The sequence below is a fragment of the Equus quagga genome, chromosome 1 (genome assembly GCF_021613505.1).
Source record: "Equus quagga isolate Etosha38 chromosome 1, UCLA_HA_Equagga_1.0, whole genome shotgun sequence".
Taxonomy (NCBI): Eukaryota; Metazoa; Chordata; class Mammalia; order Perissodactyla; family Equidae; genus Equus; species Equus quagga.
In genome coordinates, this window is record NC_060267.1 from 62,150,282 (window position 1) to 62,262,006 (window position 111,725).

A 111,725-nucleotide genomic window follows, 5' to 3' on the forward strand; every position below is an offset into this window, starting at 1 on the left:
AGGTCCTTCCCATGGTCCCTCACAGGCTCCTACCTGCCCCAGCAGATTTCTATCAAGGAAATTTCAGGCAACTGACCATCGCGAGTGTTTGACTTTTTGCACCTGCTCACTCCACCTTAGCAGGGAGGTCATAGAATATGCTGGGCACAGGAATCAAATGTGTGAGACTTCATCTTGCTCTTGCTCAATCCTGTCATGCCAGCCTCTTCCAGCGAGGGACCGGGACTCCTTGAGCATGAGCCGTAACTCCCTGCCCTGTTGAATTTCCCAGCCTGTTGGAGATGCTCAACCTCAAGGGCTCAGTTATCTCTGCTTGTCCACTCCAACTCTAGTCCCTCTCCTCTGTGGGTCTTTGGTAAGACATCCCCTGCCCCTAAATTCCTGCATCCTCTAAATCTCATCCTCCTTCCACAGCCTCATCTCTATTTCGGCTAACCTTCCCATCACCACCCTGTGCTTGCCCCTGCCTGTCCAGGCTGAATCCTTGGAAAGATGTCAATAATGTATGAGCATAGTGAAAAAACCAAGTTACAAAAATATTCATATTTTAGTCTTATTTTTTAATATTAATAGACTTTATTTTTAGGGAAGTTTTAGGTTTGCAGAAATATTGAGCAGCAAGTACATAGAGCTCCCATATACCCCCTTCCTGCCCTTGGCCACATGCACAATTTCCCCTATAATTAACATCTTGGCATTTAGTGTGGTATATTTGTTACAACTGATGAGCCAATACTGATACATTATTATTAACTAAAGTTGATAGTTACATTAGGGTTCAGTCTGTGTTATACATGCTGTGGGTTTTGACCAGTATACTATTTCCAAAACTTTTTCATCCACCCAAACAGAAACTGTGCCCGTTAAACAATAACTTCCCATTTCCCCCATCTTACTCTAACACCTTGTAAGTTCTATTCTACTTTCTGTCTCTATCAATTTCCCTATTTTAAGTACTTCATATAAGTGGAATCATACAGTATTTGTCCTTTGTGTCTGGCTTATTTTGCTTAGCATAATGTGCTCAAGTTTCATCCATGTGGTAGCATGTATCAGAATTTAGCTTCTTTTCATGGCTGAGTAATACTCCCTTGTATGTATATATCACATTTTGTTTATCCATTCATTTGTTGATGGACACTTGGGTTGTTTCCACCTTTTGGCTATGGTGAAAAATGCTGCTATGAACGTTGGTATGCAAGTATCTGTTTGAGTCCCCGCTTTCAGTTCTTTTGGGGTATATACCTAGGAGTGGAATTCCTGGATGATATGGTGATTCTATGTCTAACTTTTACAGGAACTGCTGCCAGATTGTTTTCCACAGCAGTTGCACCATTTTACATTCCCACCAGCAAAGCGCAAGGATTCCAATTTTTCCACATTCTTGCCAACATGTTTTTTTCTTTTCTTTTAATAATAGCCATCCTGATGGCTACCATGTGAAATGACATCTCATTGTTGTTTTGATTTGCATTTCTCTAATGGCTAATGATATTGAGCATCTTTTCATGTGCTTATTGGCCATTTGTATATCTTCTTTGGAGAAATGTCTATTCAAGTCTGTTGCCCATTTTTGAATGGGGTTTTTTGTCTTCTGGTGGTTGACAACTGATTTTTTTTAAGACACACTTCCTTTGGCTTATAAAAATCAATTTTCACCTTATTATCCTATCATTTTCCACAGAAAACCACTGCCAAGAGTTTGCCGTATATTCTTTTGGTGTGTATATGCAAATGCAAACATGCATATATACACACAAGCATAAATATGAGAACATACCATAGTACTCTTTTGTCATGTGTTTGCTGCTTTTTTCTAAACTCTTTGTGTTTAGGATTTATCTCCCCTGTAATGCAGATATATCCGCTTCGTCCCTTTAAATGCATTCTGTGTTTACCCAGATATTATCTCCCCCTAATTTCTCCTTTCAGAGGACAGGGTTCTTTGACCCACCGCAGTAACCAGAGGGTTTGATTTTCCTTGAGGGTCTTGGCCCATTTCTCCTAGCTCTGTGATGGGCCTCCTTTTCTTATTAGCTGTTGCTTCCTATAAATTTTCCTCTAAATACAGCAAGTAGACGGACAGTCCTCTTTTCTTCTCACAATTCCACAATTCATTCTCCCCCTTGTGTCACAGAGTCATTCCACAGTATGACATACAGTACCTACTATATTTCAAGCATTGCATAGACATGAGTCAGCAACATAGACATAAGCCCTGCCTTCCTGAAGCTTATAATGATGTATATATTTCCTTTTTCTTTAGTTTTTGCTATATTTATTGTTTAATTTTAAATTTCCATCGTGTCCTTAGGACAAATAAATGATTTCTGTCTTAGGGAAATCATAACCCTATTGGTGTGAAAATTTTTAAAATTTGTTTATTTTTTATTGAGGTAACAGTGGTTATATACATATCAGCTGTACAACATTATATTTCAACTTCTGTATAGACTACATCGTATTCACCACCAAAAGTCTAGTTGCCATTCATCACCATTCCCATGTGCCCCTTTATCGCTTTCACCCACCCCCCACCCCCTTTCCCCTCTGGTAAGCACCAATCTGCTCTCCGAATCTATGTGTTTTTTATAGTCCACATGAGTGAAATCACAGTGTTTGGCTTTCTCCATCTGACTTATTTCACTTAGCGTAATACTTACAAGATCTATCAATGTTGTCACAAATGGTAATATTTCATATTTATTATGGCTGAGTAGTATTCCATTTTATATATAGACCACATCTTTATCCATTCATCCATCGATAGGCACTTAGGTTGTTTCCAATTCTGGGCTATTGTGAATAATGCTACAATGAACATAGGAGTGCATCTATCTTTTTGAATTAGTGTTCTTGTGTCCTTTGAGAAAATACTCAGAAGTGGGATAGCTGGATTATATGGTAGTTCTATTTTTAATTTTTTGAGGAATTTTAACACAGTTTTCCATATGGCTGCATCAGTTTACATTCCCACCAGCATTGTATGTGGGTTCCCTTTTCTCCACATGCTCTCTAACACTTGTTATTTCTTGTCTTTTTAATGATAGTCATTCCAACAGGCATGAGGTGATATCTCATTGTGGTGTTAATTTTGATTTCTCTAATACTTACTAATGTTGAACATCTTTTCACGTGCCTGTTTGCCATCTGTATATCTTCTTTGGAAAAGTGTCTTTTCAGATCCTCTGCACATGTTTTAATCAGGTCGTTGGTTGTTTTGTCATTGAGTTGTATGAATTTTTAATGTATTTTGGATATTAACCCCGTATCAGATATATGGTTTGCTAATATCTTCTCCCAATTGGTAGATTGTCTTTTCATTTTGTTGATGGTTTCCTTTGCCATGCAGCAGATTTTTTAGTTTGGTATAGTCCCATTTATTTACTTTTTCTTTTGCTTCCCTTGCCTGAGGAGACGTATGCAAAAAGATACTGCTAAGACTGATGTCAAAGAGCATACTGTGTATGTTTTCTTCTAGGAGTTTTATGGTTTCAGATCTTATATTCAAGTCTTCAATCCATTTTGAGTCAATTTTTGTGCATGGTGTAAGATAATGGTCTACTTTCATTCTTTTGCATGTGACTGTCCAGTTTTCCCAAAACCATTTATTAAAGAGACTTTCCATTCTCCATTGTATGTTTTTGGCTCCTTTGTCAAAACTTGCTGTCCATAAATATATGGTTTTATTTTGGGGCTTATGATTCTGTTCCATTGATCTGTGTCTCTGTTTTTGTGCCAGTACCATGTGTGTTTTGATTACCTAGCGTTGTAGTGTATATTGAAATCAGGGAGTGTGGTACCTCCAACTTTGTTTTTTTCCCCAGGATTGCTTTCACTATTTGAGTAATTCTGTTTTTCCATATAAATTTTACGATTCCTCATTCTATTTCCATGAAAAATATCACTGGAACTTTGATAGAGATTGCATTGAATCTGTAGATCGCTTTAGGAAGTATGGGCATTTTAACTATGTTAATTCTTCCAATCCAGGAGCACAGAATATCTTTCTATTTCTTTGTGTCTTTGATTTCTCTCAATAATGTTTTTTAGTTTTCAGTGTATGGGTCTTTCACCTCTTTGGTTAAATTTATTTTATTCCTAGATATCTTATTCTTTGTGCTGTGATTGTAAATGGAATTGCATTCTTAATTTTTCTTTCTGCTATTTTGTTCTTACTGTATAAAAATGCAACTTATTTTTGTATGTTTATTTTGTACCCTGCAACTTCACTGTGTTTGTTTATTATTTCTAATAGTTTTGTGTGGATTCTTTAGGGTTTTCTATATATAAAATCATGCTACCTGCAAATAGTGAATTTTACTTCTTTCTCTCTAATTTGAACACATTTTATTCTTTTTGTTGCCTAATTGCTCTGGCTTAGACTTCCAATACTATGTTGATTGAGAGTGTGAGAGAGACTCCCCTTGTCTTGTTGTTCTCAGAAGAGGAGTGGCTTTCGGTTTTTCAACAATGGGCACGGTGTTATCTGTGGTTTTGCTGTGTAAGGCCTTTATAATGTTGACGTACTTTCCTTCTGTACCCATTTTATTGACAGTTTTTATCATAAAAGGATGCTGTATCTAGTCCAATGCTTTCACTGCATCTATTGAGATGATCATGTAATTTTTATCCTTCATTTTATTAATGTGGAGTATCGTGTTGATTTATTTGAGGATGTTGAACCATGCCTGCATCCCTGGAAGAAATCCTACTTGATCATAGTGTATGATCCTTTAATGTATTGTTGTATTTGATTTGCTAATATTTTTTTGAGGATTTTTGTATCCATGTTCATCAGTGATATTGGCCTGTAATTTTCTGTTTTTGTGTTGACCTTGTCTGGTTTTGGTATGAAGGTAACATCAGCCTTGTAGAATGAGTTAAGAAGTATTCCCTCCTCTTTAATTTTTTGGAAGAGTTTAAGAAGTTTAGGTATTAAACCTTTTTTGAATGTTTGGTAGAATTCACTGGGGAAGCTATCTGGTCTTGGACTTTTGTTTTTGGGAGGTTTTTGATTACTCTTTCAATCTCCTTACTACTGATCAGTCTATACAGATTCTCTATTTCTTCTTGATTCAGTTTTGGGAGGTTGTATAATTCTAAGAATTTACCCATTTCTTCTAGATTATGCAATTTGTTGGTGAATAGTTTTATGTAATATTCTCTTATAATCCTTTGCATTTCTGTCATGTCCATTATACTTTCTCCTCTTTTGTTTCTGATTTTATTTATTTGAGCAATGTCTCCTTTTTTCTTGGTGAATCTAGCTAAAGATTCATTAATTTGTTGTGTTTTCAAAGAACCAGCTCTTAGTTTCATTGATCCTTTCTATTTTAGTCTCTATTTCATTTCTGCTCTGATTGTTATTATTCCCTTCATTCTACTGATTTGGGGCTTTGTTCGTTCTTCTTTTCTAGTTTCTTTTCGTGCATTGTTAGGTTGTTTGAGATTTCTCTTGTTTCTTGAGGAGGGCTTTATGGCTACGAACTTCTCTCTTAGCACTCCTTTTGCTCTATCCCATAGATTTTGGTGGGTCATATTTTCATTTTCATTTGTCTCCAGGTACTTTTTTATTTCTACTTTTATTTCTCCATTGATCCAATAGTTCTTCAGTAGTATTTTTGTTTAATCTCTACGTATTGTGACTTTTCCACCTTCTCCATCTCGCTCTCCTTCTCCTTCTCCGCTGGGGAAGCTTTGCCCTGAGCTAACATCTGTTGCCAATCTCCCTCTTTTTTTTTTCCATCCCCCGAGCCTGAGTGCATAGCTGCATATTCTAGCTGTAAGTTCTTCTGGTTCTTCTATGTGAGCCACTGCCACAACATGGCCACTGACAGATGAGTGGTGTGGTTCTGCAGCTGGGAACTGAACCCAGGCCGCTGAAACTGTTAGAACACCAAACTTTAACCACTAGGTCATAAGGGCTGGCTCTGAGTTTTCTTCTTGTAGTTGACGTCTAGGTTCATATCAATCTGATCAGAAATGATGCTTGATATTATTTCAATCTTCTTAAATTTATTGAGACTTGTTTTTTGGCCTAATATATGATCTATCCTGGAGAAAATTCCACATGCAGTTGAAAAGAATGTGTATTCTGCAGTTTGGAGATGGAATGTTCTGTATCTATCTGTTAAGTCCATATGGTCTAATGCATCACTTAAGGCCAATGTTTCCTGATTGATCTCCTGTCTGAATGGTCTCTCTCTTGATGTAAGTGGAGTGTTACAGTTCCCTGCTACTATTGTGTAACTGTCAATTTCTCCTTTTATGTCTGTTAATATTTGCTTTATATATTTAGGTGCTCCTATGTTGGGTGCATAGATAATTCCAAGTATCATATCATCTTGTTGGATTGTTCCCTTTATCATTATGTAGTGCCCTTCTTTGTCTCTTGTTACAGTTTATGTTTTAAAGTCTGTTTTGTCTGAAGGAAGTATTGCTTCCTCAATTTTCTTTTCACTTCTATTTGCATAGAATATGTTTTCCATCCCTTCATTTTCAGTTTGTGAGTGTCTTTAGGTCAGAAATGTGTGTCTTGTACCCAACATATATATAGGTCTTGTTTGTCTAATCCATTCAACTACCTTATGTCTTTTGATTGGAGCATTTAATCTCTTTGCAGCTAAAGTAAATATTGATAAGTATGTACATATTGCCATTTTGTTACTTTTTGGGGGATGTTTTAGTAATTCTTTTCTATTCCTTTCTCCTTCTCTTGCTTTTTTCACATGTGACTTGATGGCTTTCTTTAGTTTTATGTTTGGGTTGCCTTCTCATTATTTTTGTGTATTTATTATAGGTTTTTGATTTGTGGTTACCACAAAGTTCACATATAATAACCTATGTAAATATCAATCTATATTAAGTTTATGGTCTCTTAAATTTGGCCTCTTACTAAAAGCCTTACATTTTTACTCCCCCCCACACATTTGATGTTTTTATATCATATTTTATCTCTTTTATTTTTGTGTATCCCTTAACCTCTTATCATAGGTATAGATGATTTTAGTACTTTTACCTTTTGACTTTCATACTAGCTTATAGGTTGTTGATCCACTACCTTTCCTGTATATTTGCCTTTATCGGTATTAATTTTTCTTTGATAATTTTCTTTTAGTGGTCTTTTCTTTTCCACTTAAATAATTCCCTTTAATATTTCTTGTAAGGCCAGTTTAGTGGTGATGAACTCCTCTAGTTTTTGCTTGTTTGGAAAGCTCTTATCTGTCCTTCCATTCTGAATGATAACCTTGCTTGGTAGGGTAGTCTTGGCTATAGATTTTTCCTTTCAGGACTTTGAGTATATCATGCTACTCCCTTCTAACCTGTAAGGTTTCAGCTGAAAAGTCAACTAGTGGCCTTATGGGTTTTCCTTGTATGTAACTTGCTGCCTTTCTCTTGAGCTTCTAGGATTCTCTCTTTATCTTTAATTCTTGACATTTTAATTATACTGTGTTTTGGTGTGGGGATCTTTGGGTTCATCTTGTTTGATACTCTCTGTGTTTCCTGAACCTGGATGTCTGTTTTCTTCACCAGGTTAGGGAAGTTTCAGCTATTACTTCTTCGAGAAAGTTCTCTGTCTTTTTGTCTCTCTCTTCTCCTTCTAGAGTACCTATAATGCGGATGTTCGTATGCTTGATGTTGTCCCAGAGGCTCCTTATATTATCCTTGTTCTTTTTAATTTTTTCTTTTTTCTGTTCTGCTTGATTTCCTCTATTCTTTTGCCCCACTTGCTGATCTGTTCTTCTATATCATCTACTCTGCTGTTAATTCCCTCTAGAGAATTCTTCATTTCCATTATTGTACTCTTCAGCTCTGATTGGTTCTTTTTTGTATTTTCTAATTCTTTGTTGAAGTTCTCACTGTGATTTTCTATTCTTCTCCCAAGATCGGTGAGCATCCTTATGACTAGTTTGTACTCTTTATCAGGTAGGTTGTTTGCCTCTGTTTCATTTGGTCCTTTTATGAGGATTTGTCCTGTTCCCTTATTAGGAATATATTCTTTTGTGTCCTAATTTTGCCTACTTCTCTGTGTTTATTTCTATGTGTTAGGTATATCAGCTATGTCTCCTAATCTTGGAAATGTGGTCTTATGTAAGAGAGGCCTTATGGCACTCAGCAGCATGCTCCCCTCTCATCACCCCCATCATATGCACTAGGGCTGTCCCCTATGTGGGCTGCATGAGTGCTTCTGCAGCTGTAGGGTTGCTATTGCTGCGGGCACAGAGGTAGGCTACATTAGCCCCTGGGCCAGCTGGTGGTGAGCCTCAGCTGAATGTGGCTGCTATGGGTACTTTATTGAGGGGGTAAACTCCCATGATGGCTGCAAGATATGGTAGCACACAACTACTGCAGTTTTGCTAGTGAGTCGGGCCCCCTGTGTGATTGGCTGGTAGGTCTAGGGCACACAATTGCTGCAGGCCCCTGGTGTGGCTCCCTGGGGTACATGGTGCCTCTGCATTGGTGGGTGGGGTGGGCTTCAAGTGAGGCTAGCTGTGTGGTGCTCAACTGTTGTCAGCTCCCTTTGGGGCAGGGCAGACTTCTGGTAAGAACTGGCTAGGCTGCCCACTGGTGCACAGCTGCCTCAGGAGTGATAATGTATGGGATAGGCCCCAGGAGTGTTACCATACAACCATTTCGAGCATTGGTAGGTGAAGAAGATCCCCCGTGTGGCTGTTTGCAATGTCCAGCAGCACAAGTCAGCTGTGGGCTCACAAGTTTGCTGTTGGCTCATTGGTGGGTGAAACCACTCCCTGGGGTGGGCTGCCTGCTGCCTAGCTACACTCAATTGCCTTGGGTGATCTAGTGGGCAATGCAGGCCCCTGGGCTAACAGGCCAGAGGAAGGATTCCAATGGCATCTGCCAGCATCTATGTCAGCATGACTGAACTAGGTCAAAAAATGACTGCTACCAGTTTCTCAGTCCCTAGGGGGTGGGCCCAGCCACTTCATGCCTCTCTGGGAGGCACTCTGAGCTTAGTAAGTGAGTCTCTTTTACCAAGGGACTGTGCTGGTTTCCAAGTTGAGAGTCTGTGTCCTGGCCCTTTAAGAGCAGGTTTTTCTTTCCTGGAAGTTCTGTAGTTTTCCTGAGCATACTCCCAGTTGGTTTTCAAAGCCAGAAAGAGTATATTTAGCCTTGTAAGAATCCACCAAAGTGTCTTCCAAAGAGGCTGTACCATCTTTTATTCCCACCAGCAATGAATGAGGGTGGTTGTTGCTCCACATCCTCACCTACATTGGATGTTGTCAGTGTTTTAGATTTTTGCCATTCTAATAGGTGTGTAGTGATATCTCATTGTTGTTTTCATTTCCATATCCCTGATGACATATGATGTGGAGTAATTTTTCATATGCTTATTTTCCATCTCCATATCTTCTTTGATGAAATGTCTGTTAAAGTCTTGGAATATTTTTAAATAGGGTTTTTTGTTTTCTCATCATTGAGTTTCAAGTATTCTTTGTATATTTTGGATAAAAGTCCATTTTTGTATGTGTCCTTTGCAAATATTTTCTCCAAGTCTATGACTTGTCCTCTCATTCTCTTGCCATTGTTTTCCCAAGAGCAGAAGTTTATCATTTTTATGAAGTCCAGTTTATCAATAATTTCTTTTTTGAACATTAATTTCCTTATTTAGCCTTCTTTCATAAAATTTTTATTCTTTCTTTATTGCAGTAACAGTGGTTTATAATATTATATAAATTTTAGTGTACATCATTATATATATCAATTTCTGTGTAGATTACAATATGTTCACCACCCATAGACTAATTACCATCCATCACCACATACATGAGCCTAATCACCCTTTTTCCCTCCTCCTCCCTCTCCCCTTCCTCTCTGGTAACCACCCATCCAATGTCCATTGCTATGTGTTTATTTGTCATCATTTTTATCTTCCACTTATGAGTGAGATCATACGGTATTTGACTTTCTCCCTCTGACTTATTTCACTTGGGATAATACCCTCAAGGTCCATCCATGTTGTCACAAATGGCCGGATTTCATTGCTCCTTATGGCTGAGTAGTATTGCATTGTGTGTATATACCACATCTTCTTTACCCAATCATCCCTTGATGGACAGCTAGTTTGCTTCCAAGTCTTGGCTGTTGTGACAAATACTGTGATGAGCATAGGAGTGCATATATCTTTATGCATTCATGTTTTCATGTTCTTTGGGTAAATAACCAACACTGGAATAACTGGATCATATGATTGATCTATTCTTAATTTTTTGAGGAATCTCCATACTGTTTTCCATAGTGACTGCACCAGTTTGCACTCCCACCAGCAGTGTATGAGTGTTCCCTTATCTCCACTTCCTCTCCAACCCATATTGTTTCCTGACTTGTTAATTATAGCCATTCTGATGGGAGTGAGGTGATAATCTCATTGTAGTTTTGATCTGCATTTCCCTGATAGTTGACGATGTTGAAAATATTTTCATATGCCTGTTGGCCATCTGCATATCTCCTTTGGAGAAATGTCTGTTCAGATCTTTTGCCCATTTTTTAATTGGGTTGTTAGTTCTTTTGTTGTTGAAATGTATGACTTATTTATATATTTTGGATATTAACTCCTTATCAGATATATGGTTGGCAAATAAATATCTTCTCCCAGTTGTTAGGTTGTCTTTTCATTTTGTTGATGATTTCCTTTGCTGTGCAGAAGACTTTTAGTTTGATGAAGTCCCATTTGTTTATTTTTTCTATTGTTTCCCTTGCCCTGTCAGACATGGTACTTGAAAACGTGCTGCTAAGACAGATGTCGAAGACCATACTGCCTATGTTTTCTTCTAGAAGTTTAATGGGTTGTTCCTTAGGTGTTTTATCTAAAAGGTATCACCACACCCAAAGTCATCTCGGTTTTCTCCAATGTTATCTTCCAGAGTTACATTGCTTTGCATTTTGCATTTTGATCTGTGAAACAGTTTGGGTTAATTTATGTGAAAGGTGTAAAGTCTGTGCCGAGGTTCATTTGTTTTGCATATAGTTGTCCAGTTGTTCTAGCACCATTTGATGGAAGAGTATCTTTGCTCCATTGCATTGCCTTTTCTCAAGTCAAAGATCAGTTGACTGTGTTTACGTGGTTCTTCTTCCTCATCTCTCTTTTCCTCTCTTCTTGTCTTCTTTTGTGCTTTTTGATTTTTGTCAGGACATGCTTTGATTCTATTCTCATTTTCTTTTGTGTACCTTCTATGAGTATTTTCTTTGTGATTATTTGGGGCTTACATACAACATCAAATAGTTATAGCAATCTATTTTAAGCTGATAACAAATAAGATCAATCGCATACAAAAACTCTAAAATTTGACTTTCCTTCCATTCTCTGTTACTAATGGCACAAAGTACATCTTTTTATATTGTGTATCTAGTAACATATTTTTATAATTAAAGTTATTTTTTACTTTTGTACTTTAACTTTTATGCCAGAATCAAATGTGGTTTACAAACTACCATTGCAGAATTATACTATTCTGCATTTGTCTATATGTTCGATTATACCAGTGAAATTTGTACTTTTATTTGGGTTCCTGTTCAGCAACCTTTAATTTGAACTTGAAGGATACCCTTTAGGATTTTATGTAAGGCAAGTCTAGTGGTGGTTAATTCCCTCAGCTTTTGTTTCTCTGGGAAAGTCTGTATTTCTCATTCATTTTTGTTTTTTGCATTTTTTAAAATTTATTTTTATTGAGGTTATGATAGTTTACAACACTGTGAAATTTCAGTTGTACATTACTATTTGTCAGTCACCACATAGGTGTGCCCCTTCACCCTTTGTGCCCACCTCCCACCCACCTTCCTCCTGGTACACTAAATAGTTTTCTTTGTCCATGTGTTTGTTAATCTTCCACATATGAGTGAAATCATACAGTGTTTATTTTCCCTGTCTGACTCACTTCGCTTGACATAATATCCTCCAGATCCATCGATGTTGTTGCAAATGGGACAATTTTGTCTTTTTTTATGGCTGAGTAGTATTCCATTGTATATATATACCACATCTTCTTTATACAATCATCAATGAATGGGCACTTGGGTTGCTTTCACGTGTTGTCTATTGTGAATAATGCTGCAATCAACATAGGGGTGCATAAGTCTCTTCGAATTGTTGATTTCAAGTTCTTTGGATAGATACCCAGTAGTCAGACAGACAGGTCATATGGTATTTAAACTTTTAGTTTTTTGAGGCATCTTCATACTGTTTTCCATAGTGGCTGAAGCAGTTTGCATTCCCACCAGCAGTTTATGAGGGTTCGCTCTTCTCTACAACCTCTCAAACATTTCTTACTTTTTGTTTTGGTTATTATACCCATTTTAATGGGTGTAAGGTCTTATCTTAGTGTAGTTTTGATTTGCATTTCCCTGATGATTAGTGATGTTGAGCATGTTTTCATGTGCCTATTGACCATCTGTATATCTTCTTTGAAGAAATGTCTGTTCATATCCTCTGTCCATTTTTTGATCTGGTTGTTTGTTTTTTTGTTGTTCAGTTGTGTGAGTTCATTGTATATTATGGAGATTAACCCCTTGAGGATATATGATATGTAATTGTTTCATCCTACTTGGTGGGTTACCTTTTTGTTTTGATCCTGGTTTCCTTTGCCTTGCAGAAGCTCCCTGGTATGATGAAGTCCCACTTGTTTATTTTTTATTTCCCTTGTCTGAGAAGACATGGTATTCAATAAGATCCTTTAAGATTGATCTCAAAGAGTCTACTACCTATATTTTCTTCCAGAAGTTTTATGGTTTCAGGCATTACCTTCAAGGTTTTGATCCATTTTGAGTTTATTTTTGTTTATTGTGTAAGATAGTGGTCTACTTTCATTCTTTTGCATGTGACTGCCCAGTTTTCCCAACACCATTTATTGAAGAGATTACCTTTTCTCCATGGTATGTTCTTAGCCCCTTTGTTGAAGATTGGCTGTCCATAGATGTGTGGTTTTATTTCTGGGCTTTCAATTCTGTTCCATTGATCTGTGTCTGTTTTTGTGCCAGTACCATGCTGTTTTGATTACTATAGCTTTGTAGTACATGTTGAAGTCAGGGATTGTGATGCTTCCAGCTTTGTTCTTTTTTCTTAGGGTTGCTTTAGCTATTCGGGGTCTTTTGTTGCCCCATATGAATTTTAGGATTCTTTGTTCTATTTCCATGTAGAAAGTCATTGGGATTCTGATTGACATTTCATTGAATTTGTAGATTGCTTTGTGTTGTATGGACATTGAACTATGTTTATTCTCCCAATCCATGTGTGTGGAATATCTTTCCATTTCTTTATGCCATCATCAATTTCTTTTGATAACTTCTTATAGTTTTCATTGTATACGTCTTTCATCTCCTTGGTTGTATCTATTCCTAGATATCTTATTCTTTTTGTTGGAATTGTAAATGGGATTGTATTCTTGAGTTATCTTTCTGTTAATTCATTATTAGAGTGTAAAAATGCAACTGATTTTTTAAATTTGATTTTGTACTCTGCAAATTTACTGCAGTTGTTAATCATTTCTAATAAGTTTGCAATGGATTCTTTATGTTTCTCTCTATATAAGACCACGTCATCTGCAAACAGTGACAGTTTCACTTCTTTGTTTCCTATTTGGATTCCTTTTATTGCTTTTTCTTGCCTAATTGCTCTGGCCAAAACCTCCAATACAATGTTGAATAAGAGTGGTGATGGTGGGCACACTTGTCTTGCTCCTGTTCGCAGAGGGATTGCTTTCAACTTTTCCTTGTTGAGTATGATGTTGGCTGTGGGTTTGTCATATATGGCCTTTATTATCTTGAGGTACTTTCCCTTCTATACCAATTTTATTGAGAGTTTATATCATAAATGTATGTTGGATCTTGTCAAATGCTTTCTCTGCATCTATTGAGATGATCATGTGGTTTTTATTCTTCATTTTGTTAATGTGGTGTATCACATTGATTGGTTTGCAGATGTTGACTCATCTCTGTGGCCCTGGCATAAATCCCACTTGATCATGGTGTATGATCTTTCTAATGTATTGCTGTATTCAGTTTGCCAATATTTCATTGAGAATTTTGCCGCTATGTTCATCAGTGATATTGGCCTGTACTTTTCCTTTTTGGTGTTTCCTTGTCAGGCTTTGCTATCAAGGTGATGTTGGCCTCATAGAATGTGTTAGGAAGTGTTTTGTCTTCCTTGATGTTTTGGAATAGTTTGAGAATGATAGGTATTAAGTCTTCTTTGAGTGTTTGGTAGAATTCACCAGGGAAGCTGTCTTGTCCTGTATTTTGTTTTGAGGGAGGTTTTTGATTACTGTTTCAATCTCTTTACTTTTAGTTGGTCTACTCAGGTTATCTATTTATTCTTGATTCAACTTTGGGAGGTTGTAGGAGTCTGTGAATTTATCCATTTCTTCTAGGTTGTCCAATTTGTTGGCATATAGCTTTTCATAGTCTTCTCTTATAATCATTTGTATTTCTGAGGTATCCATTGTAATTTCCCCTTTCATTTCTAATTTTATTTAACCTTTCTCTCTCTTTTTCTTTGTAAGTCTGGCTAGGGGTTTGTCAATTTTGTTTATCTTCTCAAAGAACCAGCTCTTTGTCTCATTGATCCTTTCTACTGCTTTTTTTGTTTCAATTGCATTTATTTCTGCTCTGATTTTTATTATTTCCATCCTTCTGCTGACTTTGGGCTTTGCTTGTTCCTCTTTTTCTAATTCACTCAGGTGTACTTTGAGACTGCTTATGTAGGATTTTTCCTGTTTGTTAAGGTGAGCTTGTATTGTGATGAATTTCCCTCTTAGGACCCCTTTTCCTGTCCCATATGAGTTGGTATTGGATGTTTGCATTTTCATTTGTCTCCAGATATTTTTTGGTTTCTCTTTTAATTTCTTAAAAGATTTCAATGATTCAGTGGTTGTTAAGTAGCATGTTGTTTAGTCACCACAGCTTTGTCCCTTTCTCAGCTTGTTTCCTGTAGTTAATTTCTAGTTTCATAGCATTTGGTCAGAAAAGATGTTTGTTATTATTTTAATCTTCTTAAATTTATTGAGGCTTGCTTTGTTTCCCAACATACGGTTTATCCTTGAGAATGTTCCGTGCGCACTTGAGAAGAATGTGTATTCTGCTGTTTTTGGATGTAGTGTTCTATATATATTTCTATTAAGTCCAACTGTTCTGTTTTTTCATTTAATTCCACTGTTTCCTTTTTGATTTTCTGTCTGGATGATCTATCCATTGATGTGAGTGGAGTGCTGAGGTCCCCTACTATTATTGTGTTATTATTAATATCCTATTTTAGGTTTCTTAATAGTTGCTTTATGTACTTTGGTGCTCCTATGTTAGGTGCATATATATTTAGAAGTGTTATTTCTTCTTGAGAGAACGTTCCTTTGATCATTATATATTGCCCTTCTTTTTTTTAATTTTTTTTTAATTTTTTCCTTTTTCTCCCCAAAGCCCCCCCGGCACATAGCTGTACATTCTCCACTGTGGGTCCCTCCAGTCGTGGCATGTGGGACGCCTCCCCAGCGCGGTCTGATGTGCAGTGCCATGTCCGCGCCCAGGACCCGAACCAACAAAACACTGGGCCGCCTGCAGCGGAGCGCGTGAACCCAACCACTCGGCCATGGGGCCAGCCCCTATATATTGCCCCTCTTTGTCTCTCTTTACTTGTCTTACCCTGAAGTCTACTTTGTCTGATATAAGTATTGCGACATGTGCTTTCTTTTGTTTGCCATTAGCTTGGAGTATCATCTTCCATCCCTTCACTTTGAGCCTGTGTTTGTCATTGGAGCTGAGATGTATTTCCTGGAGGCAGCATATTGTTTGGTCTTGTTCTTTACTCTATCTCACCACTGTCTGTCTTCTTATTGAAGAATTCAATCCATTTATGTTTAGGATTATTGTCAATATGTGAGGGCTTAATGCTGCTATTTTATCACTCATTTTCCAGTTCTCCTACATTGCCTTTGTTTCTTGTTCTCTGTATTTTGATCTACCAGTCGAGTTAAGTAGTCTTTTATGTTGTGTTTCTTTGTTTTCTCCTTATTATTTGTGCTTCTGTTCTGCTTTTCTGGTTAGGTTTGTATTAAAAATCTCATGGATAAGATAGTCCATTTTCTGATGGCCTCTTATTTCCTTAGACCAGACCAATTCAGTTCCTTTCCTCTTCCCCTCCTAAGTTGTTTTTCTCACAACTTATTCCATCTTGTGTTATAAGTTTGTGGTTAAAATGACGAGATTATCTTTGTTTTTGGTGTTTTGCTTCCCTTTGTCTTTAATGCTATACTTGAGTATTTGCTAACCTGTTCTGATTCTGTCTACCTATTTATCTCCTTACTCTGTGCTTTGTAACCCCTTTCTCCCTTTTTTTTTCAGGTGTGAGAGCCTTCTTGAGGATTTCTTGGGAGGGAGGTCTCATGGCTATGAACTCCCTTAGCTTATGTTTGTCTGAGAGAGTTTTTATTTCTCCATCATATCTGAAGGATAATTTTTATGTATAGAGTATTCTTGGATGAAAGTTTTTGCACTTCAAAGATTTGAATATGTCATTCCAGTCTCTCCTAGACTGTAAGGCTACTGCAGAGAAATCTGCTGAAAGCCTGATAGGGATTCCTTTGTAGGTTATTTTCTTCTGTCTTGCTGCCCTTTATACTCTTTGTCATTCACTTTTGCCAGTTTAACTACTATATGCCATGTCACAGGTCTTTTTACATTGACATATTTAGAAGATCTGATATCCTCTTCCACATGGGTTTCCATATTCTTCCCTAGTTTGAATAGTTCTCTGCTATTATTTCTTTGAACAAGCTTTCTGCTCCATTCTCCTTCTCTTCTCCTTCTTGAATACCTATAATTCTTATGTTGCATTTCCTAATTGAGTCAGATATTTCTCAGAGACTTTCTTCATTTCTTTTTAGTCTTAGTTCTCTCTCCTTCTCTATCTGAAGGATTCCAACATGTCTATCTTTGATTATGTTGATACATTCCTCTATGATGTCAGCTCCACTGTTCAGGGAAGGCATATTTTGTTTTATTTCTTTCATTGTGTCTTTCATCCCTAATATTTCTGATTGATTCTTCTTTATAGTTTCAATCTCTTTGGTGAAGTAGCTCCTGAACTCATTTAATTGTTTCTCTACATTCTCTTTTAACTCATTGAGTCTTTTTACGATAGCTATTTTGAATTCGTTGTCATTTAGATTACATATTTCTGTGTCCCCCAGACTAATTGCTGGGTACTTGTCATTTTGTCTCTGTTCTGGAGATCTAATATAATGTTGGATATTGCTAGAGGGAGTGACTCTGTGTTTTTAGCATCCTGGTGTTATTTGGTCGCAGTTACCACCTATCACCACTGGGTGGGGGTCAAGAGCTGCATATTCTGAGCCCTCTACCTTCAACTGAGATCTCAGGCAGTGGAGCCTGGCTGGGTGGGTGGAAGGAGGTGTGCTTTCTCCTGCCTGCTCTTGGGGTTTTATCACTCCACTCTCACTATCTGCTCTCCTGGGCTGTTGGCTTGGTGAGGTCACCCCCTGTGAAAATTTTGCCCTCATAGAGGGCTTCCTTCTAGGCTGCAAGGGCCCACCAGGGATCCTTGGTGATCCCACAAATGAACGCCCCCTCTCCATTCCTTCCTTCATGGATCCTCCTGTGGTCCCAATTGCAGTCTTTAGGGGAGGAAGTGAAGTTTTCTCTTACCCCATTCCACTTTCTCCAAAGGGGCTCCAGCCTCTCCACCCTCTGTCATATGGCTGCATGGGTCTCTCCAACATTTCTCCAGTTGTGTTTGGATGTCTTCTGTTTTCATATGAATGTCCTTTTCATTGTAGGTTGGTGGGGAGAGATTACTGGAGCAGCTCACTCTGCCATGATGCTGATGTCATTCCACAAATTTTTTTCTGATGAGTGGAGCAAAAATATTCTTATAGAATTTCTCATTTTCTTGGCAACAGCGGTATGTATCATATTTGAGTTGGGTGGTGCCTCTGGATTGGGGAAGCCCTGGGGGATGGAGAGGAAGGGCAGGCTAAGCAGGTGGAGCCCTCCTCCCTCCACTCTCTCCCACCTCCATTCTACCCTGACTCCTGCCCCGCTTCCACCGAAGCAGACCCACTTTACATTTGGAGTTTCAGCTTACAGATTTCATTGGGAATTTGCTCACTAGAATAAAAGCCTGAAAATCACTGACCCAGAATTGTGAAGTTGAAATAATATATTTGTTTGAATACGTACAATAACATGAGAGTATGCCTGGCCCCCAAAGGAGTTTATCCATTCTGATCATTTTCATTTGGGGGACTTTAGGAATGGGTTCCTATATGGTATAGCGCCATAGCAATAATTGTTCAGAAAGACTGATGACCTAGGCGATGAAAAATTTCCCATCCTGTCTCTTCTTGCTGTTAATGCACCTTTGTTCTTTTTTTAACTTTTTATTAAGATTATGATAGTTTACAACCTTGTGAAATTTCAGTTGTACATTATTGTTAATCATGTTGTAGGTGCACCACTTCACTCTTTGTGCCCTCTCCCCACCCCCCCTTCCCCTGCTAACCATCAATCAATTCTCTTTGTCTCTATGTTTAACTTCCACCTATGAGTGGAGTCATACAGAGTTTGTCTTTCTCTGTCTGGCTTATTTCACTTAACATAATACCTTCAAGGTCCATCCATGTTGTTGTGAATGGGATGATTTTGTCTTGTTTTATGGCTGAGTAGTATTTCATTGTATATATATACCATATCTTCTTTATCCAATCATCAGTTGATGGGCCTTTAGGTTGCCTCCACGTCTTGGCTATTATAAATAATGCTGCAATGAACATAGGGGTGGATGGGACTTTTGGAATTGTTGATTTCAAGTTCTTTGGATAGATATCCAGTAGTGGGATAGCTGGGTCATAAGGTATTTCTATTTTTAATGTTTTGAGAAATTGCCATACCGTTTTCCATAGTGGCTGCACCAGTTTGCATTCCAACCAACAGTGTATGAGGGTTCCTTTTTCTCCACAACCTTTCCAACAGTTGTCACTTTTTGTTTCGGTAATTTTTGCCATTCTAACAGGTGTAAGGTGATATCTTAATGTACTTTTGATTTGCATTTACTTGATGATTAGTGATGGTGTGCATCTCTTCATGTGTCTATGGGCTATCCGTATAGCTTTTTTGGAGAAATGTCTGTTCATGTCCCCTGCCCATTTTTTGATCTGGTTGTTTGATCTTTTGTTGTTGAGCTGTGTGAGTTCTTTATATATTATGGAGATTAACTCTTTGTTGGATAAATAACTTGTATATAATTTTTCCCAATTAGTGGGTTGTTTTTTGGTTTCAATCCTGTTTTCCCTTGCCTTGAAAAAGCTCTTTAGTCTGATTAAGTCTCATTTGTTTGTTCTTTCTATTGTTTCCCTCATCTGAGGAGTTATGGTGTCCGAAAAGATTCTTTTGAAACTGATGTCAAAGAGTGTACTGCCTGTATTCTCTTCTAGAAGATTTATTGTTTCAAGCCTAATCTTTAGGCCTTTGATCCATTTTGAGTTTATTTTTGTGAATGGTGAAAAAGAATGGTCAATTTTCATTCTTTCACATGTGGCTGTCCAGTTTTCCCAGCACCATTTGTTGAAGAGACTTTCTTTTCTCCATTGTAGGCCCTCAGCTCCTTCGTCAAAGATTAGCTGTCCATAGATGTGTGGTTTTATTTCTGGGCTTTCAATTCTGTTCCAATGATCTGTGCACCTGTTTTTGTATCAGTACCATGCCATTTTGATTACTGTAACTTGTAGTATGCTTTGAAATCAGTGATTGTAATGGCTCCGGTTTTGTTCTTCTTTCTCAGAATTGCTTTAGCAATTCGGAGTCTTTTGTTGCCCCATATGAATTTTAGGATTCTTTGTTCAATTTCTGTAAAGAATGTCATTGGGATTCTGATTGGGATAGCGTTGAATTTGTAGATTGCTTTAGGTAGTATGGCCATTTTAACTATGTTTATTCTTTCAATCCATGTGCATGGGATGTCTTTCCATCTCTTTATGTCGTCATCAATTTCTTTCAGGAAAGTCATGTAGTTTTTGTTGTATAGATGTTTCACTTCCTTGGTTAAATTTAACCCAAGGTATTTTATTCTTTTTGTTGTGATTGTGAATGGGATTGAGTTCTTGAGTTCTTTTTCTGTTAGTTCATTGTTAGCATATAGAAATGCTACTGATTTTTGTATGTTGATTTTATACCCTGCATCTTTGCTGTAGCTGTTTATTATTTCTAATAGTTTTCCTATGGATTCTTTGGGGTTTTCTATATATAAGATCATGTCATCTGCAAAAAGTGAGAGTTTTACTTCTTCACTGCCTATTTGGATTCCTTTTATTTCTTTTTCCTGCTGAATTGCTCTGGCCAACACCTCCAGTACTATGTTGAATAAGAGTGGTGAAAGTGAGCACCCTTGTCTTGTTCCTGTTCTCAGAGGGATGGCTTTCAGGTTTTGTCCATTGAGTATGATCTTGGCTGTGGGTTTGTCATATATGGCCTTTATTATGTTGAAGTACTTTCCTTCTATACCCATTTTATTGAGAGTTTTTATCATAAATGGATGTTGGATCTTGTCGAATGCTTTCTCTTCATCTATTGAGATGATCATGTGGTTTTTGTTTCTCATTTTGTTAATGTAGTGTATCACGTTGATTGACTTGCGGATGTTGAGCCATCCCTGTGCCCCTGGTATAATCCCACTAGATTGTGGTGTATAATCTTTTTGACATATTGCTGTATTCGGTTTGCCAAAACTTTGTTGAGGATTTTTGCATCTATGTTCATCAGTGATATTGGCCTGTAGGTTTCCTTCTTTGTGTTGTCCTTGTCAGGTTTTGGGATCAGGGTGATGTTGGCTTCATAGAATGTGTTAGGGAGTGCTCCATCTTCCTCAATTTTCTGGAATAGTTTGAGAAGGATAGGTATTAAATCTTCTTTAAATGTTTGGTAGAATTCTCAGAGAAGCCGTCTGGTCCTGGAGTTTTATTTTTGGGGAGGTTTGGGATTACTGTTTTGATTTCTTTACTTGTGATTGGTTTATTCAGATTCTCTATTTCTTCCTGTTTCAGTTTTGGGAGGTTGTAAGAGTCTAAGAATTTGTCCATTTCTTCTAGGTTGTCAAATTTGTATTCTCTTATGATCCTTTGTATTTCTGTGGTATTTGTTGTGATTTCTTCTCTCTCGTTTCTAATTTTATTTATTTGAGTCTTCTCTCTTTTTTTCTTGGTGAGTCTGGCTAAGGGTTTGTCAATTTTGCTCATTTTTTAGAAGAACCAACTCTTCATTTCATTGATCCTTTCTACTGTCTTTTTTGTTTCAATATCATTAATTTCTGCTCGAATTTTTATTATTTCTCTCCTTCTACTGACTTTGGGCTTGGTTTGTTCTTCTTTTTCTAATTCTGTTAGATGTCATTTGAGATTGCTTATCTGAGATTTTTCTTGTTTGTTGAGGTGAGCCTGTATTGCAATGAATTTCCCTCTTAGGACTGCTTTTGCTGCATCCCAAATGAGTTGGTATGGCATGTTTTAATTTTCATTTGTCTCCAGATAATATTTGATTTCTTCTTTAATTTCTTCAATAATCCATTGTTTGTTCAGTAGCATGCTGTTTAGTCTCCTAAACATTTTTTCCCCTTTCCCAGCTTTATTCTTGTAGTTGATTTCTATTTTCATAGCATTATGATCAGAAAAGATGCTTGATATTATTTCAACCCTCCCAAATTTGTTGAGGCTTGCTTTGTTTCCCAAGGTATGGTCTATCCTTGAGAATGTTCCATGTGCACTTGAGAAGAATGTGTAGCCTGCTGTTTTTGGATGGAGTGTTCTATATATACCTATTAGGTCCAACTGGTCTAATTTTTCATTTAATTCTGCAATTTCCTTGTTGGCTTTCTGTCTGGATGATCTATCCATTGGTGTTAATGGAGTGTTGAGGTCCCCTCTATTATTATATTGTTGTTGATGTCTTCTTTTAGTTTTGTTAATAGTTACTTTACAAACTTTGGTGCTCCTGTGTTGGGTGCATATATGTTTATAAGTGTTATGTCATCTTGGTTAAGTGTCCCTTTTATCATTATAAACTGCCCCTCTTTGTCTTTCTTTATGTTTTGCTTTGAAGTCTACTTTGTCTGATATAAGTATGGTGACACCTGCTTTCTTATGTTCCTTATTAGCTTGGAGTATCGTCTTCCATCCCTTCACTCTGAGTCTGTCTTTGTCTTTGGGGCTGAGGTGTGTTTCCTGGAGGCAGCATATTGTTGGGTCTTGTTCTTTAATCCATCCTGCCACTCTGTGTCTTTTGATTGGAGGTTCAATCCGTTTACATTTAGAGTGATTATTGAAATGTGGGGGCCTAACGCTGTCATTTTATCACTTGTTTTCTGGTTCTTTTGCATTTCCTTTGTTTCCTGTCCCATGATTTTTGGACTACTAATTGAGGTAGGTAGATTTCTATATTGGTTATTTTCTTATTTGAAATTTATGTCTTTATTCTTGTTATTTGTTTAGTGGTTACCAAGTGGTTTGTGCAAAACATCTCACAGATGAGATAGTCCATTTTCTGATAGCCTCTTATTTCCTTAGATTAAGACCTTCTCTCCTTTTCCTCTTCTCCTTCTTGGTTGTTATTGTCAGATTTTTTTTCTTCCTTCTTGTGTTGTGAGTTTGTGGTTAAAATGACAAGACTATATTTATCCTTGGTGTTTCCATTCCTTTTATCTTTAATGTTATCCTTGACTTTTGCTAACCTGTTCTGATGGAGAGCTGCAACTTTCTGATTTTGTCTTTCTACTTATCTCCTATGCTCTGGGTTTTGTAGCCCTTTTCCTTTTTTTTTTTGACTTTTCAGGTATGAGGATCTTCCTGAGCATTTCCTGTAGAGGAGGTCTTGTGGCAATGAACTCCCTTAACTTTTGTTTATCTAGGAAGGTTTTGATTTCTCCATCATATTTGAAGGATATTTTGACTGGATAGAGTATTCTTGGCTGTAAGTTTTTGTCCTTCACAGTTTTGAATATATCATTCCACTCTCTTCTAGCCTGTAAGGTATCTGCTGAGAAATCTGCTGACAGCCTTATGGGGGTTCCTTTGTAGGTTATTTTCTTCTGCCTTGCTGACTTTAGTATTTTCTCTTTGTCATTTACTTTTGCAAGCTTCACTACTATATGCCTTGGGGTTGGTCTTTTAACATTGATAAAGTTTGGAGATCTATTGGCTTCTGTCACATGGAGTTCCATCTCTCTCCCCAGGTTTGGAAAGTTCTCAGCCATTATTTCTTTGAACAGGCATTCTGCCCCCTTCTTCTTCTCTCCTCCCTCTGGCATACCTATAATCCTTATGTTGCATCTCCTAATTGAGTCAGATAATTCTTGGAGAGTTTCTTCATTTCTTTTTAGTTTTAGTTCTTTCTCCTCCTCTATCTGCAGCATTTTTATATTCCTATCCTCCAAATTGCTAATTCTGTCCTCCATATTATCGACCCTACTGTTCATAGAGTCCAGATTTTTCTTAATCTCCTCCATTGTCTTCTTCCTCTCCAGTATTTCTGATTGGTTCTTCTTTATGGTATCAAGCTCTTTTGTGACATAGCTCCTGAACTTGTTGAGTTGTCTATCTGTATTCTCTTTTAACTCGTTGAGTTTTTAAATGATGGCTGTTTCGAATTCATTGTCATTTAGGTTGTAGATTTCATTGTCTTTGGGATTGTTTTCTGGGTACTTGTCATTTTCCTTCTGCTCTGGAGATTTAATATATTTTTTCATACTGCTTGATGGCATGGATTTATGCCTCCGCATAGAGATAGAGTTTAGTTACTGCTTCCACTTGCTTCTACTGGAGTGGGGGGGAGCTGTTTATTAATCTGCACTGACCGGGATCCCTGTCAGCTATTGCTGCTCGGACCTGAGCCCCTCCTTGTAGTCACAGTGGTCCTGTTGGGTTCCTCGTCAACTGTGGGGACAATCGCAAGGGGGCCTCAGGTTGCTGGTGCCTACTGTCACAGACCACCTAGACGTGCTCCCTCCTTAGGGTCTGCAGTGGTGTTATGGGCTTTCCCAGTGGCCAGGAGCAGGATCACCTATATTCGCAGCTCTGTCACTCTCAGGGCCCACAAGATCTCATTTGTCCACTATGGGCCACAGCAGAGCTATGGGTATCTACTGCAGTCTGTGGTTAGCTCACCCAGCTTTGCTACTTCTGCCTCAGGGTCTTCCAGCCTTGTGATTGCCGGGAAGGGCCTCTCCACTAATGCTGCCCAGAGGCTTTTGCTGTGGCTGCTGTGAGACCATGGATTTTCCCCCGGACCACAGAGCAGGGCAGCTGGGACTCCAACACGCCCCCATCCTCGCACACAGTCACACTGGGTGTCCCTTGCCCCCTCTGGGGCACAGCTGAAGTCCATGAGTCAGACGTGGCTGGCGGGCTGCTGCCCTCCCTGGGATCCTCCTCTCCCGGAGCCTCCCAGCATTCTGAATGCTGGGCGGAGCCTCTCCACTAATGGTGAGTAGAGGCTTTCCCTGCCACTGGTGCAGGACTGTGGACTTTCCCCCTAGGCTTAGGGGCAGTCACAGGGGTTTTAGGTAGGGCTGTAGTCACCTGTTTCCACCATTGCTCCACCAATACCCGCACACGCCCGCCTTTTGTGCTTGGCAATGCTGTGAGCATGTCCACTGGAAGAAAGTTGCTTGCAGGTACTAGGCTGTCCAGGGGTCGGGGGTTGGAGAGTTTTCACCTATCTCCACCTTCTTCTGGGGGGAAGTTGGTCCGCCTTCCGATGTATAGCAGCACAGGTCTCTCAGGCATCCTGAGATGTGGTGTGGATAGCCTTTGTTGACTGATGAATGTCCAATTAGTTGTAGATTCGAAGGGGGAGAGACAAAGAAAACTGCTCACTCTGCCATTTTGCTGATGTCGTCCACATCTTGTTGTTTTTGAAAGCATGGGCCAGGAGAAGGGTGACTGACTTTGAAAGGCAAGGAATGTGAAGTTGGAGGGTTGGAGCAGAGGTAGCCATTGTTCCTAGAGAAAACATATCATGCAATTTCTAACTTAACAGTTACATCAGGATCATTTAATTTGTAATAGAAAAGGACATGGCTGCCATTACTCAGGGAGAAAGGAAATGAGTAGATGACAGCTTACAAGAAGGGGACCTTGTTAGGTTAGTCTGGTGTAGACTGATGTCAGGCACCCTGGGGAAATAGAGTTAGCTTAGCAGTGTCATTATTATTCCCAAAGTATTTTCAAAAATATCACATTCTTTCATTGCTGGAATAAACTAGATGATGCTCTCGACATAGTTTAGTACCTGCCAGCTGGGTAATGCTGGGCGATTGGGGCGCAGGAGGAAGAACTGGGGCTGTCTAGGCTGGAGGGAAATAGACTCAGGGGACCAGAAGAACTATCTTCATATATCAGAAGAAAACAGATTAGGTGTGTCCTTCCACTGCCATCTCTGAATCACTCACCTGTCTTCTGTGTCTATTGTTCTAGACAGGAACTATGTCTTGCTCATTTCTAGATAGCACATAGCACTGTGCAGCCTTCATAATACTACTGCTAATAATTACCAGTTACAAAGCACTCATTTCTAGTATCTTGTCTAATCCCAACCAACTTAATTGTAAAATCAAGTGGTTAGGATTTAAAATATGAAGAAATAGCTGAGAGAAGCTGAGCAACCTTCCCAAAGTCATAGGTAAGAACATGCTTCCTAGTTCTTATTGTGCTAAACTATGGAGGTTCATAAAACACTGCAGACTTTATACCTCTTGGACATTCACAGTGTACTGTACAGGCTCTGAGAATTCCTGGAGCAAAGAAACCTATCACGTTTTAGCCCCAAAGTCTTCAAACGTGTTTAATGGCTCTCTATTTCTTTCTTTTTCTTTCTCTCTCTCTTTCTTTCTTACCATCTATCTATCTATCTACTGACCTACCTACTTACCTATCATCTATTTTTTTTTCAGAACTTGAGTTATCATCTACCAGAATACTAGTTTTTGAACTTGTCTTTGTCTCTTCTTAGCACTTCAGGCAAACTGAATCTAGTAAACGAAAGCCCCAAGTGAAAGTTCCACTTCCTCTTTGTACCTCTGACACTTCTGGTGAATGCAGGAGGGACGGCAACATGGCTGGGAGACCCATGCCCTCCCCTGGACTAACTCCACAGCTTAGACACTAAGGGCCATCTGGCTTGCTCTAATGTGCCTGTCTCCTTGGTTTTAGCATGTGTTCAGGATGCCTTCATACACTCAATTAGAGTATTTATTGCCTGGCATCTGTGAAGCTGTTAGACATATAGCCAAAACTCAGGAGATACACTCTGAAAAGTTAAACATTCCACGAAAATGGACTTAAGGGCGAGAGACCATTCCAGTTATCTTGACTTGGCTTTTGAATGGCAGCCATAATGACTGGAAGTCCTATGTTACACGGCAATGAGAACCACAGACGACCCCCTACATCACTGGCTGAAGTATTTCTGAGCCACCAGGTTCCTCACAGTGGCCTTCACATCCTTGTCCTCAGGCTGTAGATGATGGGGTTGAGCATGGGGGCCAGCACTCCATAGACGAGGGGGATGAACTCATCTGAGAGGTCCTCTTTGTCTGCCCCCACGGGGCTGTGGACTTGGGCTTCCTGTACTTGAAGAGGTTGGTCCCACAGAAGACGACCACGACTGTGAGATGGGCAGAGCAGGTGAAGTTCTTTTGCCTCTCCTCAGCTGAGGGGATCCACCAGATGGTAGCAATGATGAATACGTAAGAGACAAAAATGAACAGGACTGGGACCCCCAGGAAGATCACAATTGTTACCCCCATGCTGATCACATTGATGGAGATGTCAGCGCAGGCCAGCTTCAGGACAGCCAGGATCTCACAGGTAAAGTGGTCAATGACATTGTTCCCACAGAAGGCCAGCTGAATTGTCAAAGATGTGTGTACCACAAAAGCAGCACCACCAATGGCCCAGGAGCTGGCAGCCATGGGCACGTACACAGCCTTGCTCATGACCACAGGGTATCTAAGGGGGTTGCAGATGGCCACATAGCGATCCAATGTCATCATGCCCAGCAGCACACACTCTGTGGCTCCCATGGCAAAGGAGAGAAACATTTGCATGGCACAGGCTGAGAAGGAGATGGTTTCCTGGACAGATCAGGAGGCCATCCAGGACCAGAGGGATGTAAGAGGGGGTGTAGCAGATGTCCAGGAAGGAGAGGCTCCCCAGGAAGAAGTACATGGGCGTGTGCAGGTGGGAGTCAAGAGTGGTCACCAGCATGAGGACCCTGTTGCCCAGCAGGACCACCAGGTACATCAGCAGGACGAGCACAGAGAACATTTTCTCCAGCGTTGGGTGGGCTGAGAGGCCCAGGGAAATGAAGCCCACCACCGGGGAGGTCCAGCTGGCTTCTTCCATGTGATATCCCCTCTGTCATCAGCAAAGTACAAAAGCAGCACGTCAGGTTTTCCTGAGCAGAGTCCCAGGCATCCGGTATGTGGTCAAGTCCACGCTGCATAACAGCACAGTGTATGTGCGTAAGAGAAAAATAACCAAGGGAGGCAGCAGGGAAGTCCTCAGCTCCTAGATGAGAGGAGGTCAGAGCTGGAACAGAGTTTACAAGGGAGTGGCACTGGGTAAGGACCTCAAATATTCCAGCCGTATGCAAGGAATTCTCCAATGTTGCTGCATCCTCTTGTGGCCCATAAAAGCAACTGAGGCCTACAGAGGGGAAGTGGCCCATCCAAGCCCTCTGAGCCAGCTGGTGCCAGAGACAGCACTTGAACCCAGCAGAGCTAATCTGCGGTCAGGAAGGGCTTTCCCTCTGCATTATGATGAATGGCTGGACAATGCTGTGAATTCTTTCTCTTTAATGTAAATGGATAGAAATTTCATTTAATCTGAGCTTTCTTAGATTCTCAGGAAAACTCCTAAACTTAGAACTATCAAATTTTCAAGCCTTTTTAAACTTTGATTACATTTGGAAGGAGCTTGTATAAAAGTGTTAATCCACATCCAGACAGACATGCCTGGGCGAAGGCTCAGCCATCAGGAGGATTACTTCTTCAGTCTGTCCGCCACCCGCGACACAGACCTGACTGTCGTCTGCCTTGGGATTTGCCTATTTTAGATACGGATTGACAGCAATACATGGGGTGGTTCCCACAAGGGGAAGAACTTTATGAAGTCAACACTTCATGAGGTGACTGAGCCCACATGATGGCATGACAACTGGGCAGCTCACTGACCAGTCAGCTCAGTTATTAATAACCACACTGCCTACACTCGTCAGATAGTAGGGTTTAGGACAGTGACTTCTAATCCCATTCTGTTAGCATACTGGTGAAATTCTTAGCCAGGGGGGACCAAGGAAGGTTTTTCCTTTGTTCTTTTATGTTTTTATTATGCTCTCTTGTAATATTCTGGCTCTCTGACACCATTCTTGTGTTCCACACAGGCAGCTAGCTTATAGGAAGGCCCGTATGCCCTTGTGTGGAGGATTTCTGGTCTCCTAGCTGCAATTGCCCAGACTCTAAACTCACAAACCTCACTGATGGTATTTCTATAGCTCCTTCTTAACTGCAATGGTGTGTATGTGTAGGAGTGGGTGGACGATGGGAGATGAGTGGTTAGTGTTAATGAGCATCTACTCTGTGCCACAGTCTTTGGAACACACTATGGGGAAGATATTGTTACTCAAGTTTTATTGATGAAGTAACCAAAGCTCAGAGACACTCAAGATTTTGCTACGTGGGGTTGAATGCAGAGCTGGGGTTGGGTCTCAGGCCCCAACTCAGAGTTCCTTCCACCAGGCAGCTGTCTCTCTCTCTTGGTGCAGAGTTTTGAAAGAGTCCGTCTCTCCAAACCCACTCTCCGTATCCTCTGATGGCTCGTTGTCCAGCACGCTCCCTTCTCAGTCAGAGAGTTTATGTCAGACGTGTTGTCAGGCAGCGCAGCTCCCGCCTGAATTGAACCCAGGGTTTCCCAACCTCGGCACCACTGACATTTTGGGCGGGAGAACCCTTTTTTGGAGGGGGCTGTCCTGTGCACTGCAGGATGTTTAACAGCATCCCTGGCCTCTGCCCACCAGTTGCCAGTATCATCTGCTCCCTGAGTCGTGACAACTGAAAACGTCTCCTGACATTGCCAAATGTTTCCGGAGAAGAGGGAAGTGCAGGATTGAGGCCAGCAGAGAACTAATCCCGGAGAGGTCTCCCTGTCTGCAGTCAGAGGCCTCACCGTACTTCCTGCGAAGCCTCGGGCCCTTCCCCCAGCCAGCAGCCCATGGGGGATGTTTGCTCAGTGCAGGCCCCGCTGGGCGCCCAACTTGCCTCACCCTCCTCCCACTGGCTCTCCCAGCCCCTCCAGAAACTCAAAAGTAAACACCACAGTCAGTGTCACAAACAAGATTCAACAGTGACAAGGACAGGCTGTGGCCGCAGAGGCCGAGGAAAGTGGCTTCTGTTAGAGCAGCCATCCTGTCCACTCCTGTCAGACAAATCCTTGCCCACAGAAGCTCCTGCCCACAAACAATGCGTGTGGGCCTGAGTGATGCCCAGGACTTGACCTGTGTGAGAGCTGCATCCACGCAGGTCTTCGTGCCTGTCGTGCAAAAGTTGCCGAATGAAAGCTGGTTCAATTGGAATGAAGTGAACAGCTAGGAAGACCTTGCACACTGAGACCAGAGCTGTGGGGCGTGCCCCGCCCGTGACATGGATATTCTGTGTAGCTTGAGCAAGTCCCTTCTCCTCCCAAGGCCTCAGCTTCCCCACATGCGTCATGAGAAGGCTGAATCAGGGGCTTCCCAGGGCCTCCCAGTTCTGTCGTGGACTGCCCGGTGCCGTGCTCGGCAGGCAGGGAGCAGTCCTTGGGGAAGGCGGCTGCCCACTCCTCTGGGGGGGATGGTTATAGGGGGAGATCTGAGTGCTTGGTTTCCCACCAAGAAATGGTCAGCAGGAAACAGAGCTGTGTCAGGCTCTGGAGGGACTGGGGATGGAGGCAAACAAAGAGCTCTGACACCCACTTCCTGATGAGAGGAGGGCAGGGAGGCCGGCGGGGAGAGCGAGGAGGAAGGAAGCTTTGACCTCTGCGGCTGCATCCTGCAGGTGTGGTCCCTCCACATGTCCCAGGGACCTGGTCTTGCTGTGGTCTCGTCCCTACATCCCTACCTCTCCTGGGAGCCAGCAGGAAAGTGAGAAATGCGAGGCAGTGCAGTGTGGCCAACAGAGCCGCATAGCCTCTCATACAGCCTTTCTGGAGAAACTTTGCCTACAAAAAGGAGAAACCTGAAAAACCTGAACACCCGTCGCCTCAGCAAGCCCACCTCCGGGAAATAAGCCCAGAGAACCAATGAGAGTGGAGGGCCAACATCTCTCAACAAAGGCGTCCGTCAGAGCAACATTTGTGAGTCAAGGTAGGGATCAAAATAACCGTCCACCAACAGACGCCTAAGGAAATTATGCCATTTCATGTAAGGGAATATTAGGCAGACGTTAAAGTCAAGTTTCTATTTGTACACTGTAATATTATTACATTACAATGATAAATTAATAGAGAATGCAAAATTGTATATACTGTTACGATCTCAACCAGGTAAATGACGTGTGGATAAAAGTGACTGGAAAAACTATAGCAAGATCAATAGGGGGAGGACTCCTCTTTGAACCTCTTCAGCATCACCAAATTTTCTATTCATACAGTGGGCGCAAGTTACTCTGCATTCAGGGGGAAAATCTCAGCATTATAAAAGGAAAGTGAGGAAAAAGGAAAGAAGTAGCCCCAGACTGGGAGTCAGTCGAACAGGGTGCAGATCTCTGCTCACCTGTCCTCTCACCCTCTGACCCCAAGGAAGGCCCTTTCCTCTGAGGGTCTCTGCAGGATGGGCTGGGAATCCTGCCCACCTCCCTCCCAGCTCCGGCTTCATAAGAGGATGGAGCGGCAAGGGCAGGGCAGGGGCTGGGCGGCGGTGAGCCCGGAGAGCGCCAAGGACTGCCTGGCCTTCCTCTCGGCTGCTCCTCCCTGCTCCAGCGCCAGCTTCAGGAAGGATTCCTGGGGCAGAAGTGGGGCGAGGAGGACAGTCTGTCTTCGGGAACGCCCTGCAGAGGGCATGGCCGCCACCTCTGTCCTCGCCGCAGCCCAGCTCTCGCGCCTGCATCCTGCTTGTGGCCACTCCTCTGAGTCTCCGGATCCCAGATTCTCAACTACTCACACCGCCCTGGGCCAGACCCTGGATGCCAGAGAAAGACCCCAGACCCTCCCCTGTCCGACGTCCTTTACTCTGAGACCCTCCTTCTTCCTTTTCCTCCCAGCGCCTTGTGGGAACTTGAGCCTCTGGTGGGTGTTTCTCTCCCTCCTTCCTCCCAGCTGTGCAGGCTGACTGGGCCTCAGCTGCAGACTCTTCATGTAGAGGACATGTCATCCTGGTCTGAGGCCCAGAAGTCCCAAGGGTACACGTTCCCCAGCAGTGAAGGGAGACCTCAAGCAGCAGCCGTGGGTGCCAACAGGAATCCTGCTAATTCCAGAAGCAATTTAAAGTCTGGAACGTCAAGTGTGCCCAGGGTGCAGGCCCTCAGCATACCTGGGGGGTCCAGGGACCACACCTCCCCGTCCCAGTCAGAGGCAGTGACTGGGACACAGCCAACTGGATGTGGAGAGGAGGGCGCAGCAGAGGCAGGCTTCCTCCTGAGCCTTTCCCAGGTCTCAGAGAAGCCAGCACTCGCATCAGGGACAGAGCAAACGTCCCCAAGTTGAAGTCCTAGACTTTCAGAATTGGGAGGTGGGGGGCTGGTGCTAGGACAGATGCTTAACAAAAACCAGCAGCAGAATTAGCTACATTCATTGAGCTGGCCCTATGTGCCAGCCACTGTGACAAACACTTTACACACATTATATAAATTCCATAAAATCCAGCGATACGTGTGTAGTGAGTATCTCCTTCTAGTCTTCCCTGGAGATTGCATTATTATCCCCCTATTTTTTTTATTTGAGGAAATAGACTAAAAAGTTAAGCAATTCACCAAAGACCACATGTCTTGTGAATGGCAGAGCTGAGATTTCAATGTCAATACATCTCAGTCTCTTTATCATCATTGATAGCAGCAGCATCATCATCACCATTAACCATTAGTCATCATGATTAGTGAGTATCACTTGTAGTTGAAATAGAATTTAAAAGATATAGAAGAATATATAATAAAAATTCAGTCTTTGTCTCCAGTCACCCAGTAATTCTCCCTCAATGCAATTTCTTGTATTTTTTTAGAGGTATTCTAGGCATATACTAAGAAGTATTTTGGAGATAAATTTAGCAAAAATACATTGTCTTAATATCTTACTTTTGTCACTTAACAATATACCTTGGAGAGTTTTCCTGGAAAAAAAAACATACATAGGGCTGCCTCATTCTTTTAATTGGCTGCATTTATTCATTGTAAGGATGTACCACGATTTAATTAGCCAGTTGCATGTTCATGGGCATTTAGATTTTCCAATCTCAGGCTATAGTCAGTGCTACATTAAATACCATTGCATATTTGTAATTTAGCACATGGTCAAATGTATCTGTTTTATGTAACTTGTAATTTTGATAGATATTGCCAGGTTTACACATTCCTGTCATCAGTGTGTGAGGATGTCTGTTTCCCACACTCTGCCAACATCGCATCTTGCTCTGGAGACTTTCTGGTCTTTGTCAATCTGACAGGTGAGAAGTGACATCGCATTGTTGTATTTAAAACTTTTGGCTTTAAAAATATAATTCAAAATGTGAAACACAGATTCACATATATAAATGCATATAAAAGTACGTAAAACACACATTTTAAATTTAAAGAACAAAAAAGGAATCATCACCTAATTTAAGAAATACAGCATTGCCAGTGTGTTAGAAGCTCCCTGGCTATCCCTTCCCCCTCCTGGTCCTCTCTCCTCCCAGAGATAACCCCACTTCTGATTTAAGTTATAATCATTTCCTTGCTTTTCTTGAATTTTATCACCTATGATGCATCCCTCAGCAGCATAGTTTAGATTTTCCTCTTTGTAAACTCTGTATGAATTGAACCATTTGGAGCTGTTCTTTGTGACCTGTTTCTTTATTCAATACTGTTTGTGAGATTCATTCACGTTTATGACTGTAACTAAGTTCATCAATTCCACTATATGAATGCAGCACAGTTTATTTATACATTCTACTTTGATGAATGATTGGGTTGCTTCCCAACTGAATGCTGTTATAAATATTTTATACATTTCTCCTGATACATATGTTTATTCCCAATTGTCCTAGTTGTGTTTACAACTCATCCTTTCTCCACGATCTGCACTATGATCTCTGTCATATATGAAATCTCCAGACCTGAATGGGTCTGCTTCTGGGATCTCTATTCTTCTCTGTTGGTTTGTCTATTCCTATGTCAATGCCACACTGCCTTAATTGATGTTGCTTTATAGTATGTTCTGATTTCTTATAGGGTAAACCCCTTTTTCCCCACCCAATACTTCTTCAAATGTGTCATGGCTGTTCTTGATCCTTTGTTCTTCCATATAAATTATTGAACCAGCTTCTTAAATTCTACAATAATTCTTTTTAGGATTTAACAATTGGAATTACATTGAATCTATTGATCAATTTGGGGAGGACTATGATCTCTATAACAGTGAGTTTCCAGAACCCATGAATTGGAACTATTTCTCTCTTTAACATCATTTGAAATATTTTATAATTTATAATTTTATGCATAAAGATCTTGGAGCTCTTTTGCCAGATTTACCCCTGTATGGTGGTATTTATTTATTTTTTATTGAAGTCTTATTGGCTTATAACATTGTGTAAATTTCAAGTGTGCATTATTATCAATCAGTTTCTGTATAGACTGCATCATGTTCACCACCAATAGTCTAGTTTTCATCCATCACCACACAGGAGTGACCCTTTATCCCTTTTGCTCTCCCCCCATCCCTCCTCCTCTGGTAACCACCAATCTGTCCTCCTTATCTATGTGTACATGCTGTAACATGGATGAATCTTGAAAGCATTATGCTAAGTGAAGGAAGTCAGATAAAACGACACATCTTATATGATTTCATTTATATGAAATGCCTAGAATGGTCTCATCCAGAGAGATGGAGAACAGATTAGTGGCTGTGTAAGGCTGGGAAGATGAGGGGTTAGAAGGTGATAGCAAAGGGGTACAAGATTTCTTTTATGGGGTAAAGAAAATGTTCTAAAATTGATTGTGGTAATGACTACACAACTGGGTGAATATACTAAAAGCCATTGAATTGTACACTTTAAGTGGGTGAATTCTATGGTATGTGAATTGTATCTTGATAAAATTTTTAAAAATATGTCATCATTCCATCGTGCTATTTAGCATTCTGAACAATCCAACTTGGACCAAAATACCCCATTTTTTAACACCAGACTTGACACCGTAGCAGAAACACTGCATGGCTAAGACAGAAAAACACAAGAAACTCTTCTTTGGATGTTGGCCTCTTGGTGGAAAGAGGCTTCACTGACACCTCGCTGACATGGTTATACTCATGTGGCATCCTGGGGCAGTGCATCCAGGAAGATTTGGGATGGGTAAACATTACTGTGTGTGTGTGTAAAGTGCTTGAAAGGTAATTTTCAAAGGGTGGGGGGAAAAGAGAACTAGAATGAAATCTCTAGGCATAATCTCAGGTAGATCAATTCTAGGAAAAAACGTGAGGATTTGGAAACTGATTCCCTTAAAGCCATGCACGTCTGAACTTCCCGTGGAAGGCCTTCAGGCACCCACTTTGCAGATCTGAGCTGTAGTTCAAAAGCCTCGTCTTTCAAGACCATAATCTCTGCTATGAATTGACAAAGCTTCCCTAGCAGCAAATGCCAAGAATTTGACTCTGATTCCTACACTGAGCTGTGCCGGCCTCCTCCAGCGATGAGCCCTGAATGCTTCAGCCTCACGGTCTAATTTTCATGTGGGAAGAGCTCAGGAAGGAAGAAGGGAGGCCCACGTTGGTTAATATATCAGATTATCATCCCTCTGTGCTAACGATCTCCTTCTACCAAGCGCCCTAGCGATTCTGCTGCGGGGGGGAGTGGTCAATACTGCCCAGTACTGCAAGGAAAAGAAGAATGCGGAGCAAAGGACAAAGAGGACAGTGTCGTCAGGAGACACCTGGGGGGCATGGTGGGAACAGAAGCCAGGCTGAGTGGGTTAGAGACTGATCTGGAGCCAGAGAGCACAGACAACATTCAGGAAGCTCAACTGAGGAAAGAGATGGGCAGACAGCAAGAGGCAGACCTCAGAGCTGAGGAGGGTTTGCTTTCAGGATAGGGCAAACTTGAGAATATGTGTGGGATGAAGAGAAGAAATCAGGAAGGGGATGTGGAGAGACAGGGAACCAAGGAGAAGTTGTGAGGGGACACAATGAAGACACAGGGGAGGCACGAGCTTTGAATCGCGGAAGGACACCTCTTCCTCCGAGGTGCTCAACAGCAGGAACTCTGGAGAGAGTTTTGGTGGACACGGGACTGTTTATGGAGCTCAGATCATCTGACTCTATTTCTCTCGAGCTCTGGTGCCAGAATGAGAGGTAGGTGGCCGAGAAAGAAGACAGGGGAAGAGCGGGGCCCCAGGACCCCAGAGAGGACTGGAGAATCAGCTGTGGGGAGTGGCCTCTGGAGTCAGTGAGAGGTGACTCAGTGGTCAGCTAAGCCTGGTGGGGTGGGGAAGGGACAGCTGGGCTTAGCTGCATGGATCCCTAAGACCCTGCTCTTCCAGCTGGCGGACGGCAGAGAGGTGAGCAGAGGAGGGGGCTGCCCAGCGTTGGAGAAGTGAGAAATGTGGGAAAGTTCCAGAGTAGAGAGGGTCAGCTGTGAAGTCCAAGGTCCTGGCCTGGAAGGAGGAAAGTAAGGCCTGGGCAGAGGGTAGGCTTTGAAGAGAGAGACCAGCCAACAGAGAGGTCAAGAAGAGGATGCTGAGCAGGTGGAGGAGGACGGAGTGGGAAAAGGAAGGAGATGGAGCAGATCTGAACCATCAGGATACATAAAGTATCCAGCATTGTCTGATAAGAGCCACTAGCCTCCTGGGGCCTTGTGCCTGTGGCTAGTCCAAACTGAGCTGTGCTCTAAGTGTAAAACACACACTGGATTCCAAATCCTTAGTATGAAAAAAAGAACGTTAGATATCGCATTGATAAATGTTTACATTGATTACTCATTTAAATGACAATATTTTGAAAATATTGGGTTAAATACAATATATTATTAAAATTAATTTTACCTGTTTCCTTATACCTTTTTAATATGACTACCAGAAATATTTAAATTACTCATGTGATTTGCATAATATTCTCTTTGCAGGGCACTGGCACCGATACTCCCTCCCAGGGATGTGGATTGTCTCCATCATGCCTGGAACAGGGCCCCAGCACCTGGAACAGGGCCCTGCACAGAGAGGCCTCAGTGATGGTGTGTGTGTGAAGTGGTCATTGGAGGAGAAAGTAAATTCATGGATGAATGAGAGAAGGGATGAATGAGGATTCTATGGCTGTTCCAGGACGTGGTCAGTTCCTTCTAAATTGCTGAGGATTACGTCTGAGTACACACATGACAGTAAGGGAAACAGAGGGTGTTAGAACTGAGGAAAGCTCACCGAGGCTTTGAGGGAGGGGTTCTCAAAGAGCATTTGATGGGACCTCACTTAATCTAAGGGCCCAAGAACCTGGTCCTTTCCTTTGCCTCTCTTTTTTTTCCTTCTGAAAAAGTACTCCTGCAGCCCTTTAATACATGCTAGGGACTGTCCTTGGCATTTTGCATGTATTAACTCATTTAAACTTCATGTTACCCTATGAGGTAGGCACTCTTATTGTCCCCCTTTGACAGATAAGGAAACTAAGGCACAGAGATGGTCAGTAACTCACCCAGGATGACCCAGTAAGTGTGGAACTGGTATTCGGCCAGGCCATCTGTCCCCAGCATCCAACCCCTAACTACTACACCACCCTGTCTCTCTTATCCCGTCATCTAGCCTCATCCACAAGCTGCTCTCAAATACAGACATAGGTTTCTTTTCTCTCCCTTGATGAACTCTGGATCACCTCCAGTCCCTCAGACTCACATTCCTGGAGAAAGTTCTCCATGAAACTTGCTCTCTGGAAACAACTGTTAAGTAACCCCCCAAGTACCCCACAAATGAGTCACAAACACACCACAGCTGCGTGGTCAAATACAACAGCCAAGTCACCCTGCCTCCCCCGTTCCCTCTGTCTCATCCCTGAGCCTGGCCCACACTGCCTTCTTCCTTCCCAGCCAGGAGGCTCCTCTCCCAGACCTGGCCTTGGCCCACCTGCCTTCCCAGGCAGACTCGAGGGAAGTGAGTGTTGGAGGAGCCTGAGGCCTCACAGCTCTAAGCAACTGCTTCACCTGTCAGTCTAGCACATGCCTGCCAGGCGGCTACAGGGGACAGATCAGGGGGTTTCCAGACACCACCCTGGCCAGTGCCCGGGAGATGCCTCAGTCCCCCCCACCAGGAACTCCATTCCACCTCAGCTTGGATCTCTCCAGTGATAGAATAGCCCTGAATTTCCACCCACTGGGAGCAGCCCTAGCCCAGGATCACCACCTTCAGGGCCTAACACAGACAGGAACGCTAAGAAGGAAGCCACGGGCCATCTTCCCCTCTTTCTCTCTCTTGCTAAATTGTGAATAATAATATGTTTAATTATTCTCCCATTTAAAAAGTGGTTTAATTCCTTTGAAGAATCTTGCAAGGTAGTTTGACTAGACAGCAGGCGGGGCAGTCCAGTGCCTCCGGTGGGGGCGCCAGGGTCTTCCACTTGCCTGTCTTTTGGTCCAGCAAGTAGGCGTTTGGATTGATGGTGTAGTCTTTTTCCTGAACATCACTAGCTCTGGTGACACCCCCACATACAAACACCCTGCCATCTCCAATGGAGCATACAGCATGGGACACATTCAGGGGGCAGTTGTTGGGCAAGAGAGGCAGTGACGTGGTCATCTTGTTGGCCTTTATCTTCTGCAGGTTGATTTCCATGCTCTGCCGGTGGCTGTGCACACAGAGGATGTTGTCCTGATGGAAAGAGAGCAGGGGCCGGTGGTTGAACTCAATGGGGAAGGTGATACTCTGGACCACCTCCCCAGTATTGGTGTCAAAGCAGTCCACCACCCCAACTCGGGAGATATAGCCCTTCACCAAGCACCGCCCAGTGACAATGTACAGGCTCTGGTCACTCTTCGTGATCACGGCTGTGGCATCCATAGGGATGCTCATCTTCCCTGCCAGGCACCAGGCCTCCTTGCGCTCATCATAAAAATAGATGTTAGAGACATACCGCCTTGGGGCAATGCTCCCACCCACTGAGTACACTGTCCCCCCACAGGTCACCATGGTGTGGAAGACAAGCCCAATTGGCAGGTCAGGCAACTTGGTCCAGGAGTTGTCATCCACGTCATACCGCCAAGCCGTCTTCAGCCCTGTAATCTGCTCATTGGTGCCACCAGAGATGTAGATGTAGCGACCAGTAGAGGTGGCACTAAGTGCTGCTGCTCGATAGGGCATCTCTGAGAGCTTCAACCACAGGTTCTCCTGGATGACATAGGCAAACACTCCATTGTTGTACTTGCCATGGGCCTTTTGGCCACCAAGGATGACCACCGAATCAAGCAGGGCCCCTTTCCGCTGGTGACTCAGCAGGCTGGATGGCCTGTCCTGCTGTCGTTCCACAAGGACACTCTCAATCAGGGATGTGTGGCCTGAGCTGTTCTTCATGCCCATCAACTTGTTGCTGGCAAACATCAGTGTCTTGTTGGAGACGGCATTGAGATTGATGTAAGAGAAGAACTTCTTGAAATACTTCTCCCGCTCCTCCTTCCGGAAGTACACCCAATCTATAAGTGCGCTGAGAGCCTGGTCCTCGTTGAGCACATGCAAGTTTTCATCATGAAGCAGGCGACCAAAGATGACAGGTGGACAGCGCATGAAGCCCTTAGGCTGCACAGAGCCCTCAGGACTGGCCCAGTAGTGGAAGTTGTCGCGAATGCCAGTGTAGGCCAAGTCTGATACCTCTTTGAGCCCAAACAACTCAGCCAAGAGGAGGTAGCGCAAACAGTTGGCACGGCGGATAGACTTAATCAGGTAGTCATTGCAGTGGATTTGAAGGCGGGTTGTGTTGAAATACTGGGCCCCACGAAGGAGCTCCTCCACGTTCTGCTCCGAGATCACCACCTTGCCGCTGTAGAAGTAGTCCAGGAGCTGGTCCACCGTGGCCGGACTCAGGTAGCTGGGGTCAATGGTGATAAACAGCTCATCAGTGGTCTTCACATCATTGCCAGAGATGATGTTCTTCACTACTGAAGAGACGGCAGCCAGCACAATGCGATGTGCATAAAAGACATGGTGGTCCACAGTCAGGGCCATGTCCCAGTACTCTTTGCGTTTCCTCTGTTCGTTCAGTTTCTGCAGCAGGAAGCTGTCATAGTTTTTCTCAGTGAATATCAATTTCATGGTGCTTCTTGCCAGCTTTGGAAGAAGATCAGCAGCAGGTACTGAAGAATAGAACTGAATCCTTTGGGATTCAGATTGATGGTTGTTTGAAGAGCAGTTGATCAGCGAGGAGTGAAGGGTGGGAAAGAGGATGATGTCATAGTCGATGTGGTCATCACAATGCAGGCCCTCCTGAGACCTTTCTCAGAGCCTCTGAGCATTTCTCTCCTCTGATGGCTCCAACCTGCCAAGGCCAGACATCCTATCAGGACCTAGGGCCCAGCGGCCAGAGCTCAGGAAGAAACTCAGAGATGGGTTGCAACTCCCACCTGGGACCTTCAAAGCTCGGTTCAAAGCTGCCTCTGGAATGTCAGAGACAGTTGGGGATGAGGTGGAGCAAGGAGGGATAAGGGGAGGCTGGGGGAAAGAAAGAGATTATTATTATTAGGTCATCCGGAAGAATCCTCTCATTGTACAGGAGGCAAACTGAGGCCCAGACGAGAGAAGGGACTTGCCTAAGATCACACAGCCAGTTGGAAGTAGAGCAGGACCTGGAACCCAAGCGTTCTGTAACTCAGTACTCTTTCCACGCTTCCAGGAAGCTCCTCACTACTCAGCTTTCCCCAGTCTCTGATTCTCAGGCCAGGAAGTAGCTTTCTCTGTCAAGGTTCTGGCCATCAGAGAAGAAAGGCTCCGTCCTTTGGCTTCTGATCTTTGTGGCCTCAGAGACCACTCTTCTTTAAAATAGGGGAGAGGCGAGGACCACTCCGTGGAGCAGGGATGCCAGAGTCAGCATCCAGAGAGTGGGGATGGGAGGGCCTCTAAAGCCCTGATTACATCAGTTTCCAGGCAAACCGGGACGTCCTCTGCACATTTCCAAAGCTCTAGTTGTAAAAGGTTGGGGGCTGCGGTGGGTCAGCTCTCCCCACCAAGTGTGGACTTGGACACATTGCCCAGACTCTCTAAACCTCAGTTTCCTCAGGTGTGAGAGAGCTATAACAGTACCTGCTTCATAGGTTGTTAAAAGTGTACATGGGAAAACGACCAGAGTGTTATCACAGTGTTTGGCTCATAGCAAATGTTCAATAAACGCTAGCTGTGTTATTCTTGTTAGTGTCCTCGAGTGAATTTGGGCTCCTAGCGCCCCTGTGGACAGCAGTGTGGAACCCTGCCCAGTCTTTTTTGCATCATCCTCTCCCCTCCTGGTGCTATATCAGACAGTGCTCTGCTGTTATCCACAGGGTTTTCATGGCCACTTTTTTCAGAATTGGGTGGCCAGTCCTTCTTCCTAATCTATCTTAGTCTGGAAGTTCTGCTGAAACCTGTCCACCATGGGTGATCCTGCTGGTATTTGAAATTCTGATGTCATAGCTTTCAGCATCACAGCAACATGCAGCCACCACAGGATGACAACAGATGGACGGGTGGTGTATTTCCCTGAGCAGGAAATGGACCCAGGCTGTGACGGTGAAAGCGCCAAATCTTAACCCCTAGACCACCAGGGCTGGCTGCGTCCCACAGTTTGAAAAACATTGCCTGAGTATCTGAGTTGTAGACTTCACTCTCTGGTGAGAATCCATCCAATGTTCTTACTACAAAGTTAGGATAATCAATCTCATATTAAAAACGAAAAACAAAGAAACCTCGCCAAGACTCACTCTTTTCCCTCCGACAATACAAGACTTCTGAAGGTCTATGCAGTGCATGTCCATGCAGTTTTCCAAGAGTCTACTTTGTCCACATGAGCAAATTTTATAGCAACCAACTTCCCCTGCAGATGATGGCACCTGGATCAGTGTCCCTTGACGCACGATAAAATCAGAGGCTTCTCCCAATTTGCAACCTGCACAAACAGAAATTACCTGAGAGAGATGATACTGTTTTACGACATTAGATATACCTCACATAAGTCTTACAGTTTCCGTGTGGCTACTAGAGGTTATGAAACAGAATTTTCACCTAATTAAGGAGTCACATTGGTTCAGTGGTCAGTAACATATCCTCTGAAATGAAAATTCCATGTTCTATGAGATGGTGGTGATTCTGGACCTGTACTCCAAAGTTAGCTCCAGTTCAGTATAAAATGCTATAAGATATGTGGTTTTTTCTTTCTTCTGGTTTACTTAAGATATTTAAAAATTACAGATATTTTTTAAATGGTGTATTGAAACTGACTGTATTTTTAGAGTAATCTTGGTCAGGAAAACTTTTAGTGATAGAATATAAACATCTTAAATTTGAAGAAAACTTGAATACCAGATTGGACTTAAGGAAAATCCATTCATTTCTGATTTTTAACAAGATTTATTATGACTCTATGGCTGATATGGTATTACACAAATATTACAGGTGATCCTTTGAGAAATAATAATTTAATCTTTAGTTCCTTTTTACCCCACATATATTTTAAAATGTTGATTCTAACATGATAAAGAAATATTTTCAATTGGGAAATAGATAAAAGGCAGCAAAATTTTGTCACGACTATATTCTAAAGGGACCCACAAAGAGATAAACATTACCAAAATTCTGTGGGATAAAAACTTTTCAGCCTTTAATCATATGCATTTCAGCACAACGTTCATCTCTGTGGAGAGAACTACACACCCCGCTGAGCAGGCCCTTTCTCCACATACTAAAGGAAAGAAAAGAAAAACCAAGAACAATGTGCAGTACATTTTCTCAAACATTACAACCTGGAAGACAAAGTACAAAAAGCTGTCCCAAGGCTTTCTTTTCTTTTGTTGTCAAGAGCCCTGCAACTCATTTAGAGAGTCTGGTTTGGGATTGATATTAGTTTATAATCTAAATGACTACTGAAACTTACATTTGTCTTTGTCTTTTTCTGCTTACATAAACAATACATGCTTATTGGGAAAACCTCAAACATTAAAGGAAAGCAACATGAAAATAAAGTGCCTTGCAATCTCATTCCAAAGATCACCCCCGTAAAGAAACACGAGCAGCACACATCCGTGCTCATCCCACACCCGCACCATCTACCTCTTACCCTGAGCACAAGAGTATGGAAGGCACTGATCTCCAGCCGGACACCCTTTCCGGTTCACCTCACAGAGCTCATTGGTGGGGCAGGGACTTGGGCTACAAAGGTGAGTCACCTCTTCCACAATGGTACCTAAAGTACTTGGCCCTGAAAAAACAAAACCAGATCAGCTTAAACAACCCAAAAGAGTACCAGAGGTCTGTAAGTCATCTGAATCAATCACATCTGGAGTAAATGGAGAGCTCATGAGCATAAAGCGAGGCCTGATTCTAGTAAGACGGAAACACTCCGACTCTCTGATCATTTGTGAATTTAGCATAAACATACACACATTCACCCACTTGTTCATTTATTGGGAACCTACAATACGCTGGGCAAGGTTCCAGGTACTGGAGAGACAGTAGTGAACAAAACAGACAAATCTCTAACACGGAGTTTACATTCTGGTAGGGAAATGGACAATAAAAGTCAGACAATGATAAGTAGTAAGTAGTATACAGGGATAGAAGGTGACAGGTATATTTTGGATAGGATTGTCAAAGGGGTGCTTCTGTGTAAGAGGGCCAATTTAGCACATTTTACCATAAATGATCATAATTTATTACAGTAAGATGGATCCTCTCCCATGATTATATTTGTCAACTTGTGAAATAAGGACCAAGGATGGGTCTCACTTAATAGAAAGCACATGTGATATCTAAAGAGCGTACTGAAACTCAAACAAAAGCATTTCTTTAGTTTTTCTTCCGTTGAAGTGGTTTCCTTCCACACATATATTTGATGGCTCTGATAGAGTCTAGGATTGTGAATACATTAGCTTTGCTTACTTGGTTTTAGGCCAGACTCAGACTCCAAGGCTAATAGAGGAATAGGGGTTCTTGGAGGTCATCTCATCCAGCCCAGTCATTTTATAAAGAGGGAAGCTAAGGCTCAAAGAAGTGGTCTGCTCAGAGTCACAGAGGTCTATATTCTAGTCTCGTGCTCTCTTTTTCTCCATGCTGGTCACAAAGGCTAAGGGACATAGTCTGTTGGTCTTGAGAAAATGCGGCAGACACTACTAGCTGCAAATCTGGCATCTGCTCTTCCCTTCCTGCTTACTAATAGAACTCCAGTTTTACTTAGGGTGGCAATGGGCCCACAGCTAAAAAGATCATCTTTCCCAGTTTCCCTTACAACTAGGGTGGTTTTCCCTCACACTAGGATACAGTGGCTAGAATTCCAGTAGCCATGCCGTGATGATAAAGCACACGCGGTAACCGTGATGATGATGAAGCCCAGCACCAAGGACGTGGAGAAAGAAGAAGGAGCCCGGATTCCTTATGACGGAGCCACCACAGCAGCCCTGGACTATTTAGTTCTGGGCTTTTTCTCACTTCTAACTGTTGTTCTGTTATTTGCAGTCTGACTTAACCCTATCTGACAAAGGAAGACAAAGCAAGTAAGGGCTGAATTCACCGTCTGGCTTTCCAGCCTGCTCACAGCACTAATGGCCCCTGGTGGCAGCCTAGTCACCGCCCTTGGCCTAACTGCGTGGTGTGTAGAGGTTCTGCTTGTTACCCCCTGGTTTCCACACAGCCACCTCGCTGCCAGAAGGCTCAGCTTCAGGATGCCTCAGTGAGATCCCAGCTTATTCTTCCAGCTCTTGGCAGGAGTATTTGACAGAGAGAAGTTCCAGTTCATGTGCTAACCCAGACCATCATTCCTTACTCCCTACTTGGTGGTAAGTCCAAGCCAATGCCTCGCTCAGGTCCGCTGATGTTCTGATGACAAAAAGCTGAAGACTCCCTGGGGAGCTTCTACTTCCTGGTCAAATCGTGGCAAGGAGACAGCAATGATATGAGCTGGTTATCTGAGAACGCTGGCCCGGGCTCACTGCTTAGAATTCCTGACTGACAACAGTCGACTGCCTCCTCAGACTAATATGATAATCACTCCTGCTTACATATCTGAAGATGGTAATTCTTTCCTGGGCCAAAAAAGCCAAGCAACTAAGAGCGTGCAATTGAGACAGTATCCTTAGACCACATGTTCTCAAAGAGAGATGCTCAACCAGGCAAACAAGAAGGGCAGAGATGGAAGGGAGGGGCATTTAAAATCCAAAAACACAAAGTCCTTACTGAGGTAGGTATCCAAAGGTATACAACTCTCCAGGTCATCTGTGGGTGACAGAAGCTCACAGATACTTTCAGCTGTGTGGTCTTCAGGGAATTTGTTCTGGTCCCCGCATTTCTTGAGAATCTCCATGCAATCTGATTTTGAAAAGAAAAATACTCACAAATTTAGGGTTCGAGACACCTCCTCACGTTGTCTAGTCAATATCAATTCTGTTTCTGGACTTTTCAGAAAGTGACTTTTCATAACTTAATGTTTCACAAGTGGTTAGGTGCAAGAATAGCAAAAGAGAACAGAAGTCATAGGGGACCTCCAGCTAGATAGTAAATAACGTATTATGTTACCAAAACATCCCTAACTTTCTCTGACCTGAGGTCCAAAGGCCTTGCTCACATTTTATACCCATCCTTACTGGTGCTACCATCAAGGGGGCTCTTCACTGTCTTTGAAAGGAATTGAACTAGGCTGGTCTGATCTGCTCTTTGCAAAATCACATCTCCTTTCTTTCAGGACCTTATCCACACTTGCTTCTTCCTCCTTCCCTCCCTCCCTTCCTTTCTCTTTTTAAATATCTTTTTAGTTATCAACATTAAAGTGTGTGGCCCAAACAATTGGAAAGTCCACTACTTTAAAATTTTCTCAGTCTTCAGTAGGGCTTTGACTCCTTTTCTGTAAGTTCTGTGAGCTAAGAGTCTATAAATTTCCCATGCGCCATCCCTTGTTTGTCACACAATAGTTACCCTTCCGCTCTCCCTTAGTCAGGTCATCTCCAAGTCATGTCAGAGAATAGAGGTGGAGCCTGTTTAAGGTTGAAATAATCTGAAATCAGTCATCAAGTGCCCAGAAGCACTGAGCCACACACCAACTTAGGAGCTGGATATTAATTTGTTATTAGAAAAGTTTTTTGGAAAAAAAGATGGTTAAAGAGCAGTTGACACAGATTACTAAGTAGTTGATGCTTTTGGTTTCACCCACCATAGCAGCTTTCATCTTTACTTTATCCTAGGCCTCCTAAGCAAACCACTCACAAAATGATTGCCAGGAACAGGCCCTAAGGACTATATTCACTACCTCCTTCACGCGTCAAACACTTACAGAATACCTCTGTGTGTCAGGATTATGCCAATCCCTGAAGAGGAGAAAAAGAGGAAGGAGGACACAAGGAAAAAAGGCACAAAGAAGAATACGCTCCTCAAGGAGAGCAAAGTCTAACAGAATATAAGACAAGTACGCAAATTAAAATATAAAAACAGAATTATGCATTGAAAGTACTCAATAAATGTTTCTTGAACTAAGTTCCATAAGAGAAGTACAAACAAAGGTGTATGGAAATTTGCAGTGAGGATAAATTACCATCAGCTGGAGCAGTCGGGGAAGATTCCGTAGGAATGACCGGTATTTGAGAGGGCTAAGAAGGACAGGCAGCGGGCAAGTGGAGATGGGGGGAAGAGCATTTCAAGCAGAGGAGGAAAAAGTGGGAAAGAATTTGACATGTGGGGGCGATGGGCAAAGAGAAGTGGTGGGAGAGAAAACTGTGAAGGTAGGCTGTGGGTGGAGATCATGGAGGGTCTGAACCAAAACCGGAGAGTCACTATGATGAAAGAAACTTACTTGCAAATAATACTTCCCCGGGATTTACTGTGACAGGGTTTAATCTGCAGTGAACAAGCTATTGCTTTCCACATTTCTGGCTGGCACTTTTTAATGTCAAGAACAGGTACAGTGATAAATGGCATCTTTATGCTTCCTTTTTCCCACAGCTTCATGTCATTCGTGGCTCCTTGATCTGACTGAGCATAACTCCAGAAAAGTTCTGTTGGCCTAAAGAGAATACAGGCCAGAAGGAATCAACACGCAATCATTTTCTAGAGAGAAGCAATGTGCAAAACCCTAACATACTAATGCATCAGGAAAATCTGATTTTCTTAAAGGAGAAAGTACATAATCCTATCTGTAGGGGCATTAGCTGGCATGCTCCTTTACAGACAAGGTGTCCTTGAGGCTCCTTGTCTGGGCTACACACAAGCACTCACGATGATAACAGTCCTGGGCTTGGCCAACCCAGCTGCTTTCTCGTGGGAGAGTTAGCACCAAGACCCTCAAAGTCTGAGGGAACACGAAGGCCCTCCAGGGGTCTCTGGACCTTGGAATGTAGGTCAGATAGGGATGATCCCCCTTGGCAAGCACACAGCCTTTTTTCCCTCTGCCTACTTAAGCGAACTTCTCTGGCAGCAGGTGCACATTGCCTGTCCAGCTGGTCGCCACTGGACCTTCCCTGGAAGTAACTCCTAATAAACCCATATGTCTGATTTGCTGTCTCCGAGTCTTTTCTTTGGTCTCTTGGCAACCTATCCCACACTGCTCACCCAGCTGGGTGTGTGGCAGAACACTTGGCGAGCCAGCCAGGAAACCAGAGAAAACCACATGAGCACAGACACTATGGGGGATGGGAAAGGAAATCTGTGGTAGTAATCCTGGGTTGGCTGGTGTCCTCCCTGTGGGGACCAGTCTCCACCACCCTTGATGGATGGGGTCCACTGTGTGAGTCTGGGGGTACCACCAAAACGCCAAAGAGCCTAGGGGAAAGTCCTGGGCATGAGAGAAGCCCAGGCCACTCCTACAGCTGTGGAGTAGCCCCTCTCCACCAGAAGATGGCTTGCAATGAAGGCAGGAGAAGTCCTGGGCATGATAAATGTTGACAGAAAGAAATCAGAAGCCTGGGCGGTAGCTGCTACAGTGGGATGGCCCCTCCTTGCTGCTGTTCGCTTAGCAACGAAAGCCAAATTGGAAGCTAAGGCAAAGGTGAGACAGCTACAAGAGAAATTAAAATTAGAAAGGAAAACACGGCTGGTTCAAGCCAAAACTACTGAGGCTCTGTCAACACACCTCCGGGAATCTGGTGAGAAGATAGAGGTCTGAGCAACCCCAACCCAAAGGGGTGGATCCCAGAGACCTGCCTCCACCTGTTGGGCACATGCACCCACAATGAGGGATTACACTGACGCAGAACTGGTGGAATTAGGGAACAGGTAAACTAAATAGATGTGAAAGGGATGGAAATTTGAGGGGGGAGGAACTTTTTAACAGTAATTATGTGTTGTGATGTAGGTACTTAAAATAACCCAAGATGAAGGCTAACTGCTTTAATGTCACATGAAGTTTTTGTGTGAAATCTAAACATAATTTTGGGGAACAAATGATTTAAATAAAAATGGGTAAGAGTTTTCAGGTACAATAATTATGTCATATGGTATAAACGCTTGAAAAACAGCTTCCAAAATCTTTTTGGTAACTTGAAACTTCAAAGTTTTGCTAAATTAAGTTAAATGATAAAAAATTCATTGAGTATCTAGGTCATTTTCCAAACAAGATAAAATATTAAAAATTGATAACTAAGCATGGATTTGTCTGCCTTTGGTTACTTATCTCCAAGAAAATAAAAGATGCTTGAGTTTATTGATAAACACATTTCGTACCTGCTGAGGAATTTTCTATGAGAAAACACATATTTCTAAAAAGTCCCTACACAAGGAAAATAAAATGTATGTTTTCAGTTAGAAAGGTATAAAAATAGAGATATTTGTCTTTGTTTTGTTAAAAAAGATAAATTTGTCCTAAAGTATTAAAAAGAAAAAAAAAGACATGGTACAAATTCTAAATGTAAAACGTAAATGACATAAAGTTTGCAAAAGTAAAACTTTGAGGAGTTGTGTGTATGGTCAAGTTGGCTGAGATTAAAATATAGAAGTTTCAATATCAAAAGTAACAATAGTCACAAAAACAGCCACTGGCTCCAGTGTGTGCACAGGAGCTAGGGCACGCCGAGAGTGCATCCCGCTGGGGACAACAAGTGCCTGCAGGGGCAGGGAGAATGCAGTAAATGCAGGGTCCAGCCACCCTGCACCTGCAGGAGCAGCAGGTGGCCAGGACTCCTCCCCCGCCCCTGCCTCCTCTCTGGCGACATGACTGAGGCTGAGCAAAGCACAGAGACAGCAGTCTGCACAGTGACTGTCGCAGCCCATGGAGCAGCAAGCACCCTCTGAGGAAAAAAAAAGTCATAAACAAGCAAACGCTGTTCTGGTGGCTTTAACAGCACCCACAGTGACAGCCTGGGAACGCCCTAGCCCCCTCGACTGGATGGAGGGCCAAAGGACCTTGACCCGTCCCTGCAGCACCGTGCAGGTAGCTTAGGTATTGGGCGACCAGGGGTCACAAGTGGAAATAACAATGTATTGGTCTACAGGAGCAGAAAGCATTTTGTTGTCAGAGGTGAAAATGAGCAAAATGACTTCCATCACTTCTCACCTCACTCTGCGGCCGTGCTTCTGGAACACCGCCCAGTGGACAAAACCTCCTGAGGTTGCCTTGTTTCATTATATTGATGGTGTATTAACCTCTAAGTCTTTTCCAGACCTTCAAGAAGCCTCCTTCTCCCTCGCCGCCCACCTATGCCTAAAAGGATGGGAAGTAAACAAGAATAAAGTACAAGGGTCTAGGTTATCTGTCAAATACTTGGTGTTATCTGGTCGGGTAAGACAAAAGCAGTTCCTGCTACTGTTATAGATAAGACACAGGCTGTCCATCCTCTTTAAAAGTTGGTGCCAAAGGGAATCATCTGGGACTGGGGGACCACCGAGCAGGGGGCCTTCACTCAACCCGAAACAGCAGTGAAACAAATCCAGTCCGTGGGTGTGCTAACACAAAGAAAAACGTGTGGACTGGATGTCTCCAGTCACCCAGTGGGGTTTGGATGGGGTCTCTGGCAGAGGCAAAGCAATAAACCAGTGCCCCTCGGCTCTGGTCCCAATTGTGGAAAGGGGCTCCCCCTGCGGATGGCACAATAAATATGACAAAAGTGAGCTATTAAAGGTCACCCCTTGTGGGGGCAGAACTCTAGGATGGTATGTGGCAGCAGGTCCAGGGAATTACAATAACAGTGTATGGTGTGTTTGTACATCAGCCGACAACGCCGCCAGGAAACCAACAAACAGAAGAGTTTCCATCTCCTGGAAAAAGTGCCAACCAAAAGTGGCTACATAAGAAGAATGGACACAAAGGACAAAGGACCCAATGGGCTATTGCCAAGGACTGGGGCCTCCTCTTGCACTATAATAGGGTGCAGGTCTGTCGAGTGTGCCCTTCTTGTTCCTTACAGAGACAGAGACCCTGGGCCATTCCTCAGGACACAGGCCAAATTGCCATAAGCAACCAGCCTGCTCAATGCTGGCAGATGGACTACATCAGGCCCTTGCCTCTTTCTGATGGCTGTCGGCATGCCCTTACTAGTGTGGACACATCTACAGGACTGCTACAGACATATCCCAGCAGGAGAGCCACACAGAAGACCACCATGAGAGGCCTGGGACACCTCTGTGCTGCCTATGGTGTTCCCATGAACACTGACAGTGACCAAGGTACACGTTTTACTGGCCACCAGGTATAGAAGTGGGCTGATCAAATGGGCATACATTAACATTTTCACCTGCAATACAACCCCACAGCCACAGGGCTGGTGGAATGAATGAATGACTTGCTGAAATAACAATTGAGGACAGAAAACAGGACCCTAGTCCACTGGACAAGACACCTGACAACTACAATACGTGAACTGAATAAACATAAGATACACCCAACCCAGTCGATATCAGATGTTGACACAAGGACTGATATGATGGTATATCTACAGACAAAAGCAATAAAAAAGAAAACTACAACCAAAGCTGGGCACTCAGAACAACTTGCTTTTGCCTCTGCCACAGAACTCCCTACTGGGGCCCAGATGGTCACTTGGCCCTGGGACCGGTAGGCAGGGCCCCACTGGTATAGTCTCTTAACCCCTTTGAGGACAGGCTTAAAACAAGATATCATGGTAACACCTCTAATTCCCCAAGGCACTTTCATCCTTTCCCTCTGGTGTGCCTTGTTGGATGGTCATGACCTCCCTGTTCTAGTCCCCTCTAAACATCTTCCTTTTCATCCTTAGGACAATGTCTGCCAACCTTTCCACTGCATGGACACACACTGGTGCTGACATACAAAACTGCTCCACCTGCTGGGTATGCAGCAAGCTGCTTGCCTTCAACCACAGGGTTACCATGGCATCTCCAAGCTGCCAACGCCTCTGACTGGAGAGCCCCATGAGAATGGAGGAATGCCACCCACTTTCCCATTCCTACTCCCTTCCACTTGCAACATGTTTTCTTTGGTGTCCTTGCCTTTTTAATACTTTTATTTTCATGTTGTGCTCTCGGTTGCTGTTGTAGTTTCTGGCTACAGTGCTCCTCCAGGTCAAGGGAAACCATAGAACACTGGCATGATAAGATTGTAAGGGCCATTTGGACACACAGGGGGTAAAGTGTAGGGGCATTAGCTGGCATGCCCCTTTGAAAACCATGTGTACTTGAGGCTCCTTGTCTGGGCTACACGCCAGCACTCATGATGATAACAGTCCTGGGCTTGGCCAACCCAACTGCTTTCTCATGGGAGAGTTAGCAACAAGACCCTCACGGTCTGAGGGAACATGGAGGCCCTCTTGGGTGGGTGGGGCTCAGGTCCTTGGAATACAGATCATACAAGGACAGTCCCCCATGGCAAGCACACAGCTTTTGTTCCTTTGCCTACTTAAGCAAGCTTCTCTCGGGCGTGGTAGCGGGTGCATGTTGCTGTCCAGCCAGCCACCAATGGACCTTCCCTGTAAGTAACTCCTAATAAACCCATATGTCTTGTTCACCATCTCCAGGTCTTCTCTTTGGTCTCTTGGCAACCTATTTTACACTGCTCACACAGCTGGGCATGTGGCGGAACACCATCAAAGGAAATTGGCTTTGAATGTATGAAGATTCAATGTAGAGTTACCAATAAGTTTCAGATTGCATGTTTTCTTTTTAACACACATTTTTGCAAGGCAGTTAAAAACTTCAAAATGGGGGAGTGACATCAGTGTCATGGCATAGTGAGCTTGCCCGGGACTCTCTCCCCTCCTACATACAACAAAAAGGAGAAACCATATTCCAACAGAAAATACCCTAAAAGCACAGGAATCCTATGAGACTCACGGCAGCCAAATGACAGAGGGTGGAGACACTGGAGCCCCCCTCACAGGAGCTGGAACAGGATAAGAGAGAACTTTGCTCTCTCCCCTAAAGACTGGGACTGCTGCCCTGGGAGGCTCTGTGAGGGAAAGAGTGGTGGAGGAGTCACATGTCCATGGGATGACCCAGGACTCCCTGGGGTCCTTGCAGCCCAGAGGGAAGCCCTCTAATGGGGTAAAAACTTTCACGCCAGGTGACCTCATCAAGCCAAGACACCAGGAGACCAGGTAGTGAGAGTGATCAGGAAACCAGGGACTGCACACAGGAGAAAGCACCCCTCCCCCAACCAGTGCTGCGCCATCTTGGCTGAAGGTGGATGGCTCAGAATACCCGACTCTCAACCTCCACCAGTGACGACAGGCTGTAACTGCAACTGAATAATATCACAATGGGAACACCCTGTTCTTCCAACATCAGGCAGTTCATCACATCTCCAGAACAGAAAGAAAACAATAAACACCCAGAATTCAGTCCTGAGGACTCAGAAATAAGTAAACTAAATGACAATGAATTCAAAATAGCTATCATCAAAAAACTCAATGAGCTAAAAGAGAATATAGAGAAACAATTCAGTGAGTTCAGTAGCTACTTCACAAAAGAGATTGAAACTATAAAGAAGAATCAATCAGAAATACTAGAGATGAAAGACACAATGGAAGAGATAAAACACAATACAGATTCCCTGAATGCTCGTGTGGACATCACAGAGGAGTGAATCAGCATAATCGAACATAGACATGTTGAATTGCTCCAGACAGAGGAGAGAAAGAACTGAGACTAAAAAGAAAAGAAGAAAGTTTCCAAGAAAGATCCCACTCAATGAGAAAATGCAACATAAGAATTATAAGTATTCAAGAAGGTGAAGAGAAGGAGAATGGAGCAGAAAGAGTGCTCAAAGAAATAATAGCAGAGAACTTTCCAAATCTAGGGAACAAGAAGGAAATGTGTGTGGAGGAAGCTTTCAGATATCCCAGATTTGTCAATGTAAAAAGACCTACTGCAAGGCATATAGTAGTAAAACTGGAAAAAATGAATGACAAGGAAAGAATACTCAGGGCAGCAAGGTAGAAGAAAATAAACTACGAAGGAACCCCTGTCAAACTTTCAGCAGATTTCTCTGCAGAAACCTTAGAAGCTGGGAGAGAATGGAACCACATATTCAAAACTTTAAAAGATAAAAATCTTCAGCCAAGAATACTCTATCCAGCAAAAATATCCTTCAGATATGAGGGAGAAATTAAATCTTTCCAAGACAAACAAAAGCTAAGGAACTTTGTAGCCATGAGACCCCCCCCCCCCACCATGAAATCCTCAAGAAGGCCCTCATACCTTAAAAAAGAAAAAAAGGGAGAAACGGTCACAAAACACAGAGTAAGGAGACAGAATCAGAATAGGATAGCAAATATTCAACTATAGCAGTAGGCTAAAGGGAAGGAAAACATCAAAAACAAGGAAAATCTTGTCACTTTAACCACAAACTCACAAAACAAGTTGGAATAAGATATGAAAACAATAACTTAGGAGGGGAGGAGGAAAGGGACTGAATCAGTTTAGACTAAGGAAATAAGAGGCCATCAGAAAATGGACTATATTATGCCGAGATTCTGAATACAAGTTTCAGGGTAGCCCCTAAACTAAAACAGAACAGAAAACAAAAAATAAATAAGGAAAACCCAAAGAAACACAGCATAAAAAAACTGCATAATTCAATGGGTAGATTAAAACACAGAGGACGAGAAAGAAAGGAAATGCAGGAAAACTGGAAAATGAGTGATATAATGACAGCACTAAGCCCTCATACATCCATAATCACCCTCAATGTAAACGGATTGAACTCTCCAACAAAAAGACACAGAGTGGCAAGATGGATTAGAGAAAAAGATCCCACAATTTGTTGCCTCCAGGAAACACATCTCAGCTCCAACGACAAATACAGGCTCAGAGTGAAGGGGTGGAAGGTGATACTCCAAGCTAATGGCAAACAAAAGACAGCAGGTGTCACAATACTTATATCAGACAAAGTAGACTTCAAGATAAGGCAGCTAAAGAGAGACAAAGAGGGGCAGTATATAATGATCAAAGGAACACTCCATCAAGAAGAAATAACGCTTATAAATATCTATGCACCCAACACAGGAGCACCAAAGTTCACAAAGCAACTATTAACAAACCTAAAAGAAGATATCAAAAATAACACAATAATAGTAGGGGAAATCAACACCCCGCTCACATCATTGGACAAATCATCCAAACATAAAATCAACAAGGAAACAGTAGAATTAAATGAAAAGCTAAAACAGTTGGACTTAATAGACATAGATAGAACACTCCATCCAAAAACAGCAGAATACACATTCTTCTTAAGTATGCACAGAACATTCTCAAGGATAGACCATATGTTGGGAAACAAGACAAGCCTCTATAAATTTTAAAAAATTGAAATAATAACAAGCATCTTCTCCAATCATAATTCTGTAAAGCTGGAAATTAATTACAAGAAAAAAGCTGAGAAAGGGACAAAGATGTGGAGACTAAACAATATACTATTGAACAAGCAATGGATCACTGAAGAAATTAAAGAAGAAATAAAAAATATCTGGAGACAAATGAAAATGATAACATGCTATACCAACTCATATGGGATGCAGCAAAAGCTGTATTAAGAGGGAAATTCATTGCAATATAGTCACACCTTAATAAACAAGAAAAACCCTAAATAAGCAACCTCAAACTACACCTAACTGAATTAGAAAAGGAAGAACAAACAAAGCCCAAAGTCAGCAGAAGGAGATAAATAATAAATATTAGAGCAGAAATAAATAATATTGAAACAAAAAAGGCATTAGAAAGGGTCAATGAAACAAAGTGCTGGTTCTTTGAGAAGATAAATAAAACTGACAAACCCCCAGCCAAACTTACAAAGAAAAAAAGAGAGAAGGCTCAAATAAACAAAATCAGAAATGAAAGAGGAGAAATAACAACAGACTTCACAGAAATACAATGGATTATGACAGAATACTACAAAAAACTATATGCCAACAAAATGGATAACCTAGAGGAAATGGATAAATTCTTAGACTCTTACAACCTCCCAAAGCTGAGTCAAGAAGAAACAGACAATCTAAACAGATCAGTCACAAGGAAAGAGATTGAAACAGCCATCAAAAGCATCCCAAAGAATAAAACCCAGGACCAGATGGCTTTCCTGGGGAATTCTACCATACTTTCAGAGAGGATTTAATACCTATCCTTTTCAAGCTATTCCAAAAAATTAGGGAGGATGGAACACTTCCTAACACATTCTACGAGGCCAACATCACGCTGATACCAAAACCTGACAAGGACACCACGAAAAAAGAGAACTACAGGCCAATATCGCTGATGAACATAGATGCAAAAATTCTCAACAAAATTCTGGCAACCCAAATTCAGCAATTCATCAAAAGGATCATACATCATGATCAAATGGGATTCATACAAGGGACACAGGGATGGTTCGACATCCACAAATCAATCAACGTGATACACCACATCAACAAATTGAGGAATAAAAACCACACGATCGTCTCAATAGATGCAGAGAAAGCATCTGACAAGATTCAATAGCCATTTATGATAAAAACTCTTAAAAAAATGGGGATAGAAGGAAATTACCTCAACATAACAAAGCCCATATACAACAAACCCACAGCCAACATCATACTCAATGAGCAAAAACTGAGTCCCATCCCCCTGAGAACAGGAAGACAACAAGGATGCCCACTATCACCACTCTTATTCAACATAGTACTGGAGGTTTTGGCCAGAGAAATTAGGCAAAAGAAAGTAATAAAAGGAATCCAAATAGGGGATGAAGAAGTGAAACTCTCGCTGTTTGCAGACAACATGATCTTACATACAGAAAACCAAAAAAAATCCACTGGAAAACTAATAGAAACAATCAACAACTACAGTAAAATTACAGCGTACAGAGTCAACCTACAAAAATCAGTTGCTTTTCTATACTCCAATAGCAAACTTACAGAAAGAGAACTCAAAAATATAATTCCATTTGCAATTGCAACTAAAAAAATATAGTACTTAGGAATAAATTTAACCAAGGAGGTGAAGGACTTATACCAAGAAAACTATAAGGCATTACTGAGAGAAACTGATAATGACTTAAAGAGATGGAAAGAGATTCCTTGCTCATGGATTGGATGAATAAACATAGTTAAAATGTCCATACTACCCAAAGCAATCTACAGATTCAATGCAATCCCTATCAGAATCCCAATGACATTCTTCACAGAAACAGAGCAAGGAATCCTAAAATTCATATGGGGCAATCAAAGACCCCAAATTGCTAAGGCAATCCTGAGAAAAAAGTACAAAGCTGGATATATCACAATCCCTGACTTCAAAATGTACTGCAAAGCTATAGTGACCAATACGGCATGGTACCGGTACAAAACCAGGCACACAGATCAATGGAACAGAACTGAGAGCCCAGAAATAAAACCACATGCCTACGGTCAGCTAATCTTTGACAAAGGTGCCAAGAACATACAACGGAGAAAAGATAGTCTCTTCAATAAATGGTATTGGGAAAACTGGACAGCCACATGCAAAATAATGAAGGTAGACCACTATCTCACACCCTACAGAAAAATAAACTCAAAATGGATCAAAGACTTGAAGATACAACCTGAAACTATAAAAGTCCTGGAAGATAATTTTGGCAGTGCACTATTTGACATCAAACTAAAAAGGATCTTTTCAAATACCATGTCCTCTCAAACAAGGGAAACAAAAGAAAAAATAAACAAGTGGGACTTCATCAGACTAAAGAACTTCTGCAACGCAAGAGAAACTAGGATCAAAACAAAGAGACAACCCACCAATTGGGAGAAAATATTTGCAAATCATATATCTGACAAGGGGTTAATCTCCATAATATATAAGGAACTCACACAAATGAACAATAAAAAAATAAACAACCCGATCAAAAAATGGGTAGAGGATGTGAACAGACATTTTTCCAAATAAGATACACAGATGGCTAATAAACACATGAAAAGATGTTCAACATCACTAATCATCAGGTAAATGCAAATCAAAACTACACTAAGATACCACCTTATGCCTGTTAAAATGGCTATAATCACAAAGACTGAAAATAACAAATGTTGGAGAGGGTGTGGAGAGAAGGGAACCCACATACACTGCTGGTGGGAATGTAGACTGGTGCAACCACTATGGGAAACAGTATGGGTATTCCTCAAAAAACCAAAAATAGACCTACCATATGACCCAGCTATCCCACTACTGGGTATCTACCCAAACAATTTGAAATCAACAATCCAAAGTAACATATGCACCCCTATGTTCATTGCAGCACTATTCACAATAGCCAAGACATGGAAGCAACCCAAGTGCCCATCGACCGACAGTTGGATAAAGAAGATGTGGCATACATATATATATATAGCATGGAGGACTACTCAGCCAGAAAAAAAGACAAATTCATCCCATTTGCAATAACATGGAAGGACCTAGAGGGAATTATGCTAAGAGAAATAAGCCAGACTGAGAAAGACAATACCATATAATTTCACTTATATATGGAATATAAACAAGTACTGGGACAAAGAAAACAGTTCAGTGGTTACCAAGGGAAGGGGGATGGGGAGGCACTGGAGGTGAAGGGGAGCACTTATGTGGTGACGGTCAAGAAATAATATACAACTGAAATCTCACATTGATGTAAACTATTATGAACTCAATTTAAAAAAAGCAAAAAAAAAAAAAACCTTCAATATGCTGTGGACAGGACTATCATCTCCACCCACATCATTTCTTTCATTTCACAAAATAAATGTCATAAGTTCAAGTTTTTAAAATTGAGGTACAATTTATAAAAATAAAATGCACTGATTTTTGGGGTACAGTCTGATGTAATTTGACAAATATGTACATCCACATAAGCACATCCAAATCAATTAAGGAGCATTTCCATCACGTCAGAAAGTCCTCTTGTGTCCCCGTCCAGTCAATGCCCTCCCTGCTGACTGCACCCCAGAGGCCACCACCGTTCATACTTATATCACCATAGATTAATTTTGCCTCTTCTAGAACTTCACATAAATGGAATCCTATTGTATATACTCTTTTGGGTCTGGTGTATTTAGCTAAACAATCTTTTTGAGAGTCACCCATGGTCTGTATATAAATTGTTTGTTCCTTTTTATTGTAGTATTCTATTAATAAATGTACCACAGTTTGTTTTCCTAGTGGTTCTCAAACTTTTTGACCTCAGGACCCATTTACACTGTTAAAATTATTGGGTTCTAAAAAAACTTTTGTTTATGCGGGTTATATCCACCAATAACTATCGCACATAAATCAAAACTGAGAGATTTTTAAGGTAGTTATTAATTCATGTAAAATGATAATAAACCCATGATATGTTAATATAAATAACATTTTTTAAAAAAAATAACTATATTTTCCAAAACAACATCAGTGAGAATGGCAGGAATGGAGGTTTTGAAAATCTCTTTAATGTCTGTCTTCATAGAATACAGCTAGACTTTCACACCTGCTCCTGCACTCAATCTGTTGCTATACCATGTCTGGAAAACTCCACTGTTCACTCTTGTGAGAACGAGAGTGAAAAAGGAAAATAAAATTTTAGTGTTACTATAAAAGTAGTTTTGATTTCACAGGGTTTGGGGACCACGGACCACACTCTGAGAAAGGTTGGCTTATTCAGTCACCTGTTTATATACACTAAGGTTGTTTCCAGTTTTCATGCCTCTTTTCACAGCTAGAAATAGCACTGCTGGGTCATAACTTTCTAAGAAACTGCCAAACTGTTTTCCAAAGCGGTTATACCAGTTTACACTCTCACCAGCAATGTATGAAAGTTCCAGTTGATTTACGTGCTTGTCAGTCTTTTTAATTGTAGCCATTCTATTAGTGTTCAGTGGAATCTTATTGCTTTCAATTTGCATTTTGCTAATGTCTAATTATGTTGAGCATTTTTTGGCGCACTTAATTGGCCATTTGTCTAGCTTCTTTTGTGAAGTGTCTTTCCAGCCTTTTGGCTTTTTTAAAAAGTTGTCTTTTTACTACTGAGTTGTAAGAATTCTTTATGTATTCTGAATATAAGTCCTTCATCAGATATATGTATTACAAATATTTTCTGCCAGTTTGTGGTTTGCATTTGCATTTTCTTAATAGTCTCTTTTAATAAACAAATTTTTTTAATTTTTAAAATTTATCTAAAGTATTTTATTGGGTTATAACTTACGTACAATATAATCCACAGATCTTGACAGTTCAGTTCAGTAAGTCTTGAAAATTGTATTCATCTATGTAATCAAAGCTCCACCAAGACACAGAGTATTTCTATCACCCCATAAAGTCTCCTTAAGCCCCCTCCAGTCAATTTCCCCCTTCCACCACAGGCAATGACTTTCTTGATCTTTACCCTCAAAGATCACTTTTGCCTATTCTAGGACCCCATATATATGGAATTATAAAGAATGTATTTTGTTTCAGGCTTCTTTCATTCAACATAAGATTCATCCATGTTTTGGGGTTTAACAATAGTTTGGCTTTTTTTTTTTTTTTTTTTTTTGCTGTGCACTATTCCATTGTGTGGACACACCACAATATGTTCTTCTATTCTCTTCTTCATGAATGTTTTGTTTACTATTCTCCCAATTTTGGGTTCTTATGAATAAGGCTTTTTTTGGACATATGTCCATATGAATAAGTCTTTTTTTTGGACTTACGTTTTCATGTCTCTTGGGTAAATGCTTCAGAATACAATTGCTGGGTCATAGATTTAACTTGTTAAGAGACTGCAAGAAAACTCTCCACAGTGCTTAAACCACCTTAAACTCTCAGGAGCAAAGTATGAGAGTTTTATTTGCTTCACACGCTTGTCAGTCTTTTAATTTTAGCCATTCTAGTGGGTGTGAACAGGTATCTCACTGAGGTTTTAATTTGCATTTTGCATGACTAATGATAGTGAACTTTTTCATATATTTAAATGGCTATTTTGAGGTCTTCTTTGGTGAAGGGTCCTTGAAAGTTTTTTGCCCACTTTTTTACTTAGGTTGTTTGACTTGTTATTATGAGGTTGTAGGAATTATTTATATATTCTGGGTACAAGTCTTTTGTTAAATGTGCGTGTGTCTACGTGTGATATATAGAATATTTTCTCTCAGATTGTGGTTTGCCTTTTCAAGTTTTAAACAGTGTCTTTTGGTGAACAAAAGTGTTTACTGTTGAACTCTAACGCATTAATTTTTTCCTTTTTAATTACTGCATTTTGTCTTGTATACAAAATCTTTGCCTACATCTTTGAAGGTTGTCAAGACACTCCTATGTTTTCTTCCAGAAGCCTTATATTTTAGCTTTTATGTTTAGTTCTATGACACAGCACGAATGAATTTTTTTGCAGGGTGTGAGATAGAGGTTGAGGTTCTTTTCTTTTTCATACAGATATTCGATCATTCCACCATCATTTGTTGAGATGTTTCTTTTTGCATTGAACTGCCTTGCTACCTCTGTTGAAAATCATTCTTGCCTCTCCATTCTGTCCTGAGGATTTACTTATCTAAACTTATGCCAATATCACATTGTTTTAATTTCTGTTGCTTTATAATAAGTCTCGAAATCAGGTACTGTAAGTTCTCCAGATTTGTTCTTTTTAAAAAATTGTTTTAGCCATTCCAGGTGCTTTGCCTTTTCATAGAAATGTTAGAATTAGCCTGGCAATTTCTATTTTAAAAAGCCTGTTGGGACTCTGATTGGGATTGCACTGAATATGGAGATCAGTTTTGGGAGAATTAACATCTTAACAATATTGAGTCTTTTAATCCATGAACACGGTACCTCTCTCCATTTATCTGCTGTCTATAACTTCTCTCTGCAAAGTTTCTGGTTTTTTAATACAGAGTTCTTGCACGTCTTTTGTTAAGTTTATCTCTAAGTATTTCATGTCTTTTGATGCAAGTGTGTAAACTACTTTTCATAAATTTCATTTTCCAATTGTTTGTTGCTCATACACAGAAATACAACTGGCTTTTGTACATTAACCTTGTATCTCATGACTTTGTTAAACTCAAGGATATAAGGGGAGTTTGTATGCAGACTTGGGGGCATCTCCTCTTGTGGTTCCCTCCTTTCTGGCATTTTCTGCTTCCACATCCAGCCACTCTGGCAGCCTCAGCTCTGATCTCTAACTCCTCAGCCCAAGACTGCTGCTTTTTCCTTGAGTTCTAGAAGCCATGAAAGTGCCCACGAAGGAAAAGCTGAATAAGTGTGCCTCTCACTCAGTGCAGTTTCCATCTTTCATGTGATGAAGCCCTCTCCTGCTTTTGGTCACTCTCCAATGCCTTCAAATCAATCGATTTTTAGTATTTTGTATAGAGCTCATAACTGGTATTGGCAGGAGTGTTAGTCTGATATAAACTACTCCACCATGCCAGTAAGTCTAATACTCTATCATCAGTTGTAAAGATATCTCAATTTTTAATTTTTTTTTTTTTTTTTTTTTTTGCTGAAGAAGATTCATCCTGAACTAACATCTGTTGCCAATCTTCCTCTATTTTGTATGTGACCCGCTGTCACAACATGGCCACTGATACATAGGTGCCCAGGAACTGAACCCGGGCCACCAAAACTGAGCATGCTGAACTTAACCACTGGGCCACGAGGGCTGGCCCAAGATATCTCAATTTTTACTCAAAACTATAACCTGAATACTTTTAAGAGGATAGGACGTATGTTAGCTGGAGGTAAACATCCTGTGAACTTCCTTCTGGTCCAACTGAATGATCCTCTTCCTTCTTGACCTCTTGATCTCCGGGCTGCTGCTCACAAAACCAGCCCCCTCTTCTTTAGTAACTCTCCCTCTCTGGCTTCTGTGATGCGGCACTCTCTATGCTTCTGGATGCCCTTTTTCTGTTTTCTTCGCTGCTTCTTCACCCATTAGCTCAGTTCTTGGCCCTTATTTCCCTTACCCTACTGAATACCTCAGGAAAATACCTATTCAAATTGCTTCTGTAAAGAAAATGTTTTCGTATGAAATAGGGGACTCGCTGAGGGGGAACCTCAGCCAGTCTGTAGGTCCTTCAAGTAAACTGTCCACAAGAGGGCATCTGGATGACCAGATTGTCCAGTGATTTATTCTGCGACGAACTGTTTCCACTTGTGGTGGAGCAGAAGAGAGAGAAGGAGAATAGTAGACTGAAGGCCGAGGAGACTCTGAACTCTAGAAGTTTGAAGTACTTCTAGATTAGAAAGGACTTGCTTATAGTGCTTCCTTTCCCAGGGTAATTTACCAGATGGAATGTACCACCTAAAGACGAAATCATAAAGAAATGCTACTTCCTTTTAACTTAGCAGGAACAAAATCAGAATGCAGTCGTCTTGTCACTTACTTAAAAACCAGATAATTAATGATAAAAATATTTCCACTCCATGTATAATAATCTGCTCCTACCTGTTGTTAAAATTAGTACAGTGGTCTTTTCACTTACTTAAAAACCAGATAATTAATGATAAAAATATTTCCACTCCATGTATAATAATCTGCTCCTACCTGTTGTTAAAATTAGTACAGTAGGTAAGGTTTCTACAGCCCAACTGACAAGGTTCCCGAACATCTGCTAAACAGGTCAACATGGACACTTCCACTGGATTATATTCACAAAAGCGATCAAACTCTTGCCAGCTCTGTGTGTTGCCCCAGCTCATGATATAAAGTTTAGTGCACAGTTCCCTAAAACAAAAGCACAAATGCAGAAACATAGATGAGCCAAATGAACAAATAACTGATTCACATAAAACTCAAACTCTATGAACTGTACTTTAGAATATAAATGAGAAAAAAAAGTACAAAAACCAAAAGACTAATATCTCCTACAATTTAGAGCCAGGAAAAGTGATCTTTCCATGAAAAAGTTAGCCTTCTCTTATTTTCCATCTCCTTCCCTTCTGCCATGGTTGCTAGAAAGCTCAGTGCTAAATTTAATGTTTAATTATAGTATTCGTACATGTTTATTTTTAGCACAATTACTTCCCTCTATATTTCTGATCTCTCTTTTACCTTTACTTAGAGTAAGGTAAAGCATACAGTTTTGCCTCCACCCAGATATATTCCATTATAATTGTGTTCCCATTACAAGAGGCCAAACTGTGACATGGTCCTGAGACTTCTTTTAAGCAGCATTATAGACTTACAGTTCACTAGTTTCTCCATGAAAAACTACCCTAAAGCCACGTATATTCCTTAAGATATACCAAGACTGTCTACATGGGAAGGCTTATGAATTCTAAAGCTTCTATATACTACTGTATTATGTATGTATTCTTTTCAGTACTTGATGAATACAAAGCAACTCAAGCGCATGTGTATAGCTAAAATAATATCAGTACCATTTCCAAAGGCTTTCACACATAATTTATAAATGTAATAAAAATGCAAAAAAAATGTAATACACGTAATACAAAATTTTAATACTACCAAAACATACAAAATCACTCCTCCACTCCCGTCACATTTTATTTGACTCTCACAATTACCCCAGTGAGAGGGTATCTGTCCTTTTATGTTTGTTCATCACTCCACCAGGGCTTACTGAGTGCCTGTTTTGTGTAAGGCCCTGTTGGAGGCACTGGATACGTAGTGGCACATAAAAGAAACAAGGTCCCTGCTCTCAATGGAACTCACACAACATGGGGATGAGGAAGCTGAGATCAAGTTACTTCAGACACCCTGATCTGGAAACCAGCCCTTCCTCTAGTCCTTACCTCTCTGTATGACCTTGCACAGATTGTTTAACATTCAGAGTTTGTTTTCTATATATAAACAGGAATTATACAAATTGAGACTAATCATAAGATGATACCAATCATCTTATAAGGTTTCATGAGGACAAGGTAAGGTGGAAGTGAAAGTATTCAGTAAACCACAAAACCTTACATCAGGGGAAGAGAGGGCCAACAGTGTTTTTTACTGAAGTTCTTCTGGGATGACACAGCCATTCCAAGCTCCAGTGACTACAAGGCATAAAATTTTTTGTGGACATTCAAAGAATTACTCAGTACCCCTCCCATAAATACATTTATTAATTCCTATCAGAAACCCAATTTCCTTAATTATATCACCAACTTAACTTCTCTTTAAGCCATTCTCTTAATTTTCTTTGGGCGTTTTCCAGATTTTTCACATCTTTGGTAAAGTTTGATGAGCTATTCTAGGCAGAATTTTTTGCTAAAGGTCCATCCAGTTTAGAACCCATGGAAAGACTGTTTCACTCCTGGTATGTCATAATCATTCCAGGATATTCTAGTAATATGTTGTCTTTTTTCACTCAAAATATCCTTAATAAAGCAAAATTCTCTTTCACCTGTGTTCTACCATGACCTTATCTCCATTTATCCTTGTCTCTAGATTGTGTTTCTTCCATCCTATATTTGTATTGTTAATTTTTTATCCCTAAGCGTGTCACTCAAATGAATGCCAATACACTGCTATCAAACTTTGGGTGCCCGTGTCAACCCAGGTTATTCACCAATCTACACAAAAGGTCGGTTAAGTTCAAAGTTTCATAATCTAACAAAGAGAATATCCCCTAGATATCAGATCAAAACATCTTCTAAATTGTAAGCTTACCTAATGATAACTTTGAGGGTAGAATCCATATTGCATCATCTTTTTTTTCTATAGTTTGTAGTTCAAAAAATAATCTCTTTATTAAACCTGTTACAGTAGGATCCATCTTTCAAAATATAAGTACCAAAAACTTCTGGTAGGATTGTCACCAAAAATGTAATCACTGAGCAATGGTGTTAGAAGGTATTTTCCTTTATGTTTGCTTCTCCGAATTCTCGAATTTTTTCTACAATGAACGTGTAGTTTTTTTCTATTCAGGTAACATTGGCTTATAACATTATACAAATTTAAGGTGTACATCATTATATCTCAATTTCTGTGTAGATGACATCATGTTCACCACCCAAAGACGAATGACCATCCATCACTGTACAGAGGTGCTGAGTCATCCCTTTAAATATTATTGCCCTGCCAATGCTGATCCTCCACACTCCAAAACACAGTGCTTTTAGCACTCAATGTACAAAAACAATGTTTTATGGACACACGATGCTAAATAAATATTTGCTGGATGAAAGAATGAAAGATTTCATATCTTCTAAACTCTTAAGTCTACACAATGCAAGAATATACCACATATTTGCTAGACTTAAAATCATTGATTAAAATGCTATTTTCTACAGGTTTTATTAAAGGAAATTGAAATACTGACCTATACTTTGAAGTATTTGCTTTAGAACAACAATGCAATTTAGCCCCATCAAGGCCCATAGAGGGAGGCGGGTATAGAGTGACTCCAGGGTGAACAAACTGTGAACTTTCAAGAAAACACTGCCAGAGAGGATCCTGAGGCAAGGGCTGGGTCTTACAACCCTCGATGAGGCCGTCCACAATCTCCATTTCTGTTTTCTTAGACATCAGAATTCTCCTGCAGGCGTTTTGGCAAGCATGGTCTTCAGCTCTGCCACAGCAATATAAACCTACATTTTCAGAATATAAGTGGCTAAATTAGCTGGTGTTATGTCATGCATTGCTCAGAACAGAAGAACATGGTGGTGTACTGGAAACCATTGCTACTCTGAGCCATATGTCAATATCTGTGGGACACAGGGCCTACCAAATTCTCTCTCCGTTACTTTGCAGGGTAGCAGATAAGTGAAGAGCTAAAGGTGGACAAGATGTCTGTTACCAGAATTCACTACTGTCCCCAATCATGGGACCTCTAGCATCATTCCTACACAAACAGAAGGTCATCCTACACCAACAAGTCCTTACATGTGAGGTATTTCATGCTCCTGGAAAAGGTGCTGTAGATCAAACTGGAACTATTTCCTGCTAGAAACGACTGCCTAAAAGGGATTATGTTCTCGACACATTGAGAGATATGACATTTTAATAGCAATAACCACAAACATCGTATTTCATCACATTCTGGGATATAAAGCTTTTATAAATCCGTACAAGCTAGTTAATCTAAGTTATAATTTAAAAAATACAATAGCAAACTCTGACTAGATATCAGTTTGCTTCAGCCCTTTATTTTCTGCAAAGAATCAGGAAATCAAAGAACGCTTTCAACCAGACTACAGAATTCAGAAGGGTTTCTTTGAAGGAGTTGTCTCAGGTGTCTCGACTCTTTAAGAAACGTATTCAGGTAGCGTTCTTCTCCAGATTTCCTCTGTATTAGCACAGACATTTGGGATGGTTCTTCTTCTACCCTTAAAACATCTTTCTGCTCTTTTTGGAGCCACTATCACCTTAGCTCCCGCAGCATCTCCACAGCCTAAACATCAGTGAAGACAGATCTGCCTTTAAAATGAATGAAGGCTACTTGTGGCAAACGCTTCACCTACTGATTTTCATCACAGAGCCACACCACAGAATGTCACCAGTCTTGGAGTTCTGCTTTAGACGCTGGCCAAACAAGGACAGAGCACCACTTTTGCGTTTACAAAACAAGTCTTTCACATTTCAGCATAAATCAAAACATTGGCATCTGGCTTATAAATCTTACAAGTTTTTTGTCACTTTGGTTAATTAGTCAGTTCTTTAAAGTTTGATCATCTCTAACTGAAGAAAATGGATTTTAGGACATACAAAGCAGAAACACTGAAGACTCCAGAAGATGCAGCGTCATTAGGAGGCCCTGACTAAAAAACGTTATCAAGACCTCTTCTCATTTTTATGATATTTTTATTAGAAAAGTAATAACTGCTCATTGGTAATAACTGAAACATTACAGACGTATAATGTGGAACAAATAGGTATATAACTAAAAATAAATGTCATACTATACATTTAGTTCTAGTTCTGCAACTTGCTTTTTTTGCTTATTATATCTTGGACTTCAATGTAAACATACTTGTTTCTGTTGGTTGTATAGTGTTGTTATTATATATATATGATTTATTGAGTCAATTTTAATCAATATTTCTATTGATGGATGTTTGGGTTATTTCTAATTTTTGTCTATTACCACCAATGTTGTAGTGACCATTCTTTATAAGCATAGATATGTTTTTCCAAATTTGTGAGTTTTCTTGAAGGACAAATTCTGAAAAATAGAATTGCTAGATTAAAAGGTATGATTAATTTGAAATTCTCATGGTCAAAACCCAACTTCCCCCGCAAAATATCCACACCACCAGATTCTCCCAGTGCCTGTTTCTTCATACCCTTCAGACCCTTGACAGTTCTGTCTTTCTTGGCATCTTTTAGCCATGACAGTAACGTCCAATCTGCTAAATCTAAACACCAAATGATGTCTGGTGTTTCCCAAATGATCCAGACTGCAGATATCTTCAAGAAATTACCTCTTTTTTACAAATTATTTTACCAAAGATTGAAATGAGAGGAATAATCTAACTTTTTACTTACTATCTGTTGGGTTCCTCATTGGATAAGATTGGGTGTAATTGTTCACACAGTGTATTAATTGCGGACTAACAGAGGCATAATAATTTTCCACTGCTTTGATCTGAGATGGACCAGGAGAAGAGTCTGTTCAAAAACTGGCTTGACAGTATTCTCGGCAGTTTGTGTGATGGCCTGCATAACTACAACACACTGAGCCCACTGGGGGAAGAAAAGGAGATGACATTGAAATGGTAACAGCTATTTGCTAACATTAAATCATCATCATAATGCTGGAAAAATGTCTTTTTGAATTTGAGAAATAAAACCATGCCATAGAAGACAAGTACTGTACTTAAAACCAGCACTGCTGGAGGCCTAGCCATGGGGACATTCAGGTTCTCACTGGTATAAGAAAGTCACTATCCATCAACTTACAGACTATAGTCCCGTGGTCCTCAACAGGGGCGGTACTCGCTCCCTGGGAGAACTTGAATGCCTGTGGAAGTGTTCCTGGTGTTCATGATGACTGGGGGACTCTGTTGACTTTTAATGCATGGGGCTCAGGGCTGTAAGTGCTCTGCAAAGTACAGGACAGTCTCACACAACCAAAACTGTCTCCCAAAATGCCAACAGTGCCCATGTTGAGAACCACCGGGACAGCTTCTTTCCATGTTAGATTTGTGGAGATTTATAAACAAAGCAAAGCAAAACAAACAAAACCAAACTAAAACAAAACTCAAATGCCTCATATTTATAAAAACTAAGAGATATCAAGATCTTTTCATAAATTGGACAATTATATAACTGTATACCTTGAAACAAAATCCTGAAAGTTCTATACTGTTTGGACATCTTCAAGAATATGCCTAAATTGAAAGTTTTCACCTCACAATTGATATAACCTGCTTCAATACTGAAGAGTAAAACCCACATTTGAAATAAATATGACTCTGGACTTATGTGTTTTTATAAATCAAGGGGGACCATTTAAGGTATCTGGGCAAAGCTAGATGAGTGGCTAGGGGTGCAGATGGGGGACATATAATGGAGAAGAGCAAGAGACCCTCACAGGAGAGCAAGAGAGGTCTGCGGGAGGCTGAATGGAGCCAAGGTAGAGGTATGGCAGGGAAAGGTTAAGAGAAAGGCAGGTAGGAAATCTCCGATAATTATTACAGATGGTTGTGCACGAACCAAAACCAGGTTTCTGGTGAATTCCATAAACCAGGGAACGAGCAGGGAATTCAGGCAACTTCCAGAAATAATAATGATGATAAAATCATATGCAAACTAACTAAACGAGGTCTGAACTGATACAGGAAACTGGACCAGGAAACTGTTTCATACTTATTCTGCTGCCTAAGTTTTTGACTTGTAATTACTACCAAACTTACTGTGTTCATTGCTGAATTCTTCATTTTCATCACAAAGAACAATTATTAATGGCTACGTTTATCACTGTCAACCTCAACGAGGATAAACTGGGAGTGGGGAGGGGATGCCGAAGACGGAAGTGAGACAAGTGAGAAAAGGACAAGGATGCCGATCTTCTGACTCCCCCATTACACTGGCTTCTTTACCAGTGTGGGGGGACCTAATTATCTTGAACTCAGCCCCAGTTAGAAAGGGTAGAAGAGACAGCCAGTATTTCTTACTATCCTTTGATACACCCCACTGCCAAGCTAATCTAAACAGCTCTGTTCCTCAGATGCGTTTCCCCATCGCTAACCGCTCTCGCTATTCCCTTCACCTGGAATGTCCTTCCTCCAACTCCACTGTTCACATCTTGTCCATCCTTCGAGGCCCAGTTCAGCTACCAAGTCCACAAAGTCACCTCTAAGCACCCCTGCAGGATGTAATCCCTACTTCCTCTGAACTCCCACAGCACTTTATCAGTGACACTATCCCATATCCACCATGTCCCAGTGTTCTTTGTGCACAGGTTGTGTCCCCCACAGATGTGCGTCTGCCCTGCACGGAGCAAGCAGTGAATGAACGTCTGCTGAATGAACTGAGAGGCGGTCCTGAGCAAGTGCTGCATTGCATCATGGGGGAGTGCTTCCCTTCTGAAAGTGATGCCATTATTCACGCGGGGCGTGATCTTCCTCTAGCACACCCAGCACTAGTCTCTGCTTTGTAAATCTGCAACTAGGATACGGGAACTGTTGTAATTCAAGAATGGCCTGAACACTCCAGAGGAAGGAGCCTATCAGAATCCCGCCGTGTACAGTACTTCAGATGGCTTACTGACAACCTCAGTTCTACTGCCAGGGTCTTGGCAATATTTAGACAGCTAAATCCCATTCGTAAACTGTGCTTTGCTCTTTGGACTGGTTACATAACCATCGACAATATACTTACTTTCATTTCAGCTAATGCGACTGAAAAGAGCATTCTGTAAATTAAAGAAAAACAGAAATGGGCAACCACAAAGAATTTCTAATTTTATTCCACTTTATCGTTACATGGAAATCAGGATATCAAACTCATTAAGTCTTCTCTAAACCCAAAACTGAAAACAAAGAAGCTGCGAGATGGCATCCTGGTGAAAAGGGAAATCATCTTCCAGCACGTATTGGGGATCAAGATTATCTCTCGAGCCATAAGCTGACCACATCAGAGCAAACCAAGTTTACGTAAAGCAGTACCAATGTGTGTATGTGGAGGAACTTACAATGTATCAGTTCACAACTTCTTGTAGTATATAATACAGGACATTTAGGGAGACGTATATTTCATAGAAACACTGCATTTTAGAGCCGAAAGGACCTTGGAGGCCATCTCTAACCGTTCTCACACACGGCCTCGCACTAGAATCCCTTGGGCTTCCCAGGCCTTACCCGAGAACGCAGGACCAGAACCTGGGGGCAAAGCACAGAAGTCTGCCTTTTAAGCAAGGCCTCAAAGATAACTCTTACGTAGCCACCCTGGTGCCAGAGATGGGGAACGTCTCTACCGTTTGACAGATGAAGAAACTGTTTCCTCAGCAGAGGAGAGACTGCCCCAGGTCACAGAGCAAGCCAAAAGCAGAGACTGAGATAGAATTAGTGTTTCTAGAGCTCTGAGATCACTGTTCAGAAAACATCATACTGTGTTAAAGTCTTTGTAGGAAAATAAGAAGCAAAACAAGACAAAAACAAAAAATTCACTGTACAAACCCATTTGGATATTCATGGCTTGTCAACAATGATTAACATCACTCACAACTGGAAGAGAATGAATTCTTCAAAGAAATACTATGGGCATAAACGAAAGGTAGATGGAAATCAAGTGCACCCTTATTGTTGAATACAGATGATTCTGGCTTTTAATTACAGCTAATGCACAAGCCAGCCACGTGATCTGGATTTGTTAAAGGACCAGCTTTACTGACAGTTAAAACCCAGGGATACTTGAAGTGTCCCTCTCTGTAGTGGTGTGAAGCTGCTCCACATTCATTTTCTCCATAAATAATATTCTACTGTAGGAATAAACCACACTTGATTTATCCATTTAAAGTGAAACAAAACAAAACAAAAACCCCAGGCCTCAGAGATGAGGGCTAATGAATTCACCCAGTATGAACTCTTTCTGCTAGAGATCTCATCGAACAAGATAAAAGTGGTGAAAAGTAAATACTCCTGGTGTTCTTGACAATGATCTCTCTTCATCCATGCTTCTTTGTTTCTGAATTTTCTGCTACCGGTTGTAGCCAGCCCTCTATTCTGGTTCAATGGTTTCAGGAACACTTTCCATAAAATGATCTAAATCAGTATTAAAAAGCAATCTGCTGCCAACTTTCCAGCCTCCCTTGATTGGGTGAATACAATTCTCATGGCCCTTCTCTTTCTAATAAGCTGGTTGCTCCTTTGGTTTTGGTTTTTTTAACCTTGTACCTGAAGAAGCATGTTTATTATCTTGGTGGCCATTCTGGGTTGCATGGTCTGACTTCCACTTTTGGTATTCTTCTATTATCTCAAAGTCTCTGGAGCAGTAGTTCTCAACTGTGGGTGACTGTGCCAGGGGACATTTGGGAATGTCTGGAGACATTTTTGGTTGTCATAACTGGGTGCAGGGGGCAGTGTATGTGCCACTGGCATCCAGCGGGTAGAGTTCAGAGACGCTGCTCAACATGCTACAATGCACAGGACAGCTGCCCTACAACAAAGGATGACTCAGCTCCAAATGTCAATAGTGCCAAGGTTGAGACACCTTGTTCTAGAGACTTATGAATCTGTTCAAGCCAGATTTTTAAAAATTTGACCTTACAAATAAAAGAAATACCATTCTGTGGATCACTTAGCTTCAGAGAGAAGTATTAAAAGACACAAACCCTGAAAAATGTCAGAGATCATCTAAACCAACTCCTTATTTGACAGGAGCCAGATATTGAGTCCTAGAAGGGAGAAATACTTAGGGATCCTGGCTTTCACCCACAAACAGGTCGGCATACTATGGCACACAGGCCAAATCTTGCCCAGTGCCTGTGTTTGTAAATAAAGTTTTATCGGAACACAGTCACATCCATTCGTTTACATAATGTACATGGCTATTTCATTCACACTATGATGGTAGGTTGTGTAGACAGAAACCACATGGCCTGCAAGCCTGAAATATTTGCTATCTGACCCTTTACAGAAAAAGTTTGTCAACCCCTGATGTAGAAGAAGGGCATAGGTGTCTCCCTTGATGTCAAATCCAGAGTTCAGAGATATTCCCTAAGTACTTCTCATTTCTCTAATGTTCACTGAGACCTTTCTTGCTTAGGTTAACCCTCATTTGTTGAACTAAAAGCTTTTATATTTCCACATGGCAGCACCTCTAGTATTCATGAACTGTTTTTACATCTTTATCTTCGTCTTGCCCAATTTTAAGGTTTAAAAGAACGATCCTTCATTCAAGTATACCAGCATTTGGCTCTGTTGCTTACTTTATACTCATGATTTCATAGACTTCAATCGTATCCCCCTATTTGAGAAAAGGTTCCTAACCTTAGGTAACTATACGTAGGTATAAACTATACCACAGATAGCGATACCTAAAGTACAATCTATAGGTAGCGCTACTTTTTCATCACTTAAATTATTGCTGATTCATTTGACAGGGCTTAAGACATACTACGTAATGAGTTACAGGATTAACTTAAAGTTTCTTCATTTCTTAAGACAGCCAATCTTGGGGTCGCAGTAAAGCGGATTCTTAAGTCTTTCAAATGTCTGATCACCATCTGGTGACAAAAGCAGAAGTAACTGAGGGCTTATACTCACTTGTATGGAACCTCTTTGGACCTTCCACCACCATCTATACCCAGTGTGCCTCCATGTAACAGTTCCCTCACCTCACTCATCTAACTCTACAACAGATCAAAGTTACAGTGTTACTGAGGTGAGGATCTGCCACAACCTCAGAGACCCAAAGAACACGTCAGTGTACTGGAGTCGACACGGTCCCAGGAGACCGTCCAACCCACAGCCTTTGCTGTACAGCTGGAGAGACAGATGCACACATGACGAAAAGAACACGTCAGTGTACTGGAGTCGACACGGTCCCAGGAGACCGTCCAACCCACAGCCTTTGCTGTACAGCTGGAGAGACAGATGCACACATGACGCAAAGAACATGTCAGTGTACTGGAGTTGTACGGTCCCAGGACATCTTCAAATCCCTTCCACAATATGTGAACCTAGTAAGGCTTTGCTTGAACATTTCCAGTGACGGGAAGCACTCTTTTTCTCGGAATATCTCATTCTAACATCCTCACTATTGAATGAGGCCTCCTATTGAAATGGCAGATCAGTATCTGGCTCCTCCTCTTCTAGTTCCCTAAAGAACCAATTTTCAAAACTCAGCTCTCTTCTTTTCTCTACACTTTCTCTTTCCTAGAGCTTCTTTCACTCCCAAGGTTCAAGGGTTACTTCACGGTTGACCTTGGGCATGGTATCTCTCCTCACCTTTAGTCCTGTATTTCTAATTACCTCTGAGATACGTGGTTTTACATTTAAAAAGACATAACACTCAGTATACTTCAATTTCTTTAAAGTCCCTTCCCAATGTATACACTATTGTCTCTGTTTTTTCTTTTAAATTCAATAATACATTACTGTTTTATACAATCTGTGTGTGTGTTTTAATTTAGTTACTCTGTATTTTCATTATTCTCATTTTCTTTTGCACCTCAAATAATTGTAGATATTTTAGAATTTCCTTCAGAGAAGGCTTCTAGTAATGGCAATTCTCTGGTTTTTTTGTCTGGAAATATCTTAATTTTGCCCTCTTTCTTGAGAAATATTTTTGCTGGACATGGAATTCTAGGTTGATAGTTATCTTCTTTCAGCACAGTTTAGGTATCACTCCACTGTCTCTGGCTTCCTCTGTTGCTAATGAGATATCAGCTGTTGGTTTTCTTTGAAGGCAAGCTCTTTTTTTTTTTTTTTTTTTACTGTTTTTAAGATCTTTGACTATGAACTATATCTATAATGTATGGATTTTTTTCTTTTTTAATCCTGCTGAGGATTTGTTGGGCTTCTTTAAACATTGCCTTTGCCCCATATTCTTTCTTCTTCTAGTATTCCAATTAGAACACTTTCTCTAACCTCCAAGTCCCTTAAACTCTCTTTCAGCCTGTCCCTCTGTGCTGCTTTTCCATATAATTTCTTCAGTTCTATTTCCCAGTTCACTAATAATTGTTTTTTATAATTCTCTGAACATCACCTCATATATTCGATCCACCATAACAAATCCTGCAGGTGAATTCTGCCTTCAAATCTGTGATTTATCTCTGAATACTCAACTCTATTGCTGTCATTTCAGTTTTGGGCATTACCTGTTTTTTGTTAAATTAGAGAAGTTTGGAGGATCTAAAACTTAGCCTACACACAACTAAGACTTTCAGTTTTCTAAAATACTGGACTTGTTATTTGTTATGTTGGTCTCCTATTACAGATTTATCATCTCCCTCTACTTAATAATGGGCTGAGCCTCAAAATATCAGCTTTCCAGGATCTAGTCCCACTTTGCCTATCCAAGCACAGATTCATAGCCCCAAATAGGCCTATCTTCTTTTTGTCCCCTGCATAAGTCATGTGCATTTTTGCTCACATGATTTTGATCCACACTCTTCTTACCCAAATCATACCAAACCTTTCAGACCTCTCTCTTTTGAAAACTCTTCTGTGATAACTCCCAAGATGCTCACTCTGCTTTCTGATTTCCCTGAGCCCTTGTGTGGGCAGTATATATCTTAATTATCTTGACTCAACTAGAGACAATTCTTTAGTATTTCAAGTCAAGTTATAAATGGCTTAACCAGAATTCTAACCTAGGTCTAACTCCAAAGTTTGTGCTCTTTATAATATATAAAATGGCTTCTCAGTATTCAATAAATATTTGTTGATTTGCATAGAAACCACATGCTATAAAATCAGATACAATAATGCTTTATATTTAACTGGTTGTTGGAACAAAATAGAATCTTAAATGGCATTAAAAATTTTTAACTTTATTCATGTAAGTAAATTTCTTAGGAAATCCCCTCAAAAGGGATTTTGCAGCAGCTTACCAGTAAAGATAAACATTACCTCTTCCAAATATAACTACTCACTCTGAATCTCTAGTCAAAAAACACAAAACCATCCTTCAGGGTAAATGCTAATCCCTGAAACAGTAAGCCTAAAGGAGGAGCTTACGCATCTAAAAGTTCACCCCAGGGACCACAGTGTTAAGGAAAAGGTACTAAAAGCCTAGTTTTATAAACTATTCTAATGTTCATAAACAATCAGTCCAGTTAAAATAGGTTACACTGCACCAAACTTACCCAATTCACTTTATATCAAAGAGCTATCATCTCCAGACTAGACTTCAACACTCCTGAGAGGGACTGTTATTTGGGGTTTACAATGTAGAACCCTCTTTCTGCATTAAAGTGCTTGTCTCTCTTTTTATTTCTAAATAACACATAAGAAATCAAATTGAATCTTGAGTTATCTTGAATAATTTGTAGGGTCAGTTTTAAATATACATATATATTACATATATAGTATATTACATGTATACATTTTACATATATATGTCAAAGAACCCTCTTGGCATACAGATTTTTGGGAAACGATTGCTTAATTCTAGGCCAAATAAGGGAGGATAGACCAGGAAAAGTAAACTACTCTTAGTATTTCTCTCATAGGACAGTGTTTATCTCTCTTACCTTTCCTGTCCCGTCCTTCATCAACACATACCGGCTGACTTCATGGGGAAATGCAGAAATCCAGACAAGAGAAGGAAGCACACTAAAATAACGGAGGACAGGCTACAGGAGATGGACAGTGTCAGAGATCATGTGGGAGAAAAGAAGGAATTATCAGTTAGCCACTTTGTTCAAGAGAAACTAAAACTAGTTATTTCAAAGGTAGGGACATAAGAAAACAAGGAAAGATCTTTTACTTCTTTGTAGCAAAGCTCCTTCCAATAAGAACAGAGGAGAGTTGTAGTTAATTTGGAAATTTTTCTTCAGAGAAACAGATAAAACTTAGAAAATAATACAAAGAGATAAAAGATAAATAAGATTTCTCCAATTAAAAAATATTAGTCAAGAGATAGACTTATAGGCTTTGAGAAAAGAAAAAGAATTCAGAACTACAATCTAGAAGCAGTTAAGAGCTGTTCTAGCTTCCTTCTCCGAGAGAATACAGACTATTAAAAGCAATAGGAATCCCAATGTTTACATATAAAAATGATGAATGAGGCATATACACTTGTGTCCTTAATTACATGGTCTCACACTATGAAAAACAATAATATTCTCACATTTAACAGTGGAGTTCTAGAAACTGAACAAAGCAGTCCCACTGAGGAGCTTTTTACATTAGGGACAATCCTCTGTACATATTTGCATGATGTTGTGGGAGATCAAAATTGGCCATCCAAAATGTATCTCTTTGCCTTGATTATTTTTAAGAACAAAAGACTCTGAAAGAGACTTTGACCTTCTCCCTAACCGCCTAAAAGAATTTAAGATAAAAGTCCTGTCCCCAGGACAGGCCATCACCATAGATTACTTCGGGTATTGGTAGACTGGGAGGATCCTTGCTAAGCCCATGCTTATCAAAGTTCTGTTTACCACAGTTCTGTTTACCAAACATTTGCTTTTCCATTTCCATAGGAATTGCCTTTCTCCCCTTTGAGGCCCCAAACCACTGACCCCAACATCCTCCTTTACCATTAGCTAAAGACAGTATTTTAGGGAACAGACTCTGCCATTCTGGCGAGTTACCCAGTTTTCCTGAGTCTCTTCAATGTATACATGTGACAAATAGAAATGGCAAGCAATAGGATATATTGGAGTATATGAGGAAGCCATTTGGTGTAAACCTAATTCAGCCTGACTTTGTTTTTTCCAAAAGGGCCTGGCCGTGGCTGTTGAGCATGCATTGCATATCTGCTTTAAACATTTCCTATGGCAAAAACAAATGGCCTTAAGATAAATGTGCAACTTCCCCCCACACTGACATTTCCTTAGGGATAAGCATCTTTCCTTAGGCTAGGAACTGATTGCTGCACTCGCCTTTGACCACCCAGCTCACCTGTGACCACTCAGCTTGAGACAACAGACCTGCCACCCTGCTGTGTTCACCGAGACAGCAGAGCTACCTGCAGTTTCCATCAATCGCTCTGCCGACAGAGCAGTCTCACGACTATTGTAAAAGGGACAATTCAATCCGATGTGACACATCCTGTTTGGGGGTATATAACCACTATGTATACCTCACTTCTTTGGTGCCCTTTCTTCCTTCGGGAAGAAAGGCCCCAGGCCATGGTCCTCACATTTTAGCTCATAAATAAACTCACCCAAATTTTCATTTATAGATTGGTTATGGATTATTTTCATTGACACATGTTATAAAGCTGTGTTTGATTTTTTCCTGTTATTCTGTCTCATGTGAATTTAATTCATAGCCCAGCTAGAAAGACCTAGAGGGTAGAGGATTTGTCTTCCTCCTCTACAGTTTGGTGATTTGGATGGGATAAAACTTCACTGGCTGGATCCTGCTCACTCCTGGACTATTGCAGCTGAGAGATCCTGGACCCCTGACAAGAGCTGGCAAGAGGTAAGAGTTCTTACCACATCAGTCTCTTGGATCTCTGCCTGCAAGGTCCAATGGAAATGAGAGTGGTGAGTTTTTTTCCTTTTCTAAATTTAGATTAGCAGGAGTAAACATTGGTGAAGCTAGCTTCTTGGACTCAGCAACTCTAGGATTTGGTGGAGTATTCATTGGCTATCGATCCTTTTCCTCCCAGAGATGGTCATATTTTTCCTTGTCTCCATCTTTGTGTCATTTTTCATAAAAAGGAAAAACCACAGTGCAAGACACAGGCATCTCTATAAGCCTGTTGTCTGGGCCGGTCCTGTAGTTTGTGGGTTATGAGGTTTTTTCTTTTGTCTTGTTCTATATCTTGAGAGCTTGACTTTGTGACTCTTCTGCTCCCTACCCTCTGGAGGATGCATGTACCAGCACGCATCTTGGTGGCCAGTTGAGTAGACTGGGGTTCCAGGAAACACACTCTTTGTCCAGTTGTGTCAGCTTTCAGGGGAGTTTGCTTTCTTAACGCGTCTTTGTCATCTAAACTTCACTGCTTGCTCACTCTGCCTGTGCAATGAAGGCCTTTGCTTTCTCAGACTAATGAACTTTCTAGATCTTGTGAGGGCTGCTTTTGCACTCTTTTGAGGATAACTCTTGTGTCTATGGTTAAGCTTATTAGTATGAGTCACTATTAACATTCTACTTGTCAATGTGGCTAGACAATTTATCATTTAAGTTGGGAAAACTTTTTAATTGGGCAAAAAATTTGTGAGAGTTCTCATCATAATTATTTTATTGGTACTTATGAAAAGCCCAAATTAAAAAAGAAAAGAAAATAAGAATGACCAGCCTTAAGACCCTGACTTGGGCTACAATTGAACTGAGAAAATGTAAAAGCATAAGTGTTGATAAGATTAGAAAGGTTGGAATGTTTGAGCTAATTTTATATAAAGAGGTTATATCAACTTTGCCTGAGAATGTTTTAAAATGTCTGACTGGGAACACCTCCCCTATCCAAAATTATAAGAGCAAAACCTATTGATAAATTTCTAATGAAAGCTATGACTAGAGGCATAAGAGTTGATGCAATTCAGATGAAATTTTGTAGAAAAATTAATATATTTATGGGATGTTATGTGAGGTGATTGCATCTTTTTTTGCCTGATTGTATTATAGATTGTATTGTGGGGATAGGCACTGTGTGTCACAAGTGAAAGGAAACATTTCCTCTGCCTGATTGTAAGAAAGCAGATACATCTGCCCTTCAGACAGTGTTAATTAAATTTACTAACGGGAAGTCAATAGGGTTGCCTGAGCCAACACAGTATGAGATAAAACTAGAGGCTAATATCAAGTGCTAATAAAAAGATGGTAAGGGGCCAGCTGGGTGGTGTAGTGGTTAAGTTCACATACTCCACTTTGGCCACCTGGGGATCACAGGTTTGCATCCTGGGTTTAGACCTAGCACTGCTCATCAAGCCATGCTGCAGTGGGATCCCACATAAAATAGAAGAAGATTGACACAAGATGTTAGCTCAGTAACAATCTTCCTCAAGCAAAAAGAGGATGATTGGCAATGGATTTTATCTCTGGGACAATCATCCTCACCAAAAAGAAGATAATAAAAGCTCCCCCCCAACCCAAGGTAAGTTGGTCTATGGTTAAATAGTACACTTAGAAAAAAAGAGCCTTGTTAAATGCTTTGTGAAGACTTTTAAAGGTGTGATACAGTGTCCTGAAGTTTTAGAACATAAAAATCTTCTGATTCACTTCAAGTTAAAAATTTCGCTGATATAAAGAGACAATTGGAAAAATGTAACTGAGGGGTGGGTCAATCTCTTTTTGTCATTGTTCTTTGTGGAACTGGAAGCAACCATCTTTGTCTTGCAAATCCCTGCAAGGCTGGAGGTATGGCTCTAGAAAGCAGTTTAAAGCTCACTTTCCAATCCTAAAGCCTCCCCTGTTCCTCTCAAAATGCACCTAGATATTGACTGAGATATTAGAAACTGATAAGGCAAATATGCCCCGGAAACTCCATCCTGAAGAAAACTTGACTGCTTTCTCTGTCCCTTTATGATGTACATTTTCTGCTCCCATCTTCTCTAGGACCTGACAGCCATTGTTTGAAATACAAATGTTTCTCATAAACTAGTGAGTTTTGTATTACACTTGATTCATAACAAAAATTTAATGGAAGCTATAAGGTCTCTGTCTACCTGTGTGTTCATGTGTGTCTATATGTATGTTAGATATGTGTGATATTTTACCTCCAGATGGTACAACCAAAATTAGGAGCTCTGTTTAACCTGGTTTAAAGTAAGCACTTACCTAAGTTATTTCTAAATGCAAAAGAAACTACTCCAAATGTCTTTCAAGTTAATGTGATATGAAATAATCTTTGGTAAATAAAACCTTGTTTAAGTTTGTTGGTTTAATTAAAATAGGCATGTCCTCAAAGTTATCAGCATTGGATATGATGCAAACATGCAGCCTGGGTTTACTAGTGAAATAAGCTCATGTTATCCCTGTTACAAATTTGTCAGCAAAAATAGCTATGAATGATAGCTAATTTTGTCTAATGTCTCATGAAGTTTTTGTGGGTAATGTAAACATAATTGTGGGGAACAAATGATTTAGAGATAAATGACATAAGAGTTTAGACTTTTAGCAATAATTATATTTTATGTTATGTATTTAATAATTTCCAAAATTTCTTTGATAATCTGAAACTTTGAAGTTTTGTTAGGTTAACTTAAATGATAAAAATTCATTAAGTGTTTAGATCATTTTCAAATAAGATAAAATATTAGACACTAATTATTAAATATAGGTTTACCTACTTTTGGCTTCTTATTAGAGAGAAACTAAAAAGTGTTTGGGTCTATTGGGAAACATGTCTTCTGTTTTATTCAAAGATTGTACTATAAAGTAACTTGTTTCTAAAAATTATGAAAAGTGTTTATAAGTTTTCCAAGCCACAGGAGGCTAATGTAAAAGACAGTTCATAATTGCTTGCTTACTTATTTTTCACTAAAAGTCAAGGTTTCTATGGGTTAAAAATTCTAATGTGTGATTAAAGCTACTAAAAATAAAAAAATGTATTTGTATTCAAGTAAAGTAAGATGTAAGATGTATGTTTGCAGTAAAGAAGGTATAAAGACTGGAATATTTTTGTTTGTTTGGTTAAGAAAGATAAATTTGTCCTAAAGTATGAGAAGGCATGGGACAAATTGTGAATATAAAAAAAAGTTAGACAAGGTTTGTGGAAGAGAAACCTGAGAAGAGTTTTGTACATGGTCAAGTCGGCTAAGATTAAAATGAATTTAAGTAAATGAGTTTTAATATCAAAAGTAAGCTAGCACAAAATTTGAATTTGTTTTTTCCATCTCTTAAAAGGATAATCTTCCTAAACTTTAGTCTGCTCCTGGTAAAGAGATTATGAAAGTTCTTTCTTTGAGTAGTCTACCAGAATGGTAGGGATCTTGTGTTGTATCGAAATTAATTTCCTGTATTGCTTTTACCAGGTCTTTAATCACAGGTGTTAAGGTTTTTCTTACAACTATTTAATCTTCTGCATTCACCTAAAAATCTTTAATTGTTTCCATGGTGAAATGCATAACTAAGCATTGTTTCATAAGGACCTATGACACTATGTGGGTAAACGTTATTGATATAAGTTTTAAAAATTATACAATGTCTCTAAAATTCTGATCTGTCCTGGTTGTCAGTCATAATTATAGTTATTATCTTAAAGTGTTGTATGTCACAGAAATACCCAAATTTCTTTGTCAATTGCCATTTTTAAGTCCTTTGTCATTTACAGACAGTTATTTTTTACTCTGATGCTTTTGCAAATATGTTTCACCTTCAGAGAGATTCATGGAAAGGACTCTCACATTTACTCTAGAATACAGGTTTCTAATAAACTTTCATATCATAAAACTGAACCAGGTAAGAAATTACAGAACTCTAACGGAGAACCTGATGACTTCATGAAACTGCTAACAAGACCAAGAGTTGATTATACAGGACTGAATTAACTGATGAGGATGATTTTAAATTTTACGACCTTTCATTTAAAACAACGCTGATTTTTTTTAAAATCTTTTTTCAGATTTAAGGAAAATGTTTTCTCTTTTAAGCTAACTATGACATAACAATTTGGTAAATTATACTTTTGTAAACACAATGGAAATATTTATATTTTTCTCCCTACTTAATCCCTCCAAAATCTGGAATGGCTCATTAGTGAGTGAGTATTGTTATTTTCATAGCAATATAGTCATTTGCATAAGTTCAATAAGAATCAGTTCTCCTCACAACAAGACACAATTGGAAACATCCGTTATATTACCAAAGCTTTGAGTGGAATGTCATATTTGAGAGAAACATGCATAGACTCAGATATGACCAGACAGCTTTTGAGAAACAAAGACTGAATTTTTTGAAATAAGGCCACTTGGAAATATTGGCTTGGTACCTTGTTGACAGGGTTCCCAACAACCTTACCAGGTAAGTAAAGAAGGTCACTTATCTGGCAGGTGTGAGGAACCTCAATATTTTGGGGAACTTCAAAGGAAGAGAAGAATTCACCCAAGTCTGTAGGTATTACAGGCTTTATCTGATGAGTCCTTGGCTTTCCTGGCCTCGAGAGGCCTTAAAATTCAATCTGAGATTCCTTATAAAAAGTTCCAGTAAAGCAGATTTTAAAAAGCCAGTCTTACTATACTTATGTAAATAATTGGGCCAAATTTATTGAAACTAGATTTATTTTGCAAACCAGTTAGTCTCAATTTGGCTACCTTTGGTGAAAATTAAGGTGATTTTAGAGAGAAAAAATATGTTTCAATAAAAGCTCTAGTACACATTTGCGCATTATATATTCTAGTTTTGTTAACTGTCTTTGAGGTATCTGTTTTCTACCTGTAAACTGGGTCCTGAATTCCTCTAGTCTCCTGAAATATCTGGGTACAAATCTCCAAACTAATGTTTTCAATTTTTTTCATTATTTTTATTTGAAACCAGCCCTGTTCCTGAAGCCCTGCAAACTGAAGGTGGATAACTTGATATAAACTTTGTAAAGATCACCACAATAACATGCCTGTTGCTACGTAAGCCACTCAAAAGGATACGTGAACACCTGATGACATCATCAGAGACATTTCAAACTGCAAAAGATATTTCAACCCTGATATCTATAAATCTTCTTGACTGGCTTCAGAAACTGGTTTATAATTTGCTCCAACCATTAACCTTGTTTTTCTTTTTGTTTCCATAGACATGCTTCTTACTAAATACCTGATTGCTTGCTTCCACAATATAGGCCTAACTTTGGGAGCCCACCCACATCACTGCTTCCTGAAATGAATTTAGGTGGACTGATCTATTATCAGGATTAAAAACGTGTTCAGTGAGATAAAACAATCTACCAACTCAGCTTCTGGACTATGAAACTTCTTAAAGTTTCAAAAAAAGCTGTGAAACTTCTTAAAGTTTCAAAGGCAGGATCATGAAGGATAAGAATTGGCCACCTCAAAATATGTCTATTTGCCCTGATTATTTTTAAGAACAAAAGACTCTGAAAGAAACTTTGACCTTCTCCCTAACTGCCTAAAAGAATTTAAGATAAAAGGCCTGTCCTCAGGACAGGCCATCACAATAGATAACCCTGGGTATTGGTAGACTGGGAGGATCCTTGCTAAGCCCACTGTTATCAAAGTTCTGTTTACCAAATATTTGCATTTCCATTTCCACAGGAATTGCCTTCTTCTCCTCTGAAGTCCCAAACCACTACTCCAACACATTTCTCTGTGTTTAGCTGAAGACAGTATTTAAGGGAACAGCCACTGCTATTCTGGCAAGTTACTCAGCTTTCCTGGGTTTCTCCCATGTATACATGTCATAGAGCTGTATTTGATTTTCTCCTGTTATTCTGTCTCATGTGAATTTAATTTGTAGCCCAGGTAGAAGGACCTAGTGGGTAGAGGGTTTACCTTCCTTCCCTACAATATACTCCTGTTTTCCAAGGCACTGGCTGTAACAAGGACTGGAAAATGAGCTTTAATCCTAGGAGTATATGAATGCTAGGCTAGAGAATTGAGGCCTTATTCTGATGCAAGTGGCTATTCCCTGAGGGATTTTTCTTGAAGGGGGTGGAGACAACAGCTACAATGTGTTGAAATATCAGTTACAGGGTTATTACAGCATTCTACACCAAAAGTATAATAACAAAGGCTTGAACTAGGAGTATAGAGGAGAGATGCAAGATTTTATAAGCAGAGAGTCAATGGAGCTAAAAAGAAAAAGCAATCAAGATAACTTGAGGGTTTCCAGTCTAGTGTGATTCTCCAGAAATCAAACTTGAAGTCATGGAGGATTATGATCTAATTGATAAAGAATGCAAAATGGTGGTCATGAAGAAACTCAATGAGCTACAAGAAAACTTAGAAAAATAGTTTGATGAGCTCAGGAATAAAATGAATGAAGAGAAGAAATACTTTAACAAAAAGACTGAAACTCTAAAACAGAATCAAACAGAAATTTTTGAGCTGAAAACTCAATGAGATGAAGAATGCATTAGAAAGCATTAGAAATAGAACAGACCATATGGAAGAGAGAATTAGTGAGCTTGAAGATAGAAACCTAGAAATAATTCAAGTAGAAGGGAGAACTAATATTTAAAAAGAACAAATTCTACAAGAACTATTCAACTTCATTAGAAAGGGCAACATAAGAATAATGGGTATCTCAGAAAGAGATACAAGAGAGAGAAAAAGAGTAAGAGATTATTTAAAGAAATAATAGCTTAGAATTTTCCATACCTGAGGGAGGAACTGGATATACTAATCCATGAAGCTAATAAAATACCCAGTTATCTCAACGTAAAAACACCTTCTCCAAGAAACATGATAATAAAGTTGTCAAAAGTCAATGACAAGGCAGAACATTAAAGACAGCTGGGGGAAAAAAATAACCTGTAAGAAACCCCCATTAGCTATCAGCACATTTCTCAGCAGAAACTCTATAGGCCAGGAGAGAGTAGAATGATATATTCAAAATATTCAAAGATAAAAGCCATTGGCCAAGAATACTCTACCCAGCAAAACTATCCTTCAGATACAAAGGAGAAATAAAGGCTTTCCCAGAAAAACAAAAGCTCAGGGAGTTGAATGCCACTACACCTGCCTTACAAGAAATGTTGAAAGGAGCTCTTTTACCTGAAACAAAAAGGCAAAGGTACACAAAACTTTGAGGAAAGTGATAAACTGACAAGACAAGTGAAAAATTACAACTCTCTATCAGAATAGGTTGGAAAACAACAATAATATAAACATTAAATGGAAACAAAGCCATTCCAATTTGGTAATGATTTCACAACATAAAATGGGATAATTTGCAACCTCAAAAACACAGAAAGGGAGGAGGTAAAGGGACGGAACTTACATAGATAAATGAAGGTAACATGCTATCAACAGAAAAAGGACTATTTTATCTATGAGACCTTATATACAAACCTCACAGAACACACAAACAAAACTTCAGAGCAGAGACAAAACACATAAAAAAAGAGGAAACAGAAAGACATCACAGAAAAACACCAAACTGAAATGGCAGACAGAAACACAAGGAAAAAGAAACAACAGAGATACAGAGCAACCAGTAAACATAAAACAAACTGGCAGTACTAATTACTCATGTATCAATAGCCATCCTAAAGGTAAATGAATTGAATTCACCAATCAAAAGACAGAGAGTGGCTGAATAGATTAAAAAACTAGATGCTGCCTCCAGGAGATTCATCTCAGCTTTAAAACCAAACATAGGCTCAAAGTGAAGGGATGGAAAGTAATACTCCAAGCAAACAGCAAACAAAAGAAAGGGGGTTTAATCATACTTATATCAGACAAATTAGACTTCAAGCCAAAATGATAACAAGAGATGACAAAGATGAACATTACATAACAATAAAGGGGACAGTCCATCAAAAAGATTTAACATTTATTAATATGTTAATAAGTTATGCACCTAACATAGAAGCACCAAAATATATAAACCAACTAACACACCTAAAGACAGAAATTGATAGTAACACAATAGTAGTAGAGGAATTTAATACTCTGCTTACACCAAGGGATAGATCATCCAGACACAAAGTCAACAAGGAAACATCAGCTTTAAATGAAACATCAGACTGGATGGAGTTAATAGATATACAGAGAACATTCCATCCAAAAGCAACAGAATAAACATTCCTCTCAAGTGCATATGGAACTTTCTCAAGAACAGACCATATGTTAGGACACAAAACACTCTAAATAAATTGAACAAGACTGAAATAATACCAAGTATCTGTCAATTCACAATGGTACGAAACTAGAAATCAACTAAAAGAAGAAAGATGGAAATGTCACAAACGTTGAGACTAAACAACATGCTTCTAAACAACTATAGGATAAAAGAAGAAATCAAAGGAGAAATCACAAAGTAGCTGTAGACAAATGAAAAGTTTTCTTAAAAGCCCAAAATCTATGGGATGCAGCAAAAGCAGTACTAAGAAGGAAGCTTACAGTAATACAAGTCTGCCTCAAAAAAACCAGAAAAATATCAAATAAACAATCTAACACTACAACTAAAAGAACTAGAAAAGGAGGAAAAACAAAGTCCAAAATTAGTAGAAGGAAATAATAAAAATCACAGTGAAAATAAATGAAATAGAGACTAAAAAACAACTGAAAGCATCAATGAAACTAAGAGCTGGTTCAACTGACAAACCTTTAGCTACATTCACTGAGGAAAAAAAGGAAAGTCTCAAATAAATAAAAGCATAAAAAAAGAGGGGAAATTACAAAGGATAAGAAAGGATTAAGACAATAATACAAAAAGCTATATGCCAATAAATTAGATAATCTGGAAAAAATGGATAAATTCTTAGAATCATACAACCTTCCAAAGCTGAAAAAGGAAGAAAGAGAATCTGAATAGACCAATCACTAATGAACAGATCAAAACAGTAATCAAAAACCTCCCAAAAGACAAAGGCCAGGACCAGATGGCTTCCCTGGTGAATTCTACCAAACATTCAAAGAAGACTTAATATTCATCCTTCTCAAACTCTTCCAGAGAGTTGAAGAGGGGAAGATGCTTCCTAACTCATTTTACAAGGCCAACAAAACCCTGGTACCAAAACCAGACAAGGGCAACAAACAAAAACAGCAAATTACAGGTCAATATCACTGATGAAGGTAGATGCAAAAATCCTCAACAAAATACTAGCAAATCGAATACAACAATACATTAAAAGATCATACACCATGATCAAGTGGGATTTATTCCAGGAATGCAAGGATGGTTCAACATCTGCAAATCAATCAATGTGCTACACCACATTAACAAAACGAAGAAAAAAAATGACAATCATCTCAACAGATGCAGAGAAAGCATTTAACAAGATCCAACATCCATTTATGATAAAAACTCTCAATAAAATGGGTATAGAAGGAAAGCACCTCAACATAATCAAGGCCGTATATGACAAACCCACAGCCAACATCATACTCAATGGGGAAAAATTGAAAGCCATCCCTCTGAGATCAAGAACAAGACAAGGGTGCCTACTCTCACCACTCTTATTCAACATAGTACTGGAGGTTTTGGCCAGAGCAATTAGGCAAGAAAAAGGAATAAAAGGAATCCAAATAGGCATGCAGTGAAACTCTTGCTGTTTGCAGAGGACATTATTTTATACATAGAAAACCCTAAAGAATCCATCAGAAAACTATTAGAAATGATGAACAACTACAGTAAACTTGCAGGATACAAAATCAATGTACAAAACTCAGTTTCATTTCTATACTTAAATAATGAACTAACAGAAAGAGAACTCAAGAACACAATCCCAAGTACAATCGCAGGAAAAATAATAAAATATCTAGGAGTAAAGTGAACCAAAGAGGTATAAGACCTATGCAATGAAAACTCTAAGACATTACTGAAGGAAACTGATGATGACATAAAATGTCAAGAATATTCCATGCTCACAGCCTGTAAAAATAAACATAGTTAAAATGTCCACACTATCTAATGCAATCTGCAGATTCAATGCAATCCCAATCAGAATCCCAATGATTCTTCATGGAAAGAGAACAAAGAACCTAAAATTCATATGGTGCAACCAAAGACCCCGAATAGCTAAAGCAATCCTGAGAAAAAAGCACAAAGTTGGAGGCATCACAATCACTGACTTCAAAATATACTACAAAGCTACAGTAATCAAAATAGCATGGTACTGGTACAAAAATAAGCACACAGATCAATGGAACAGAACTGAAAGCCCAGAAACAAAAACACACAACCATGGACAGCTAATCTCTGAAAAAGGCACTAAGAACATACAGTGGAGAAAGGAAAGTCTCTTCAATAAATGGTGCTGGGAAAACTGGACAGCCATATGCAAAAGAATGAAAGTACACCATTATCTTACACCACAGACAAAAATAAACTCAAAATGGATCAAAGACATGAAGGTAAAACCTGAAACCATAAAACTTCTAGAATAAAATACAGGCAGTACACTCTTTGACATCAAACTTAAAAGGATCTTTTTGAATACCATGTCTTCTTGGACAAGAAAACAAAAGAAAAAATAAACAAGTGGGACTTCATTAGACTAAAGAGCTTCTGCAAGGCAAAGTAAACCAGGATCAAAACAAAAAGACAACTCATCAACTGGGAGAAAAAACTTGCAAATCATATATCCAACAAATGGTTAATCTCCATAACGTATAAAGAACTCACACAAATGAACAATGAAACAACAAACAACCCAATCAAAAAATGCGCAGAGGGGCCAGCCTGGTGGCACGCAGCAGTTATGTTCACGTGGTCCACTTCAGTGGCCTGGGGTTCTCCAATTTGGATCCTGGGTGCGACCTATGCACGGTTTACCAAGCCATGCTGTGGCAGATGCCCCACATATAAAACAGAGAAAGATATGCAGAAATTTTAGCTCAGGGACAATCTTCCTAAGCAAAAGGAGGAGGATTGGCGGTGGATGTTAGCTCTGGGCTTATCTTCCTCAAACAAAACAAAACAAAACTAGAAACTGTTTCTCCATAAAACAATGACAGGCTTTATGATATTACTGGCATACTACTATAGTTTGGTTTCATAAAAGACTATTGTGGAGCTGGCTTTCTAGTACTATTTCTATAGGAAAAGGTGTCAAAGTTCTGAACATCTGACTTAAAATTTCTGAAGAACATATAAAAATTTTACTAAGTTTCCAAACAAAAGAAACAAAGCTCCTTGCTTGTAAGGCTGTAGTTACTTTCTGAGAAGCTCTAATTCGAGAGAGGGCCCAATCACTCACCAGGCTTCTCTCAACACTCCTTATCCCCTGCCATGCCACATCATGTTACCCCCATTTCTAAAATTCTATGTCCCCAGCCTCATTACAATGGGGAGAGCAGTCAGGGAAGAGAAAAAAAAAAGTCATTCCTGTGTGATATTGATGTGCCCTTTTAAAGTGCTGTAGAAGTTGCCACTTTCTACTACCCTGTAACACAAAGGTCACATGGGCAGAAAATCCAGCTGATGGTGAGCAGAGATAACTCAGGAGGACATATGGTCCCAATAAAAACAGGCTTAGCAAAGAGTAAACAATCAGGCAGACAAGAGGCTGAGTTGGGCCTAGGGATTTTTCAAAAAGAGTTTCTGGGAGCAAAAGCCTTTATAGAACAGAAACATAAAGTGTGTTATAATTAAAACTCCAATAACAATGGAAGGTTTTATTTAAAATACAAATAAAAGCCTACTTTTTTCCTATTTAACGGTGAAGGTAAAATTTATAGTGGAGTGACTCTTAAAGTGAAAAATTTTTAAATAGTTATTTTTTTATTAAGAAACCCCAAAATTTTGAATATAAGAAAAATGATCTAGACTCCCACTGTCCTGCCAGAACCTGTGTTGACATTTTGACATACCCTCTTCTAGTATTTCCAAAAGCCTTCTGATATTTCTGACAAAATGGGGTGGAAAAGGGGAGCCTGAAGTGTTCTGTAACAATCCCTTCCCCTCCCAACCAAGCAGTCCCTGTAGGAGGACCGTCCTCCCAGGAGAGGACTGCTGCCCTCCGAGGACAGCCGATGCTCCACCCCATTCTCCACACTCTACTCTTCACCTTAGCCATCAGGATAGGGGGACTCTTTTCTTCCTCTGAAACAACAAAAACTCATTAGAATCTTTAACACTGCATATTTTCCACGAAATAAATGTCTACAAATAGACATCAATTCATATGCCTTCGTTAAGAATTAGGGGAGGGATTCAAATGCAATTACTGTGGCAATCAAAGGTCTGGGTCTTCTTTACAATCATCAAAATGGATTAATTGGGTCATTCAACTATTAGAGTGGAAAAAAACTCTCTGAGGCCTAATGTTTTATAAGAGAAACAACGAATGCCAGAAATGTTTTGTTTTCATAATTTGATTCTAATCTAATTTCTTCTTCTTCAAGAAAAATAGTTGAAAACTGCTTATTCTCATAAAATGGAATTGAACACATAAAGATCAACTGATTCAAAATAAAACTTGATATTGGCATGATGGAAATAAAAAGCACAGTGTTATCGTCATTAAAGATGTGTCATACTTTGCATTCTTATTCCAAGAGCCTGTAATTATAAAATTAATAAAAACCAACAACTGATTACTAAAGGCCATGTATGTCGGGTTTAAGAAGGTATCAGTGTAACCTAGAAATATGCGAACAGAATGATCCAATAATTAGAAACATTAAGGTTTGGCTGCTGGTTTGGGCCACATGTAAGCAGCAAAGACAGGCAAGTAAGGAGGAAGCACCTGCTCCAGCCACAAGGGAAAAACGCAACTTAGACCAACCAGCATTTAAAAAAACAAATACACACCCTAATTGAAAACTAAAATATTCACAGAAATATAGCATTTTTGAAGTTACAAGGGATTTTGCCACCGAAGCATCCCAAAAGCACTAATTCAATTTGGTTAATGAAAAGCCATTCTTGTTTTCTTTTCTAAATAAAGATTCCCTCTAATCAATGTCTTCCTCAAGAATTACTAAAACAGAATATATACACACACACATATATATCCTATGCTACTGAGAAGGGAAAAAAACCAATCTGAGTTGACACCGGAAAAAGGTCATTCTAAATAAGAAAAGATGTTAATAAAGAATCTGATCTGACTTTTAATCAAAGTTTTATTTTCAAAGCAGCCTAGAAATTGACATTCACTGTAAAAACATTTAAATGACAACTGCATTAACTTACAAATGCATTCTTGCAATTGTCACATATCCCTTTAAACATATACGTGTTTGTGCACATACAAATAAAAGATATCATCAGCCAAGGAAGAGCCAAACAGTAAAATGATCATCCACCTACTCACCCCCGGATTCAACATTGCTAACACCCTGTCAAACTGCTTTCTCTCCCTAGACAGATACATATTCTGTTTTTTTTCTGAATCATTTACACATTACAGATACCCTTCTCCATTGCTTGCCGCATACTGCACTGCTGCAACAGCCAACTATATTCATTGGATCCTATCACCAATATGATTGCCCCATCAATTTTTCTAATAGACTTTTCGTGATGTCACTCTTCTAATCAAGCGCCTACGATGGCTTCCTGCTATTCCAATTCTAGATTTTCCCAGTCTTCTTCTCACCTTCCCTTCCCTGACTTTCCATTATTTTGTGACAAGGAAAGCCTGCGTTTACCTTGAACACAGCCTTCTGCCTCAAGTGCCCTCTTCCTGCTGACCTAAATCCCGAACATCTTTCAAAGCTAAAATCCCATCTCAACTCTTAGGAAGCTTTTCTTCGCCAACAACCCCAAGCCATCTTGTTTTTATTATTAAAGGCCCTACTATTCCAGTCACAACTGGAAACTAACACTTAACTCTTCTCTAATCACTTCATGTCTGTACTTACACGGTATCCCCAGATTGACTACCAACTTCTTGTTCCCATTTAGCACTGTGCTCAGCTCAAAAAATTTTATTCATTGGTTAATAAGTAATAATTTCCTAGTTATACAACGCCTTGTTACAAAAAAAGGAAAAAAGTCTTATTGCTCTCAGGGTACTACTTCAATACCACATTTTGTATGGTGACCAGCCCACAATTCAGCGAACATCATGAGCTTTGGGCCTAGGTCTAAAGATGCACTGGACTCAATCACATACTCAGGCACAGAGCTGTGCAGCCAGTGGTGTTGGGCTCTGCAGTTATAAGGTCAAGATGAGTTGGGACTGGGGAAGCTGAGTTTTATGGTGGTGCAGAAACCATGAGCTACAAGAGCAAGCTGTTGGCGGAGAGAGATGCACAGAGAGAAATTACAGGTAGAGAGAGATTGCCTCTAAGAGTAGGCTTGGTTCCTGGCAGCTTTCCAGTTCCCACAGCAGTCCCCGGAGTCGCGCTGTGCTGAATTTCCTACCCTCGGCTCCAGGCGCTTCCCTGTTAGATGCTACATAACTGGCCCCCTAATCCTGACCTACCTTGGTTTCTGTTTCTTTGGGGGTCACAGGAAGCTTAACCCAGACATTCATCATTATGAAATAACTAAAGCAAACGACTCTCCAGGTCCTCCTCTCAGATGCTAATAACCAGTACTCTTGGATAATTCCCTTCTCCACTCCACACTGCAGGCCTCCCATCTACAGAACAAGACACAGAAGGATGGATGAATGGCTCCCAGTGGTACAGTCCACGGTCAGAATGTTTCCCTCAATACCACACTTTTCTTGTAGTACAAGCGTCCCTCATTTTATGTGCTATATACTTGCCTAAATCATATGATTTCTCCTGAAATATATTCTTCAGATTTAGAATATAAATGGATATGTACTAATATGACCACATAATATTAGCAATGTAGATATTATACATTTTTTGGTGACATTTAATGTCCGAATTTCCCACTAAACCATAAACTCCATGAAAGCAGGACCATGTCTGTTTTTGCTCACCACTTTATATCTAGTGCCTATCACAGGGTCGGGCACTACTAACAGCTTAACAAATACATGCTCAATGGATTACTGACAGGTATAAAATTTAGCTTAATAAGCAATGGTCCTGGGGCAGTTATTCCTAAGACCCATCTTAAACATAAAAATGGAACTTCTGATTCTCTTCCTGGCTCAGCTGCCCCCGCAGCCCTGTCCCTCCCCCAACCCCAACCCCAATCTGCTCCTCCGCATCCTCTCAACCTCAGTAAATGGTATCATTTTTTACTAAGTTACTCAAAGCAAAATCTATGAGTAATCCTTAATCCCTCCTTCTCTCCACTTTCCACATGCAACCCATCTGCAACATATCTTGAGTCTCTCCTCTTCTATCTCCACCACTCTACTGTCACCATTCTCTCCTGCTTCCACCGCTGCACCCCGCGACAATTTTCTTCTTTCATTAGCCAGAGCCATCTAAAATATAAATCAAATCACACATCTCTTGCTTAAAAGTTTATTGGTTTCTATCTGCACTCGGAATAAAACCTACAATCCTCACGTGGCTTTTTGCAAGGCTCAGCACCATCCACCCTAGCCCACCCTCTCGTGTGCCATGCTGCAACCACACGACCTTCTGCTCCTTCTTGCCTTAGTGCCTGCACACCTCCTCATTCCCAGCCCTGCCTCTCCTAAGGACAGCACCTTCACAAGTCTTCAGGTCTCCATTCTGAACCTTACCTTCTCCATCACTTCTCTTGCCATCACTATGTAAAGAACCCCTCTCCCTCTACTCACACAATTCCCAATGTTACCATCTGGTTTCCATCATAGCGTACTTGTTCCTACCAGAAATCATTTTATTTATCTGTTGATCGTCTCTCTCCCCTCCAGCAGCCTGTAAGCTCCTTGAGAGCAGCAACCCCACACCTAGACCGGCGCCGGACATATAATCAGCACTCAAGAAAGAGTTTCTTGAATAAACAAACCTCTGTAGTATCTGTTTTGCTCTTTTAAACCACATTTATAACATATAAAAACCACCTGCTTGACATCGTCTCACTTCTTCTAGACACAGCACACGGTGAAAAGTACGATTAATGAAAGACTGCTTAAGTCCACAGACATAAGAGGAACTTTTAGCGGCACACCAGAATAGACTGTTGGATCTGGTCTATCACCAATCCCAGCGCTTTCTACAGTGTGCGCCAAGAGACTTCTTTGAGAAGACAACCTGTCTCTTATTACTTTCCTCCAGATAGGCGCTTGCTCGTACTACCTTAAAATTCATTACATCCTTTTTCAGGATGCTAGGCTCACTATTACACGATTCCTCAAATGCCAACTTACTGAAACCTAGCCCGTAGTGTTACACCTTTCCCTCTCTCGTACAAGACATCTTGAATAGAAACAGAGCTACTATCAGGTGCCATGACACACGGATCCCGAGATCACAGCATAAGGTCCCACCCCACCCTCCAGAGGGAACATCAGAAGCGTTGGGGGATCACTCACTCTTCCTCCCACCCGAGGGGGACGTCATCTCTCCCTCTGCACCCACAGCCTTTCACCTCCTCTGGCCCCTTCTGCCTTGAACTCGAGCCGCTTGCGTCCTGCTGTGCCCGCCTCCCAGGCGGAGAGCTCCCATTGGGCAGGAGCCCGCGCCGCCGAGAGCCAGCACGCGGGGGCTCTCCGCGAGCACGGCGCGCTTCCCGCCCGCCCTCGGTTCGCTCCTGCGGCGAGAACGAGCCCCGCCTCCGGGCCGCCGAGAGCAGGGGCGCCGGCCTCCACCGCCTCCTGGTGGTGCCCGGCGCCGCTCGCACTGGGCAGCAGGCGGGGCAGGGGGCGCGAGGGTGGAGAGGGTCCTGGATCGGCCGGCCCAGCACGTCCCGCCCAGGCGTGGGGGAAATCATACCGTATTCTCTTTCTCACTTATTTCACTTAACATAATATCCTCAAGGTCCATCCATGTTGTGGCAAATGGCATGATTTTGTCTTTTTTATGGCTGAGTAGTGTTCCATTCTGTATATATACCCCATTTCTTTATCCATTCATCTGTTGATGCGCATTTGGTTTCTGCCCCGTCTTGGCTGTTGTGAATAACACTGCGATGAACATAGGGGTGCTAAATCACTTTGAATTGTAGATTTTCTTGTTCTTTGGATAGATACCCAGTAGTGGGATAGCTGGGTCATATGGTGGTATTTCTATTTATATAAACATATAAAATATAATTTATATTTAAATATGTAAATGTATACATTTACATTTCTTTGTATCTTAAAAAATATTTCATAATCTGTTGCTGGAATATGCAATAGATTTTTTTTGTTTATTGATTTAGCATCTAGGGACCTTGCTAAACTCTCTTTTTAATATTTATATTTCTAAGTTATGTTAGATTATCTATATAGTAGGCAATAATAACATCTCTGAATAATGGCAGTTTTTGTCCTTCCTTCAAAAAATGTTAGACTCTTGTCTCTTTTTCTTGCTCCTACTGCATTGGCTGGGACCTCAAGGTCAGTGTTGCAGTTTTTTTTTAATCCTGAATGGGAGTTGTTTTTGAAATGCTTTTCCTCCATCACTTGATATGATCATATGATTTTTCTCTTTTAGCCTATTAATATGGTAGCTTGCATTGACTGACCTTTGAATATCGAACCAGCCTTACATTCAACCTCCCAGCTTGATGAAGTCATTCAGAATTGCAACTGGGGTTACATCATTGCTTTTGTTGTCCTCTATGTGTTTTCTAGTAATTCCTCCATATATTAATCTTTGCAAATTTAGTATCAAGAATTAATTAGAATTTATTGGTCTTATGTATTTCATTTTTCTCCACTGTCTCTCATATACCATATCCATCACATTCATTCAATTATTTATTTTTAACTATTTGTTGGGAGAACTTTCTAAATAAAATTTCTTTTTTCAGAAAGACGTTATAGGTGTGTGTGCTTTCTGTGTTTGCACATGACAGCAAGTGTCTTTCTGACCCTCATGTCTGCGTGATGGTCAGGGGTGTGTAGAATTCTGGACTCACAACCCATTTCCCTCAGAACTCTGTAAAGCTTGTTCCACTGACTTCTACATGTAGGCTGCAGAGCAGCAGGCCACTGGCAGTCAGATTCTCATTGCTTGTTAGGAAATATGCTTTTCTTCTGTGGACAAGTCTATGGAATTGTTTTGGTATATATGGGAATCAAAACTTATCCTTGGATCTACATAGTGATGTCTTTTGCCACAATTCTTACCTGGTGATTGATGAATCTTTTATGAACAAAGTATCTAAAATTGTGTTCAGTGAAATGGGTTTTTTCCTGAGGCCCAAATGATTGTGCTTCCACATGCTTAGGAGGAGACAGGAGGAGACTTTATTGATTCAATAAGCTCTCGAATTCCACCGATAATTTTCTTTAACGTTTTCCTCATCTTCCTATAATAACTCTTTTTCAGCAAAGGCTGTTTGTTTTGATTGTTAGTTTGTTTCCTCTCTATTGGATTAAAAGTTCATGTCAACTATTAGAGGTGTTCTATTCTGCTCATTCTTTTACCTGGCATTCTAGATTGATTACTATTGGCAGCTGGCTTGACATTCCTCACCAATCACATGGGAGATTCTTAGATGTCTCCCGGTGAACATCACCTCCTTCTCCCTCTGATTACTGTGTAGCTTTGGAGATTCTTATGTAGAGAAGCAAGTGATGGCATCCACTTAGCTGCATTCTTGCTCAAGGCAGGTTAGGTGGTTAATAGAATTCACACCACTTAGTTTCCACATTACTCTGATGACCTATGGGAGGACACTGCTACCTAGGAGCAGAACCCAGGGATGAACAACATTTTCAAAAAGAGAAAAGAAAAAAGTCCTGAGCCTTTGGTGCGTGCATCAGTTTTGCCACATCTTCCTCACTCCGTTCTGTGTTCTAAGGGCGTGAATGGTTTTCTAATAGGGACCTTGATTAAGTACAAAAGAAAGAGGTTAATTATGGCAACATTGGGAGGGAACAATTCAGGAAACAGTTTAAAGAATTAGTATTACAATAAGGAGAAATAAACAATGATGGTAAAGATAAAAATATTACTATTATTTAATATGGAATAGGAAAAGTGAAAGATAACATAAAAGTAAGGACCCATTCAAATATGTTCAAAGAAAGATACCAAGGAGCAATTGAATTACAGACCTACAAACTAGAGCTTTTCATTAGTTAAACAATAAAACTTGAAGAGTTACTTTCCCTGACATCAATTTGCTCAGTATCCATCACAGAGAATGAGCACTATAGAATAGGCAAACAAGAATATACTTTTGTAGAACTGCTTATAGAAAAAGGCAGAAAAAGTACCATTAAATGCTTCCTGTTCACACAGAGCCCTTCTATGTAAGAGGCTTATGTAAAATTAGATTTAGCTATGTAAACTTTGATGAATTTGGCCCTTCATCTTATCCTCTGAGACCCTCAGATGAGAGAAACCAGGGAGTACAGAACCGTTGATGCCCCACCCCCATCACTAGGGAGAGCTTTTACTAGGTTCCTCACAGCAGCCTTCACATTCTTGCTCCTCAGGCTGTAGATGATGGGATCCCACAGAAGAGGGAGGAGAGCTTGTCTGAAAGATCTTCTTTGTCTGCCCCCAGTGGATCCTTGGACTTGGGCTTCCTGTACATGAAGAGGATGGTTCCATAGAAGATGACCACAGTTGTGAGGTGCACAGAGCAGGTGGAAGTCTTTTTCCTCTCCTCAGCTGAGGGGATCCTCAGGATAGTATCAACAATGAACAAACCAGAGAAATAGGTGAACAGAACTGGAACTCCCAGGAAGATCACATTGGCCACCGCCATACCGATCACATTGACGGAGATGTCGTCCTCACAGGCCAACTTCAGGACAGCGAGGATCTCACAGGAGAAGTGGTTAATGACATTGTCTCCACAGAAGGCAGCAGAATTGTCAAGGATGTGTGTATCACAGAAGCAACATCACCAATGGCCCAGGAGCTGGCAGCCATGGGCACGTATGCAGCCTTGCTCATGACCATGGGGTATCTAAGGGAATTGCAGATGGCCACATAGCGATCAAATGCCATCATGCTCAGGAGCACACACTCTGTGGCTCCCATAGCAAAGGAGAGAAACATCTGCATGGCACAGGCTGAGAAGGAGATGGTTTCCTGGGGGTCAGAAAGCTGTCAAGAATGAGGGAGACTGAGGAGGATGTGTGGTGGATGTCCACATAAGGGAAGAGAGGTTCCCCAGGAAGAAGTACATGGGTGTGTGCAGGTGGGAGTCAAGGGTGGTTACCAAGATGAGGACCCTGTTGCCCAGAAGCATCACCAGGTACATTGACAGGATGAACACGAAGAACATTTTCTCCAGCTTTGGATGGGCTGAGAGGCCCAGTAGAATGAACTCCACAACTGGGGAGGTCCGGTTGGACCTGTCCATGGTACATCTGCTCTGTCATCTACAGCAACTCAGAAAGCCAACTTCATGATTCTCTGATGCCTTAAGTGGCAAGAAAGCCAGTGAAGAAACTTGCTTTGCTGAGCAAGTGGAGAACGGCTCTGGCAATCTGGGCGTTGTCTGTGTTGTTTTAAGTAAAATGCAGAGAATTCATTCAAAATCTATTTTTTGATATTTGGCTTCCCATAGAGATGTTTGAAATGTCACTTGACTGGATTTGATTTTCCTAATCACGTTCAAGATAGACGTCATACATGAAAAACTAAAACAATTGGACTTAATAGACATATATAGATCACTCCACCCTGAAAGAGCTGAATACACATTCTTCTCAAGTGCACATGGAACATTCTCTAGGATAGACCATATGTTGGGAAACAAGGCAAGCCTCTACAAATTTAAAAAAATTGAAATAATAACAAGCATCTTCTCAGATCATAGTGCTATAAGGCTAGAAATTAATTACAAGAAAAAAGCTGAGAAAGGCACAAAGATGTGGAGACTAAACAACACACTACTGAACAAGCAATGGATCATTGAAGAAATTAAAGAAGAAATTAAAAAATAGCTGGAAACAAATGAAAATGATAGCATGCCATACCAACTTATATGGGATACAGCAAAAGCTGTATTAAGAGGAAAATTCATCGCAACACAGGCACATCTTAACAAACAAGAAAAATCCCAAATAAGCAACCTTAAAGCACACCTAACTGAACTAGAGAAAAAAGAACAAGTGAAGCCCAAAGTCAGCAGAAGGAGAGAAATAATAAAAATCAGAGCAGAAATAAATACTATTGAAACGAAAAAGGCAGTAGAAAGGATCAATGAGACAAAGAGCTGTTTTTTTGAGAAGATAAATAAAATTGACAAACCACTAGCCAGACTTACAAAGAAAAAAAGGGAGAAAGCTCAAACAAAATCAGAAATGAGCGAGGAGAAATAACAACAGACTCTGCAGGAATACAACAGATTATAAGAGAATACTACAAAAAACTATATGCCAACAGAATGGATAACCTAGAGGAAATGGATAAATTCTTGGACTCCTACAATCTCCCAAAGCTCACTCAAGAAGAGGCAGACAATTTGAACAGACCAATCACAAGGAAAGAGATTGAAACAGCAATCAAAAACATCCCAAAGAATAAAACCCCAGGACCAGATGGCTTTCCTGGGGAATTCTACCAAACGTTCAGAGAGGATTTAATACCTGTCCTTTTCAAGCTATTCCAAAAAATTAGGGAAGATGGAACACTTCCTAACACATTCTATGAGGCCAACATCACGCTGATACCAAAACCTGACAAGGACACCACAAAAAAAGAGAACTACAGGCCAATATCACTGATGAACATAGATGCAAAAATTCTAAACAAAATTTTGGCAATCAGAATTCAGCAATTCATCAAAAGAATCATACATCAGGATCAGGTGGGATTCATACCAGGGACACAGGGATGGTTCAACATCCACAAATCAATCAACGTGATACACCACATCAAGAAACTGAGGAATAAAAACCACATGATCATCTCAATAGATGCAGAGAAGGCATTTGACAAGATCCAACAGCCATTTATGATAAAAACTCTGAACAAAATGGGCATAGAAGGAAACTACCTCAACATAATAAAGGCCATATATGACAAACCCATAGCCAACATCATACTCAATGGGCAAAAACTGAACCCCATCCCCCTGAAAACAGGAACGAGACAAGGATGCCCTCTATCACCACTCTTATTTAACATAGTACTGGAGGTCCTGGCCGGAGCAATCAGGCAAGAAAAAGGAATAAAAGGAATCCAAATAGGGAGGGAAGAAGTGAAACTTTCGCTGTTTGCAGACGACATGATCTTATATATAGAAAACCCCAAAGAATCCATTGGAAAACTGTTAGAAGTAATCAACAACTACAGCAAAGTTGCAAGGTATAAAATCAATTTGCATAAATCAGTAGCATTTCTATACTCCAGTAATGAACCAACAGAAAAAGAACTCAAGAATACAATACCATTCACAATCGCAACAAAAAGAATAAAATACCTTGGGGTAAATTTAACTAAGGAAGTGAAGGACGTATATAATGAAAATTACAAGGCCTTTCTGACAGAATTGGATGACGACATAAGGAGATGGAAAGACATTCCATGTACATGGATTGGAAGAATAAACATAGTTAAAATGTCCGTTCTACCTAAAGCAATCTACAGATTCAACGCCATCCCAATCAGAATCCCAATGACATTCTTTACAGAATTAGAACAAAGAATCCTAAAATTCATATGGGGCAACAAAAGACCCCGAATTTCTAAAGCAATCCTGAGGAAAAAGAACAAAACGGGAGGCATCACAATCCCTGACTTCAAAACATACTACAAAGCTACAGTAATCAAAACAGCATGGTACTGGTACAAAAACAGGTGCACAGATCAATGGAACTGAATTGAAAGCCCAGAAATAAAACCACACATCTATGGACAGCTTATTTTTGACAAAGGAGCTGAGGGCATACAATGGAGAAAAGAAAGTCTTTTCAACAAATGGTGCTGGGAAAACTGGAAAGCCACATGTAAAAGAATGAAAATTGACCATTCTTTTTCACCATTCACCAAAATAAACTCAAAATGGATTAAAGACCTGAAGGTGAGACCTGAAACCATAAGGCTTCTGGAAGAAAACGTAGGCAGTACACTCTTCGACATCAGTATTAAAAGGATCTTTTCGGACACCATGCCTTCTCAGAGAAGGGAAACAATAGAAAGAATAAACAAATGGGACTTCATCAGATTAAAGAGCTTCTTCAAGGCAAATGAAAACAGGATTGAAACAAAAAAACAACCCACTAACTGGGAAAAAATATTTGCAAGTCATATATCTGACAAAGGCTTAATATCCATAATATATAAAGAACTCTCGCAACTCAACCACAAAACATCAAACAACCCAATCAAAAAATGGGCTGGAGACATGAACAGACATTTCTCCAAAGAAGATATACTGATGGCCAATAGGCACATGAAAAGATGCTCATCATCGCTGATCATCAGGGAAATGCAAATCAAAACTACACTAAGATATCACCTTACACCCGTTAGAATGACAAAAATATCTAAAACTAATAGCAACAAATGTTGGAGAGGTTGTGGAGAAAAGGGAACCCTCATACACTGCTGGTGGGAATGCAAATTGGTGCAGCCACTATGGAAAACAGTATGGAGATTCCTCAAAAAACTAAAAATAGAACTACCATACGATCCAGCCATCCCACTACTGGGTATTTATCCAAAGAGCTTGAAGTCAGCAATCCCAAAAGTCCTGTGCACCCCAATGTTTATTGCAGCACTGTTTACAATAGCCAAGACGTGGAAGCAACCTAAGTGCCCAGCAACAGACGAATGGATAAAGAAGATGTGGTACATATATACAATGGAATACTACTCAGCTGCAAAACAGAACAAAATCATTCCATTTGCAATAACGTGGATGGACCTTGAGAGAATTATGTTAAGTGAAATAAGCCAGCGAGAGAAAGATAATCTGTGTATGACTCCACTCAGATGAGGAATATAAAAGGGGGGAACAAGAACAGTTGAGGGGATACGAGGGGAAGGGGGGGGGGGTAGGCACAAAGGGTGAAGTGGTGCACCTACAACATGACTGACAAACATTAATGTACAATTGAAATTTCACAAGATTGTAACCTATCAATAACTCAATAAAAAAAAGAATGAGAAATATAAAATAAATAAATAAAGATAGACGTCATACATTTACTTCAAGTTACATCACGTGTTGCTGATTCATTTTAATCTATTTTGTGAGCAGTGCTGTACTCCATTTGTATGAGAATATAAGCTGATGGTTTTGATAGCCTCTTCCGGGTCGGTCAGGCTGGGCTGTACCAGGTACCAGATATCTGGCAGAAATGCCATCAGAGAGAATGGGTTGCTTTATGTTTTCTGCTTCTAAGCTCTCACTGTGGCCCACTTCCCACTCTTGGGAACAGGCCAAAGCAGAATATTTATGTGGGGTGAAATGAGTGTCCTCAGCCAACCCAAGCAGCAAGGCATGGAGAGAGAGAAGGGGGAATTTTCTCAATGGATGGTCAACATAAGGCAAGTACAGGAAGGACTGTCAGAGACTCAAACCAATGTTCCAGCTTGAAGGCAGTCAGGCAGGAGTGGTTCTCTCTTACTCAGCCTTGTTGTTTTCAGGCCTTCAGCTGATTGGAGGAGGCCCACCTGCATTAGGAAGCAATCTGCTTTACGAAGTCTACAGATTCAAATATTAATCTCATCTAGAAAGACTCTCACAGCCACACCCAGAATAATATTTGACTGAACATCTAGGCACATAATGGCCCAGTCAAGTTGACACACAATGTTAACCACCACAGTGGGGTGTGGAATTCTAGGAACTTATTGGAAATCACCTTGCTTCTGAATTTGAAGGTACTGCTGGTGCAAAGGCAAAAGTCATTCTGATTCTTGATCCTTTAGTAAAAGGAAACCTCATTTAAAATGGAGTCAGGAGGCCAGAAGGGGAACCTCTCATGCAGTACCACTTGAGGTCAATTACAGGAAAGATGGTCAATTACAGGAAAGATTGTCCATTACAGACCCCAACAGAAAGAAGTCCTCAACAGGAAGAATGTCAAGAACAGATTCCAACAGGAAGAGATATACAGTCCATCCCCAACAAGAAATCGACTACCCCAGCAACTCAGCCAATGAGAAACCGTCACCACCCTGAACTCTGGCTTTCCATCAATGGGCTTTTATTCAAAACAACCCCTCCCAACTTCTCCTTTTTTCTCTGTAACATTGCTGTCCTTTGTTTGCTGGACTTGCCTATGGCTGTTGCTATAGCCTGCTTGTCCTGAATTGCAATTCTTTGCTGTTCCTGAATAAACTCATTTTGCTGGTAAAATAAGTGGCTGTTTTATTTTTTTAAGTTAGTATAATTTGGTGTCAAAAAAGTGGGATCCAAAGAAGCCCCCAAACGACTCTGAGGCTGGTGAGCAAACAGATACCACTACCCACACATAGAGCCCACTGAGTTCACAGCTTTCTCACTGACCCTAGAGTTTAAGGGTAAATTTCATCCTGGATTGGAGCTCCACTCTCCAGGCTTTATTCACAATCTGTTTTATAAAGGCTTCATCCTTTCCGTATAAGGGCTTTGTCGTTTCTGCAAGTACTTGTTTGGCCTTTGGTCCATTTTCTTTTGGAACCGGGCTGCTCCTGTTGGAACTGTGCTGTTCAGCTTTTGGCCTGACTGCTTTTGGAATTGGGCTGTTCCTACTGTGACTGTCTGCTGGTATTTTGCCTGCTGGCTATTGAGGAATTTTTCTTTTGCTTAAGAAAAAAACCAAAAAACTTCTGAGAAATGGGATCCCAGTCATCTAAATGCTTTCAGGACGCCTCCTGCTTCAGTGACCCTGGCTGGTTTTATGTTTAAAAACTATGGCCCATCTTCATATGCATTTTTAACTAAATGGACCAACTTAACCAAAAGTAATTTAGAACACCAATGGCCGTTGTGGGGAACTTTTGAACCCCTCAAACTTACCTTTCTTAAAACTGAATTGGACAGCCATGGCTCTAAAATTGTCAAAACTGAATAGGATGTCTATTTTGAGGCTTCCAGTGCTAACAGGAGTCTAAAATTGCCTCTCTGAAAAGTACAATTTCTAAATTAACTCAGGCAAGCAGACAATTAAAGAAAGACAAAAAGGCTTCTGAGGCCTCTCTTCCCCCTCCCCCCTAATTAAGAGCCCCACTTCTGGCACTGTCCCTGGCGACTGCAGATTCTCTTGCCAGTGAATCAAGACTAATTTTCTTTTTGCTGTTGATGAAAACACATTATCTAAAACTTACTGTGAGGACTTAGGTTATGAGAATTTGCTAAACATTTTGCAAAACCAAGTCTGGGTCTTAGCTCACCTCTGTAGTACACCCCTGGTTCTCTGCTTTTTTTTCTGCATTCTGAGCCCTCCAATTTTATTATGTTCATTTGTTTTCTATTTCTGTTTGTCCTGTTCTAGTATCTGTTTCTGTTTATTGAAGTTTCCTGGCAAATCATTTATTCTGTTCAAAAAGGGAGAAAACATGATTCCCAGTGTTTTGGAACCGCTGTTGGAAAACAGGGTCCCTCACAAATAGGTGTTTTACGGAATCCAAGGGCAAGATACGTTCCACCCGGTTTAGGACCAGAATCTGGTACCTTTCTGGAAAAAGTGGGTAAACTGTTAAATAATTTGAAATTGTAATGGCGATCCTAGGGAATCTTTGACTTAGATAAATTCACCTTAAAGGGAACTTTTAAAAGAGAGAAACTCAAACCTCTCAGACACCTTAGAATGCATTCTTTGATTGGTATACCGAAATTTCTAAAAGACAAAATGACTCCAAAACAACAGCTAAAAGGACCCTTACAGGAAAAAAAAAAACACACAAAACTTTGGCTATCTGAGCAGGTAAACTTAACTTAGTCAATCTGCAAGAAACAGAATATAGGTACAACTATTCCTTTTGAATTTTTGTCCAAGGCTATAAGATCTCTGTGCCTATCTGTATGTTATATATGTCCATGTATGTGTGTGGGATTTTTCTACTTTTGGACTGTATTGCAAAAATTAATTTATAAAAAGAGCACTATTTAATTGGCAGGGAAAAAAAACCCTAAGTGCTTATATAAATTAGATTTTCAGAAACATAATAGAAACTAATCCAAATGCTTTTCAGGTTCACTGGATCTGGGAAAACATTTGGAAGTAAAGCCAGCTTAAGTTTGTTGGTTTAATTAATACAGACATGTCTTTAGAGTTAGCAACATTAAGTATAATGCTTTTTTAAATTGAGTTCATAATAGTTCACAACATTGCGAAATTTCAATTGTACATTATTACTTTTCCATCACCATATAAGTTCTCCCCTTCACCCCCTGTGCCCACTCCCCAACTCCCTTCCCCCAGTAAGCACTGAACTGGACTCTTTGTCAGTGCATTTGTTTATCTTCCACACGTGAATCAAATCATATGGTGTTTGCCTTTCTCTGTCTGGCTTATTTTGCTTAACATGATACCCTCCAGATCCATCCATGATGTTGTGAATGGGAGAATACTGTCTTTTTTATGGCTGATTAATATTCCATTGTATATATATACCACATCTTCTTTATCCTGTCATTGGTCGATGGGCACTTGGGTTGCTTCCATGTCTTGGCTATTGTGAATAGTGCTGCAGTGAACATAGGGGTGCCTAAGTTACTTTGAATTGTTGATTTCAAGTTCTTTGAATTGACATCCAGTAGTGAGAGAGCTGGGTCACATGGTATTTCCATGTTTAGTTTTTTGAGAAATCTCCATACTGTTTTCCATAGTGGCTGCATCAGTTTGCATTCCCACCAGCAGTGTATGAGGGTTCCCTTTTCTCCACATCCTCTCCAACATTTGTTATTTTTTGTCTTGGTGATTATAGCCATTTTAACAGGTGTAAGGTGATATCTTAGTGTAGTTTTGATTTGCATTTCCCTGATGATTAGTGATCTTGAACATCTTTTCAAGTACCTGTATATCTTCTTTGGAAAAATGTCTGTTAATATCCTCTGCCCATTTTTTGATCGGGTTGTCTTTTTGTTGTTATTCAGTTGTGTGAGTTCTTTGTATATTAAGGAGATTAACCCCTTGTCGGATGTATGATTTGCAAAATTTTCTCCCAATTGGTGTGTTATGTTTTTGTTTTGATCCATTTCCTGTGTGTTGCAGAAGCTCTTTAGTCTGATGAAGTCCCACTTGTTTATTTTTTCTTTTGTTTCCCTTGCCCGAGAAGACATCATATTTGAAAATATCCTTTTAAGTTCAATGTCAAAGAGTGTACTACCTACACTTTCTTCCAGAAGTTTTATGGTTTCAGGTTTTACCTTCAAGTCTTTGATCCATTTTGAGTTAATTTTTGTGTATGGTGTAAGATAGTGGTCTACTTTCATTCTTTTGCATGTGACTGTCCAGTTTTCCCAAAACCATTTATTGAAGAGACTAACTTTTCTCCATTGTATATTCTTAGCACTTTTGTCAAAATTAGCTGTCCAGAGATTTGGGGGTTTATTTCTGGACTCTCAATTCTGTTCCATTGATTGATGTCTTTGTTACTGTGCACTGGCACATGCTGTTTTGATTACTATAGCTTTGTAGTATATTTTGAAGTCAGAGATTGTAATTCCTCCAGGTTTGTTCTTTTTTCTCAGGATTGCTTTAGCTATTTGGGGTCTTTAGTTGCCCAATATGAATTTTAGGATTCTTTGTTCTATTTCCGTGAAGAATGTCATTGGGATTCTGATTGGGATTGCATTGAATCTGTAGATTGCATTTTAACTACATTTATTCTTCCAATCCATGTGCATGGAATCTCTTTCCATTTATTTATGTCATCATCTATTGCTTTCAATAATGTATTATAGTTTTTGTTGAATAGGTGTCTCACTTCCTTGGTTAAATTTATTCCTAGATATTTTATTCTTTTTGTTGTGATTGTAAATGGGATTGTGTTCTTGAGTTCCCTTTCTGTTAGTTCGCTATTCAAGTATAGAAATGCAACTGATTTTTGTAAGTTGATTTTGTACCCTGCAAATTTGCTGTAGTTGTCCATTATTTCTAATAGTTTTCTGATGGATTTTTTAGGGTTTTCTAGATATAAAATCATGTCATCTGCAAACGGCAAGAGTTTCACTTCTGCATTGTCCATTTGGATTCCTTTCGTTCCTTTTTCTTGCCTAATCGCTCTGGCCAAAACCCCCAGTACAAATTGAATAAGAGTGGTGAGCGTGAGCACCCTTGTCTTGTTCCTGATCTCAGGGATGGCCAGTTTTTCCCCCATTGAGTATGATGTTGGCTGTGGGTTTGTCACATATGGCCTTTATTATGTTGAGGTATTATGTTGAGGTATGTTGAGCTTCTTTCCCCATTTTGTTAAGAGGTTTTTTTGTCATAAATGGCTGTTGGATCTTGTCAACAGCTTTCTCTGTGTCTATTGAGATGATCCTGTGGATTTTATTCCTCATTTTGTTAATGTGGTGTATCACACTAATTGATTTGCAGATGTTGAATCATACCTGTGTCCCACATATAAATCCCATTTGGTCATGTTGTATGATCTTTTTAATGTATTGCTGTATTCGGGTTGCCAATATTTTGTTGAGGAATTTTGCATCTATGTTCACCAGCGATATTGACCTGTAGTTTTCCTTTTTTTGTTTCCTCGTAAGGCTTTGGGATCAGAATGATGTTGGCCTCTCAGAATGTGTTAGGAAGTGTTCCGTCTTCCCTAATTTTTTCGAATAGCTTGAGAAGGATAGGTATGACATCCTCTTTGAATGTTTGGTAGAATTCCCCAGGGAAACCATCTTGTCTTGGACTTTTATTTTTTTGGAGGTTTTTGATTACTGTTTCAATGTCTTTACTTGTGATTGGTCTATTCAGATTCCCTATTTCTTATTGATTCAGCTTTGAGAGGTCGTAAGAGTCTAAGAATTTATCAATTTTTTTTTTAGATTATCCGATTTGTTGGCATATAGCTTTTCCTAGTATTCTCTTATAATCATTTGTATTTCTGTGGTATCCATTGTAATTTCTCCTCTTTCATTTCTAATTTTATTTATCTGAGCTTTCTCTCTTTTTTCCTTTGTAAGTCTGGCTAGCAGTTTGTCAATGTTTCTTATCTTCTCAAAGAACAAGCTCTTTGTTTCATTGATCCTTTCTACTGCCTTTTTTGTTTCAATGGCATTTATTTCTGCTCTGATTTTTATTATTTCTCTCCTTTGGAATTTAGGCATGTTTTGTTCTTTTTCTAAATCTGTTAGGTGTAGTTTGAGATTGCTTATTTGAGATTTTTCTTATTTGTTAAGGTGAACCTGTATTGCATTGAATTTCCCTCTTACTACTGCTTTTGCTGCATCTTATATGAGTTGGTATAGTATATCTTCATTTTCATTTGTCTCCAGATATTTTCTGATTTCTCCTTTAACTTCTTCAATGATCCATTGGTTGCTCAGTAGCATGTTCTTTAGTCTTCACAGCTTTGTCCCTTTCTGAGCTTTTTTCTTGTAATTAATTTCTAGTTTCATAGCATTGTGGTTGGAAAAGAAGCTTGTTATTATTTCAGTCTTCTTAAATTTATTGAGGCTTGCCTTGTTTCCCAACATATGGTCTATCCTTGAGAATGTTCTATGTGCACTTGAGAAGAATGTGTATTCTGCTGTTTTTGGATGGAATGTTCTACATATCTCTATTAAGTCCATCTGGTCTAGTTTTTCATTTAATTCCACTGTTTCCTTGTTGTCTTTCTGTCTAGATGATCTATCCATTGATGTGAGTGGAGTGTTGAGGTCCCCTACTATTATGATGGTGTTGTTAATGTCTCAATAAAGGTTTCTTAATAGTTGCTTTATGTACTTTGGTGCTCCTGTGTTGGGTGCATAGATGTGTATAAATGTTATGTCTTCTTCGTGGAGTGTCCCTTTGATCATTATATACTGTCCCTCTTTGTTTCTCTTTACCTGTCTTATCTTGAAGTCTATCTGCTATAAGTATTGTGACACCTGCTTTCTTTTGTATGCTGTTAGCCTGGAGTATCGTCTTCTGCACCTTCACTCTGAGCCTGTGTTTGTCATTGTTGCTGAGATGTGTTTCCTGGAGGCTGCATATTGTTGGGTCTTGTTCTTTAATACATCTCACCACCCTGTGTCTTCTTATTGGAGAATTCAATCCATTTACAGTTAGAGTGATTATTGGTATATGAGGGCTTAATGCTGCCATTTTTCTTCTTGTTTCCAAATTCTCCTGCATTTCCTTTGTTTCTTGTTGCATGTATTTCAGACAACCAATTTGGCTGGTAGTTTTATGCTGAATTTCTTAGTTTTCTCTTTATTTATTATTTCTGTCTCTATTCTACTTTTTTGTTTAGTGGTTACCATGAGGTTTTTATGCAAAATCTTGGAGATGCAATAGTCTATTTATTGATGACCTCTTATTTCCTTAGACTACACTGATTTCAGTCCCTTTTCTCTTCCCCTCCTAAGTTGTTTTTGTCACATGATATTCCATCTCGTGTTGTGAGTTTGTGGTTAAAATGACAAGATTATCTTTGTTTTTGGTGTTTTCCTTCCCTTTATCTTTAATGTTTTATCTGAGTATTTGATAACCTGTTCTGATGTTCTGATTTTCTCTACCTATTTATCTCCTTACTCAGGGTTTTGTAACCCCTTTCTTCTTCTCTTTAAAGTATGAGGGCTTTCTTGAGCATTTCTCATGGAGGGGGTGTCTTGTGGTGATGAACTCCCTTAGCTTTTGTTTATCTGGGAAAATTTTTATTTCCCCATTATTTGTGAAGGATACTTTTGCTGCATAGAGTATTCTTGGCTGAAAGTTTTTGTCTTGCAGAATTTTGAATATATCATTCCACTCTATTCTAGTCTGTAAGGTTTCTGCTGAGAAATCCACTGAAAACCTGATAGAGGTTCCTTTTTAAGTTATTTTCTTCTTCCTTGCTGCCCTTAGTATTTTTTCTTTGTCATTGACTTTTACTTGCTTCACTACTATATGCCTTGCAGAAGGTCTCTTTACATTGACATAGTTAGGAGATGTAGTGGCGTCTTTCATGTGGATTTCCATCTTCCTCCTCAGATTTTGGAAGTTCTCTGCTATTATTTCTCTGAACAAGATTTCTGCTCCATTCTCCTTCTCTTCTCCCTCTTGAATACCTGTAATTCTTATGTTGCATTTCCTAGTTGAGTCAGATATTTATCGGAGATTTTCTTCATTTCTTTTTAGTCTTAGTTCTCTCTCCTCCTCCATCTGAAGCATTTCTATATTTCTCTCCTCAATGTTGCTGACTCATTCCTGCAAGATCTCTGCTCTAACATTCAGGGAATCCATATTCTGCTTTATCTCATCCACTGTATATTTCATATCCAATATTTCTAATTAGTTCTCCTTATAGTTTCAATCTTTTTTGTGAAGTAGCTCCTGAACTCGTTGAATTGTCTATCTGCATTCTCTTTCAACTCTTTGAGTTTTTTAATGATAGCTATTTTGAATTCTCTGTCATTTGGGTTGTAGACTTTTGTGTCTTCTGGATTGATTTCTGGTTACTTGTCATTTTCCTTTTGGAGATTTAATATATTTTTTCATACTGCTAGATGGTGCTGATTTGTGTTTTCACATTGTGGTAGTATTTGATCACTGCTTCCACCTGTCACCACTAGGTAGGGGTCAAGAGATGCATATTTTGAGCCCACTATGATTGACAGAGACAGCTCCCAGGTGCTGGACCAGGGCACTGGGTTGGGGGAAAGCTACTTTCTTTCTCCTGCACGTTCTTGGGGCTTCTCACTCTGCCCTTGCTATCTGCTCTCCTGGATGCTGGCTGGCTTGGTGAAGATATCCCCATGATAGTTAGTCACCTCTGTGGCAGACTTTCCCCTGGGCTGTGAGGGACCTCAGAGATCTATGGTGTTCCCACAGAGATCACCCTCCCACCATCTTTCTTCCCAGAGGCCACAGGGAATCCCTGGGTTGCTGTCCTTTGGAGAGGAAGAGAAGTGTTCTCTTACCTCATTCCACTTCCTTGTGGGGACCTCCAGCACCACGACCATCCGAAGTATGGCTGAGTGGGTCTCTCAGACGTCTTCTGTGCTGTGTAGATGTCCTCTGTTGGAATATGAATGTCCTTTTTGTTGTATCTTTGAGGGGAGAGTTTGTGGGGAGAGCTCACTCTGCCATGATGCTGACATCACTCCTCTGCCTTCAACTGGGTCACCACTGCCACCTCCTCAGCCTCCACAGTAATTTCCCCCTGGAAATACTACCTCTAAGTATAATAATTTTATTCTACCTAAGTTTGCTTAAAATTGAATAAGCTCATATTATCTCTGTAACAAAATTTGTCCACAAAAAAAATAACTTGGTATGGTGAAATTTTCATAAGAAAACCAAACACAATTGTTGAAAACATATAAATTAAGCAGACATAAATGGAATAAAAGTTTATAAGTGAACCCTTTAAATAATTTCCCCAAATATTTTTAGGCAACCTAAAACTTTAAAGTTTGTCTAGGTTAAATTAAATAATGGGAACTCAGTGAATGTCTAAATCACTTCCAAATAAGTTTGTCCACTGGCTTCCTTTACAAAACAACTAAAGCTATTTGGATCTATTGGCAAATATGTTTTATGTCACATTAGAAAACTTACTATGAAGGAAATATATTTTTAGGAATTATAAGGGAAACATCTTTGTATGCAAGGTAAGTAAGATATCTGTTTTTGGTTAGAAACGTATAAGGTATGGAGATACATTTTTCTTGAGGAAAAAAGAAAATTGTAGAAAGTTTGTGAAGCAGAAATCATTGAAAAGAAATTTTATATGTGATCAAGCTGAATAAGATTAAATAAAATTGCTATGAGTTTTTTAAAAAGCTGTAATCTTAATAGGGTACTTGTGTAAAACTGTAACTTAACATCCTTTCATCTGCTAAGGGTAGAAATCTTTCTTGGACTATTGGTCTGATCCTGATGAGAGATGGTGAAAGGTTTTTCCTTACCTTTTTGTGTTTTGTCAAAATTTTTTCTTGTGATTTATGTTAAAAGCTGAGTCTTTTCTACTACAAAGAGCTAAGGTTTTTGAGCTATGTAATCTTCTATATTTATCTTTGTCACTTTGGTTAAATGGATAATTAAGTATTGTTTTATAATTTTCTGTGATCTTATTTGGTCAAACATTCAAAATTTTTTGATATTTTTGACAAACTTTCCCCAAATCAAATTGTAAATAAAGTCTTTTTGACCTGAAAGCAACTTTGGGAATTTCCAGAGGGCCCCTGGGACTTCTCAAAGGATTTGTTCTCTCTTATAAAAACGGAGATGTCAAACTAATGAGGCTTATTTGATATGCCAAATTATGTGGGAAGCATTGTCAAATAAATGATGATAAACCTTCTTATATTATATTATATTATATTATATTATATTATATTATATTATATT

The 111,725-nt window shown here is 40.1% G+C and overlaps 2 protein-coding genes and 2 pseudogenes across 2 annotated transcripts; all 4 read right to left on the minus strand.

Moving 5' to 3' along the window:
* Positions 1-26,457: 26,457 nt before the first annotated feature.
* Positions 26,458-27,413, minus strand: LOC124242326 (olfactory receptor 2S2-like; annotated as a pseudogene).
* A 10,316-nt stretch (positions 27,414-37,729) lies between these two features.
* Positions 37,730-39,505, minus strand: LOC124245131 (calicin). Its single transcript, XM_046672383.1, has one exon. The coding sequence runs from the start codon at positions 39,503-39,505 to the stop codon at positions 37,730-37,732; it is 1,776 nt and encodes a 591-aa protein (XP_046528339.1).
* Positions 39,506-39,688: 183 nt separating this feature from the next.
* LOC124245186 (reversion-inducing cysteine-rich protein with Kazal motifs-like) lies at positions 39,689-75,360 on the minus strand. Its single transcript, XM_046672498.1, is given in 10 exon segments — positions 39,689-39,901; positions 41,128-41,327; positions 42,495-42,635; positions 44,606-44,744; positions 46,214-46,421; positions 62,292-62,471; positions 65,020-65,287; positions 67,185-67,382; positions 69,522-69,555; positions 75,340-75,360. Coding segments are annotated over 10 exon segments (1,602 nt in total).
* A 13,342-nt stretch (positions 75,361-88,702) lies between these two features.
* LOC124245287 (olfactory receptor 13C7-like) lies at positions 88,703-97,660 on the minus strand (annotated as a pseudogene).
* Between the last annotated feature and the right edge of the window lie 14,065 nt (positions 97,661-111,725).

Coding starts and splice junctions, on each gene's coding strand:
- LOC124245131 (XM_046672383.1), bottom strand. CDS start 39,505: ATGAAATTGATATTCACTGAGAAAAACTATGACAGCTTCCTGCTGCAG.